This window comes from Coregonus lavaretus, assembly GCF_964263955.1.
Source record: "Coregonus lavaretus genome assembly, chromosome: 22".
Classification (NCBI taxonomy): Eukaryota; Metazoa; Chordata; class Actinopteri; order Salmoniformes; family Salmonidae; genus Coregonus; species Coregonus lavaretus.
In genome coordinates this window covers 34,535,073-34,679,251 of record NC_140009.1, presented here as the reverse complement: position 1 = coordinate 34,679,251, position 144,179 = coordinate 34,535,073, and the positions used below count along the sequence as shown (strand labels likewise).

Sequence of the window (144,179 nt, the reverse complement as noted above, 5' to 3'; positions counted from 1 at the left end):
GTATTGGCCCAATCAAGAGATCCCAACCGGGTGATGGGTGAAGCATGAAAATACAATTAAAATATATAAACGCACAATACAGATACATTTTGACATCATTGCCTAAATGTTTGGCCTACATATTTATCACCTACTACAAAAACAAGAAAAAGAACATTTCTCATTGAGGCCTGCTGGGGCAAGAGTGCCCAAACAGTCTATCCAATATGTCTCTCTTTGGAGAAGTAATTTATCCCTATCGCCTCCTGTGCCAATCTGTGTTCAGATACTAATATTGTAGTGCTTCAGGTACACACACACACGCACACATCCTAATAGCTTGAAGACTATCCAAATATATGTCACATCGCTGATTCTTTCCTCTTTTCATCTAGCCTGGAGTCAGGAAGATACACATACTTCCTCGCAGAACTCCAAACACACACACACACACACACTCCGAGAACTCCAAACACTAGTTTGGAGTTCCTCGCCCTTCCTCTGCCAGAGCCTACTTGGCGTGGACAAATATGGGGCTGATTTCTCTAACAGATTAATTATTCACTGGTGATGCTGTAGAACTATAGAACTGTGGGCTGAATTATGAGGGTGGGGTGGAAGGGAAAGAAGGAGAGGAGGATATGGGAGGAGAGGGAGGAGGAGAGGACAGGAGAGACGTGGGTGAGGAGGGGAGGAATGGGAGAGAAGGGGTGTAGTCTGTCAACCAGGCACATAGCTGAAAATAATATAGCAGATCCCTGCAAGGGACGAGTCTAGCAGAGTTAAGATTGTTGCTGGAGACTGCCAACAGTCTAATATTAGCCCTGCACATGGCTGTCTTTAGAACCAGTACTGTGGCTAAACTTAGTTCTCCCATCCCAGGCCACCTCTCTCTATCCTCTGCTTCTATCCCCAGCCCCCTCCCTCTCTATCTCACCAACATGGACTCAGGGGTAGACGTACCATAGTAAAAGTTAATCCAAGACACTCCAAATAGCATGATATGTTACGTTTCTTATAGTATGTATTAATTTGTGGATGTACATCATTCATTTCATATGGTATGTTACGAATTACAATTTGTTGTCGCTAATGTTAGCTAGTTGGTTAGGTGACTAACTTTAGCTAGGTCGCTAACGTTATGTAGGCTAGCGGTTAGGGTTAGGGGTTAAAGTTACGGTTAAGGTTAGGAGTTAGGTCAAAGGGTTAAGGTTAGGGTTAAGGGAAGGGTTAGCTAACATGCTAAGTAGTTGCAAAGTAACTAAAAAGTAGTAAGGAGTTGCAAAGTTGCTAATTAGCTAAACAAGTCTTTGGGTTGCTAGACGTTTGCGTTATATGCCTACCCAACCACCCTACTTTGAATTTTGACTTAAGTAACCTTCTGTCTTATGTAACCATACCAAACGTAACATCTTATACTAAATGTCCCGGATTTATTTTTACTATGTTACGTCTAGTCTATACACTTACATTTTAGTCATTTAGCCAGGGACGGCTTGTTCAATAGGGCGATATGGGCGACGCACTGCCAAACGGGAAAAGGAAGGGATTTTTTTTCTAATCAATTATATCACGGCAACAGCAGTTATCAGTGTTCACGTCTGATCTGCCAGCCACTAAATGTCAAATCAGGCTAAAGTCGTGCTTCAAATGGCCCCGCCCGTTTTTTGGGCGATTTCAGTCAGGTTGAAAATCGCCCAGAAGTCTCTCATAGCCTGTCATGTAAAATCTATTTTTTTCAAATTTCAAAGCTTTCAATACATTCTCTATGGGTGTCTGTGGGCATGCACTTACGCGCTTTCGTCATACGTGACGTAACGTTGAACGTAACTAAGACAATGGCGGCTAACAGCGTCTATGTTGCGACCTGCAGTGTGGCGTTATTTTATGTTTTTAATTTGTAGACTTAGTTTACAAACATTCTGCAAACATTCTGCTTTGGACTGATCTTCGGTTTTGGACTGATCTTGTTGATCGTGTACATACCCGCTACGAACGGACTAAATAATGAAAACGCTGCTGGCAGCGGAATCCCAATACAGCTGGGAGACTTGGCTGGATGACAGAGTCCCGGACAGAGAGGTGGAGGCGGCCGGCTTCACCCTGGTCAGAGCGGACCGCGATCCTGGTAAGAGAGCGACTCTGTACCCCAACATTGAACTGCTTTCTGTGTCATTGAACCGTACTATTGTTGATAAAACAAGTTTACTGGAGAACGGAGACCAAGTAGAGACTTTTGGACAAGGTGGATAATTGTATAATATAAGGCAGTTTATTCAGAGGTAAAGATATCTGGAATCGCGTGCACGGACCCGTTCGTCAAACTCGTAGGGAGTTTATCAGAAGAGCCCCTAAACATTGTGTGCTGACATTTTATACAATAAAATGAAGTAGGTTGAATCTAGTAGTTCTGATCTTCTGATTGGTCCTGATGAGTTGGGCGAGGTCACCTCCAGGCTAGTGTCACTGTTGCATTGGCTCTGAGTCGGGTTCTCTGTCTTCAGATGTTCAGCCTAAGAGAAGAGGATTTGTGTGTGTGTGTGTGTGTGTGTGTTTGTTATCAGTGTGTGTGTGTGTGTGTGTGTGTGTGTGTGTGTGTGTGTGTGTGTGTTTGTTATCAGTGATGATGTGTGTGTGTGTGTGTGTGTGTGTGTGTGTTTATCAGTGATGATGTGTGTGTGTGTGTGTGTGTGTGTGTGGGTGTGTGTGTGTGTGTCCTCAGGGCAAGAACTAGTGAGTTGGAAGAACTGAGAGACCTATGGCGTGGGTGTTATCCTTAGCCACCTGCTGACAAGGCTGACAAGATAGGACTCTTGTTCATTGTATTGAATACAAAGGCCCAACACAAAATGGGTCATGCACAAGATTTTAGTCAGACCAAGCTATAACATTATATATTTACTACGACAGTACATTCAACCAAAAGCTAATATAACAAAGGCATCAGAGATTATTTATAATCTGTCACAGAAACTGGAATCCATCTCCCCAGATCAGTCAATAAATGCTTCTGGTATTGACTTATATGCTGCCCCTGTCTTCATGTTGTTGCTGGACATATCTTTTTTAAAATGTGTGTAGGTCACCTAAATCATCAGAAAAATTGCCCCTCCTGAGAATTTTTTCAGGAGCCGCCACTGCATTTAGCAGACCTCTTATCCAGAGCAACTTACAGTTAGTGCATTCATCTTAAGATAGCTAGGTGGGACAACCACATACCACAGGCATAGAAAGTACATTTTTCCTCAATAACGTAGCTATCTGTAGAGTCAGAGCTAGGGTGGGGGGACGGGGTGGGGGCGACGACGACGACAACAACTCAATCAGCATGGAAGGGAACATCAGGAAATGTCTGGTTTGGAAGATGTTTATAAAAATGTCCTCCATTGGAATAAATTGAATTCACATGTTCAACTGGATTTAATCTTCTTCATAGGACAACAAGTCAAATCCCCAATCTTTCAGTTAAATAATAATATGCCATTTTGCAGACACTTTTATCCAAAGCGACTTAGAGTCATGTGTGCATACATTTCTATGTATGGGTGGTCCCGGGGATCGAACCCACTACACTGGCGTTACAAGCGCCATGCTCTACCAATTGAGCTACAGAGGACTGATGTACTGGTCTGTACGCACTACTGTCTCTAGCGCCTTACGGTCAGATGCAGAGCAGTTGCAATAACGGGTTGATGCAAGTTTCCACTGTGAAAACGTAAACCCACTCATGCCCGATGTCCACCAGATGCATATGAATTTTGTTTTGCCAGATGTCTAGCCCGCATTTTCCGTACTTGATGCACACATCCTTCCCTGTGTGTGTACTTCCGTTCGTAGCACCGCACGGTAAAGGCACGCACGAGTTGAAAATATTGAACGCATGCGGTACACAGAATGTACCGCAGCCTAGTGCGTCACCCCAGCCCAGTGCGGCACCCCAAACGTAGCGTTGCGGACTGCTCCATTGACAATGAATGACTTCCTCCGAAACGCAAAGAGTTTGATGCATCTGGTGGACATGAGGTGTAACCAACTGTTGTGGCCATCGACTGCATGGTTGGTGCATGTGGGCTATGCTCTGCTGCCCCTGTCTGGTACTGGGTGGAGTTGCAGTCTCATATTTTCTGATTCAACCTCCCCTAGTAAGAGCTGGAGAAAATGCATGTTGTTTTTCATGACCTGAGTCTGAGTTCCCACAGACTGAGCTAGTCGTCTCTTCAACAGTCACTCCTTCTTATTCTTTATATAGTGCACTTCCCTATTCGGGTCCTGGTCAAAATTCATTCCCTTTATAGGGAATAGGGTGCCATTTGGGATGAAATTCATGTTTTGATTTTCCACTTAAGTGCAAAAGCTGCCTCTACCTCCGCCCCGCCCCGCCCACTCCATCGATCTCTCTCCCTCGCTCTCCTTCCCCCGTCTCTCTGATCCCTCTCTCTCCCTCCCTCCCTTCTCTCTTCTCTGGGGAATATAGTGACTGACCCTGGGTTCTAAGCTGACATATGGAATTGTTTTAAGAAGGTCATACCATGGATCATTTAGGTATTTGATTTTAGGACCCCTAATTTTAGGACCCCTTTAGGTATAAAAAAATGCATTACAAAAATATTGTGTGCAAATCTGTCATTTCCATTTTAGTCATTTAGCAGACGCTCTTATCCAGAGCGACTTACAGTTAGTGAGTGCATACGTTATTTTTTTATACTGGCCCCCGTGGGAATCGAACCCACAACCCTGGCGTTGCAAACACCATGCCAACTGAGCTACATCTTTGCCGGCCATTCTCTCCCCTACCCTTGATGACGCTGGGCCAATTGTGCACCGCCCCAGAGCCTAGATTTGAACGAGGATCTCTAGTGGCACAACTAGCACTGTGATGCAGTGCCTTAGACCACTGCGCCACTCGGGAGTCAAGGCTAAGGATTTCAATTTGAAGAATCTCAAATATAAAATATATTTTGATTTCTTTAACACTTTTTTTGGTTACTACATGATTCCATATGTGTTATTTCATAGTTTTGATGTCTTCACTATTATTCTACAATGTAAAAAATAGTAAAAATAAAGAAAAACCCTTGAATTAGTAGGTGTGTCTAAACTTTTGACTGGTACTGTATATATTGTAGCAAATTTGGGGGGTATCCCCATATCACACTTGAACCCGGGTCCAGCAACTAATATATATTTATTATTTTTTTACACATATTTAACCTCTTACTTTTGTTGACACAAACTTACCTCCATAACTTCCATTCATTTGTATGGGATACCTTTAGATGAGTCTTGTCACCCTAGGCCAAACTGTTGAAGTCGGAGGTTTACATACACTTAGGTTGGAGTCATTAAAACTCGTTTTTCAACCACTCCACACATTTCTTGTTAACAAACTATAGTTTTGGCAAGTCGGTTAGGACGTCTACTTTGTGCATGACACAAGTCATTTTTCCAACAATTGTTCACAGACAGATTATTTCACTTATAATTCACTGTATCACAATTCCAGTGGGTCAGAAGTTTACATACACTAAGTTGACTGTGCCTTTAAACAGCTTGGAAAATTCCAGAAAATGATGTCATGGCTTTAGAAGCTTCTGATAGGCTAATTGACATATTTTGAGTCAATTGGAGGTGTACCTGTGGATGTATTTCAAGGCCTACCTTCAAACTCAGTGCCTCTTTGCTTGACATCATGGGAAAATCAAAAGAAATCAGCCAAGACCTCAGAAAAAAATTTGTAGACCTCCACAAGTCTGGTTCATCCTTGGGAGCAATTTCCAAATGCCTGAAGGTACCACATTCATCTGTACAAACAATAGTACGCAAGTATAAACACCATGGGACCACGCAGCCGTCATACCGCTCAGGAAGGAGACGCGTTTTGTCTCCTAGAGATGAATGTACTTTGGTGCGAAAAGTGCAAATCAATCCCAGAACAACAGCAAAGGACCTTGGAGGAAAAAGGGTGTCGCTTGCAAGCCGAAGAACACCATCCCAACCGTGAAGCACGGGGGTGGCAGCATCATGCTGTGGGGGTGCTTTGCTGATTACAGATTACAGCCTCAAGTCTTCTTGGTTATGACACTACAGGCTTGGCGCACCTGTATTTGGGGAGTTTATTCTCTGCAGATCCCCTCAAGCTCTCTCAGGATGGGGAGAGTTGCTGCACAGCTATTTTCAGGTCTCTCCAGAGATGTTCGATCGGGTTCAAGTCTGGGCTCTGGCTGGGCCACTCAAGGCCATTCGGAGACTCGTCCCGAAGCCACTCCTGCGTTGTTTTAGCTGTGTGCTTAGGGTCGTTGTCCTGTTGGAAGGTGAACCTCCGCCCCAGTCGGTCCTGAGCGCTCTGGAGCAGGTTTTCATCAAGGATCTCTCTGTATCTAACCCTCGATCCTGACTCTAACCCGTCTCCCAGTCCCTGCCGCTGAAAAACATCCCCACAGGATGATGCTGCCACAACCATGCTTCACCTTAGGGATGGTGCCAGGTTTCCTCCAGACTTGACGCTTGGCATTCAGGCTAAAGAGTTCAATCTTGGTTTCATCAGACCTGAGAATCTTGTTTCTCATGGTCTCAGAGTCTTCAGGGGCCTTTTGGCAAACTCCAAGCGGGCTGTCATGGCCTTTTACTGAGGAGTGGCTTCCATCTGGCCACTCTACCATAAAGGTCTGATTGGTGGAGTGCTGCAGAGATGGTTGTCCTTCTGGAAGATTATCCCATTTCCACAGAGGAACTCTGCAGCTCCTTCAGAGTGACCATTGGGTTCTTGGTCATCTCACTGACCAAGGCCCTTCTCCCCTGATTACTCAGTTTAGCCGGGCGGCCAGCTCTAGGAAGGGTCTTGGTGGTTCCAAACATCTTCAATTTAAGTGCAAGTGTTAATCATTTGTACAAAAAACTGGCAAATATATGAATGATTGTTGATGATGAACTAAGCAATGTTATCCATTCCAAATTAATGACATAATTGCGTTCTGGGTTTATTTTGTAAATTAGCTTTTGTTCTAATTGTATTCTTGGGGACCTTCAATGTGCAGAAATGTTTTGGTGTTCTTCCCCAGATCTGTGCCTCGATAAAATCCTGTCTCGGATCTCTACGGCCAATTCCTTTGACCTCATTTTTTGGCTGATTTCTTTTGATTTTCCCATGATGTCAAGCAAAGAGGCACTGAGTTTGAAGGTAGGCCTTGAAATACATCCACAGGTACACCTCCAATTGACTCAAATGATGTCAATTAGCCTATCAGAAGCTTCTTAAGCCATGATATCATTTTCTGGAATTTTCCAAGCTCTCTGCAGGTCAACTTCTGACCCACTGGAATTGTGATACAGTGAATTATAAGTGAAATAATCTGTCTGTAAACAATTGTTGGAAAAATTACTTGTGTCATGCACAAAGTAGATGTCCTAATTGACTTGCCAAAACTATAGTTTGTTAAGAAGAAATTTGTGGAGTGGTTGAAAAACATGTTTTAATGACGCCAACCTAAGGGTATGTGAACTTCCGACTTCAACTGTATATACTGTATTCTAGTCAAGGCCATCCTATTCAACTATTTCTGTACATATACTAGTCTATCCTACGTATTCTTCAGATATACTATCCACCTAATGTCTATACATCCCATCATATATATATATATATACAGTGGGGAAAAAAAGTATTTAGTCAGCCACCAATTGTGCAAGTTCTCCCACTTAAAAAGATGAGACAGGCCTGTAATTTTCATCATAGGTACACGTCAACTATGACAGACAAAATTAGAGAAAAAAAATCCAGAAAATCACATTGTAGGATTTTTTATGAATTTATTTGCAAATTATGGTGGAAAATAAGTATTTGGTCAATAACAAAAGTTTCTCAATACTTTGTTATATACCCTTTGTTGGCAATGACACAGGTCAAACGTTTTCTGTAAGTCTTCACAAGGTTTTCACACACTGTTGCTGGTATTTTGGCCCATTCCTCCATGCAGATCTCCTCTAGAGCAGTGATGTTTTGGGGCTCTCGCTGGGCAACACGGACTTTCAGCTCCCTCCAAAGATTTTCTATGGGGTTGAGATCTGGAGACTGGCTAGGCCACTCCAGGACCTTGAAATGCTTCTTACGAAGCCACTCCTTCGTTGCCCGGGCGGTGTGTTTGGGATCATTGTCATGCTGAAAGACCCAGCCACGTTTCATCTTCAATGCCCTTGCTGATGGAAGGAGGTTTTCACTCAAAATCTCACGATACATGGCCCCATTCATTCTTTCCTTTACACGGATCAGTCGTCCTGGTCCCTTTGCAGAAAAACAGCCCCAAAGCATGATGTTTCCACCCCCATGCTTCACAGTAGGTATGGTGTTCTTTGGATGCAACTCAGCATTCTTTGTCCTCCAAACACGACAAGTTGAGTTTTTACCAAAAAGTTATATTTTGGTTTCATCTGACCATATGACATTCTCCCAATCCTCTTCTGGATCATCCAAATGCACTCTAGCAAACTTCAGACGGGCCTGGACATGTACTGGCTTAAGCAGGGGGACACGTCTGGCACTGCAGGATTTGAGTCCCTGGCGGCGTAGTGTGTTACTAATGGTCGGCTTTGTTACTTTCATCCCAGCTCTCTGCAGGTCATTCACTAGGTCCCCCCGTGTGGTTCTGGGATTTTTGCTCACCGTTCTTGTGATCATTTTGACCCCACGGGGTGAGATCTTGCGTGGATCCCCAGATCAAGGGAGATTATCAGTGGTCTTGTATGTCTTCCATTTCCTAATAATTGCTCCCACAGTTGATTTCTTCAAACCAAGCTGCTTACCTATTGCAGATTCAGTCTTCCCAGCCTGGTGCAGGTCTACAATTTTGTTTCTGGTGTCCTTTGACAGCTCTTTGGTCTTGGCCATAGTGGAGTTTGGAGTGTGACTGTTTGAGGTTGTGGACAGGTGTCTTTTATACTGATAACAAGTTCAAACAGGTGCCATTAATACAGGTAACGAGTGGAGGACAGAGGAGCCTCTTAAAGAAGAAGTTACAGGTCTGTGAGAGCCAGAAATATTGCTTGTTTGTAGGTGACCAAATACTTATTTTCCACCATAATTTGCAAATAAATTCATTAAAAATCCTACAAAGTGATTTTCTGGATTTTTTTTCCTCAATTTGTCTGTCATAGTTGACGTGTACCTATGATGAAAATTACAGGCCTCTCTCATCTTTTTAAGTGGGAGAACTTGCACAATTGGTGGCTGACTAAATACTTTTCCCCCACTGTATTTGGGCTGCAATTTCTGAGGCTGGTAACTCTAATGAATTTGTCCTCTGCAGCAGAGGTAACTATGGGTCTTCCTTTCCTCATGAGACCCAGTTTCATCATAGCGCTTGATGGTTTTTGCGACTGCACTTGAAGAAACTTTATTGAAATGTTCCGTATTGACTGACCTTCATGTCTTAAAGTAATGATGGACTGTCGTTTCTCTTTGCTTAATTGAGCTGTTCTTGCCATATTATGGACTTGGTCTTTTACCAAATACGGCTATCTTCTGTATACCAACCCTTCCTTGTCACAGCACAACTGATTGGCTCAAACACATTAAGATGAAAGAAATTCCACAAATTAACTTTTAACAAGGCACACCTGTTAATTGAAATGCATTCCAGGTGACTACCTCATGAAGCTGGTTGAGAGAATGCCAAGAGTGTGCAAAGCTGTCATCAAGACAAAGGGTGGCTACTTTGAAGAAACTAAAATATATTTTGATTTGTTTAACACTTTTTTGGTTACTACATGATTCCATATGTGTTATTTCATAGTTTTGATGTCTTCAGTATAATTGTAAAATGTAGAAAAGAGTAAAAACAAAGAAAAACCCTTGAATGAGTAGGTGTGTCCAAACTTTTGACTGGTACTGTATATATATATACTACCGTTCAAAAGTTTTGGGTCACTTAGAAATGTCCTTGTTTTCGAAAGAAAAGCAATTTTTTGTCCATTCAAATAATATCAAATTGATCAGAAATACAGTGTAGACATTGTTAATGTTGTAAATGGCTATTGTAGCTGGAAACGGCTGAGTTTTAATGGAATATCTACATAGGCGTACAGAGGCCCATTATCAGAAACCATCAGTCCTGTGTTCCAATGGCACGTCGTGTTTGCTAATCCAAGTTTATCATTTTACAAGGCTAACTGATCATTAGAAAACCCTTTTGCAATTACGTTAGCACAGCTGAAAACTGTTGTGCTGATTAAAGAAGCAATAAAACTGGCCTTCTTGAGACTAGTTGAGTATCTGGAGCATCAGCAACTGTGGGTTCGATTACAGGCTCAAAATGGCCAGAAACAAAGAACTTTCTTCTGAAACTCGTCAGTCTATTCTTATTCTGAGAAATGAAGGCTATTCTATGCGAGAAATTGCCAAGAAACTGAAGATCTCGTACAACGCTGTGTACTACTCCCTTCACAGAACAGCGCAAACTGGCTCTAACCAGAATAGAAAGAGGAGTGAGAGGCCCGGTGCACAACTGAGCAAGAGGACAAATATATTAGCGTCTACAATCATGGTGAAAAGTTTTGAGAATTACACAAATATTAATTTTCACAAAGTCTGCTGCCTCAGTTTTTATGATGGGAATTTGCATATACTCCAGAATGTTATGAAGAGTGATCAGATGAATTGCAATTCATTGCAAAGTCCCTCTTTGCCATGAAAATGAACTTAATCCCCCAAAAACATTTCCACTGCATTTCAGCCTTGCCACAAAAGGACCAGCTGACATCATGTCAGTGATTCTCTCGTTAACACAGGTGAGAGTGTTGATGAGGACAAGGCTGGAGATCACTCTGTCATGCTGATTGAGTTAGAATAACAGACTGGAAGCTTTAAAAGGAGGGTGGTGCTTGAAATCATTGTTCTTCCTCTGTTAACCATGGTTACCTGCAAGGAAACACGTTCTGTCATCATTGCTTTGCACAAAAAGGGCTTCACAGGAAAGGATATTGCTGCTAGTAAGATTGCACCTAAATCAACCATTTATCGGATCATCAAGAACTTCAAGGAGAGAGGTTCAATTGTTGTGAAGAAGGCTTCAGGGCGCCCAAGAAAGTACAGCAAGCGCAAGAACCGTCTCCTAAAGTTGATTCAGCTGCGGGATCGGGGCACCACCAGTGCAGAGCTTGCTCAGGAATGGCAGCAGGTAGGTGTGAGTGCATCTGCACGCACAGTGAGGCGAAGACTTTTGGAGGATGGCCTGGTGTCAAGAAGGGCAGCGAGGAAGCCACTTCTCTCCAGGAAAAACATCAGGGACAGACTGATATTCTGCAAAAGGTACAGGCATTGGACTGCTGAGGACTGGGGTAAAGTCATTTTCTCTGATGAATCCCCTTTCCGATTGTTTGGGGCATCCGGAAAAAAGCTTGTCCGGAGAAGACAAGGTGAGTGTTGCCATCAGTCCTGTGTCATGCCAACAGTAAAGCATCCTGAGACCATTCATGTGTGGGGTTGCTTCTCAGACAAGGGAGTGGGCTCACTCACAATTTTGCCTAAGAACACAGCCATGAATAAAGAATGGTACCAACACATCCTCCGAGAGCAACTTCTCCCAACCATCCAAGAACAGTTTGGTGACGAACAATGCCTTTTCCGGCATGATGGATCACCTTGCCATAAGGCTAAAGTGATAACTAAGTGGCTCGGGGAACAAAACATCAACATTTTGTGTCCATGGCCAGGAAACTCCCCAGACCTTAATCCCATTGAGAACTTGTGGTCAATCATCAAGAGGCGGGTGGACAAACAAAAACCCACAAATTCTGACAAACTCCAAGCATTGATTATGCAAGAATGGGCTGCCATCAGTCAGGATGTGGCCCAGAAGTTAATTGACAGCATGCCAGGGCGGATTGCAGAGGTCTTGAAAAAGAAGGGTCAACACAGCAAATATTGACTCTTTGCATAAACTTACTGTAATTGTCAATAAAAGCCTTTGACACTTATGGAATGCTTGTAATTATACTTCAGTATACCCATAGTAACATCTGACAAAAATATCTAAAAACACAGAAGCAGCAAACTTTGTGAAGACCAATACTTGTGTCCTTCTCAAAACTTTTGACCACGACTGTAGTTTGAGAGACAGGCGCCTCACAGGTCCTCTTGCTCAGTTGTGCACCGGGGCCTCCCACTCCTCTTTCTATTCTGGTTAGAGACAATTTGCGCTGTTCTGTGAAGGGAGTAGTACACAGCGTTGCACGAGATCTTCCGTTTCTTGGCAATTTCTCGCATGAAATAGCCTTCATTTCTCAGAACAAGAATAGACCGACGGGTTTCAGAAGAAAGTTCTTTGTTTCTGGCCATTTTGAGCCTGTAATCGAACCCACAATTGCTGATGCTCCAGATACTCAACCAGTCTCAAGAAGGCCAGCTTTATTGCTTCTTTAATCAGCACAACAGTTTTCAGCTCTGCTAACATAATTGCAAAAGGGTTTTCTAATGATCAATTAGCCTTTTAAAATGATAAACCTGGATTAGCAAACACAATGTGCCATTGGAACACAGGACTGATGGTTTCTGATAATGGGCCTCTGTACGCCTATGTAGATATTCCATAAAAAATCTGCAGTTTCCAGCTACAATAACCATTTACAACATTAACAATGTCTACACTGTATTTCTGATTTTTGACATTTTAGTCATTTAGCAGACACTCTTATCCAGAGCGACTTACAATTAGTGAGTGCATACATTTTTCATACTGGCCCCCCGTGATCAATTTGATGTTATTTTAAGGACCCCAAACCTTTGAATGGTAGTTTATATATATATATATATATGTATGTATTTATACTCCTGACTCCGACATTGCTCATCCTAATTGTTCTATATTTCTTAATTCCATTCTTTTACTTTTAGATTTGTGTGTATTGTTGTGTATTGTTAGATATTACTGCACTGTTGTAGCTAGGAACACAAGCATTTAGCTACACCCTCAATAACATCTGCTAAACATGTTGTCACGCCCTGGCTCTGGGGACTCTTAAATGTTGAGCCAGGGTGTGTAGTGTCTATGTTGTATTTTCTATGTTCATGATTTAGATCGTGTAGATCTATGTTGGCCAGGGTGGTTCCCAATCAGAGGCAGCTGTTTCTCGTTGTCTCTGATTGGGGACCATACTTAGGCAGCCTGTTTGGCACTGTTTATTGTGGGATCTTGTTCCGGAAGGTTTGTGTTCAACCCAGGACTTCACGTATCGTTTGATTTGTTGTTTTGGTTCGTGTTGTACATTTAATAAAGTATGTACGCATATCACGCTGCGCCTTGGTCCGTCACTTCCTTGAACGATCGTGACACATGTGTATGCGACCAATAAAATCTGATTTGATTTGATTTGAACTGTATTGGCGCGCTATTGGGCTTCTGAAGATAGCCAGTGGGGGGCAGACTTTCTTAGTCAGTAAGCTCTCTGCTAAGCTGGTGTGCACCCTGATGACACATTGCATACTATTGGGACTGAAAACACAGCTCTAAGTATCTTCTGTGTATCATTTCAAGTGATTGTAACCTATAGTCCATGTTACCTCATTTTATAGCAGACATCTTTATGTGAACAATTATGTTGTGTGTGAATGTGGGCATGTGCCCCTCCCTCCCTCTATATGTGCGTGCGTGCTTATGTGTGTGTGCACGCGTGCGTATGTGTGTCCTTGCTATTGTGAGAACAATTAACTGACTAGGCCCCTGGCTCGCAGTAACAGCAGGGTTAGTTTGTTGTTCCTTCGAATGGATTAGACCATTAGAGAGGCTAGCTCTGACAGAAGGAGAAAGATGGAGAATGGCAGTGAAAGAGGGAGAAGGAGAGAGGGAGAAAGGGGAGAGACGGCGAGAGAGATGGAGAATAACTTTCAAAGACAGAGAAAGAGAGCAGACCAGGACAAGAGATAAAGAACATGAGGGTAAGAAAGGGGGAGAAAGAGAGAGAGAGAGAGAGAGAGAGCAGTCCCTCCTGCTCAGCTCCTAGCTAGCCTTGTCAGGAGAGCTGCTCCTCCTGCTGTTGTTTCTTGCCTTCTAATCCTCCTGTAAATCTCCTGTAATCGGGATGAGAGCTGAGAGCATGCTGCCTCCTGACAAATTTAGACCAGCAGCTTCAGGCTGCCTGCTGCCTGACTTAGCATTCAGTGTCTATGTAAAGACCTGGAAGGAGGATTGCATGGTGGTGGTGATCCATCGGACAGCCTAGGCTAAGTGGCTAAGCCAAGCAGAGCGAGGCACACCGTGTGAGGAGGGAGGGAGGATGGGGTTAGAGCAGGCTAGAGCTCGAGCAGCACGGGTCTGATGTCACTGGGACTTAGACAGACAAACTCCTCCAAGAGCCCAGAGGAAGAGAGGAACAGAGGAAGAAGAGGGGATGATAATGCTGTGTTGACCCAGGAAGAGAGAGAGGGAGTAAACAGAGGGACAAGAGGACAATACCCTATTGGATAGAGACTTTTTATGGTGAGACTTGGATGTGTCGTGGATGTTTGTAACTATGCCAAAGTTCATGGTCCCACTAGTCTGTTTGTTGGGGAGTTTATCAGAGGCAACACTGGTTGTGGATTGTTGTCATCTTTATAACCAATTTTCTCCTTCCACAGTTTGTTGTTCAGAGAAACAACAGAACAGAGAACTTGATTAAATCAGATTTTCAGGGGAAGTTGTTGGAGAACAAGTTGTTGTAATGTGAACCAGTAGGAGCATCCCACTGGGCAAAAACTGGTTGAATCAACGTTGTTTCCACATCAATTCAACCCAAAAAGTCTATGTGATGACGTTGAACGTGGAAAACTAATTGGATTTGCAAAAAGCCATCAATGTAAGGATATTTCGTATTTTTTTACCCAACTTTTAACCTAAATCCAATGACATGGTGAAATGTTTTGTTTATTTCACGATTAATTCATGTTAGTTGACAACTCAACCAAATGTAAATCAAAACTAGACGTTGAACTGTGCCCAGTGGGATATTATTGTCCAAAGCTGGGGAAAGTTAAAGTAAGAAGCACATTTGTGAACCCAGGCAGAGGAAAGAGGGAGAGAGAGAAAGAAAGAGAGGGGGGGGGGGGGGGGGGGGGGTTGACTTGTAGCGATACTGATCTTCATTCTTCTGAGAGGAACAACAGAACAGCAGAGGAATGAAAACAAAGGTTTGTGGGACTAGAAGAGGTAGAGTGTTCCCTTCTATGTTTTAACTAGATTCTACAAGATCCTACTGAAAGGAAGCTTTTAGACTAATGAGTAGACTAAGACCATGTACAATGGGGAGAACAAGTATTTGATACACTGCCGATTCTGCAGGTTTTCCTACTTACAAAGCATGTAGAGGTCTGTAATTTTTATCATAGGTACACTTCAACTGTGAGAGACTGAATCTAAAAAAAACTCCAGAAAATCACATTGTATGATTTTTAAGTAATTAATTTGCATTTTATTGCATGACATAAGTATTTGATCACCTACCAACCAGTAAGAATTCCGGCTCTCACAGACCTGTTAGTTTTTCTTTAAGAAGCCCTCCTGTTCTCCACTCATTACCTGTATTAACTGCACCTGTTTGAACTTGTTACCTGTATAAAAGACACCTGTCCACACACTCAATCAAACAGACTACAACCTCTCCACAATGGCCAAGACCAGAGAGCTGTGTAAGGACATCAGGGATAAAATTGTAGACCTGCACAAGGCTGGGATGGGCTACAGGACAATAGGCAAGCAGCTTGGTGAGAAGGCAACAACTGTTGGCGCAATTATTAGAAAATGGAAGACGTTCAAGATGATGGTCAATCACCCTCGGTCTGGGAGATCTCACCTCGTGGGGCATCAATGATCATGAGGAAGGTGAGGGATCAGCCCAGAACTACACAGCAGGACCTGGTCAATGACCTGAAGAGAACTGGGACCACAGTCTCAAAGAAAACCATTAGTAACACACTACGCCGTCATGGATTAAAATCCTGCAGCGCACGCAAGGTCCCCCTGCTCAAGCCAGCGCATGTCCAGGCCCGTCTGAAGTTTGCCAATGACCATCTGGATGATCCAGAGGAGGAATGGGAGAAGGTCATGTGGTCTGATGAGACAAAAATAGAGCTTTTTGGTCTAAACGCCACTCGCCGTGTTTGGAGGAAGAAGAAGGATGAGTACAACCCCAAGAACACCATCCTAATCGTGAAGCATGGAGGTGGAAACATCATTCTTTGGGGATGCTTTTCTGCAAAGGGGACAGGACGACTGCACCGTATTGAGGGGAGGATGGATGGGGCCATGTATCGCGAGATCTTGGCCAACAACCTCCTTCCCTCAGTAAGAGCATTGAAGATGGGTCGTGGCTGGGTCTTCCAGCATGACAACGACCCGAAACACACAGCCAGGGCAACTAAGGAGTGGCTCCGTAAGAAGCATCTCAAGGTCCTGGAGTGGCCTAGCCAGTCTCCAGACCTGAACCCAATAGAAAATCTTTGGAGGGAGCTGAAAGTCCGTATTGCCCAGTGACAGCCCCGAATCCTGAAGGATCTGGAGAAGGTCTGTATGGAGGAGTGGGCCAAAATCCCTGCTGCAGTGTGTGCAAACCTGGTCAAGACCTACAGGAAACGTATGATCTCTGTAATTGCAAACAAAGGTTTCTGTACCAAATATTAAGTTCTGCTTTTCTGATGTATCAAATACTTATGTCATGCAATAAAATGCAAATTAATTACTTAAAAATCATACAATGTGATTTTCTGGATTTTTGTTTTAGATTCCGTCTCTCACAGTTGAAGTGTACCTATGATAAATATTACAGACCTCTACATGCTTTGTAAGTAGGAAAACCTGCAAAATCGGCAGTGTATCAAATACTTGTTCTCCCCACTGTAAATAGTTAAAAGCCACCCTCTGGGGGGTAGGAACAACTGGATGCATCCGGTTTTCAGGGGAAATGAAAAGAGAGAGTAGCTTACAGAACAGACTTATAGCAAATGTGTGCTCAGCTATGGTCTTAAAACACCCAAGGACTACCCATTTCCAAGGAGCTTTATTTAAACTGAACAAGATCTGATATCTATGTCCACTGAATCTATGTCCACTCAGTAGTGGCCTCCACACCAGATCAAGCATCACGTTCAGCGTGTCTCCCAGTAGGGTGTCCTGATGTCTAGCCCTCGAGCCAGTTACCAAACATTATCCTCAGGTTGCACAGTGCTGAAGAACAAGAGGGCCGACAATTTCTGACTGCGTAATGGCTCAGATTACACCACCTCCTGTCAATCACACCTGGTGTGGCAGGGCTAGGTCCTCCTCATGTTCTCCTCAGGTTCTCCTCAGGTTCTCCTCAGGTTCTCCTCAGGTCCTCCTCAGGTTCTACTCAGGTCCTCCTCAGGTTCTCCTCAGGTTCTCCTCAGCCTTATTCACACTATAGGACCTAAGCGAGCCAACCCTAGTCGAGCTGTACTGGGCTGGCCTGGTTACATATCCCCCATAGTTGATGGAACCGTGATGAAAATAACAATATAAAAAAAGAAAATATCTGAACAAACGCAATTCAGGTGAATCAGGCATTAAGGCTCTCTTCAGGTTTGGGGTGAGCTGAGGCTCATCCACTTTAGAACCTCACTCACTCACTCATACGGACTAGGACCAATCAATAGACCTATCCATACACTCAGACCATGCTGTCAATGGAAAATGTAGGAGTTACGACCATGCTGTCTCAGGTCAATGAGAACCTTAGCAGGTTGTTCAGAAGAAACCTATTTGATGGATCAAGATTGATTGAAAGATGTGGACTTGACAGGGTTAACCAACTATGTAGGCTAATGATTATAAAATGTTTTGCTGTCACATTGGTCACTAAATGTAGGGTATATACAGCCTCTAAAGGATTGTTTAATGGCTATTCTTATACAATATATACCTGTAGATGCCAACTGGTTTATTTCTGTGAATCAGAGAAGATTTAGAGATGCTCTATAAGCTGTTGATAAACACTCTTTGATCAAAAATAGATATATTTGGGAAAGGGAAGACATGCATACCGTAACAGGGTACGAACAGGACTTGTGCTTCATCACATAATTGAGTGAGCCAGTCGTTTCACAATGTGTAATTGAATTAGAGGTCTCTGTGTGGCGTACGAGTGTAACAGTCATATTGTGTTTGTGTGTGTGCATGTCTGTTCCCCTCCAGACCACAGGAGGTTGGTGGCAACTTAAATGGAGAGAACGGGCTGGTGTTAATGACTAGAGCGGAATAGGTGGATCCATTTGCTCCGTTCCGGCCATTATTATGAGCCGTTCTCCACTCAGCAGCCTCCTGTGCTCCAGACAGTCATATTGTTTGTCTGTCTACTCCTCCAGAGATCCTCCAGGATGCGGTCATTATTAGCAGGGCCGAGGCAGGGTCCTTTCTACCTCCACAGGGTCTGAGCCCATCCTTCTTGGAGCCGAGGAGGCCTCTTGATTGGGCGTGATCCCCTCCTCTTGGGGCTCCTGGAGGTCAATGCAATGGCTCATGCACTAGATGACCCCCACCTGGGCGCCAGCCCGCCCGAGGACTCTGAACTCTCTCAGAATGAGTCAGAAACGGCGAGCTTGGTGTCGGAGGACTCTATCATGCCAGACTATGAGATGGAGCGGGGTGGAGGAGGTACCACCTCTACACTGTATGAGGCCTGTAACAGGAACGAGGCGCTAACCCTACAGAGGGTTCTGGAGAGGGGGGTTACTAAGGAAGAAGTAATGGAGCTGGACATCAACGGCAGGGTAAGGATACACAAACAAACAGAAACACACACACATACACACACACACACCTTACTAGCCCACACTATCAATAGTAACATAAGGATGTGTAATGCTTCTCTCTGGTGTTCCTCACATTATCCACCACTATCATCAAAACCATACGGACCCAGATATTGTACATTAGAGCAGAATTTCTCAACCTTTGGTCCTTGGGCCTCTGGCATGATGTGGGCCAGTCCCTGAGATGGTTAGCTGACACTGCTTAAGTCAGTTACTCAAGTGTTGGTTTTAATGTAAAGCGGTCCCACGGGGAGGAAGAGCAAAGCGTGCCGGTTGCTGGTGCAAAAAAGTTTGAGAAACACTGCAATTAAAGCATACACCTAGTTAATGACCATGTCTGTGTTTCTGATTTGTTGTCATGTCAGAATGGCCTGATGTTGGCTGTCTCCAGAGGCTATGTGGACATCGTCTATGGTCTACACACGTGTCCACTGATAGATATCAACCATCAGGACAACGAAGGCAGCACAGCAGTGATGATCGCTGCCCAGGCCGGTAAGCACTGCAATATTATGGTGGCTAGCTTGGGTGAGCAAGGTAGCATGATCATATCATATCATTACAACCTTTAACATGGCCTATGGTTTTGTGTTCAACAGTATTATAATCAGGGATGTATCTGGAAAATAAATCGCTTTACCACTGTCGCAGTGCATTCAGCTATGTACAAGATCAATTAAATTTGTGGAGCGTCAAGATCCCTAGTATTCTGGAGTTTATTTTCTATTTAGTTATTCTGTAACAACAATCTTCCTAATAACAGCCCCTCTCTCCACCCAGGCTACATATCCATCCTCAACTTCATCCTGAACTACTACCCTAAGGTAGACCTGGAGGTGAGGGACATCAGAGGCTTCACTGCCCTCATTAAGGCAGCCCTACAGGGCAGGGAGGACTGTGTGTCTTCCCTCATAATGGCCGGTAAGTGACTAAAGTCAGGAAAATCAAGAATTTGAGTTCCTTGAGTTGGGTTGGAAAGTCTTCTAAAGACAATTTTCATGGGTTTTCCTTTTCCAGGTCGCATAAATCCTCACTCTCCATACTGGCAATTTGATAACGTATATTTTTTCTTATTCTCGAATCAGTAAATGCACAGGTACTAGGGTGAAATGGGTTGTCAATTTATCATCATAGAAATAGAATGACTATTATTTTATTCGTTATGTTTCAATGGTTATCATGAAGACCCTGGGTGAAAAAAGAAAAAGCAAGGGCCTGGTCAGAAGTAGTGCACTATATAGGGAATAGGGTGCAATTTCAGACAAAGACCAAGGGTATGATTATGACAGATTTTGGTGGAGGAAGATGGCGACGCACACCTAGCTGTGTTTAAGGGGCAAATCTAAGGATGTGGTTTTCCTTTGCGATCTTCTTATCTATTCTGGGACTAGCTATTTTAGGTTACAGGCTGGATTAGCTAGCCCTGTCTGGATTTACCAGGACTGATATAGGCTCGGCTCTGGAAAAATTCCACTCAGTAACACCTGTTACTGGTTCTTAAGTCAAGACAGGGCAAAATGATGTCACCCTATTACCTAGTCTCATTCATAAGCAGTGGCGGGTAGGGGGTATTTTTGTGTTCATCTACGTGCCTTATAATGTGTTGCTCTTCAGCTCAATGAATGGTTGAGGACAAGCCTCTGAAATAGACACTAGTGGGAGTCAGTCTTGATCCAACAATGACTCCAATTACACATCTAAGAGCTAATTAACCAATTAACCCTAATGGAAACCTTAGATTCTCCTGCCTCAAACTGTAGATTCGATAATTTAGTCAAGGCCATCATCATACTGTCTCATTATTAGTCAAGACAAACAAATGGTGAAAGTTTTCATAGTGTCGTTTTTATCTCCTGCCCTGTATCTCCCTGCACCGTTCTGTGTTCCCTCAATGGCCACTTGGTGGGGCAATTATGCTGACTTTGAACTTTCAAATCAAATCAAATCAAATCAAAACAACTTTTATTGGCCACATGCGCCGAATACAACATGTGCAGACATTACAGTGAAAGGCTTACTTACAGCCCTTAACCAACAGTGCATTTATTTTTAATAAAAAAAGTAGAATAAAACAAAAAAGTGTTGTGAAAAAAAGAGCAGAAGTAAAATAAAATAACAGTAGGGAGGCTATATATACAGGGGGGTACCGGTGCAGAGTCAATGTGCGGGGGCACCAGCTAGTTGAGGTAGTTGAAGTAATATGTACATGTCGGTAGAGTTAAAGTGACTATGCATAAATAATTAACAGAGTAGCAGCAGCGTAAAATGATGGGGTGGGGGGGGGGGGGGCAGTGCAAATAGCCCGGGTAGCCATGATTAGCTGTTTAGGAGTCTTATGGCTTGGGGGTAGAAGCTGTTGAGAAGTCTTTTGGACCTAGACTTGGCACTCCGGTACCGCTTGCCGTGTGGTAGCAGAGAGAACAGTCTATGACTAGGGTGGCTGGAGTCTTTGACAATTTTGAGGGCCTTCCTCTGACACCGCCTGGTATAGAGGTCCTGGATGGCAGGAAGCTTGGCCCCAGTGATGTACTGGGCCGTACGCACTACCCTCTGTAGTGCCTTACGGTCGGAGGCCAAGCAGTTGCCATACCAGGCGGTGATGCAACCAGTCAGGATGCTCTCGATGGTGCAGCTGTAGAATTTATTGAGGATCTGAGGACCCATGCCAAATCTTTTCAGTCTCCTGAGGGGGAATAGGCTTTGTCGTGCCCTCTTCACGACTGTCTTGGTGTGTTTGGACCATGATAGTTTGTTGGTGATGTGGACACCAAGGAACTTGAAGCTCTCAACCTGTTCCACTACAGCCCCGTCGATGAGAATGGGGGCGTGCTCAGTCCTCTTTTTTTTCCTGTAGTCCACAATCATCTCCTTTGTCTTGGTCACATTGAGGGAGAGGTTGTTATCCTGGCACCACATGGCCAGGTCTCTGACCTCCTCCCTATAGGCTGTCTCATCGTTGTCGGTGATCAGGCCTACCACTGTTGTGTCGTCGGCAAACTTAATGATGGTGTTGGAGTCGTGCCTGGCCATGCAGTCATGGGTGAACAGGGAGTACAGGAGGGGACTGAGCACGCACCCCTGAGGGGCCCCCGTGTTGAGAATCAGTGTGGCAGATGTGTTGTTACCTACCCTTACCACCTGGGGGCGGCCCGTCAGGAAGTCCAGGATCCAGTTGCAGAGGGAGGTGTTTAGTCCCAGGATTCTTAGCACAGTACATGCCTCACACGTTACCTTCTGAAAATCTGATCATGCCCAGTTTCTCTCATGGTTTTATGTGTCTCCGTTCTCCTTTATCTCTCTCTCTCTCCTCTCTCTCTCTCTCTCTCTCTCTCTCTCTCTGTCTCTCCATTTCCCTCCTCTCTCTCTCTCTCTCTCTCTCTCTCTCTCTCTCTCTCTCTCTCTCTCTCTCCATTTCCCTCCTCCCTCTCTCTCTCTCTCTCTCTCCATTTCCCTCCTCCCTCTCTCTCTCTCTCTCTCTCTCTCCATTTCCCTCCTCCCTCTCTCTCTCTCTCTCTCTCCATTTCCCTCCTCCCTCTCTCTCTCTCTCTCTCTCCATTTCCCTCCTCCCTCTCTCTCTCTCTCTCTCTCTCTCCATTTCCCTGCCCTCTCTTTCCCTGACCACTTACCAGGTGCTGATATCAACGTAGTGGACGATGTCAAAGGGAAAAGCATTACAGACTGGGCCCTGAAGACAGGTCGTTTTGAGGTCCTACAGCGTCTCCGCCGCCTCCAGGCGTGTCCCATCGCTGAACAGTTCTGCGATAGCTACGTGATGGAGTGGCCCGAGCTGAAGGAGCTGGTGGCGAAAGGTTTGAGAGATGAGAACCAGAGGGTTGGCGGTTCAAATCCCCGCACCAACTGGGAAAAATATGGCAGGGAGGGATGCTGGCATCACAATCCTAAATAGGCTACATCGCCTGCTGTTGTGCCCTTGAGCACGGCACTTAACCCCTAAACTGCTTCAGGGGCACTGCGGTGGACCCATGTGTGGAGGCTATGTATGTGTCTTGGGTGGGTAGGTATAAAGGAAAAATACAAATTTCCGTGTCTCTGTACTAATTGGATCAAAGTGTCTGCTAAATGGCATATATTCTTATATTGACAATAAAGTAATTTTCTTCTATCTTCTAAAGCCATGGCCCCCAAGAACCTGACCCAGCGTCTGAAGGACAGCTTGACATTCAGCTTCCCCAACGACCCTCAGGACAATGGGGTGTTGGACCACATGGTCAGGATGACAACATCCATCCACAGTCCACTAGTCTCCATGGGCTGCCGGCCACTCTGCCCCACCAGCCCCCCCGAGGTCGGGAAGCGGCGGCTGGCCGTGCCAGAGCTGATGGAAAAGCACAGCAGCAAGGAACTGGAGGAGAGCTCTGTGTGTCATAGTAACGGTGTGAAGTGTTCCTTCACGCCGGCACGGTCGTCGTCCTCCCTCTCGCTCGCCAACTGCTGCTCTGACACAGAGCGGAGGGATAGTGTTCTCTCAACGACTGCAAACAGCGTCCAGAACTTCCTCCCCCATTCTTTGGCGAATCGCAACAGTGTCTTCCCATCCAGCTGCATCCCCACGATCACCTTCACTAAGTCTGCGGACAAAACACCCAAGAAGGCGAAGAAGACAAAGAGGCACAAGGGCCACCTGGAGCCTCCAGTCTGGAAGTACAAGTCGGATAAGCAGGAGAAGAAAAAGGAAAAGGAGAAGTTGGAGGAAGAGAAGGAAGCGCAAGAGAAGGCACTTAAGAAAGCTAAAATGAAGGTAGCCAAGGCGGCGGCCAAGGCCAAGGAGCCCGTCAAAGCAAGTTAAACTGCCAACTGTCTGTTTGTAAACTGCCACAGAGTGAGGGCACAGAACCCTGGGAGAATAGAACGGCCTCTGTGCTGCCATCTCTTACTAACTCCAATCTGTGATGATGTCATATAAGAGGGATGAGGGGACAGCTCCCCTGTGGTGGCCCCTTTCTGGGGCCATCATGGAAGCCCAGTTTCAGCCCTGCAGTGGTGTCTCCAATAACATGGGTGGAAACTAGCATCTGAGCCGGACTAAGACTAATGGATGGACTGTTCTTTTTCCTCTCGATTGGGATATGCTGTAAGGACTTAGTGAAATGGCCTGAACATTCCTAGACTTTATTATTAATGTATCTTCCAAGTGGAATATGCTTTTTCTATGTTCAATTATTTTGTTGTTTTATTTTTGGAGAGTCAGTTGTTAAAAAGATCAGTAGGGCTTCCACGTTCTTCACAAAACTGTGAAGGAACCAGAGCCAAATTTCTGCTTGCACTTACTGAAAGAGAAGCGGGACATTACCATTAGTTATTCAAATTATGAATAACTCCTGCAAACTCCTAGAATAACAATGACCATAGGAGTTGGCAAGACAGCACAAAGAGATCTGGGACCAAGCTAGTTATATCAGGGATAACCTCGGTTTTGATGATGCTCAGGTTCTTAGATAAGCCAGAATGACACTGAGTGACTTTATTATTACGTTGCACAAACTTACTCAGAAGTCTTAGCTAAGTTAGCAGATGCACTGTAGATACAGTGCAACTGTTAAAGGTAGACTCAGCGAAATGACGTTGCCACGAGCAGCACCGCAGATATTGAGATGAGCGAGATGCAAGACTTCGCTCTCACACAGTCACACACAGTATCTGCGCATGTACACGGGTTCGCTTCACGCTGTTACAGCGTGGTAGCCACAGGACCAAAACAGTGGAGAAGTTGAGCATTGTGCTTCAACGCTCTTTGTTGTTGCGGAAATTGACCCATTATGCTGTTTACTTTCTGCATCTACGTCATATCGCTGAGTTAAGTGTGGAGTAGGAATAAGCTTGTGTCTGTAGCTGCCCTAATGTGATGGTTATTCTTCAATAACTCTACTATGCCCCTCATCAAAGATTTGGAAAGAGACATATGGGTAGTGAATATTGCCTGTCAAAAGCCACTGATACATCAGAAATGGCTCCTACAATATGAATAGATACAACAGGCCTAATGAATATCCTATTACTAAACCAAACATTAAAACGTTTAAAAACACCACATCCATGTGACTGATGATCTTTCTTCCCCCTATATGCAGTAGGTAGCTATAAATTTCAGTACTTATAAGCTTATAAGTGTGGTTCCATGATGCCACAGTAACCTCTTCCACTTTGAGCTCAGTGAGCTCGTTAACTGGTGCTATTATGGTCAGAGTCAGATCAGGGTGTAACCATACAACCTAACCATAGGGTCAGGCTACAGGTGTAACCATAGGTACCTGCATAAGGATGCAATGTAACAGATGGGAGGGGTCAGGGCTGATGTCCTGAGTCATTGTGCAGCTCATTGCGTAATAGTCAGCGTTTTAGCCCTGACTTGGGGTCAGTTTGGGTCAAGGCCTAGGTACCCCTACTTTTAGCTTTATAACAGACAGTGTTTAAGATCTGACTTGGGGTCAGTGGAGGTAAAAGCCCAGGTACCTCCAACCAGTGTCATTGGGAGGAGAACACATATAATGAATAATGAATTAGGGTATTTTTAGATGCTAAGAACTGTCCCTAGACCAGAAATACCAGTCTGTAGAGCAAACAAGACAAAATAGGAAAACTAAACAAACAGACAAAACGTTTTGGGGAGGAATAAGATCAAAACTAAAGCAAGAATTGCTCAATTTACCAAAAATCCCTCATCAACTTTCATGTCAGTAGATCAACCTACCCAGTGAACCCAGTTAAACTTTCTCACAGTATCTCTAGATTATTTAGTTTCAGTTCCATTTTGCAGTTGGGGAACAACTCAATATAAAGTCAACATTAAAATAAGAGCCTTCTGGAAGTCAGCGAGAGGCCAGATTAGAACCTGTGACTAAATAATGAGGGTGTGTTGGAAATGGTACCCTATTCCCTAATTTGTATTATTTATTTAACCTTTATTTAACTAGGCAAGTCAGTTAAGAACAAATTCTTATTTACAATGACGGCCTACCCCGTGCACAGAAAGTTTATATATATTTCCAGAACCTTTCTTGGAAAGGAATCTCCTATTCTCATCCCACATCTTTATAGCAAACCAACTGGGTAGACTGCAGTTTTGTTGTTTTTCTAATTAGATTAAGCCTTTAAAATGATTATTTCTAATCTGTTAAAATGTGTCTGCTAGACCATTTCTTTCAAAGATTGTTGAATGTCAAAGCAGATTGCCCAGACTTTCTCTCAATTCTATTGAATCCTGTCCTGTGTGGTTATTGCACAACAACAAAACAAAGAGTTTCAGTGAAGCCTGGAGAAAACAGAGACACACTGTGCTGCCCATAGAAATAGAATTACATATCCTTCTATTTCTATGGTGTTGCCTAGCTCTGAAGGAATGCTGAGAACAACCCGGATCTCAACAGCTCACAGATTAATGTAGGGAAGGAAAAATACATGTTGCTGCTGATCAAAAGCAGAAGAACATTTTGCTCTCTTCCCTGAGATTGTTGATGTGAGGCCTCCCAGCTGTGTGTGTAGCTGCTGTACCTAGGCCAAGTGGATAACTTAGGGACCATGAGAACAAGGAATTCACATTACTAAAATGAAGAAAAGATCTCACCCACGCTTCAGTATAATTTAGCATTCCCATAAAGGAGGCAGCCATATTTGGATCATTGTGAGAGATTAACAGTTCAGTATTAGAAAAAATGGATCCACTGGGTCTAGATAACTATATTTACTGGATATAGACCCACTGTAAGCCTTGCAAACTTCCTTTCAAATGATATTTCATGATGACCAAAGCTGGCTAAAATAGTGCAATATTCCCCTAGAGCTCTGACTGTCCTTCTGAGGGGGATATGTGCCTAATATAGTAACAAATACAAAAATAGTATTTGTTGCTGTAACATAAGAGCCAAATGAGACCGGATACCAGTTGTAATACCATTAACAGTTAGTGTGTCATCATCCATTACTCAGTTAGATCTGCAAACGCTGAAGGGTTAGGTCCAAGGGGTAAGAGGAGGGGTAGGGAGTGAATTGGGACCGGCTGTCTCAGAGAGGTTGTGTCCCAAATGGCACCCTATTCCCTATGTAGTGTACTACATTTGACTAGAGCTCTATGGGCTCTGGTCAAAAGTGCACTGCATAGGGAATAGGATGTCACACTGTCTCCAGTCCAGTCTCCATGGCCGGTCCATGCTTGGGCTCATAGTCAGATGAGACAGACAGTGTTAGTGATAGAAAGTATTGATTTGTTAATGATACAAAGACAGTGAGCATCACACAAAAAACAGTACACACACACACACACAGTGTATGTTAAGGTCTAATAATGAAGTTATAATTAAAGTTCAAGAGTAAAAATGTTGTCTCTTGATGCCTAATTATGTATTTATAACATATTTACTACTGTCTATCTCTTAAACTCGCATCACTGAGAGACCCAAAGCCACGTCTGCCCTGTAATTGTAGTCTTCATATACGCCAGGCTACAAGAGGGAAAACCAGAGGAGAAAATAAGAGGTTTGCCAGCAACAGGAAAACTGCTCTGAGAGAGCACATTCCAGCCAGACCCCGTTCGAGACAATGAGGGGTGGGACACAATTTTATTTAAAATCTCTGTAGGCCTAATCTTGCTCTTGAATCAGGAACAGAGCAAAGTTAGGTTGAAGGTTCCTAGGCAGCCTACGTAGGCTACTTTATCGAGATGGAGACACGGCCTGTTTGTGAACTTATTTCAAAGCGGAAGACTGACGTCTAGCCTATGTTCCAGCTCCGCTTCGTGTTTTCGGTTTATCAGTCAAAGATTTTAGACCGAGATACAGCGTCACTGCGCCGCTCTTGACGAGACAAATCTGGTAAACTTGACATAAAGGAGGGTCGCTCATTTTCCCCGTCAAGTATCTTGGATATTTAGTTTAGTCGTTCTATTGGAGGAGAACTGAAATTATTTGACATAAAGTTGAGAGGAGCGGTATTTAAGAAGTACTGAGGTTGATTCGCATCGAAACAGGAAAGGATGTGGAGAGATTTTAGGATTCAACATCTGGAACTGAATGCTTTCACCGAACTCAAAGGTTGACATATGAATGGAAGACGTATCAAATACATTCATTTTGGTTGTCTTTTAACACTTTAAAGTAGTTTAAAGATATATTTTGTTTTTAATATGGGACAAACGTGGCGCATTTCTGTGGTGATACATCATTTGGTTTCTTCGTGAAAAGCAAGAAGGTGCGCGTAAAAAGGGGAAAAAAACAGGTAAAAGTCTTAAAATATATATTTTTAATTATTTGAGTGTTATGTTCAATATTTAGTACGCTACACATTTAATCTGACATTTGTGACAGCTGTTGCCTATTCGTTTAACCTTTTGTCTAGGTGTGGATAGCTTTTTAAATAAAAAAGTAGGTAAACTTAGTTATTGCAAGTCTCTGTTAAGATTAGAATGTTGTAGGCTATGAGATACTGATGCCTAACTGACACATTTCCCACCTTGACCACATCAGAAAAGCGCCAAACCACAGCGGTGCTTATTGGATAGAAAACCTGCACGTTTCCAGTCTAGATTGTCTCCAGTTTAGCAATGACATTTCACTCCAAGACAAGGCACGGTTCAGGTTACAGAATATCTGAACATTGCAAAATGTGTGCCTTATATTGAGTCCATTCAAAGCAAAACCCAGGGCCCATATTCATAAGGCGTCTCAGAGTGGCAGTGCTGCCGATCCAAGGTCAGTTTTGCCTTTTAGATCATAATGAATAAGAGTCTATGGACAGGGGCGACTTGATCCTAGATCAGGGGCAGTATTCATAAGGCTTCTCAGAGTAGGAGTGCTGATCTAGGATCAGGTCCCCCCTTATTCATTAGGATCTAAAGTCAAAACTGTTCCTTCATCATCACTCCTACTCTGAGATGCTTTATAAATATGGGCCCAGTAGATCTTTCCCATCATTACTAGTTTATGAAGTGTTGTATGGGCTATGATGAGACATGATGTAGGCCACCTGTAGTTGAGCTGCCAGGTGTGGTTACATAGAACTGTGGGTGGAACACAACACAACAGCCATGGAAGTATGTTATGTCACTGCAAACTCTTCTCTCACTCAGGTGTGAAGGAACAAACTCTCAACACACCTCAGCCACCATGGTTCACTACAGCTGCATATCTTCAGTGTTTTAGCCTCTTTACAATTACTATATGGTTCAAGCAGAAGGCCCTATGATGAAATACAATATGAATATTCCTATAAATATTTGAATTTGCATTCATGCAAATACTGTACTTCAACTTTTGCATAAGCTGAATCCAATGACTATTGGTGATTTACACAAAAGAAATTAGGCCCTATTGTGCCGTAGCTCTAAATTTTGCAAATCCCTTGAGGTATTTTGTTTCCTTAAAAGACATGTCTTTTCCTTTTATCATTTTATCATCATTGGTTGGTTCAAGCATGGGGGTAGGGAGGGACAGCTGATCCTACCTCACATGTAAGAGAGAACACACACAATGGATGCTTCCCAAATTGCACATTATTCCTTACATAGTGCACTACTTTTGACCAGAGTCATATGGGCCCTGGTCAAAAGTAGTTCACTAAATAGGGAATAAGGTGCCATTTGGGATGCACACAGTAATTGAAGCATATAGACAAACACTAAGCCTGGCTTTGCCATGTCTGTCTAATGCAGATACAATCAGACATACCAGACCAGTCTCTCTCTCATCATAACATGCTCTGAGTCACAACAATCACAGGATTAAAGCTATAAAGACTTTACTAAACAACAAAGACTGTACCAAACAACAGATACTAAACATACAATCATGGCTATCTTTGGATAAACAGTGAAAGACAATTAATTTTCTGAATGATAAAGATATACAGTACATGGTCAAAAGTATATGGACACCGCTTCAAATTAGCCTAAGATCACCATGTGCATTGGCTGGAGTGGTGTAAAGCTAGCCGCCATTGGACTCTGGAGCAGTGGAAACACGTTCTCTGGAGTGATGAATCACGCTTCACCATCTGGTAGTCCGACGGACGAATCTGGGTTTGGCAGATGCCAGGAGAACCTAATTTACCCGAATGCATAGTATTAGTGCCAACTGTAAAGTTTGGTGGAGGAGGAATAATGGTCTGGGACTGTTTTTCATGGTTCGGGCTAGGCCCCTTAGTTCCAGTGAAGGGAAATCTTAACGCTACAGCATACAATTACATTCTAGATGATTCTGTGCTTCCAACTTTGTGGCAACAGTTTGGGGAAGGCCCTTTCCTGTTTCAGCATGACAATGCCCCCATGCACAAAGCGAGGTCCATACAGAAATTGTTTGTCAAGATCGGTGTGAAAGAACTTGACTGGCCTGCACAGAGCCCTGACCTCAACCCCATCAAACACCTTTGGGATTAATTGGAAGGCCTAATTGGAAGGCCTAACTGGAATGCCTAATCGCCCCACATCAGTGCCCGACCTCATTAATGCTCTTGTGGCTGAATGGAAGCAAGGCCCCGCAGCAATGTTCCAACATCTAGTGGAAAGCCTTCCCAGAAGAGTGGGTGCTGTTATAGCAGCAAAGAGGGGACCAACTCCATATTAATGCCCATGATTTTGGAATGAGATGTTCGTTGAGTAGGTGTCCACATACCTTTGCCCATGTAGTGTATCTAGATATTGTTCTGTCATCTGAGCTATACAGTCAGGTGTCTTACAAATTTACATTTACATTTACATTTACGTCATTTAGCAGACGCTCTTATCCAGAGCGACTTACAAATAGGTGCATTCACCTTATAGCCAGTGGGATAACCACTTTACAATGTTTTTTTTGGGAGGGGGTGGGGGGGGGGGGGGGGGGGGTAGAAGGATTACTTTATCCTATCCCAGGTATTCCTTATGACTTGTATATATTGTCTATATGCCATTTAGCGGACACTTTTATCCATGTAGAAGAGTAGAAGAGTTGTAGATGAGTAGAAGAGTTGTAGAAGAGTTCCTTCAGTTGTGGTAGGCAGATAGAGGCACATTGCAGGAGGTTGGAGTCAGTTTGCTGTTGCCTCTTCTACTGGTGGCTTCCCAGCTAGCACATTTGGCTCCTTGGAAGTTGTGGGAACGTACGTTTTTGGTTTCCCATTGGTACTGGGAACGAAGCCATAGGTTTCCTGACCTGTAAAACTGAACGTTTTTTAAACTTTCTGAGTTTTACTATGGTTCCCTGAAAGTTTTCCTGGGAGAGTTTTATTAATGTTCTGAGAACGGAAATTATAGGTTATTTGAAGGTAATTAAATAACGTTCTGAGAACATTCTCTAAAAGTTGTGAATGTTTTGAACGAAATGTTGAGGTTATTTGGACGTTTTTGAATAACTTCCTTAAAACATTCACTGAATGTTTCGACTTTTAATAACACTGCTAGCTTAAGTTAACTGTTTTGAACTCCAAGTACAGATAGGACACATGGAAATGCATGTGTGGCATGGCATCAGTGAGATTCAAACCGATGGTGTTCTGTTTTCTATCCATGGAATTAGTCCACTGTGCCACCAACTCATACAAAGCTGTTCATTTTAGTCTATTCAAACAGACCCCATTTCAAAGGAAACAAGCACTCATTAAAATCAGGTGTGGCCAATTAGTGGGCAAGGCAACACACCTGAACATACTTAACAAGATAGAGGATAGAGAGAGCTTTGTTGACGCTGAGAACAGAATGAATATGTTTTTAAATAACATTCTTAGAATGTTCTTTGAAGTCACTAATGCTTTCTTGTGATTTTTATGGAAAGTTTTCTTAATGTTTTGAGAACTTGACTTTAAATAGAACCATGAGTAAACGTTATGCTGAAGTACTGAAATTCCTACAGAAGAACGTTGTTTCTTAACAAATTAAATTTTAGTCATTTAGCAGACACTCTTATCCAGAGCGACTTACAGGAGCAATTAGGGTTAAGTGCCTTGCTCAAGGGCACATCGACAGATTTTTCACCTAGTAGGCTCTGGGATTAGAACCAGCGACCTTTCGGTTACTGGCACAACGCTCTTAACCACTAAGCTACCTGCCGCCCCTTAACGTTCTGAGAACATTACTTTAAATAGATTCATGCGGTAACCTGTAGGAAACGTTTTACGGAAGTACTGAAATTCCCACAGAAGAACATTGTTTCTTAACGTTCTCTGAACTATTTGAGAACATTCCCAATGTCAAACCAGTTGGAGAACGTTCCTAGAACATTACCAAAAATGTAATTAAATGTAACCATGTTTGAACTTTTAGGAAACGTTCTGTTAAAGTAATGAAATACCAAGAAAATAATGTTATTTTGTCAAGTTCTTTAAATGTGCTGAGAATGTTCCAAAGCCAAGCAACTCCTGCACCATTCCCAGAACGTTGTGGGAAGGTTGAATGCAAAAAAGTATTTATTGGGATCCCCAATTAGCCGCTGCCAAGGCAGTGGCTACTCTTCCTGGGTTCCAAACAGGAAACAAAACAACAAATAAAATACATAATATACATAGTATAATATACATAATAAACATAATATACATAACACTACATAAAGTCCTGCCTCTGCCTCACGCTTAAGAAACAGGAGACGGCTCCTGCCCTATGAGCCGTTCCGGCTCGCACAAGCCAAGGCTCATGCAAGCCCACCCACCTACATAATACGATGCATAATACAATACAAAATATATAAAAATGGCTGTGTCTCTTCACAGTCCCCCGTTGTGCCGTAAGGTGTTCTTTTATCTGTTTTTTGAATCTGGTTTTATTGCTAGCTTGAGTTACCTGGGGTGGCAGAGAGTTCCATGTAGTCATGGCTCTATTTAATACTGTGCGTTTCCTAGCCTGCGTTCTGGACCTGGGGACTGTGAAGAGACCTCTGGTTGCATGTCTTGTGTTTTACCGATGAGTGTCCGAACTGTGTGCCAACTGCTTGAACAGACAGTTCGGTACCACCAAGCACTAAGAAACATATGGTTCTCAGAACGTTATGTGCTAGCTGGGTTGCCTTTCCTTCCCTTCCCCCAACCACCACAACATCTATGTAATCCAGATGGAACTGGAGATGGGACTGAGAAGTCAAAGCTTTTAAGATGAGAGGAAGAGATGACAATGGCTGTGTTTTCCCACGGGTCTGTGTGACCGCCGTGGTGTTGTGGACAGAGTGGAGACAAACAGGGGAAAACAGAGAAAGGAAGTGTGCTGTGTGTGTGACTGGCCTGCCTCTGCCTGTCTGCGATGGCTGAGGCAGATTGCTCATCTCTCCCGGATCTTATGGTAGATCTGGACTAGAGGGGGAATCAGAGACAGACAGTAGGGTTAGTGCTCCTCCGTAGAGAATAAGCCAATTCAATGGGTGGAGCTGTGTTTACCGAATGTTTGTCTTCCTAAGGGCCCATATTAAAACACTGCGGATATGTAGACTGCTACATGATACAGTGAAAAATAGGGTGCACGCATGCGCAAAAAAAGTTTATCTTGCTTACTTTAGCCGTTTTTATTCAGTTGAAGTTTCAGCTGCAGGGCCTTTCTCAAGGGATGCATGATGCAGGAAATTGTATCCTCCCTCTGCTAGTCAGTGTCAGTGTGTAATAATGCACCATGGTTTGGCTTGGAGATGTGGTACGTGGTACAGCTGCTGAGCTTAGAACCCTGATTGTGGTCTCGCGGCATTGTTCCTCATTGCCAAACCGGAACACTGTGGTGTTCTAGAACTGACATCAATGGATTCTTCTCATATAACGATGCTTGAGTTGAGCTGGAGCCACACAATTTGTGCAAAAAAGCAGAGTGGTAAAGATGTCTGTTTAAAGATTTAAGCTGGTTTTGCAAAGTTGTAGCCTGTTGTGGCATTGAAAAGTGTTTGTCATTATAATCACATGGACATATTAAATCTGTTCTTTTGGTATGATGATTCGACTTAATTACTTTGCTTCGGAGCCCAAGCAGCCATCAACACAGTAAGAAGATGATTTCACAAACTCTGTCTGGTTGTGTTGTGTTATCATAGACATACATTCCAGTGTGTTGTGTTTATACATCATTGAGTGGTACCACAGGAGGTTGGTGTCACCTTAATTGGGGAGGACGGGCTCTTGGTAATGGCTGGAGTGGAATCAGTGGAATGGTATCAAATACATCAAACACGTGGGTTCCATGTGTTTGATGCCATTCCATTGACTCCGTTCCAGCCATTATTATGAGCCGTCCTCCCCTCAGCAGCCTCCACTGAGTGGTATATTATCTGACTCCACAGCTCTCCTGAGGATAGTAGGTGGTCTGAATCAACACAGAAAGTTGCAGCATGTATCATTTCATTTCAAGCGTTTATTGTTTGTGCAATATCTGGAAGTCAATCCGCCAAATATCCTGTAGGCAGTTTTCATTACTCAGCCGTTTCAGAAACATGACCCATGTTTTTCCATGATATCACGCAGTACATGACTTGTGAAACTACATGAGTGTCAATTTAATTATGGGAGGTGGGGGGTTATGAAATGGTGCACTCTGCACTATAGTTCCAATAAGCCTGCCTGGCTCCTTAACAACTGGTTTAACAGAGCTGTAATATTCTTTCTTTGCTGCAATGGCAGGGCACAAGCACTACTCTAAAAGATGGCCATACCCACCAATCAGAAGCCACACACCCATGGTTTGTACACCAGCATAAAGTACACACAACACCAAATGAATACTGAAACTAACCCTGTCTCATTGCCTAGAAACCCATCCTCCAGCCTCTACCCTCTCTAGCTTGCGTGACCCAGAGCAGTCAAACCTAAACAATGAGCAGGTACACACACACACACACACACACACACACACACACACACACACACACACACACACACACACACAATGAGCAGACCTGAGTCTCCCTCCAGGGCGCGGCTTCTCAATGGCAGGAAGCATAGCAATCAATATTTACACTGTGATCCGGGCAGCCATGGAGCCGACAGGCATGAGTCTGGGCCTAGTTAGCTAGCTACACAGTACACACAAACACACATACACACACTCACATACACACCCACAGGGGTTTGACACACAAACACATAGGGCCTGGCAGTGCAGAGTGCTGCCTTTCCCTGACTAAGCCCTCTCTTCTATCCCACCCACCACCCACTTCAATTACAGAGCAGGCAGACTGACTGGACCCTGGGCCTGGCGCTCTCTCTGTTGTTGTTTTTGACCTCATAACTTCCTCTGCTGACAGACTGGGAGTCAGTGGGAATCACTAGGGCTGTGTGGCTCCAAACTGCAGCTGGGGCTGATGTTGTCATGCTAATGTTAGCTGGAAACCAAATCGTGGACTCCATTGGGACGTTACCCAATGTTGTAGGAATGTTTGCTGGGCTGGAGCTGTGTCGATCTTGCTGCAGCTGTTTCCATTTGGTATTTTAATTGCAGAGATGCCCAGTCAGCTCAGCCACAGCAACCGGGCCTAGGTTGTCATACTCAGAGAGAGAGAGAGTGGGAGGACAGATTGGTAGGAGCCAAGAGAGAGAGAGATCGAGAGAGAGAGGAGAGAGAGCAGGAGAGGGAAAATGAGAGGAAACTTAGAAGTTGACATTGATTGTGAAGCTGCATAGGAGTTTATGAAACATTTTACATTTACATTTTTAGTCATTTAGCAGACGCTCTTATCCAGAGCGACTTACAGTTAGTGAGTGCATACATATTTTTTTTCATACTGGCCCCCCGGTGGGAAACAGTGTCAGAGAGAGAACTGCGTGTCCCATATTCTTGCATCGAGTGCCTAAAGACCAATATACTGTAACAAAGCATAATCGCTGCACCTCTAATTGTTGTATTGTCTCTCTGACAGAGATGGGGGGTGCTGCCATGCTCACAGTGCTGCTGGCTGGGATGTGCCTGTGGACCTCCACAGCTCATGCAGGTAGGTCAATAAAGAATGTGGCTGTGCGTGTCCGTGGCTGTGTGTATCTTTGAGTGCGCTAGCTTACGTAATCACCAGTGTGTATGTGTGTTGTATATCTTTGTGTTTGTGCCTGCGTTTGTGCGTATCTGAGTGTGAGCGAGTGAGTTGCTGCTGGGGAATCAGCTAGGTGCAGATGCGTGTGTAGATGAGAAGTGCTCGTTGTCGTACGGTAGTGAAACAATAGAGCAGAGGAAGTCTGTGTCTTCCTGCTGTGCCTGGGTGAGTGCTGCTGCTGCGGCCCCTGACCTGTAGGCCTCAGGGAGAAAACGAGAGAGAGAGAGAAACCCTTCAGTCCCTCAGTGACCACTTCCTCACCTCTCTGGTCTCCACTGAGGCCTCTATTCTCTATACAGCCCAAGATAGGCCCACCAGACCTGCCCTTTCTCTCACCGCTGTCTTTTATATTTTGCAGATCGGTCATCTTTGGGATCACCATCAGATGGTAAGCTTGTTTCTGTGTTATAAGTCCTCAGTGTCACACTCCTGATGGAAACAAAGTTGGCAAAAAATAACACTAGCACTTACGTTAACATAATCACTGGCGACACACTGGTGCTGTGATGGAAAAAGGCACTATAGAGAGAGATTGTGTGTGTCCAATCAAATCCAAGTAAATTTGTTACATGACAGAATACAACAGGTGCAAACCATCCAGCTAAACGCTTACTTACAAGGTCTTCCTCAACAATGTAGAGTTCAATGTCAGAGGTACGAATGAGATACTCCAGAATAGGATCTTTAAAAAAGCACGGAAACAAAACTAGGTCAGATAAACATTTAAACACAAGAAATAAAACACAAAAATGCAAGCTACTGTATATACAAGGCTAGTACCAGTACCATATCAATGTGCAGAGATACGGTGGAAGTTGAGGTAATATGTACATGTAGGCAGGGGATAAAAAGGGACTGGGTAGCAGGATATATAAAAATAAATGTGTGTGTGCGAGCATATGTGGCGTCAGTATGTATGTGCGTGTGTATGTGTGTAGACCTGAGAGTGTGCAAAGAGTCAGTGCAGATAGTTCGTGGATGAGGGTGAGCAGCCATCGGTTAGCTGTTCAACAATCTTATTGCTTGGAGATAGAAGCTATCTCGGAGCCTTTTGGTCCGTGACTTGATGCTCCGGTAGCGTTTGCTAGACAGTAGTGTAGAGAACAGTCCATGTCGGCTGAAGTCTGTGTGTGTCTGTGTGTTTGTGTATATACGTACACAGCTCACACACTCACTGGTTCCCTCTCTCCAGGCCCTGATGACAGCACCAACCTGCTGTGTACATGTGAAAACAAGAAGGGGACATGTTTGAACGGCACCTGCAGGGGTGACTACTGCTTCTACACCAAGGTGCATGGCAGAGAGGAGAAGGGCTGTTTCCAGAGGGACCACCACAAGGAACAGTGCTACACCAACTTCCAGGGACTGTACGTCCACTGCTGCTCCAATAACTTTTGTAACGTCAACAGCACCGCTCCCCCAGACCCAGGTTAGAGCACTGCAACTTCTCTAGAACCTCCTTTCAAACAGTCTAGAACCCCCTATCATATCTGGGCCTTGAGGTTCGCTGATTTTCATCCTTCCCCTCTAATCAGGTAAGGATTCAGACCTCAGTCATACAGGCTTCTAATGGAAACTCAGTGTCTGATGTCCCCCTGGTGGCTGACAGGGGTAATGCCATGTGTTAATTAAGTGATAATGCCCGAGAAGCCAGTGTTTGGAAAAAGGGCGCCATTAAAGGAGTAATTACTGGGGTAGCAGTAAATGTAAAAGTTCACCAACTGAAGGGGAAGATTTCTGGTGTTTGTGATGCTCGTCGTTTGGTGCGACGCAAACAGGGTGGCGAGAGTGGGGAAACAGAAGAGTCATTGTCTGTTCTTTTGAGTTTTGAAGTTGAGTCTTTGCCTGACAAAGTGAAGTTAGGATATATAAGTTATCCTGTACGAGCTTATGTGCCGAATATATTACGATGTTACAGGTGTCAAACTTATGGGCATGTGGCAGCAGTGTGTAGGAGGGAGGTTCCAAGGTGTGAGAAGTGTGCAGAAGGGCATGAGACAAAGGAATGTGTAGCATTGGGGAAAGTAGTGGTATGTGCTAATTGTAGGGGTGCCCATGGGGCTGGGGATCAGAAATGTCCCGTGCGAGAGAGGCAGGTTGAGGTTTCCAGGGTAAGAGTAGTGAAGAAGTTGTCATATGCTGAGGCAGTGAAGAAAGTAGAGGAAGATGGTTCAAAGGGGGAAGAGTGGTGAGAGTAGTAGATATGTACCAGTACAGAGGGATAGGCCAACAAGTGATATATGTTTCAGTAAGATTGGATTTTTAGCATTTATAGCAATGGTTATTCATTGTACTGTAGGGATGGAACGTAAGTAGAAGAAAATTGAGGTTGTGGTGGCAGCTGCAGAGAGGTATTTGGGTGTGCGAGACTCAGAAGAGTTACAGGGAGTGTTAAGTGGTGATGTCCCATCATTTCAGGTTGAGGGCATGAGGTAGGAATGAATATATTTAAATAGTGGAGTAGGGTGGTGTTAATTATTAATAATATTTTTGAATTTGTGAGTGTAGTGTTAGATGGTAGGGAATTCTTTATTTAATTTTTCAAGCAAGTCTAGTAGGTGGTGGTAATGCAACAAATTGGATGCCAACCGCCGTTAAACCTCATCGAAGAAGAAGAAGAAGAAGAAGAAGAAGGTGTTTGGAGGATATATTGGCACTGGTGTATTATCACTTTTATACAAGGGATTACCAACGTATTCAAATAATGATTGACATATTTTCATTAAAAACGTTATTTTGATGAATTTATTTATACTATTTCATCCTTCCACAAGATATAGTCCCGACTCAAATCTAGGGTTGCTACCCAAGCTGGCTGGTAGTTCGTTCTAACGTTTCGGTTGCCAGAGACGCGACCCAGTCGTTGTCTTTTTGTTCTGTATCTATGGACGCGACCCAGTCGTTCGTTCTAAATGTTCCATTGCAATACTGGCTGGCAACATTCTAATCCCTTGCTTGCTAGCTAGACAACTACGGCTAACTTAGTCACATCAAAAAGTGCAACCAGAATAACAGAAAAGTAGCTGCATTTGCATTTGTTTAAGCTGTTTTCTAGTGACATTTATTTGGCTTCATCCATAACAATGGGCGCAATTACGCCTGGCATAGCGAATGTGCTCACTCGTCAGGACACTGTTGCTCAGAGGAGCTAGCCAACAACACAGCAAACACAATCACTTCAAACTGAAGCTGGAAAGACTGCAAACTAGCTGCACTTCGTTCCGTATATCCATAAAAATAATGCCAGCTGATTCATGATTTCGACTGGCTGAAACGCTGCCTGTCTGTCTTGTCCCAACCCCAACACCTTCATTACTATGGGACAGCTGGAGATCGAATTTGAATATTGAATGTCAGAGAGACAGACAGCAAGGTGTATACAAATCTCTGCTGTTGAAAACTAAATGTTAGTCTAAAAGGAATGAGATCATGTCTAGATGCATTTTATAGTGGAGATCAAGTTTATAAATTGCTTGGCTGGGCTGATGAGACAGTGGATTGCGCAGTCAGATGGAAAGGAGTAGAAACTTCATAGATTTAGCTGGTGGAATAGACACCGGCTGGAATGCGGTTTTAACCAATTAGCATTCAGGATTAGACCCACCCGTTGTATAATAATAAGATACTGTATGTCAACAGGCATGTTTAATCCATATGACCAACTTGCTTTTTATACTAAATCAACTTTTCTGGAGTAACATCATCTCTATCATATCTGGTTGGAGGTCCTGACCAGTTTGAATACCCCTGTGGTCAGCTTAAATCAAAGTCTGTCTTTGTACTGCTATTCCCTCTTACCTGTATGACTGTGTGTGTCCACTGTCCATTAGTTGAGCCTACAATTAAGGAGGACAGTGTGATTCTGCTGGTGGCAGTCCCTCTGCTGGTGTTGCTGATCCTGTCCGTGGCTGTGTGTGGCCTGGTGCTGTGGCTACGCTCCAGACGACAGCACCACAGGCTGGGCTACAGAGAGGACCGTGACGTCTCCATGCTCAAGGTGCCCAGTGGGGCAGACCCTACCTACGGGGTAAGAATGGAATTTCATGAAATTGAATTGCACGGGAGGAAATTATGTCATAGAATCACTACCAAGCTCACAGGCACTTTAGCGATAATATTGTTATTTATATAATGAAATTGCAATATGAAAACCAGTGCCGGATGGCTGTGATCCTTGACATGTGTGACTCTCTGTGTAGGAAATCTTTGATGAGTTCTGTACCTCAGGCAGTGGGACTGGCCTGCCATACCTGGTACAGAGGACCATGGCTCGGCAGATCTCTCTGGTCGAGTGTGTCGGTGAGACATCCCCTCCACTTATTCACTCCCTCCTTTTCTATCAGTCTGACTCTCTCTGTCAGTCTCTCATTCATCCATAGCTGCGGTGCTATACAGACCCTGTGAACTCACTCACTCATTTACCAGTGTCTCATGGACCTTCTAAAAAACAGGGTCATCTCAAGGCCTACTAGCCTTGCGTTGCCAGACACAATGGCTGGAGGCGAGGCTATACTAATGTGAACAGATCAATACGCCAATCCTCTCCATAGCTGTTATTATGTCTGATGAGAACTTTGTGTGTGTCTGTGCTCTGTCCCTCTATCCCCAGGTAAGGGCAGGTATGGAGAGGTGTGGAGGGGCACCTGGATGGGAGAGAGTGTTGCAGTGAAGATCTTCTCCTCTAGAGACGAACAGTCATGGTTCAGAGAGACAGAGATCTACAACACTGTACAGCTCAGACACGACAACATCCTGGGTGAGTCGACATAACCTATAATCCATGTTGTACAACAAGACAAAAACAGTTGTCTCATGATACTATGGTTTTGGACTGGACTAATTGCTTGCACTAAGCTGGAGTATACAGATATGTGTATCAAGTACAATTAATGTATTTCTTTATATATTGTGACTGGAAAAATGCACTGCGCTAACCCAATGCGCACTTATCAAGAGTTAATCAGCCGCGTGCGATTTTTTACAAATAATTAGTCGACTGCAAATTGACCACAAGAAGCCCAAACAGAACAGCCTAAAACAATCATTTCAAACCTTCCTTACATTTATATATAATCACGTATCTCTATTATGTGTGAGAATACTTGGGAACAGATTTACAAAATTAAAATAACTTGGAGCGGATTTCCTGATGTTTTTACAGTCTTTCATGTCCAACCATGAAAAACTAAGTATAATAAAACCACCCAGCCAGTTGGTGAAACCATGGTCTACTGTATCACTCAATTCCTACCAACACTAATACAATATCTCATAGTTAACATGCTTCCCCAGGCTTCATAGCATCTGACATGACGTCTAAGAACTCCAGCACCCAGCTGTGGCTGATCACCCACTTCCATGAGCTGGGTAGTCTCTATGACTTCCTCCAGTACAGCAGCCTGGACACAGAGGGCTGCCTAAGGATGTGCCTGTCTGTAGCCTGCGGCTTGGTCCATCTCCACACGGAGATCCTCAGCTGCCAGGGCAAGCCCGCTATCGCCCACCGAGACCTGAAGAGCCGAAACATCCTCGTCAAGAGGAACGGACAGTGCTGCATCGCCGACCTGGGTAAGAACAGGAGGTGGGAGGGGAGGAAAGGGATGAAGGAATGAGAGCAGAAGGAGAGAGCGCTAGGGTGCTAGGAATGGACAGAGAAAGGAGGGGGGTAAAGTCCATTCTCTGAATTGCTGCTGCCTGTTTATGATACGCCTGGAGAGACCACATAGACAGCATTCATTACTTTTTCCTGTGTTCCTGGGTTGTGTTCCGTATGGCACACTGTAGAAAAAACATGTTAGAAAAATCTGTGTTATTATTGTACAAATTCAGGTATGACCTCCCTGTTTCACTCTGTTTAAAAATGTTTTCTCCCTACTGATCATGACCCTGTTGCGTCTCCAGGCCTGGCTGTGATGCATTCTCAGACCAGTGATTACCTGGACGTGGGGAACAACCCCAGGGTGGGCACCAAGCGCTACATGGCACCGGAGGTTCTGGACGAGAGCATCCGCATGGACATCTTTGAGTCGTACAAGCAGACAGACATTTGGGCCCTGGGCCTGGTTCTCTGGGAGATTTCCAGAAGGACCATTGTCAATGGTAACGACACGCACACACGCAACTAGGAGGTCAACAAAACACTCTATCGTCTTTATTTAAAACATGTACTGTGGTCCAGTTGGTAAGATCGTGGTGCTGGTAACGTCAAGGTCGTGGGTTCAATTCTCGCAGGGATCACATACACTTACAAAAAATGTGCTGTACTCACTGTACTGTACATTGGATAATATGAACCCACATACTGTATGAACCCAATCTAACCAAAGGGATATGGGATATGTTTCTCATGATTGAACAAGTAAATACACTTACACTCATACTATACCATCTACTTAAGCAAATGGTATTGAAAATACATTTTATACAGTCTTAGTACTACACCCAGTACTATTGGATATCTAGAATCTGTAGAGTGCAGGAGGGGGTGAGCCCATATCTTTCATCACTACAATGTTGTTCTATCTGGGAGTCTGTGTTTGTAGCTGCGTCTGTTTCTGTCTCTATCCTCTCCCATGATTAGCCCTCTAGTAATTATAAACACTCTTATCTAGTGTCAGCACTCTCCCACCTCACATAGTCCAGATGCTCTCCCTCTCTCTAACACACATGCGTACACACACATGGTCGCACGCACACACACATTCACAGATGCACACGCACGCACACAAACAGGCGCGCATGGTCGCACGCACACACAGCCAGACCTCCCAGAACAATACACTCTCTGTCCAGGGATTCAGTATCTCTCTGCTCTCTTTTTAGTCCAACATATAGCCCAACACTCCTATTCTCAAGTTCAGTGTACTATTTCAGTCCTGAATGAAGTGAAATATGTACAGTGGGGGAAAAAAGTATTTAGTCAGCCACCAATTGTGCAAGTTCTCCCACTTAAAAAGATGAGAGAGGCCTGTAATTTTCATCATAGGTACATGTCAACTATGACAGACAAATTGAGATAGTTTTTTCCAGAAAATCACATTGTAGGATTTTTAATGAATTTATTTGCAAATTATGGTGGAAAATAAGTATTTGGTCAATAACAAAAGTTTCTCAATACTTTGTTATATACCCTTTGTTGGCAATGACACAGGTCAAACGTTTTCTGTAAGTCTTCACAAGGTTTTCACACACTGTTGCTGGTATTTTGGCCCATTCCTCCATGCAGATCTCCTCTAGAGCAGTGATGTTTTGGGGCTGTCGCTGGGCAACACGGACTTTCAACTCCCTCCAAAGATTTTCTATGGGGTTGAGATCTGGAGACTGGCTAGGCCACTCCAGGACCTTGAAATGCTTCTTACGAAGCTACTCCTTCGTTGCCCGGGCGGTGTGTTTGGGATCATTGTCATGCTGAAAGACCCAGCCACGTTTCATCTTCAATGCCCTTGCTGATGGAAGGAGGTTTTCACTCAAAATCTCACGATACATGGCCCCATTCATTCTTTCCTTTACACGGATCAGTCGTCCTGGTCCCTTTGCAGAAAAACAGCCCCAAAGCATGATGTTTCCACCCCCATGCTTCACAGTAGGTATGGTGTTCTTTGGATGCAACTCAGCATTCTTTGTCCTCCAAACACGACGAGTTGAGTTTTTACCAAAAAGTTCTATTTTGGTTTCATCTGACCATATGACATTCTCCCAATCCTCTTCTGGATCATCCAAATGCACTCTAGCAAACTTCAGACGGGCCTGGACATGTACTGGCTTAAGCAGGGGGACACGTCTGGCACTGCAGGATTTGAGTCCCTGGCGGCGTAGTGTGTTACTGATGGTAGGCTTTGTTACTTTGGTCCCAGCTCTCTGCAGGTCATTCACTAGGTCCCCCCGTGTGGTTCTGGGATTTTTGCTTACCGTTCTTGTGATCATTTTGACCCCACGGGGTGAGATCTTGCGTGGAGACCCAGATCGAGGGAGATTATCAGTGGTCTTGTATGTCTTCCATTTCCTAATAATTGCTCCCACAGTTGATTTCTTCAAACCAAGCTGCTTACCTATTGCAGATTCAGTCATCCCAGCCCAATTTTGTTTCTGGTGTCCTTTGACAGCTCTTTGGTCTTGGCCATAGTGGAGTTTGGAGTGTGACTGTTTGAGGTTGTGGACAGGTGTCTTTTATACTGATAACAAGTTCAAACAGGTGCCATTAATACAGGTAACGAGTGGAGGACAGAGGAGCCTCTTAAAGAATAAGTTACAGGTCTATGAGAGCCAGAAATCTTGCTTGTATGTAGGTGCCCAAATACTTATTTTCCACCATAATTTGCAAATAAATTCATTAAAAATCCTACAATGTGATTTTCTGGATTTTTTTTTCTCATTTTGTCTGTCATAGTTCACGTGTACCTATGATGAAAATTACAGGCCTGTCACATCTTTTTAAGTGGGAGAACTTGCACAATTGGTGGCTGACTAAATACTTTTTTCCCCCACTGTATACTGTATGTATATTAAGCCAATGTATACAATCCAAATCGAATATAATCTGAGAGAAGATAAACACTCTTATCTTTGATGTAGTCTTCTCCTTTCTGTGTCTTGAAATCTAGAATTGTATTTCAATGTCACTGAGTGTCATGATGTCTGTAGTGTTCCCACCAAACCCTCCCCACCTCAATCATCATTACATAAGATCTTATGTTGGCTGACTCCTTTTACTTGGAATGAAGACACAGACATACTGGTACTGACTGTATATGTAACATGTATTCATAATGTGCGATTGTGTGTTGTTCCAGGGATAGTGGAAGAGTACCGGCCACCCTTCTTTGACATGGTGCCCTCTGACCCCAGCTTTGAGGAGATGAAGAAGGTGGTGTGTGTAGACCAGCAGAGACCCATTCTGCACAACAGACTGCACTCACACCCGGTGAGAGAAACACACACAGGCATTAGTTTGGGGTGACTTGTAAAGCTCTTGCAGCTCTTGTCTTATGGTCTCTCTCTCTCTCTCTCTCTCTCTCTCTCTCTCTCTCTCTCTCTCTCTCTCTCTCTCTCTCTCTCTCTCTCTCTCTCTCTCTCTCTCTCTCTCTCTCTCTCTCTCTCTCTCTCTCTCTCTCTCTCTCTCTCTCTCTCTCTCTCTCTCTCTCTCTCTCTCTCTCTCTCTCTCTCTCTCTCTCTCTCTCTCTCTCCTCTCTCTCTCTCTCCTCTCTCTCTCTCTCACTCTCTCTCTCTCTCTCTCTCTCTCTCTCTCTCTCTCTCTCTCTCTCTCTCTCTCTCTCTCTGTGTACAGATCCTGGCTTCCATTGCCAAGGTAATGAAGGAGTGTTGGTTCCAGAGCCCCCCAGCCCGCCTCACAGCTCTCCGTGTCAGAAAGACTCTCTCCAAGCTAGACCAGGACCATGGCTACCCCACAGAGAAACTCAAATGGACCTGTAGGCCTCAACACCAAACTACAAGCAGGATGTCTAGACCTAACATAAGACTACAACCAGCACACCAAAAGTAGGGCTTATAGTCTTGTATAGAGACTATCTATATCCTCTCCTACTACTTAAGACTCTGTGTCCCATATATCTAGTGCTTCTTCATAAAAGCCCCCACCAACCTTGAGTATACTGCCTGGATCATTTAATCAGGAATACAATAGAAAAATGTAATGTATTGGCTTTGTCATATTTATCTGCTGAGATCTGGAATGGGAAGCATAGGAATAGACATATAAGGACTTGGACTTGGATTTTTCTATGGACATAACCATTTGCCAGGAACTGCCTGATTACTCCTGTTGAAGAGTTCACTGACTTACGGACTTCCATAGAACATGGACATTGTCCTCTCCTAGGGGCCCACCGGATTGAGAGATCTTAGAGTTTGGTGGATGTGGGCCTTGTACTGTGATGCTTTAGGAATGGATGTCTCACCGTTGGATCACTGAGGCCTTGTGGTCATACAGTGAGATCATTTCAAGCGGCCGTTCATGTCTTGCTAGTTTCTTATTTGTTTCGATGCACTATACATAATCTATACATATTGATTTATTTTGTATTTCCTGAAAACCTTTTCAGCTATACCATATAAAGTACCCTGGTAGTGCTCCCATTACTACAATCTGTTACTCATGATCATATTGTAAGCACAGAGCTAATAAATCAGTTGTATCTATTCTAACAATAGAATAATGTACCTTTCACCGGCATTGGATTTATTGTAAAAGCTGTTTAAAGTTAAAGTACTTCTATATTTTATTATGTTGATTATATACATGTATTTTTATTTGTTTTTATCTGAAATTATATCTGCAATACTTTCAGCACAGAGTTACCATCATTATCATCACTACCATTCAACAATATTTAAAAGGGAAATAAAAAACATTACATTGTTTACAGGGTATTTCATTTGTCTGTGGATGCATATTTGTAATCCTACTCAAATTGGTTTAAATGTGTTTCTATACTGCTCACCTCACACTGAAATGTAATTTGAATTAGTCTACTAAAAGATGAGTTAGGCTACTAAAAGCTGTTATGCTGGTAGGGAAAAAGAATATGCAGTTATATAGTTGTCCACCAGAGGGTACAAGACACTAAATTGTCGACTCCACTGAATGATCCTTTTGGTTCAATGGAGTGGTCTTCAGCTATAGGTTTTTTAGCATAGGTCTATAGTCCAATACAATCAACAACTATTATGAAAATATGCATATTTTTGCATATTCACTTTGTCTTCCATTTTAGCTTTTTTTTTATTCAGATGTTATTTTTAAGTCAGTTGGCATTGTGAATGACAGGTTTTATAAGCAGTCTGTTCTATGCCAGGGCAGGAAGCCACTCCCTGAGGAGCTATCAGCAGATAGTTCAGACCCGTGAATCACAATTCAGGAAGAGACTACAGAGGTTTATGATCATATTATATTTCATCCAGACTTATATTTACTCTTATGCAAATACATATACAGCACTTTTGTAGAGAAATGGAAATATCTAATGGGAATTTTTATGGGACAAACTCTTGCTTATGCACAAACAGATACGCTTACATTCACACACAGAGGCCTGCATACACAGACATATATGTACACATACGCACACATGCATGCAATCAGTGTGTGTGTGTGCATACATGTATCTGTTTGTGTTACAGTTAGAGATATATTTCTCTCCCAGCTATTTTCTTTTTTGACCTAGTTACAAAACTGCCCAAATGTGGTGTTAGTGAGGTGTGAAAGAGGCAGCTCTAATTCGGCCACCATATGTTTTCACCATGTCTGGAGGCTCTCTATTTGTTTCTACAAAGATTTTCCAAATGAATCAGTGTCTATTCCTGCCAGTCAACATGAGCTGATAACACTGTGTATAAGTGTGGACAGAAATTGACTCCAGTCGGTCCTTCCCTTCATCTAGTCCTCTGTAGCTCAGCTGGTAGAGCACGGCGCTTGTAACGCCAAGGTAGTGGGTTTCGATCCCCATACACAAAAATGTATGCACGCATGACTGTAAGTCGCTTTGGATAAAAGCGTCTGCTAAATGGCATATTATTATTATTTTATTATTATCTACAATATCAATGCCTCAGTTACTGTATCTGTCTGGCTGGTGTTGACCAAACTCCAGAGAGATAATACTCCCTCCATGCCCGAGTCAGTCTGGTTATTTTTAACACTGTAGACAGTGTCGTTCAAGTATCAGAGGCCAAGCTCCGCTGAAAGGGGGGTCTTCTTCTCTGTGTAGTCCTATCCAGCCGCTGTGGGCCAATTCCAAATCGCTTGGCTGGCTTTGATAGGAGGATTCAACCAGCAGACAGTTTGTGTGAGTGTGTGTGCACTGAAGAAATAAGCAGATAAATTGGGACAGCTCAATAATTTATATAAGGCTGCTGTCTAAAGAGACTACCGGTAAGCAGACACTATTAGACTTCAGGACAGAGCAGAGAGCACAGTACTAGCAAAGGGCCAGGTAATAACAACAGGACGAGACAGAGCTATATATACACAGTGCATTGTTGTATGTTACAGCCTTATTCTAAAATTGATTAAATTGTTTTTTCCCCCCTCAATCTATACATAGTACCCCATAATGACAAAACAAAAACAGTTTTAGATATTTTTGCAAAAAAAAATATAACAAAATATGGATACATTTACATAAGTATTCAAACCCTTTACTCAGTACTTTGTTGAAGCACCTTTGGCAGCAATTACAGCCTCGAGTCTTCTTGGGTATGACACTACAAGCTTGGCACACCTGTATTTGGAGTTTCTCCCATTCTTCTCTGCAGATCCACTCAAGCTCTGTCAGGTTGGATGGGGAGCGTCGCTGCACAGCTATTTTCAGGTCTCTCCAGAGATGTTCGATCGGGTTCAAGTCCGGGCTCTGGCTGGGACTCTCAAGGATATTCAGAGACTTGTCCCGAATCGTTTTCTTGGCTGTGTGCTTAGGGTCAATTGTCCTGTTGGAAGGTGAACCTTTGCCCCAGTCTGAGGTCCTGAGCGCGTTGGAGCAGGTTTTCATCAAGGATCGCTCTGTACTTTGCTCCGTTCATCTTTCCCTCGATCCTGACTAGTCTCCCAGTCCCTGCCGCTGAAAAACTTCCCCACAGAATGATGCTGCCACCATCATGTTTCACCGTAGGGATGGTGCCAGTTTTCCTCCAGACGTGACGCTTGGCATTCATGCCAAAGAGTTCAATCTTGGTTTAATCAGACCAGAGAATCTGAGAGTCCTTTAGGTGCCTTTTGGCAAACTCCAAGCGGGCTGTCCTGTGCCTTTTACTGAGGAGTGGCTTCCATCTGGCCACTCTACCATAAAGGCCTGATTGGTGGAGTGCAGCAAAGATGGTTGAACTTCTGGAAGGTTCTCCCATCTCCACAGAAGAACTCTGGAGCTCTGTCAGAGTGACCATCGGGTTCTTGGTCACCTCCCTGACCTAGGCCCTTCTCCCCCGATTGCTCAGTTTGGCTGGGCGGCCATCTCTCGGAAGAGTCTTGGTGGTTCCAAACTTCTTCCATTTAAGAATGATGGAGGCCAATGTGTTCTTGGGGACCTTCAACGCTGCAGAAATATTTTGGTACCCTTCCACAGATCTGTGCCTCGACACAATCCTGTCTCTGAGCTCTACGGACAATTCCTTCGACCTCATGGCTTGGTTTTTGCTCTGACATGCACTGTCAACTGTGGGAAGTTATATAGACAGGTGTGTGCCTTTCCAAATCATGTCCAATCAATTGAATTTACCACAGGTGGATTGCAATCAAGTTGTAGAAACATCTCAAGGAGGATCAATGGAAACAGTATGCACCTGAGCTCAATTTCGAGTCTCATAGCAAAGGGTCTGAATACTTATGTAAATACATTTGCTAACATTCTAAAAACCTGTTTTCGCTTTGTCATTATGGGGTATTGTGTGTAGATTGATGAGGGGAAAAAAATTTGATTAACTTTTAGACTAAGGCTGTAAGGTAACAAAATGTGAAAAAAGTCAAGGGGTCTGAATACTTTCCGAATGTACTGTACCAGTTGGCCAAATGCATCCTGGAAGGAGCTGACCACTTCTTCTAGGAGAGTGAGTGTATGTAAATCTCTCTGACTAAATGATCTTTCACTGAATCTTCTAATACGTCTCTGCCCAAAATAGAAATGTAAACGTATGTGCCCTGATATACCTACATTATGTGACAAATAGTCCAGTCAGGTAATTGATCTGCCTATAGCCCGAATTTTAGGCTATCGAAATTATTATTTTTTAAACCATTGCCTAAAAGCAATGCAGTCAGAATATAAAACGTAATCTGCTGCACAGACAACCCTATCAGACTAGGGTCTTCTACCACAACAAAGGGTCTGAAACGGGTCTTTTTCTAAACCACAGAAAGCCCTTGAAACGGGTCTTTTTCTAAACCACAGAAAGCCCTCCCCTTTAAAATCGACGTACCGCCCTTTAATAACTACGCCGCCTGTAGCACTTCAACTGGCTGGCTGGCGGCGGCGGCTGTATGGTTTGTGGTCAGGTCTGACCGTGGTGTTGACAGTACCACACTCCAAATGCGATGGGAATGCTGAAGGAATGGCTTTAAAACGAATTGTACTCACGTTACTGGCCCTGGTTGGGTTAGTAGCCATTGGTGATGGTAAGTGAAATAGTTACATGTGCCCTCTTTGGTTTTTGTCTTCGTGTGTTTTTTGTTTGTTTAACAGGAGGGTGGCTGGCATCGCCTGTCGATCATCATGGCGTTGCCTGTCTGGGATTTGTAAACCACGGCTAGCTTGCCAACATAAATCACATTTACACATTGAAGCTAGCGCTGCTTGTTAAACTCGTTGAATAACGCTGCCGAAGAGATACGGCCCGTGTATTTGTCATCCGGAAGCTCACGTAACGTTAACTAAATAGAAAATGTGATTTAACGTGTCGAACAAAACATCGTTGCATCTGGTGCTAGTTGGCTAGCTAGTTTGTTAACCAGGTGTGCACGAAGTGGCCAACAATGTAGTGTGTTGATAGCGTGTGAATTTCGATATCGCTTCATTTTTTGTGTTCAGATGGGTATACTACAGAACAGGATCAATAAGTTCGCCAGCTAACTTGCCTAAATATTCTGAAATATGTTATTTTTTGGGAAAGGTAAGCTTGAAATGGACATGGTCTAATTCAGGGTTTCCCAAACTCGGTCCTGCGCCCCCCGTGCACGTTGTTTTTTGCACTACACAGCAGATTGAAATCAAAATGTATTTGTCACATGCGCCGAATACAACAGGTGTAGACCTTACAGTGAAATGCTTACTTAGAAGCCCTTAACCAACAATGCAGTTTTAAGAAAGAATACCTACAAAAAATAATAAATAAAACTAACAAATAATTAAAGAGCAGCAGTAAAATAACAATAGCGAGGCTATAAACAGGGGTTACTGGTACCGAGTCAATGTGGGGGGAGCCGGTTAGTTGAGGTAATATGTACATGTAGTTAAAGTGACTATGCATAGATAATAAACCGAGAGTAGCAGCAGCGTAAAAGGGGGAGTAGGGGGTAGAAGCTGTCTAGAAGCCTCTTGGACCTAGACTTCGCACTCCGGTATCGCTTGCCTTGCGGTAGCAGAGAGAACAGTCTATGACTAGGATGGCTGGAGTCTTTGACAATTTTTAGGGCCTTCCTCTGACACCGCCTGGTATAGAGGTATATGGTATAGACACCGCCTGGTATATGGGGCGGCAGGTAGCTTAGTGGTTAAGAGCGTAGTGCCAGTAACCGAAAGGTCGCTGGTTCTAATCCCCGAGCCGACTAGGTGAAAAATCTGTCGATGTGCCCTTGAGCAAGGCACTTAACCGTAATTGCTCCTGTAAGTCGCTCTGGATAAGAGCGTCTGCTAAATGACTAAAAATGTAAAATGTAAATAGAGGTCCTGGATGGCAGGAATCTTGGCCGCAGTGATGTACTGGGCCGTACGCACTACCCTGTGTAGTGCCTTGCGGTTGGAGGCCGAGCAGTTGCCATATCAGGCAGTGATGCAACCAGTCAGGATGCGCTCAATGATGCAGCTGTATAACTTTTTGAGGATCTGAGGACCCATGCCAAATATTTTCAGTCTCCTTAGAGGGAATAGATTTTGTTGTGCCCTCTTCACGACTGTCTTGGTGTGCTTGGACCATATTAGCTTGTTGGTGATGTGGACACCAAGAAACTTGAAGCTCTCAACCTGCTCCACTACAGCCCCGTCGATGTGAATGGGGGCGAGCTCGGTCCTCTTCTTTTTCCTGTAGTCCACAATCATCTCCTTTGTCTTGATCACGTTGAGGGAGAGGTTGTTGTCCTGGCACCACACGGCCAGGTCTCTGACCTCCTGCCTACAGACTGTCTCATCGTTGTCGGTGATCAGGCCTACCGCTGTTGTGTCATCGGCAAACTTAATGATGGTGTTGGAGTCGTGCCTGGCCATGCAGTCATGCGTGAACAGGGAGTACAGGACAGGACTGAGCACGCACCTCTGAAGGGCCCCCGTGTTGAGGACCAGCATGGCGGATGTGTTGTTACCTACCCTTACCACCTGGGGGTGCCCCGTCAGGAAGTCCAGGATCCAGTTGCAGAGGGAGGTGTTTAGTCCCAGGGTCCTTAGCTTAGTGATGAGCTTTGAGGGCACTATGGTGTTGAACGCTGAGCTGTAGTCAATGAATAGCATTCTCACATAGGTGTTCCTTTTGTCCAGGTATGGAGCGCAATAGAGATTGCATCATCTGTGGATCTGTTGGGGCGGTATGCAAATTGGAGTGGGTCTAGGGTTTCTGGGATAATGGTGTTGATGTGCGCCATGACCAGCCTTTCAAAGCACTTCATGGCTACAGACGTGAGTGCTACGGGTCGGTAGTCATTTAGGCAGGTTACCTTAGTGTTCTTGGGCACAGGGACTATGGTGGTCTGCTTGAAACATGTTGGTATTACAGACTCGGACAGGGAGAGATTGAAAATGTCAGTGAAGACACTTGCCAGCGCATGCTCGGAGTACACGTCCTGGTAATCCATCTGGCCTTGTGAATGTTGACCTGTTTAAAGGTCTTACTCACATCGGCTACGGAGAGTGTGATCACGCAGTCGTCCGGATCAGCTGATGCTCTCATGCATGCTTCAGTGTCACTTGCCTCGAAGCGAGCATAGAAGTCATTTAGCTCATCTGGTAGGCTCGTGTCACTGGGCAGCTCGCGGCTGTGCTTCCCTTTGTAGTCTGTAATAGTTTGCAAGCTCTGCCACATCCGACGAGCGTCGGCGCCGTTGTAGTACGATTCGATCTTAGTCCTGTATTGATGCTTTGCCTGTTTGATGGTTCGTCGGAGTGCATAGTGGGATTTCTTATAAGCTTCCGGGTTAGTCCCGCTCCTTGAAAGCGGCAGCTCTACCCTTTAGCTCAGTGTGGATGTTGTCTGTAATCCATGGCTTCTGGTTGGGGTATGTACGTACAGTGACTGTGGGGATGACGTCATCAATGCACTTATTGATGAAGCCAGTGACTGATGTGGTGTACTCCTCAATGCCATCGGAAAAATCCTGTAACATATTCCAGTCTGTGCTAGCAAAACAGTCCTGTAGCTTAGCATCTGCTTCACCTGACCACTTTTTTTATTGACTGAGTCACTGGTGCTTCCTGCTTTAGTTTTTGCTTGTAAGCAGGAATCAGGAGGATAGAATTATGGTCAGATTTGCCAAATGGAGGGCAAAGGAGAGCTTTGTACACGTCTCTGTGTGTGGAGTAAAGGTGGTTAGAGTTTTTTTTCCCTCTGGTTGCACATTTAACATGCTGGTAGAAATGAGGTAAAACGGATTTAAGTTTTCCTGCGTTAAAGTCCCCGGCCACTAGGAGCGCCGCCTCTGGATGAGCGTATTTTTGTTTGCTTATGGCTGTATACAGCTCATTGAGTGTGGTCTTAGTGCAAGCATCGGTTTGTGGTGGTAAATAGACAGCTACGAAGAATATTGATAAACTCTCTTGGTAGATAGTATGGTTTGCAGCTTATCATGAGATACTCTATCTCAAGCGAGCACGTTCCAAGTGGAAGCAGGCAAGGGTGCGACAAAAGCCATCCATTCCAAGTGGGCAACTGAAGCCTGCAATTTTGGGCGTTCCTGCATGTGGGCACTCCTTGCTAGGTAGTGGGAGCGACACCAGTAGACAGTGTCCTTTGCTCCCACCTGCCATCACCGGTGGGGCGAAGGACACTGTCTAGTTTGCTAGTTAGCGAGCACACGGTGTCGCCCCCTCCTGCTGTATACCCAAGAAAACTCCTGCTATGGGGCCACCCCCACTGTCTGCTCAGAGCAGCTGATGACCAAATCCAAAACATAATGGTGGTCCTCTGTAGCTCAGTTGGTAGGGCAAGGCGCCAGGATAGTGTGTTCAATTACCGGGACCATCCATACATAAAAAGTATGCAAGCATGACTCTAAGTCGCTTTGGATAAAAGTCTTCTAAATGGCATACTATGATAAATTAATATATCTGGATTGGAATTTGGCATATGGTGTACCTAGTCTGTAGCTACTAGCTAGACCTGTTTGTGCCTGTGTACTGGCTTGTTGGTGCTTAACTTTTTGAAAGGGTAAAGTATGTTCACCTAACCTACTGAAAGAAGCTGATGTTTCTTTCTTTAGATTGAGAATCATTGCACATTACTTCACTTGGGACATTATATGGAACCGTTGCAGAGAGTGTTGGGCCAGCTCCCAGTAATTTTTCTCTCTGTGTGATCTCTTCTCTACATGTAAAGACATTTCCCTTGTTGCAACTTGCCACTCACAGAAAATGAAAACAATAACTGAGAAAGTTAACCCTATCTGCCAATGTCAATAGCCTCAAGTCTGCTGCCACCCATTAGTTTAGTTATGTTAAGTGACCCATTCCGCTTCCAAGAATCAGAGAGCAACATTACATTCCTCCCTCATCCGGCCGGGTTTAGATAAGGACATGATCCAATTTGATTAGTCACATTCTTTCCTTCAATATTCACAGTTTATTTTTTTTATTTTTTTAAATAGACACAGTGTTGAAGTGAGATGGCGGGAGGGTTAGATAAGTGGAGGGTTAAAGGGATGGGCTCAGGGATTGAACCCTGGTATCACCACTAAACCAAACTCCAGAACTGGTCTGTTTTTAAAAATTACTTTATGGGAACATATGACTGGGATAGGCTGGGATGCACCTGAGTTGAAGTCAAACGTAGCTCTCAAGCACTAGTAAGTTCTCTAGGACCAGTGAGAGTTGAGGAGGTTTCTCTGGCTCAGGGTTTCAGGTGTTGTCCAGTTGGGCTGTGGCTGCTGTGTGAAGAGGGGCCCATGCGGCTCAGTCTGGAGCCACACTTTCACACCACATAATGGATTATGCCATAGCAAAGCTGAAACTAAAACCAGACAAACCCAAAGGTACGGAGCTCGTAGGGTAAGAGTTGAATACCCCTGGACTAGGACTACTACTGGTGGGTCTTCTGGTCTGTGACAGTGCGTCTTTACTCACAGGGTCGCCATGGCTCACGGATTGCTGGTTTCATCTCACGTTGATGACATTGGAACTGACCAATCATTAGCCTCGTTGTTATGAAGCCTACATGCCTTTGTGACTTAACTAGGTGCCAGAGTTGACTGAATAAAATGGATGTGCAATGTGATATGTGCACTGTCTGTGAGCCAGAGATACACTGCCGTGAGGCAGGGCGCGTCTCTCCTGCTTTCTATCTGGCTCCTCTTGTCTCTCTCGCCTTTTGCTTTCCCTCTCTCTGTCTTACTCTTTCTATTGCTTTCTCTCTTATCTCTCTCCATCCCCCCCACTTCAACATTCACATACTTTAGCCTATAGTGGACCTGGCTGACCCATTGCAGACTTATCTGCTCAATGTTATGTCATCCAACTTACAGTGCCTTCAGAAAGTATTCACACCCCTTAACTTATTCCATATTTTGTTACAACCTAAATTCAAAATGGATAAAATATATTTTTTCCCACACCAATCTGCACACAATACCCCAGAATGACAAAGTGAACAATGTTTTTAGAATGTTTTGCAAATTGATTGGAAATGAAATGCAGACATTTCTCATTTACATACAGTACCAGTAAAACGTTTGGACACACCTACTCATTCAAGGGTTTTTCATTTCTTTTTACTTTTTTCTACATTGTAGAATAATAGTGAAGACATCAAAACTATGAAATAACACATATGGAATCATGTAGTAACAAAAAAAGTGTTAAACAAATCAAAATATATTTTAGTTTCTTCAAAGTAGCCACCCTTTGCCTTGATGACAGCTTTGCACACTCTTGGCATTCTCTCAACCAGCTTCACCTGGAATGCTTTTCCAACAGTCTTGAAGGAGTTCCCACATATGCTGAGCACTTGTTGGCTGCTTTTCCTTCACTCTGCGGTCCAACTCTCCCCAAACCATCTCAATTGGGTTGAGGTCGGGTGATTGTGGAGGCCAGGTCATCTGATGCAGCACTCAATCACTTTCCTTCTTGGTCAAATAGCCCTTACACAGGCTGGAGGTGTGTTGGGTCATTGTCCTGTTGAAAAACAAATGACAGTCTCACTAAGTGCAAACCAGATGGGATGGCGTATTGCTGCAGAATGCTGTGGTAGCCATGCTGGTTAAGTGTGCCTTGAATTCTAAATAAATCACAGTGTCACCAGTAAAGCACCATCACACCACCTCCTCCATGCGTCACGGTGGGAACCACACATGCGAACATAATCCGTTCACCTACTCTGCGTCTCACAAAGACACGGCAGTTGGAACCAAAAATCGCATATTTGGATTCATCAGACCAAAGGACAGATTTCCACTGGTCTAATGTCCATTGGGTGTGTTTCTTGGCCCAAGCAAGTCTCTTCTTATTATTGGTGTCCTTTTAGTAGTGGTTTCTTTGCAGCAATTCGACCATGAAGGCCTGATTCACACAGTCTCCTCTGAACAGTTGATGTTGAGATGTGTCTGTTACTTGAACTCTGTGACGCATTTATTTGGACTGCAATTTCTGAGGCTGGTAACTCTAATGAACTTATCCTCTGCAGCAGAGGTAGCTCTGGATCTTCCATTCCTGTGGCGGTCCTCATGAGAGCCAGTTTCATCATAGCGCTTGATGTTTTTTGTGACTGCACTTGAAGAAACTTTCAAGGTTTTTGAAATGTTCCGTATTGACTGACCATGTCTTAAAGTAATGATGGACTGTAATTTCTCTTTGCTCATTTGAGCTGTTCTTGCCATAATATAGACTTGGTCTTTTACTAAATAGGGCTATCTTCTGTATACCACCCCTACCTTGTCACAACACAACTGATTTGGCTCAAACGCATTAAGAAGGAAATACATTCCACAAATGTAACTTTTAACAAGGCACCTGTTAATTGAAATGCATTCCAGGTGACTGCGAATCTCAAGTATAAAATATATATATATGTTTAACACTTTTTGGTTACTATCTGATTCCATATGTTATTTAATTGTTTTGATGTCTTCACTATTATTCTACAATGTGGAAAATAGTAAAAATAAAATAACCCTTGAATGAGTAGGTGTCCAAACTTTTGACTGGTACTGTATATCTGGGGAAGGGCAAAAAACAATTACTATGGTTTTGAAAGTTTCCAAGAGCACAGTGGCCTCCATTTTGGAAATGGAAAAATTATATGGAACTACCCAGACTCTGCCTGGAGCTGGCCGTCCGACCAAAGTGAGCAACTGGGCAAGAAGGACCTTGTTCATGGAGATGACCAAGAACCCAATGACCACTCTACAGAGTTCCTTGGCTGAGATGGGAGAACCTGCCAGAAGGACAACAGTCTCTACAGCACTTCACCAATCTGGGCTTTATGGGAGAGTTGCCAGATGAAAGCTACTCCTGAGAAAAGGCACATGACGGCACGCCTGGAGTTTGCAAAAAGGCATGTGAAAGACTCGGATCATAGGGCACAATATTCTGTGGTCTTATGAGACCAATTTAACTCTTTGTCCTGTCTGGATAGAACCAGGCACAGGTCATCACCCTTCTAACAACATCCCTACCATGAAGCATGGTGGTGGCAGCATCATGCTATGGGGATGCTTTTCTGCATCAGGGACTGGGAGACTGTTAAGGATAGAGGGAACACTGAATAGAGCCACGAGTGCAAACTACCTTAGACTGGGGCAACGATTTCCACACGTTCCAACAGGACAATGACCCCAAGCATACAGCCAAAGCAACACTGGAATGGCTTCAGAACAAGATTGTGAAAGTCCTTAAGTGGCCCAGTCAAAGCCCAGACTTCAATCCCATTGAACATCTGTGGAAAGACTTGAAGATTGTTGTTCACCGCCACTCACAATCTAATTTAACAGAGCTTGAGAAAATCTGCAAGGAAGAATTGGAGAAAATCCCCAAATCCGGATGTGCAAAGCTGATACAGACCGACCCAATACGACTCAGAGCTGTAATCGCCGCCAAAGCTGCTTCTGCAAAGTATTGGCTCGGGTGTAAATGTTTATGTAAAAGTATTTTTGTATCAATCAATTATACTGAACAAAAATATAAATGCAACATGTAAAGTGTTGGTCCCATGTTTCATGAGCTGAAATAAAAGATCCCAGAAATGTTCCATGCACACAAACATTTTCTCTCATTTTGTTTACATCCCTGTTGGTGAGCATTTCTCATTTGCCAAGATAATCCATCCACCTGACAGGTGTGGCATATCAAGAAGCTGATTAAACAGCATGATCATTACACAGGTGCACCTTGTGCTGGGGACAATAAAAGGCCACTCCTAAAATGTGCAGTTTTGTCACACAACACAGATGTCTCAAGTTGAGGGAGCGTGCAATTGGCATGCTGACTACAGGAATATCCACCAGAGCTGTTGCCAGAGTATTTTATGTTCATTTCTCTTCTATAAGCTGCCTCCAGTGTTTTAGAGAATTGGGCAGTACGTCCAACCGGCCTCACATCCGCAGACCACGTGTAACCACGCCATCTAAGGACCTCCACATCCGGCTTCTTCACCTGCGGGATCGTCTGAGACCAGCCACCCGGACAGCTGATGAAACTGAGGAGTAGTTTTGTCTGTAATAAAGCCCTTTTGTGGGGGAAAAAGTCATTCTGATTGGCTGGGCCTGGCTTCCAAGTTGGTGGGCCTTTGCCCTCCCAGCCCCACCCATGGCTGCGCCCATGCCCAGTCGTGAAATCCATAGATTAGGACCTAATTCATTTTATTTCAAGTGACTTATTTCCTTATATGAACTGTAACTAAGTAAAATCTTTGAAATTGTTGCATTTTGTTCAGTATAGCTACATGATCTAAAAACAAGTTTTCACTTTGTCATTATGGGGTATTGTTTAAGATAGGGGGGAAAAAAAGAACATTTTTTAAAAATTCAGGCTGTAACAACCAAATGTGGATTAAGTCGAGGGGTATGAATTCTTTCTGAAGGCACTGTATGAATTCCTTCTGCTGCCCACTGTGCCAGTAACCTGAAGGGCTATACAGCTAGTCTGGCTTCTGTTTCCTTCAGGGTTCTCACGAGGTGCTTAAAGTACTTGAATTCAAGTACTGGAATACTTTGAAAAGCAGACATTTTCTCAAGTCGGTACTTCAAAAGTAGTTTAATTAAAATGAGAGTTGAACAGATAATGATCAAATATGTTTATGAAAAAGATTAGAAAAATGTATTGGTCTTGTGAATTAATTTCCAGGCGGACTACAGAGTTTTGTTTCGCGCTGTGGCTGCCAGGCGAGCTCGCTCATTCCACCCACACTGCCACTCAGCCAGGCAGGTACAGAACTGACTGATTAGGCGTCGCCAAATGTCACATCGATAGCTAAAATGCCGGGCAAATGTAGAGCCAATTCTGCCTTTTGTGCGTATGGAAAATTTCTGGGATCTTTTAACACTTTACATGTTGCGTTTTATTTATATTTTTGTTCAGTATAGTTTACCCACCTTTTTTTACCACTACATCACTGGACCCAACCAACCCACACCGTGTAAGGTGCAGAAATGCGTCAGACTGACATTGCGAGCATGGGTGAATCGGCCCTGAAGAGCCACATGAAAGGGGAAAGACACAACACTGCATCCTGCGCAGGCGCCAGTTCTACATTGTGACTTTTTTTCTCTCCAACAACCTCCAGAGCTTTTTTGCCAATCGCAGCATTCACGGGGCGCCCGCGATATTCCGGTTTTAACAAGTGGCAGCCGTGCTACTGCCATTCAGGTGGCCGTTCCGTTTTCCACACAGCCCACCCGCCCTTCTACTGACCGGTGACACTAAAGCTGCCAGTCGGAAGGGAGACGCTTTCTCCTAGCTATTAAGTAGTAGATTCCCAAATGCCCAATTAAAAAGGGACTAAGCTAGAATTGTGTAGTAATGCGAATAGGAAATGTGTGTTCACCAGTAGGCATGTCCCAAAACTCTGCTCATCACTACTCAAATTACAAAATCATCAGTACTAACTTACCACTCATGTTTGTAGTAAATAAGTAGTAAAACACATATTATTGAGTAGAACTTGTAAAGTAGTGATGAATACCAAGTTTTCTTTTTTTTTTTTAATGAAGTTTGGGGCGGCAGGTAGCTTAGTGGTTAAGAGCGTTGTGCCAGTAACCGAAAGGTTGGTGGTTCTAATCCCAGAGCCAACTAAGTGAAAAATCTGTCTGTGCCCTTGAGCAAGGCACTTAACCCTAATTGCTCCTGTAAGTCGCTCTGGATAAGAGCGTCTGCTAAAATGACTAAAATGTAAAAATGTTGTGCCGACTAGAAACAATTGCATAATATAAACTATTACAAAGTGGTGGTCCTTGAAAATAGATATTAGTGCTTGAAAAAGTATTTTTAAAGTCCTTGAATTTGACTTGCCACTATCTATACAAATCCTGTTCCTTGTTGCAGAAGGAAGCGCTGTGGTTTAATGGGCTCTATTTCCTGGTAGTATCATGTACCTCTTGTAACCACTGGAAACAAGACCGGACCACTGCTGTCATGATCTCTCCTTGCCTCATGTAATAACAGAACATTTCATTTAGTACAGCGAATAAGAAAGATTCCTTGGCTGAACTGTAAACAGAATAGGATTTGGAGTGCTGCTGAACTAGCCATTCAGGTGTTGCGGTGTGAAAACTGTTTCATGTCCTAATGATGTTATGGAAAGGGAGCACATCAAGTCAGATTCCAACATGTGCATGCCTGTCTACCAGATCAGAGCCAAGGGAATGTACAGGAACAGAGCTGCCTGGGAGTCACTGGGTTCAGGATAGATGTGCATATATATTTTTTAATGCTTTTACATAGTGTCTGTGTTTAACATGGTGTGTGACTAAAGATATGGTCTGGGGCTTCCTATATGTTCATTTATGTGCAAATGAGGTAGTTGTATTCCTGTTTTTATATGTGGTGTGTGTGTACTGTGTCTCAAGTTCTGTTATAGGTCTATTGGTCAGGTCCACTGAGGGCTGAGTGAGAGTAGCTTCCCTCCCTTAATGACTTGGCTAATAACCATCTCTTTCGGCCCGGTGTTGGGGGGGGGGGGGTTGTAGGCTATGTAGTCGTTCGTGTGGGTGTGTTTTGTGGTGAATGTTCTAGCCTGGGTCCACTAGGGGTGAGTGTAGCTTTCCCCCCTTAACGACCCGGGCCTCTAATGACCTCCTTCAGCCCCGAGCGCCCCGGAGGCTGAGAGGCCTAATTGCTCCCACAGACTGTCTGGCCTCTCACTGACCTGTGGACATGATCACTTAAATACAGACGGGGAGTAGTGGATTTTTCAGAAATATGATTAGGTATTCATTCGGTCATTAGCCTTATGTTATGTGTTATTGCAGTGTCTGTGTGTCGAGTGGAGTGGACTCGTATGGAGGAGCCCATATGGAACTGAACATGATACCCATCTTCCACTGCACTGCTGTTGTTCTCTGTGTACTGATTGGAGACTAACACCTCGAATAGTGTAGCTGCACTTATACACACTTAGACAGACATACAGAGGCTTAGGTAGATACAAGTGGGGTTTGCTGTTTAGAATCTGATGTAATCTGACCCTGTGTCGATGGAGACATGTAATGACTTTTCTCCTTCCCCACAGTATTGATAAAGGCTGAAGTGTGTGTGTGTGTGTCTGCATGTTTGTGTTCTGTCTGGTGGCGTCTGCTTGTCTTGATCAGCCCTCTGTCTGGTAGCTAACTGTATGTATCTAATTTCAGCTAGTGCGTTTTGGGTAATGGTGCTCACACGCACAGTCTGTCTGCTCTGTGCTCTTTAGCCCCCAGAATTCCTTGCTGCTGTGTAACAGTTCAGTCCCATGCCAAACAGGCTTAGGCTAAACATTTTCCACTGACATCATACTCATTCTTGAGTTTAACTGACTGATTCACCATATGCACATGAACACAAGCACTGTGTAGGTGTCAGGGTCTCATACACACACACACACACCACACACACTGCAACAATGTTTGTGTTAAACCCATTTCTGTGGTTTTGGAGTCAGTCTCCCACAAAGCTCTCTTCTGAACCAGACCTGGGTTCTAACACTTTTTAAAATCTTTCATACTTTTAGCGTTTGCTTTCGCTTGCCTGGAGTGGCAGATGGGTGGGGTTTGCAGTTTTTCTACTATTCTGTTGGTTGATTGCACCAGGCAAGCTCAACCAAGCCCAGCTTAAGTATTTGGAATGATTTCGAATAGTATTTTAACCCAGGTCTGTCCTGAGCTCGGTCCAAATTAAGCAAGCACTGGTTATGGCAAAGTTGTATTAATCCCTTCCTTCACTGTGGCTGTGTCCCATATGCCACCCTATTCCCAATGAAGTGCAACAATTTTTACCAGAGCCCCTTTGGGCACTGGTCAAAAGGGGTGTACTTTATTGGGAATATGGTGCCATTTCAGACGTAGCCTATGTCTGTTTGCCTTTGTTGCCTCAACACAACAGGAATGATAGGGTCTTAACACTTTGCAGCTAAAACTGCTCCATCCAACCTGCATTCAGTTTTTTTGTTTTTTTTTCTATTTTTTAAGTCCGTCTAGACTGGGTTTTAATGATTGAATGTCACAGCTGGTTACTCTAGCTAGCTGCAGACCCCTCACAGCTGGGGGGGCTACATAAACCTCCCTTCTGCCTCCCAACACCCCCCTTACTGTCTCCTCCCTTCCTATCTGTGCTCTTCCCCTCTGCCTGTCTATCCACAGGAGATGAGATTTTCAGCAACTCCTCATAGGACATTGAAAGTTTGCATACATTTTTATTTATTTTTTACCAACACGTTTTGTCAAATGCCTTCATCAGGGTATTTGATCTGTCTACTCTATCCTCAGAGCACAGGGTCTGGTGTGTGTGTGTGTGTGTGTGTGTGTGTGTGAGCCCGCCACCCCTCCATGCTTCCCTGCTCTTTGTTGAGCACAGGGCCAGTCCAATCCCTCCTCGTTTCCCTGTAATCTCAGCACAAAGGACCAGTGTAAGGACACCAATTATGTGCAGAATTCACACCAACCAACTCAACCCCCACAGTGTAGCTGACTGTCCCTCCCCTGGGAAGCCTACTCTCTGAAAAGAGTCAGTTCTGTTTGAAAACTTTTGCAAGGAAATTCAATCATGACCAAAAATGTTATGTTCTCTACTCTGTTTCTCCTCAGACACATTTCCAAAGCATGTGTTTTATATTAGGCACACTTATGGGTTGTGGTAGTCTGTCTGTCTATATGTAGGGCCCTATAAAATCAGTTTTCTTTTTTTGTTGCCTGATTACGTTTTCTCCATTTTAGGTTTTTCCAGGTTTCTTTTTTTTCTCACTCAAGGCACCCTTTTTAAAAACAAATTTGGATGTTCTATGTCCACAACAATGCTCAAACCACACTAGGAGACCACTTTCAAGAAATTGATTTTCTGGGTGTAGTTATCCTTTAATGCAAGTGCACACCAGCAAGAGACTGTTGTTTGGTTAGCAACGTTGCTGTAGCGAAATTTGCACAACAATGTTTGCATGTGATGCTAGCTAACTATGAACCTCAATCAACCTACATTTCAAAACTCTGCTCAAAGGCACCATTGGTGAATGTGTTGAGTAAATAAAATTGTGACATTTTCCCACCAAAGGATGTAACACACATTATAACATTACATTTCCCCTGTAATATGCTACAAATTGGGTTATGGTATCTTTTAACATTATGATTGTCCTATATTATAGCTTATGGCTCCATTATACCTGTGTCATGACATTGATGATTATACTGTAGCTGATTATCACCTTCTATAAGATAAAATGCACATGAATGGGTACTTTGGGTAAAGGAAGTTGTGGCTTTGACTTGCAAACATTGTTGTGCAAATCTCTCTTCACCCACCAACACCAACAATCTCTGCAATCCTCCTCCATGGAGGAGGCCTTCAGAAAGTATTCACACCCCTTGACTTTTTCCACATTTTGTTGTTACAGCCTGAATTTAAAATTGATTACATTGAAATTGTGTCACTGGCCTACACACAATACCCCATAATGTAAAAGTGGAATTATATTTTTACAAATTAATTAAAAATGAAAAGCTGAAATGTCTGGAATCAATACGTTTTCAACCCCTTTTATGGCAAGCCTAAAGTTCACAAGTAAACTTTTGCTTTATAAGTCATATAAAAGGTTGCATGGACTCTGTGTGCAATAAGTCTTTAACATGATTTCTTGACTCTCATCTCTGTAGCCCACACATAAAAATCCAAGATGGCGTAGCAGTGCGGTCGTGTATTCTGTAGTGTGCTCGTGTAAATAGCCTTTTTTTGTTTTTGTTTGTCTTTCGTATATTTCTCAATCTCACTTTTCATCCATCAACTAAATATACTTTCCTGCAACCCGCCTCACCCAATGTGGAACGGATTCTATTATTTCTTATACCTTTTTATCAACTTTTCATGGAAGTCAGGAACCAATATACACAGTCAGTTAGGAAAGCAAAGGCTAGCTTTTTCAAACAAATGTGCATCCTGTAGCACTAACTCCAAAAGGTTTTGGGACACTGTAAAGTCCATGGAGAATAAGAGCACCTCCTTCCAGCTGCCCACTGCACTGAGGCTAGGAAACACTGTCATCACCGATTTTTAAATCTACGATAATCGAGAATGGCCATGCTTTACACCTGGCTACCCCTACCCCGGCCACCAGCTCTGCACCCTCCGCTGCAACTTGCCCATGCACCCCCCTCCCCCCCGCTTCTCCTTCACACAAATACAGACAGCTGATGTTCTGAAAGAGCTGCAAAATCTGGACCCCTACAAATCAGCTGGGCTAGACAATCTGGACCCTTTCTTTCTCAAATTAGCTGCTGAATTTTCAGCAACCCCTATTACTAACCTGTTCAACCTCTCTTTCGTATCATCTGAGATCCCCAGAGATTGGAAAGCTGCCGTGGTCATGGAAAGCTGCCGTGGTCATCCCCCCCCCCCCTCCTCAAAAGGGTGACACTCTAGATCCAAACTGTTACAGACCTATATCCATCCTGCCCTGCCTTTCGAAAGTATTTGAAAACCAAGTTAACAAACAGATCACCGACCATTTCAAATCCTACCGTACCTTCTCCACTATGCAATCTGGTTTCTGAGCTGGTCATGGGTGCACCTCAGCCATGCTCAAGGTCCTAAACGATATTATAACCGCGATCAATAAAAGACAGTACTGTGCAGCCGTCTTCATCGACCTGGCCAAGGCTTTCGACTCTGTCAATCACCGCATTCTTATTGGCAGGCTAAATAGCCTTGGTTTCTCAAATGACTGCCTCGCCTGGTTCACCAACTACTTCTCAGAGTTCAATGTGTCAAATCGGAGGGCCTGTTGTCTGGACCTCTGGCAATCTCTATGGGGGTGCCACAGGGTTCAATTCTCGGGCCGACTCTATTCTCTGTGTATATCAATGATGTCGCTCTTGCTGCTGGTGACTCTCAGATCCACCTCTACGCAGATGACACCATTTTGTATACATTTGGCCATTCATTGGACACTGTGTTAACAAACCTCCAAACGAGATTCAATGCCATACAGCACTCCTTCTGTAGCCTCCAACTGCTCTTAAAAGCTAGTAAAACTAAATGCATGCTCTTCAATCGAACGCTGCTTGCGCCCGCCCGACTAGAATCACTACTCTGGGCGGGTCTGACTTAGAATATGTGGACAACTACAAATACCTGGGTGTCTGGTTAGATCGTAAACTCTCCTTCCAGACTCACATTAAGCATCTCCAATCCAAAGTTAAATTCTAGAATCGGCTTCCTATTTCGCAACAAAGCCTCCTTCACTCAAGCTGCCAAACATGCCATCGTAAAACTGACTATCCTTGACTTCGGCGATGTCATTTACAAAATAGCCTCCAACACTCTACTCAGCAAATTGGATGTAGTCTATCACAGTGCCATCCGTTTTGTCACCAAAGCCCCATATACTACCCACCATTGTGACCTGTATGCTCTCGTTGGCTGGCCCTCACTACATATTCGTCGCCAAACCCACTGGCTCCAGGTCGTCTATAAATCTCTGCTAGGCAAATCCCCGCCTTATCTTAGATCATTGGTCACCATAGCAACACCCACCCGTAGTATGCGCTCCAGCAGGTATATCTCACTGGTCATCCCCAAAGCCAACACCTCCTTTGGCCGCCATTCCTTCCAGTTCTCTGCTACTAATGACTGGAACGAACTGCAAAAATCTCTGAAGCTGGAGACTCTTATCTCCCTCACTAACTTGAAGCATCAGTTGTCAGAGCAGCTTACCGATCACTGCACCTGTACACAGCCCATCTGTAATTAGCCCACCCAACTACCTCATCCCTATATTGTTATTTATTTTGATCATTTGCACCCCAGTATCTTTATTTGCATGTCATCTTCTGCAGATCTATCACTCCAGTGTTATTTTGCACTATGGCCTATTTATTGCCTTACCTCCATAACTTACTACATTTAATAATATGCCATTTAGCAGACGCTTTTATCCAAAGCGACTTAGTCATGCGTGCATACATTTTTTATTTTTTTTTGTGTATGGGTGGTCCCGGGGATCGAACCCACTACCTTGGCGTTACAAGCACCGTGCTCTACCAGCTGAGCTACAGAGGACCACATTTGCACACACTGTGTGTGTGTGTGTATGTATGTATGTATATATATATTATTGACTGTAACTGTGTTTTTATCGCTTTGCTTTATCTTGGCCAGGTCGCAGTTGTAAATGAGAACTTGTTCTCAACTGGCTTTTATTTAAAGGTTAAATAAATAAAAAATACAATTATCTGTAAGGTCCCCAAGTCGAGCAGTGAATTTCAAACAACCATTCCACCACAAAGACCAGGTAGGTTTTCCAATGCCTCGCAAAGGGCACCTATTGGTAATAATAAGCAGACATTGAATATCCCTTTGAGCATGGTGAAGTTATTAATAACAGTTTGGATGGTGTATCACTACACCCAGTCACTACAAAGATACAGGCGTCCTTCCTAACTCCGTTGCGGGAGAGGAAGGAAACTGCTCAGGGATTTCACCATGAGGCCAATGGTGACTTTAAAACGGTTACAGAGTTGAATGTCTGTGATATGAGAACTGAGGATGGATCAACAACATTGTAGTTACTCCACAATACTAACCTAAATTACAGTGAAAATAAGGAATCTTGTACAGAGAACTATTCCAAGACATGCATCCTTTTTGCGATAAGGCACTAAAACAAAACTGCAAAAAATGTGGTAAAGAAATTATCTTTATGTCCTGAATACAAAGCATTATGTTTGGGGCAAACACAACACAACACATCACTGACTACCACTCTTCATATTTTCAAGCATGGTGGTGGCTGCATCATGTTATGGGAATGCTTGTCATCGGCAAGGACTAGGGAGTAAAAAAATTAATAATTATGGAATAGAGCTATGCAGAGGGCGGGCCACTTTGGCATAGCAGCCCGTATTTCTCCATCCCTTAGTTCAAGGCTGATTTCCCCCCCCCCTCCTTTGAATGGATATTTTCCCTGATGTTTTGAAAACTTCTGTGAACTATGTGTGTTGTCTGTGTGTATGGGACAGTCATCACATCAGGCTATAGAAAGTCTGCAGTAGCCTCGGCCCGGGTCCTTCTCCCTGCCTTTATTTAGTTAAACTATGCTCCATTAGGCTTCAGATTAGGATGTGGCACTGGGTTGTTTTTCTCTCTTTCTCTCTCTATCTCAGCCTGTTGCTTCATCTCTGTGTAATCTGCAGGAAATTCCGTGTCTGTGTTTGCGTGTGAACTGCAGTGAACTTGGACGCGCTCCACTAGGAGTTACTGGCACTTCCCCGGCTGGCCCTGGCTCCAGGAGCAGTCCATGTGCTGTTGCTGACGAGAATGACAATTACAAGAAACTGCACACACACTGCTGCTGACATGAAATAGCAAGACAATGTGTGTCTACATGTGTGCATGTACAGTGCATTCGGAAAGTATTGAGACCCCTTCACTTTTTCCACATTTTATGTTTCAGCCTTATTCTAAAATTGATTAAATAGCTTTTTTCCCCCCCATCAATCTACACACACTAACCCATAATGACAAAGCAAAAACAGTTTTTTGTTTTTTTCATTTGTGCAATTTTATAAAAATAAATACAAACTGATCACATTTACATACACTACCAGTCAAATGTTTGGACACCTACTCATTCAAGGGTTTTTCTTTATTTTTACTATTGTATACATTGTAGAATAATAGTGAAGACATCAAAACTATGAAATGACACATGGAATCATGTAGTAAGCAAAAAAGTGTTAAACGAATCAAAATATATTTATATTTGAGATTTTTCAAATAGCCACCATTTGCCTTGATGATAGCTTTGTACACTAGTCATTCTCTCAACCAGCTTCATGAGGTAGTCACCTGGAATGCATTTTAATTAACATGTGTGCCTTCTTAAAAGTTAATTTGTGCAATTGATTTCCTTAATGTGTTTGAGCCAATCAGTTGTGTTGTGACAAGGTAGGGGGGTATACAGAAGATAGCCCTATTTGGTCCATATTATGGCAAGAAGAGCTCAAATAAGCAAAGAGAAACGACAGTCCATTACTTTAAGACATGGTCAGTCAATACGGAAAATTTCAAGAACTTTGAACGTTTCTTCAAGCGCAGTCGCAAAAACCATCAAGCGCTATGATGAAACTGGCTCTCAAGAGGACCGCCACAGGAATGGAAGACCCAGAGTTACCTCTGCTGCAGAGGATAAATTCATTAGAGGTACCAGCCTTCGAAATTGCAGCCCAAATAAATGCTTCACAGAGTTCAAGTAACAGACACATCTCAACATCAACTGTTCAGAGGGGACTGTGTGAATCAGGCCTTCATGGTCGAATTGCTACAAAGAAACCACTACAAAAGGACACCAATAAGAAGAAGAGACCTACTTGGGCCAAGAAACACGAGCAATGGACATTAGACCGCTGGAAATTTGTCATTTTGGTCTGGAGTCCAAATTTGAGATTTTTGGTTCAAACCGCCATGTCTTTGTGAGACGCGGTGTGGGTGAACGGATGATCTCCGCATGTGTAGTTCCCACCGTAAAGCATGGAGGAGGATGTGTTATGGTGAGGGGGTGCTTTGCTGGTGACACTTTCTGTGATTTTATTTAGAATTCAAGGCACACTTAACCAGCATGGCTACCACAGCATTCTGCAGCGATACGCCATCCCATCTGGTTTAGGCTTAGTACCACTATCACTTGTTTTTCAACAGGACAATGACCCAACACACCTCCAGGCTGTGTAAGGGCTATTTGACCAAGAAGGAGAGTGATGGAGTGCTGCATCAGATGACCTGGCCTCCACAATCCCCCGACCTCAACCCAATTGAGATGGTTTGGGATGAGTCGGACGGCAGAGTGAAGGAAAAGCAGCCAACATGTGGGAACTCATTCAAGACTGTTGGAAAAGCATTCCAGGTGAAGCTGGTTGAGAGAATGCCAAGAGTGTGCAAGGCTGTCATCAAGGCAAAGGGTGGCTATTTGAAGAATCTCAAATATAAAATACATTTTGATTTGTTTAACACTTTTTGGTTACTACATGATTCCATATGTGTTATTTCATAGTTTTGATGTCTTCACTATTATTCTACAATGTACAAATAAAGAAAAACCCTTGAATAAGTAGGTGTGTCCAAACTTTTGACTGGTACTGTAAGTATTCAGACCCTTTACTCAGTACTTTGTTGAAGCACCTTTGGCAGCGATTACAGCCTTGAGTGTTCTTGGGTATGAAGTTACAAGCTTGGCACACCTGTATTTGGGGAGTTTCTCCCATTCTTCTCTGCAGATCCTCTCAAGCTCTGTCCGGTTGGATGGGGAGCGTTGCTGCACAGCTATTTTCCGGTCTCTCCAGAGATGTTTGATCGGGCTCTGGCTGGGTCACTCAAGGACATTCAGAGACTTGTCCCGAAGCCACTCCTGCGTTGTCTTGGCTGTGTGCTTAAGGTCGTTGTCCCTATTGGCAGGTGAACCTTTGCCCCAGTCTGAGGTCCTGAGCGCTCTGGAACAGGTTTTCATCAAGGATCTCTCTGTACTTTGCTCCGTTCATCTTTCCCTCAATCCTGACTAGTATCCCAGTCCCTGCCGCTGAAAAACATCCCCACAGCATGATGTTGCCACCACCATGCTTCACTATAGGGATGGTGCCAGGTTTCCTCCGGACGTGACGCTTGACATTCAGGTCAAAGATTTCAATCTTGGTTTCATCAGACCAGAGAATTTTGTTTTCGCTTTGTCATTATGGGGGTATTGTGTGTAGATTGAGGGGAAAACATTTAATTTAATCAATTTTAGAATAAGGCTGTAACTTAACAAAATGTGGAATAAGTGAAGGGGTCTCTACTTTCCGAATGCACTGTACATGGCGCATGTAGACACGCAGGACACATTACACACACCTACGCAAACACACAGCAGTTGAACTGTGGGAATGGCTCCCATGACTTGTTGGGTGGGGTGGTATGGCCACTTGCATGTCAGTCACACATTGTGATGGTGCAATATGTGTGTGGGAATGAGTAAACTTAAGGGAAGTGGGTTGCGTAAGACTGAGTGCGTGGGGTGGGGGGGAGTGTCACTAACTCAAAGATACTTGGATCCTAAGGAGAGAGTGGTGAAACTACAGTAGCAGGAGTAGCTCAGGAAGAAAGTGGTGTTTTAAACCTTTATAGACTAGTTCTTCTGATTTGATTAAATAAAATGTAAATGTAAATTTGAGGATGGATATTTTTGCAAGAGATCCGTTGCTGTTAATGCTACAAACAGAAATAAACGTACAGAGGAAGGTTGAAGCTTGTACTAACACAGTCTGGCTTGGTTTACCAGTTAGACCAAGCGAGACTAGTGCTCATTGCTGATGATGCAGCAAACTTTACAAATTACAGACCAATCTCAATTTTGCCGGCTATCTCAAATGTTAGAAAAGCTTGCATATAACAGATTAATCAAATATCTTAACAAGGAAAGTCTGTTATACAAACATCAGTGTGGTTTCAGAAGATCTCACTCCACATGGCTGTTACTTAATTGGCTAAATACATAAGGCAAATTATTGCAAAGATCATACATTTTGTTTTTTAAATCTCAAGCATTTGATACTGTTGATCATAATATTTATTATAAGAATGTGACACTATGGGCGTGACTGAACAATCTCTGCTTTGGTTTTCCAGCTATCTAAAGGATAGAAAGCAATGTGACTTTCCAAGGAATAGATTCCCCCTCTCTGGAGATTAAGTGTGTAGTGCCGCAGAGATCAGTTCTTGGGCCACTATTTCTGATTTACAGTATATAAATGATTTGCCCAATGCATCCAAAGTGCTCTCCCAGATATTATACTGAACAAAAATATTTCACATGACTGGGCAGGGGCACAGCCATGGCTGGGCCTGGGAGGGCATAGGCCCACCAACTGGGGAGCCTATCAGAATGAGTTTTTCCCCACAATGGGCTTTATTATAGACAAATACTCCTCAGTTTCATCAGCTGTCTGGGTGGCTGGTCTCAGACGATCCCGCAGGTGAAGAAGCCAGATGTGGAGGTCCTGGGCTGGCGTAGTTACACGTGGTCTGCGGTTGTGAGGGCGGTTGGACGTACTGCCAAATTCTCTAAAATGACATTTGGAGGCGGCTTATGGTAGAGAAATGAACATTGAATTCTCTGGCAACCGCTCTGGTGGACATTCCTGTAGTCAGCATGCCAATTGCACGCTCCCTCAACTTGAGACATCTGTGGCATTGTGTTGTGACAAAACTGCACATTTTAGTGGCCTTTTATTGTCCCCAGCACAAGGCACACTTTTTGCACGTATGGAACATTTCATGGATCTTTTATTTCAGCTCATGAAACATGGGACCAAGACTTTACATGTTGTGTTTATACACTGCTCAAAAAAATAAAGGGAACACTTAAACAACAAATCCTAGATCTGAATGAATGAAATAATCTTATTAAATACTTTTTTCTTTACATAGCTGAATGTGCTGACAACAAAATCACACAAAAATTATCAATGGAAATCAAATTTATCAACCCATGGAGGTCTGGATTTGGAGTCACCCTCAAAATTAAAGTGGAAAACCACACTACAGGCTGATCCAACTTTGATGTAATGTCCTTAAAACAAGTCAAAATGAGGCTCAGTAGTGTGTGTGGCCTCCACATGCCTGTATGACCTCCCTACAACGCCTGGGCATGCTCCTGATGAGGTGGCGGATGGTCTCCTGAGGGATCTCCTCCCAGACCTGGACTAAAGCATCCGCCAACTCCTGGACAGTCTGTGGTGCAACGTGGCGTTGGTGGATGGAGCGAGACATGATGTCCAAGATGTGCTCAATTGGATTCAGGTCTGGGGAACGGGCGGTCCATAGCATCAATGCCTTCCTCTTGCAGGAACTGCTGACACACTCCAGCCACCCCACACCATGACTGACCCACCGCCAAACCGGTCATGCTGTCAGCGTACACAGTCTGGAGACGCCGTGGAGAACGTTCTGCTGCCTGCAACATCCTCCAGCATGACCGGTTTGGCGGTGGGTCAGTCATGGTGTGGGGTGGCATTTCTTTGGGGGGCCGCACAGCCCTCCATGTGCTCGCCAGAGGTAGCCTGACTGCCATTAGGTACCAAGATGAGATCCTCAGACCCCTTGTGAGACCATATGCTGGTGCGGTTGGCCCTGGGTTCCTCCTAATGCAAGACAATGCTAGACCTCATGTGGCTGGAGTGTCAGCAGTTCCTGCAAGAGGAAGGCATTGATGCTATGGACTGGCCCGCCTGTTCCCCAAACCTGAATCCAATTGAGCACATCTGGGACATCATGTCTCGCTCCATCCACCAACGCCACGTTGCACCACAGACTGTCCAGGAGTTGGCGGATGCTTTAATCCAGGTCTGGGAGGAGATCCCTCAGGAGACCATCCGCCACCTCATCAGGAGCATGCCCAGGCGTTGTAGGGAGGTCATACAGGCACGTGGAGGCCACACACACTACTGAGCCTCATGTTGACTTGTTTTAAGGACATTACATCAAAGTTGGATCAGCCTGTAGTGTGGTTTTCCACTTAAATTTTGAGTGTGACTCCAAATCCAGACCTCCATGGGTTGATAAATTTGATTTCCGTTGATAATTTTTGTGTGATTTTGTTGTCAGCACATTCAACTATGTAAAGAAAGTATTTAATAAGATTATTTCATTCATTCAGATCTAGGATGTGTTGTTTAAGTGTTCCCTTTATTTTTTTGAGCAGTGTATTTTATTGTCACATGAATTCTATAACTACTCAACAAGAAACGACAATGGCTATGCCACCCATATTCAAGAACAACCAATTCTCAATTCCAAATGACCTATAAAAGCCCTATGATCTGGAACTCATTCCCGTCTGATTTTGCTAAGCTATCCCTGTCATTGTTTTAAATTGTTTAAGAAGCACCTATTGTCCATCACAGTTGACTTTCTGTTTGAGTTTCTATTCCTTTATCTCGAGTCTAGTTTTTATTTTATCGTTTGTTTGTTTGTGTGATTTATGACCATTTGGGGTACTCGACAAGCCCTTTTGGGCTTTTTTTCCCCCTCCTGCACAGAATCTTTTTTTTTTACTGTTACAAACTGTCTTTCTGTTTCTACAAATAAACTAAACTAACCGGACAGGAGGAGAGGGCTCAAGGGCTGTTTGGAAAAACCTCCAGAATAGGGAGAGGATTAGCAGAAAGCTTCAGAGTAAATCCTATTTTTTTTCTCCATCCGGAGGGTGTTGATGTCTGACAAAGCTTAGCCCTTTAGAAGCGTCTTTTAGGAGGCAGCAGACCTGAATTCACCCTGTCTCCCTCTGTTTGAATTTGTTGCCATTTTGTTCTAGTCTTGCTTTCAATTTCCTCTAAAGCCAGAGTGATTGGTTTTGAGTGGCTGGTTAAAACAGGCCCCTATCAAACTGTCTGTGCTGCGGTCTTTAAATCAAAGCTATGATCGTGACACAGTGTTCTCTTGCTTTTCTTTGAGTAGCAGAATGCTGCATTGGGGGTTTGGCTGTCTCTGCCTCCCAGGACAGTCTCCTCTCCATGGTGTATTTTGCTTCCTCTGCAGTAGAGGAACTGGTTTCCGTCCGGGTCTCTGTCTGCTGCTAAACCAGAGTTTGCACGCACCGTACTCCACTGGCTGTATTGTTGAGTCTATTCTGAATGGCGTTCTCTCCTGGCTAGTCCAGTCGATGGAATGTACTTTGAGGCTTGTATTGTTGGTTTAGGATGCCCTCTGATGGACAAGTGAGTACTGCAGTGATTCAAACGTTGTCTTCTTACAGACTGGACTAAAGGCGTATTGCTCAAGGAGCATAGGCCATCAACAACTGTTCTTCATCGCATTCTGTTCTGGGAAGTTCTCTCCAATTCATTCCACCCCATGCCTGTTATCTCGGTCTCTGATTTCAAGCACCTGTAGTATGATAGTCCTCATACCTAACTGGCAGTCATTCTAACCTCCTGCCTCCCTCTTTCCCCCAGCCCTGCGGTGTAACTGCACCAACTGTGAGAAGTCTGGTTATGAGTGTGAGACTGACGGGGCATGCATGGCCTCCACCTCCTTCATCCAGGGGCATGAGCAGCATGTAAGGATCTGTATCGCCAGAGACAGCCTTGTGCCCCCTGGCCAACCTTTCTACTGTCTGAGTGCTGAGGGACTGCTCAACACACACTGCTGCTACACTGACTACTGCAACAGCGTCGACCTCAAGGTCCCCTCGCGTGAGTAAAGCCGAAATCACACCGGCTGCATATTGCTTGTGCATTCCACCCAAATAGCTTTCTTGTCTCCTTTCCTTTCTCTGTACTAATTTGAAAGAACAGGACTGGTGAAAGCAACCCCGTTATAGCAACCATTCAGCGTTTACCCCTCCAATGTTTTCATATCAGTGAAGATAAGGGAGAGGAGATGAAGGGAGGAAGCCACTTTGGACTATTGAGAGGCACCCTTTGTGTTTTGGTTAGACTGGAAAGATGGTAATCCCACTGCTAACACCCTGTTCTCAATTTCTCCCTCGCTCCAGTCCCTGTGAAACCAGGGGAGCTGGGCTGGGTGGGCTCTGGAGGCCCCTGGGGGCCGGTGGAGCTGGTGGCTGTGATCGCAGGGCCTGTCTTCCTGCTCTGCATGCTGCTGCTGGTGGGGTTATTCCTCTTCCAGCATCACCAGAGGACCTACAGGTGAGTCTCTGGTCCCAGGTATACCATCTCCTGAGTAGGCCCTACAGATGGGATGGCAGGTAGCCTAGAGGTCAGCGACGTTGGCCAGTATACGGAAGGTTGTTGGTTCAAATCGTGTGCCGGTTGTAAAAGTGGCAACGGAACTGGCAACCGGAGGGCTGTGTGTATTTGGGGGGCGGTTGAGAAGATACATTTTCGTTTCTGACAAAGATTATATTTTCTCTCGTACAGCCACAGACAGCGGCTGGAGGTTGAGGATCCCTCCTGTGAACACCTCTACCTGGCCAAGGACAAGACCCTGCAGGACCTCCTCTATGACATGTCCACCTCCGGGTCTGGTTCTGGTGAGTAGACTGAGACTACACTGCTTGGTTCTATACATAGAACCGCAAAGCACGTTTATTTTTTAGCCGTAAACTACCCTCGCCTGCAAACAGAGGTCCCATTAGCCTAGGGATTCATTCAATTTTTAGAATATCCTTTAGCCATATATGTACGTAACACAATAGATACATATGTGTATAGATAGACGTTTGTATTTAGGTAAAAGCCCAGTGGCATCAGTGGTCCTCCTATCTGCTCTTCTCTCTGCTGCTTCCTGCAGGCCTGCCCTTGTTCGTGCAGCGTACGGTGGCCAGGACCATCGTTCTGCAGGAGATCATAGGGAAGGGCCGCTTCGGGGAGGTGTGGCGGGGGAAGTGGCGTGGAGGAGACGTGGCGGTGAAGATCTTCTCGTCCAGAGAGGAACGGTCGTGGTTCAGAGAGGCTGAGATCTACCAGACCATCATGCTGCGACACGAGAACATCCTGGGATTCATCGCCGCCGACAATAAAGGTGAGCGTTCCATCACCATTCTACTACAGCACCACACAGAGACACGTGTACACGCACACTTACAACACAGACATTCATGTTAAGTGAAGATATCCTTGGTGCTATGATGGTGAATTTCATCAACATGCCGTTGTTGACTCAACATTTTTATTGACGGTAGAATTATCCTCTCTCTGTCTTTCTGTGCCTCTCTCTCTCGCTCTCTTTCTCCTCTCGCAGATAACGGCACATGGACCCAGTTGTGGCTGGTCTCAGACTACCACGAGTACGGTTCTCTGTTTGACTACCTGAACTACTATTCTGTGACAATAGAGGGCATGATCAAACTGGCCCTGTCTGCTGCCAGCGGCCTGGCTCACCTACACATGGAGATACTGGGAACGCAGGGTATGCACAGCTGGGAGATGAATACGGACCATACAGTGCATTCGGAAAGTATTCAGACCCCTTCACTTTTCCACATTTTGTTACGTTACAGCCGTACTCTAAAATGGATATCATTTATTTTTTTCCCTCATCAATCTACACACAATACCCCATAATGACAAGCGAAAACAGGTTTTTAGACATTTAACAAAGAAAAACCTGAAATACCTTATTTACATACGTATTCAGACCCTTTGCTATGAGATTCGAAATTCAATGGAAACAGGTGCATCCTGTTTCCATTGATCATCCTTGAGATGTTTCTACAACTTGATTGGAGTCCACCTGTGGTAAATCCAATTGATTAGACATGATTTGGAAAAAGACACCTGTCTATATAAGGTCTCACAGTTGACAGTGCATGTCAGCGCAAAAAACAAGCCATGAGGTCGAAGGAATTGTCCGTAGAGCTCTGAGACAGGATTGTGTCGAGGCACAGATCTGGGGAAGGGTGCCAAAACATTTCTGCAGCATTGAGGGTCCCCAAGAACACAGTGGCCTCATCATTCTTAAATGGAAGAAGTTTGGAACCACCAGGACTCTTCCTAGAGCTGGCCGCCCGGCCAAACTGGGCAATCGGGGGAGAAGGGCCTAGGCCAGGGAGTTGACCAAGAACCCGATGGTCACTGACAGAGCTCCAGAGTTTCTCTGTGGAGATTGGAGAACCTTTCAGAAGGATAACCATCTCTGCAGCACTCCACCAATCAGGGCTTTTATGGTAGAGAGTGCAGACGGAAGCCACTCCTCAGTAAAAGGCACATGACAGCCCGCTTGGAGTTTGCCTTAAGTACTTTCAGACCATGAGAAACAAGATTTTCTGGTCTGATGAAACCAAGGTTGAACGCTTTGGCCTAAATGCCAAGCGTCACATCTGGAGGAAACCAGGCACCGCTCATCACCTGGCCAATACCATCCCTACGGTGAAGCGTGGTGGTGGCAGCATCATGCTGTGGGGATGTTTTTCAGCGGCAGGGAGACTTGTCAGGATCGAGGGAAAGATGAACGGAGCGAAGTACAGAGAGATCCTTGATGAAAACCTGCTCCAGAGCGCTCAGGACCTCAGACTGGGGCGAAGGTTCACCTTCCAACAGAACAACGACCCTAAGTATATAGCCAAGACAGCACAGGATTGGCTTCGGGACAAGTCTCTGAATGTCCTTGAGTGGCCCAGCCAGAGCCCGGACTAGAACCTGATCGAACATCTCTGGAGAGACCTGAAAATAACTGTGCAGCGATGCTCCCCATCCAACCTGACAGAGCTTGAGAGGATCTGCAGAGAAGAATGGGAGAAACTCCCCAAATACAGGTGTGCCGAGCTTATAGCGTCATACCCAAGAAGACTCGAGGCTGTAATCGCTGCCAAAGGTGCTTCTACAAAGTACTGAGTAAAGGGTCTGAATACTTATGTAAATGTGATATTTCATTCTTTGCAAAAATGTATAAAACCCTGTTTTTGCTTTGTCATTATGGGGTGTTGTGTGTAGATTGAGGGGGGGAAACTATTTAATCAATTTTAGAATAAGGCTGTAATGTAACAAAATGTGGAAAAAGTGACGGGGTCTGAATACTTTCCAAATGCACCGTATGTGTTAAAACACATTCCTAATTAACATGGTAGCCAGGGGGTTATACAACAAACCACTATCACGAAGTTAGCCAGTTAACTTTTGCTCCCATCACTTTACACATTACACCCTTCACTATTTTTATAGGATCCCCATTAGCTGACTCCTTGACGACAGCTAATCTTCCTGGGGTCCAACACATTACTAAAAAGACATTACAGACTAAATACTTTACAGTTTACATTGAAAGATAGTAGAGCTAGTATACATTACAAATGTTTAACAGTACCGACAGTTGATGACCTGGTTTAAATATTGTTGTGTGCTCCTGTGCTCCTTCCATTCCAGTCTTCCAACTCAGTGTGTGCTCCTCTCTAGGTAAGCCTGGTATCGCCCACCGTGATCTGAAGTCTAAGAATATTCTGGTGAAGAAGAATGGCATGTGTGCCATCGCTGACCTGGGGTTGGCAGTACGCCACGAGTCCATCACTGATACTATAGACATCGCCCAAAACCAGCGTGTTGGCACCAAGAGGTACTGGTCCCGCTAGCTGCCATATCTATTTTATGCAGTCTATTCATTCAATTCAGGACATGAACATTGAAAACCAAATATTATTTAAATACTGACTTCTCTTTTCAATCATTTGAGTTGTTTTTTTCAATTCGTCTCCTGAATTGACTGATTTGAGACCATATCTCAGTGATATGCTGGCATGCAAAACATATTCCTTTCCTTTAGTTGAAACCTGTTTGTCTGTCCGTCACCCAGGTATATGGCTCCAGAGGTCCTGGAGGAGACCATCAACATGAAACACTTTGACTCGTTTAAGTGTGCTGATATCTACGCCCTGGGGCTGGTGTACTGGGAGATAGCACGCCGCTGCAACACTGGAGGTAAGACACTGACTGGGTACCTTGTCGTCATTATTGCAGATGATCCGATCTCACAATGCCTGGAGAAGTGCTTTAGCACGTTTTGAGGGGATCAGTTTAAGCAAGGCATCGCACAATCACTCATTTTTGATCACGAGTAGTTATTTGGGATACATGGTGATTTGTAAATTAGTGATTCTGTGCAGTCTGACTGTAATGTAGTTTAATTGAAACACACTTTCACTTGTCAAGCACCACATTAATATGATAGAACAATCTTCTTAGATGTGAGCATGTGACTGACCAGGTTCTCCCTCTGTTCTGCCCCCAGGTATCCACGAGGATTACCAGCTGCCCTACTTTGACCTGGTGCCCTCTGACCCCTCCATAGATGAGATGAGGAAGGTGGTGTGTGACCAGAGGCTGAGGCCTAATGTGCCCAACTGGTGGCAGAGCTACGAGGTAGAACAAATACACTGGACAGAAACATTGCATTGGTGTCTAGTCATAAGTTATTAGCAATTGACTGCATTTAAATGTAAATATGGTGAAAACAAAAAATGGTGCAATTATTTTTATTGTACTTTATTCATTCTTTATTCACAAGTCATTTGACATTTCCTTTCCACCATTGGGACTAGTGGAAAGATATAGTTGATGTAGTTTCCTTTCCCCCCCTCTCTCATCCTCCAGTCTCTGCGTGTGATGGGTAAAATCATGAGGGAGTGCTGGTACTCTAACGGAGCGGCCCGCCTCACAGCTCTACGCATCAAGAAGACCCTGTCTCAGCTCAGTGTCGAGGAGGACATCAAGATGTAAGATAAGAGTGGGACGGACGGTACAACGATAGAAGACATGGGCTGTGTCCCAAATGGCACCATATTCCCTATCTAGTGCACTACTTTTGACCAGGGCCCATGGAAAAGAACACGGAAAGGACTGAGACGAAATGCTGCCAGTTTTAAAGCCACACCAAGTTGTGACAAGGCCTACCTCACCTTTTTAGCCAAAACTACTGAGAATCTCCCCTCTTCTCTTCTTCCTCCCACCCTCACTATGGCCTTATTCACCAGGTTATCCCAACCTCCTCTCCTCCTTCCCTCTTCCCTTCACCCACTCCATGGGCCACCACACTACAACACGATAAATGTTAATACTACCATTATTATCACCACCAACCTCCCTGTTCAGTTTTACTTTGTTCCGAGGCAGTAATTATTACTATTGTACAGTGACAGGAATTTCGTTTGTAATATTTTGTACATCTTTTTTTTGCCACAAGACTAGCTACTTCCTGAAAACTCATATTCATAATGTGGTTTTATGTGCACATTTTTAAGTTAAAGAATATTCTGTTATGAGTTTGATTTGTTTCTTTTCATGGCAAAGTGTTGCTTTTTTTATTGCTTTTGGGAGAGTGTGGGAGAGTAGCAGAAGACGCACTTGTTGTCACCCAACCATCTGTACAGGATGAAACCAACCTTATAAGGCAGGAAAGTCACTTCTATGGACACGTCACAATATATACTGAACAAAAATATAAACGCAACATGTAAAGTGTTGGTCCCATATTTCATGGGCTGAAATAAAAGATCCCAGAAATTTTCCATACGCACAAAAAGCTTGTTTCTCTCAAATGTTGTGCATAAATTTGGTTACATGTTAGTGAAAATGTCTCCTTTACCAAGATAAGCCACACCTGTCAGGTGGATGGATTATCAAGAAGCTGATTAAACAGCATGATCAGTACACATGTGCACCTTGTGCTGGGACAATAAAAGGCCACTCTAAAATGTTTTGTCACACAACACAATGCCACAGATGTCTCAAGTTTTGAAGGAGCATGCAATTGGCATGCTGACTGCAGGAATGTCCACCTGAGCGGTTGCCAGAGAATTGAATGTTCATTTCTCTACCATAAGCCTCCTCAATGTCGTTTTAGAGAATTTGGCAGTACATCCAACCGGCCTCACAATCACAGACACGCCAGCCCAGGACCTCCACATCTGGCTTCTTCACATGCAGGAGCGTCTGAGACTAGCCACCTGGACAGCGGATGAAACTGGGTTTGCACAACCAAAGAATTTCAGCTCAAACTGTCTCGGGTAAACTCATCTGCGTGCTCATCGTCCTCACCAGGGTCTTAACCTGACTGCAGTTCGGCATTGTAACCGACTTCACACTGGAAAAGTGTGCTCTTCGTGGATGAATGCCGGTTTCAACTGTACCGGGCAGATGACTGACAGCGCATATGGCGTTGTGTTTGCAGATATCAGCGTTGTGAACAGAAAGCCCCACGGTGGGGTTATGGTATGGGCAGGCATAAACTGCGAAAAAATTGCATTTTATCGATGGCAATTTGAATTCACAGAGATACCGTGACGAGATCCTGAGGTCCATTGTTCATTCATCCGCCGCTTGGTCCCATGTCGCAAGGATCTGTACACAATTCCTGGAAGCTGAAAATGTCCCAGTTCTTCCATGGCCTGCATACTCACCAGACATTGAGCATGTTTGGGATGCTCAACGTGTACGACCGCGTGTTCCGGTTCCCACCAATATCCAGCGACTTCACACAGCCATTGAAGAGGAGTGGGACAACATTCCACAGGCCACAATCAACAGCCTGATCAACTCTGTGAAGGAGATGTCGCGCTGCATGAGGCAAATGGTGGTCACACCAGATACTGACTGGTTTTCTGATCTACTCCCCTACATTTTTTTTTTTAAGGTATCTGTGACCAACCGATGCATATCTGTATTCCCAGTCATGTGAAATCCATAGATTAGGGCCTAATTTATTTATTTCAATTGACTGATTTCCTTATGAACTGTAACTAAGTAAAATCTTTGAAATTGCTGCATGTTGCGTTAATATTTTAGTTCACTGTACATCAGCGGAGTAGACTACAGCCATTCCTATACAGCTTTCAGAAGCCTGGAATAGCTGATTGGACAACGTTTCACATTGGTCATTTAACAGACTTGTCAAGCATTAAAACAGACTGTGCATTCTGCTACTTGAATACCCCACAAAAACATGTTGCACTCCTTGTATGTGACTCCTACATGTATCACATTTGATATTTGGTCCAGTTATGTTTTGAAATGTGGCAGGGATGTTGCTTTTTGGAATGGTTTTATTTATTAAGTGTTTTTATTTCATATTTTGATGAATACGCTGAGATTTGATGTGATTTAAGAAGCCAGTCAAAGATGTTGAGTGATCGATCTGTAGCATATTTGAATTCAGTCCAACTTTCTCCATATGTGATAAGTTAGCTAGGGTAGCGCCGATGTCGATAACCACTAGCTTTCTCAAGTTCATTTTAACGAAATAGCCATTTCCCTTATTTCACCTGTGGGTAGTGCTGGTATCCAATAGACTGAGCAAATATCAAATCAAAATCAAATTGTATTTGTCACATGCGCCGAATACAACAGGTGAAATGCTTACTTACAAGCCCTTAACCAACATTTACTAAATAAACTAAAGTAACAATAATGAGGCTACATACAGGGGATACCGGTACAACGCAAATAGTCCGGGTGGCCATTTGATTAATTGTTCAGCAGTCTTATGGCTTGGGGGTAGAAGCTGTTAAGGAGCCTTTTAGACTGAGACTTGGCACTCCGGGTACCGCTTGCTGTGCGGTAGCAGAGAGAACAGTCTGACTTGGGTGACTGGAGTCTATAAGAGGCATAAACGATGGCAATGAAAATACTGTTTTACTGTAGACGCTACTGATGGATACATTTTGATTTGTATACAAAACATAGGCATCTCTTTTCTCTATCTGTACTGTGGTCATTTTTCAGTGACATTTTCAATGGTACTTTCAGCTGGTTTCTCTGAGATGCAGAACTCAAATGAGAGCTTGGCACAGACCTCAGGAAAACACATCTGTTTTATTCATTGTTTTTCTTGGGTTGTAGCTATCGATCTTTCCTTTATTGACACTGGGCTAGTTAATGATATCGTGATGTAACTATGAGCTCATCTCACCATTTTTGTATTCATTTTCAGAAAAATATGGTATTTTTGACTGAACGGGGCAAGAATAGGCTTGGATATCTATTATAAATGTTAACACTGGAACTGGGCACTCTGAAACAGGATACAATGTGTTCTGATGATGGCATGCAGAACAAGAGGCTGTCTCAACACTGGGACCTCAGTCTTTTACTGAGGTAAAATGTATAGAATGCAGAGGAAAAAAAGTATACATTTTCTATTTGTTTTCCTTTGGATTTGGGGCGTATATACCCCAGTAAATGTATGTTGCTGCTACTGTAACATTGGGAAGGATATATGACGGAGTATTTTGGGGTCAATCTATCCTGGTATTTCATGAGGGTTTTGAGGAAGAGATGGTTGTCATGAGAATCAAATATTCCTGTCCATGTTTTAGCATGGGAATTTGTTTTTTGTTATACCAAACGTCCTATTCATACTGTAAACACCTCTTCAATATTTCAAAAACCATGTTAAACTAATATTTTTTCAGGACTAGTTAGAAAATGTGTACATATGGTAGGTAGGTGATATACATTAAAATACAAGTTTTGAATTAGTTTGTCTTCTTTGAGTCGCTTTAGCCTGCAATTTAGCATGCAATTCTCAACTCGCATGTTTTATTTAAATGAAAATACGATTCCAAATTATATTTAAAATGCATTTTATTTTTCTTTAAAAGAAATAAAAGCAGAGACATGGATGATGGGGAGGGAGGGGGGAACCTGTATAGAAAGAGATGAAACCTCTGGCATCATATGTACAATTCAAAATTATATCCATACAAAACATGCCACATACAATAAAAATGATCATTTATTCATATTCCCTAAAAGCAGCTCGGCTGTACAGATGTAAAACATTTTTAAAAAGTTAGGTAAAAAAAGTTCAACTTTTAGCAAGCTCTTTATTTAAATTATAAGATATGCCGAGAACTTAAATTAGATATTCAAACATGATAGAAGGTAGGAAGAAGTTATTTAGGCTAAAATCCAGTGAGCGACAAAATGTCTTGTCATGGTCTTCCCTTCAAATAAACATACCAAGAAAAAAATATCACTGACTCAGATACTTTAGCAATATCTACCACTTTTAGAGAAGTACTCTATCCATTCACTATTGAGTGCAATTCATTCTCCGGTAAGTACGGGGTTAACTTTGAATATTTAGTCATAACATACATCAGGCCGAGTAGCCCGTTTTCACAAGGTATACCAACACATTCACTTCTATAGGGAAGATAATAAAACACGAATCATATTTAATAACTAATATCCTAGCCAGGGAGGAGTTCAAGATTTTCCATTTACTGACTCATACTAATAATCCAATTGTGACCAATCAAGGGATAGACAGGTTTTGGTAAAATTGACAAGTAGTAGCATAAATTAAAAAGTAAATGAACAAATACGTGAACAATTGTACATAAATACACAAATGCTATGCACCCTTGTACTGCTTTTACACAAGTGATTTTTCATGAAGTTGTAATAATCTTGACAACTTTCCATAATGCATCTAGAACATTCTCTTATCACTCTTTGCTTCTCATCCAAGTCATTGGAGAAGACCATACCTATTTTAACAAACTGTCTTTGAAAGCTTATAGCAAAAAATGCTAATAGAAAAACAGGTAAATGCAAAAACACTCCATTTTACATATATTTATATATCTATATACACACACACACACACAGCATAATCTTTGATAAAATGATATCCAGTGGTTGATTTCTTTCATCAATTTTATTTCTCTACAATTTTAGATTTTTATTGATTTAAAAAGGGGTTGGATAAAGAGTTTGTTGCCCCCTATAGTATATATATACAGTTTGTACACTTTTGCATTTTTCTTATGTGAGGTTTTAGGTCAGGGTAGAGGATACAAAGTAGTACAGGAGACATCGTCATGGAGACTTCAGAACTCTCCCCTTTGAAGATCTACTTTGTTATTCATTTCATAAAAAAAGAAAACAAATGCCCTTTTTTACAAGTCTTCCCCTGCCCTTGATTCAAGCCTCCAGTATAGAAGACCGTACTACCACTAGAAAACCACAATACAGGGATCTTTATAAATACACCTAGCGGTGGTGTGGTTAGACAGGCAGGGCCAGGCAGAGAAAGACTCACTACAGTAAAGTTTACAACAGTCCACTACATGATATAGAGAGGAAGAGGCTAGATTCATGGTTGACGAGAAAAGAAAATATTAAAATGCAGATGGGATTTGAAGGACTAAAAGGTGGAAAACAAAATTGGATAGTAGTCTTGTCTTGCATCATTACCCGCAAGCTTTCTGCTTAATGTGTGACCTAAAGGCACAAAGCAGCAAGCGTACATTACACTTCCTTCACTCATTAGGGTAGTTGGACTTGATCGTCTTGCCAAAGACTTCTTATTAAATTAGCGCCGTGATCCTACTTCACTTTGTATTGAAGCTGTGGAAGCAACAATCATTCACACCAATCTCTCGCTCAGTCCTCCGCAACATAAGGGTGGATGTTATTGTGCGTTCAGTCACACAACTAAAAAGCATGATATCTAAATGCATTATAAATATGCAGAGAATGGCAAAAAAAAGTAGCTACATGAAATCCAGGATGACCAGGAGTCATCTAATGACACCTGTTAAGCTTGTGATTGATCTTAATGTGATATCTTAAAAAACGATCATATAATTTAATCCGTCTGTAATACATAATTAATGAGGAATAATATTGTTGGCTCATTATTGTAAAATCAGCATAGAATAGATAGAGCAAACCGGCTGCTATTTTAAGTTTCCCTGCTTGTCCGAGAAGGCTATATTATTAGCCTAATGAAAACATTCCCACCGACACCTTTCTTCTCCCTTTTCCACAGTAGCAGTTAGTTTTTACGCAAAGTAAGCAGTCACTCCCACTAGATCAATGAGGTAGACTGGGGGTCCAACTAACCCACCTTTATAAACTCCTTTAGTCAGTCAGGACAATAATAAAACCTCTGTCTTTCTGTCTGGTGCCTCTAGAGGTCAACTTTTATATTATCTTACATCTTTCTACTCCGTCTCCATCAACAATACATAGTTCTTCTATACAGACTCAGAGACACTGTCTTCAGGATTGTCTAGCTAGCCAATAATATCCACGTCGGGAAGTCAATCTTCACCAATGACGATGGGAGAGTTTCTTTTCCTTAAGGGTTAGGTTAGGAAGGGGAGAGTGCGGGAGAAGAAGAAAAGGATAGGTAAGACTTTAAAAAATGCATTAGTTTGTTCTTAGTACTTAAAATGGCTTCTTTCTTCAAAGCTCTAGGTGAGGTCTGTCCTAAGAGAGTATTGATATCACATAGATAGAATCAGAACATTTGGTAGGTGTAGAGAGGATTGTACTCCAGCCATAGTTATTGAAGGGGGTTGCGGTAGGTAGGTAGAGGAAAGAGTTGCTTTTGGCAGAGGACACAGTTCATCCACAAAGAGATTGTCCCACCATTCGGCTGGATGTCAATAGAGATGGTTTGTTTGCTTTTATATCAGTAATGCTCTCCAAACCTTTGGCTACAGGTGTGAATGCAAACGTCTTAGTCTTTTATTGTTTTGGAGGTTAGTTTCCCTCCTCGTTCGTCAGCTTATGAACAGCTTACGAACAGCTTATGAACTGGGTAAGTAGTTCTAAAGATTCTAAAGGCTTTGGCGCAGCAGGAGTGTTCTGTTCTGGCACCCGGGAGAAAGAAGGGACTCCCCTCTTATTCTCCCTGTTAGTTTAGTTCATCCACTTTCGGCAATTCCAGGCTCCGCAGTGGCAAGGGATCTTGTGCTGATCGTCCTCAAAGTCAAACTGATAGTCGTACGTCAGCTAGGAGAAGAGACAGAGAGGGTCAATAACGACACTGCTGTAATATATCATTATTACATGTATTTATAAAGCCAGGTTTACATCAAGTTGTCACACTGCTTTCCCGTAACACAACCAAGACCCCCAAAGAGCCAGTTTAGGGCTTTAAATCAGTGAAGGAAACTTATGTACACAGCGGTACAAAAACTGTATACTGGGTATGTACATAAACTATAAAAGTGCACGCATATGACCGGGGTTCTCTGTGGTCTCTTACCTCTTCACCCTTGGGGATTCGGCGACTGGAGATAATGATGATCTTGTCCTCTTTGTCAAACGTCACCACCTCAGCAACACAGTTGGGGGCACAGGAGTGGTTGACATAGCTAAAGAGGAAAACAGAGGGTGAGACCGGGGACAAACATAATATGAAAGAGAAAGTACACGTCAACACTTACCGAGCAGGGCCGCCGGTCAGAGTGGCATCGATCACATGCTCGTTGTTGGTGCGGAACATGTAGATCCCACGGTTCTAGAAGAAAACAAGCAGGAAGAGAGGTCATAAACATTCCAATCCACTGATACCTTGAATATGAACAAATATATTACAATCTTTATCTGTCTTTTCACCATTTTGTTAAGTTTTTGTGTAAAATCAACAACTGATCACAGCTACTCTAAACAGACAAAGACTATTGACTACTCAATAGTCTGGACTGCTATTGACTACTCAAGAGCCACCCACCTGTTCCTCGTAGATTTTCTCGCGGCGGTTGGCCACCTCGTTGCGGATGATGGTTCCTATATACTCGATGACCATGGTGTGTTTGTCCAGGTCCTTGGCAGCGTACAGCCCCAGGCCCTGGATTTGGGACCGGGCCAGGTAGACGTTGTTCTTCCACTCTGTCTTCAGACGGCGGTACTGGGAGGACTTGGAGTGGACAAACTGCTTGCTGTAGGGGGTGTTGATCTCGCCGGTGAAGGTGCTCTGGTAGGCCTTGGACATGGACGTACTGTTCAGGGTGTGAGGCCTAAGAGAGAGAGACACAGAACTAGATCAGAGTCAGTCTGCACAGTCATCGTGTCATTCAGTTTAGAAATGTTTAAGTGTCACTCTTCATAACATTTGATGAAACACAAAAAATGACTTTGAGGATATTTATGTCGACAGTGAGGGAGAGCTCCCTCATTATTGTATACTGTGGATAATGCATGGAACACACTTTTTGACCAATCAGAATGTGTGGCCTGAACTAACAACTTTATAATCAACTACTAACAGACCACACAGCTAGTTATCTACATCCTCTACACCAGTGATTCTCAACTGGATTCTCAAATAGATTTTTTCATTTTATTTTTTGGGTGGTAGATTAAAACTACTCTAGTCTGAACTTAAACTACTAAAGTCAGGTAGAAAGTGTGTAGAAATGATCATGAACATTTTAGAATAATTGAAAAAATATATATATTTATTCAATTAGCTAGTATTTTCAATATAGAGCTATTAGCAGCGCTATTTAGCCGATTTGGTTGATTTTGTGGTCTCAAACCAGTGAGCTTACTAACATTCTTCATCAAGAATATGGGCAAAATGGATGATTGACAATGGAAAATGTTGTTCCCTTGTCATATAAATTGCTACATTTACTATCAATATAGCATAAAAAATTGCTGCTTCCCAGATGGCATTTTGCCCCCCCCCAAAATTGCATATGCAATTATTGGGTTGCAACAGACAACCAGGTCCAATTTGGGTCCCGAGGCAAAACCAGTTGAGAACCACTGCTCTACACAGCATATCGATATCTAGATTCTCTAAACAACATATCTATACCTTCTATACTAGTATACTATAATACTATTTTCTATAACTACTACTATAAATCTATTTTGAAGACTATATTGCAGTCTTACCTCTTGCCGTGTGTGAGGATTAAGATCATACAAAAAATGTATCGCTACAGCATATGATCATATTATCTATGCCATCTACGTGGAGGACTATACTGCATTCTTACCTCTTGCAGTGTGTGAGGATCTTGGGTTCGGAGCGGGCGCAGCCGGTGGGGTTGATCATGAGGGGCAGCTCCATCAGAGGGTGGCGACCATAGCGGAACACATAGTTCTGGCAGCTCTCCACTCCAGGCAACTAATAATGTAACCCACAGGATGTTAGTGAAATGAACAATGAAAAAGCATGATCCATATCTCAGATGACACCCTATTCCCTCCACAGTGCACTTCTTTTAACCAGAGCCATAGTGACTCTGGTGGTCAAAAGGACACAAAGTAGGGAACTGTGTGGGTAATAGGGTCTCATTGGAGACACAGACATTGGTTTCATGGAAGCAATGAGAGCAGAGGAAAAAGCCAAATGGCGATTCTGATTTCGGAAAGGACTTCTTACCGACTCAGTGATGCGCAGCACGGCGTGGACCGTGAGGCCGTACATGTCCTCTCCCTTCACATGGTCAGTGAACAGCTTCAGCATGGCAGACTCTTCTCTCAGCTTAGCTACAGACTGAACCACTCTGTCCCAGATACCTAGAGGGAGGACAGGAAACACAGGACATGCTTACAGACCAGATTAGTAAATTGCAGAGATGGAGTCAATTCCATTTAAATTACAGATATGGCTGTGTTCGCAATGGTGCAATTACCAAAAACTAGCAACTAAATTCCAAATGAATGGCAATTTAGACAAATTAACCCTAACTGTGGACAGTTCTGTGATTGGACATTTCAACTTAGGCAGCCTGAGCAGGGTCTGGGTGTACCTTCTGGGCTGGTGTCGCGGTAGTGCAGGTCCTCCTGTCCATGCTCCAGCACCCGTACCTCGAACAGCGGCCTTCCCTCCGTCTCGCTGATACGACAACGATACCGACACCGGCGGTTAGGCACCCGCGTACTCCAGTAGATCCTGGTAGCCTCGTAGCCCACGGGGAAGATGGCGGTCGGAGAGTGGAAGGCTTGCATCTGAGACGGCAGCAGCTGGCCAACGGCGTGGAAGATGAGGCCGCCTACGCGGAACAGGTGGATGCGGTCGCCGCGTTGTAAAATACTAGCGATCTGCTTAACCTCGTCTCTCTCGATGTAGACGCGGCGGAACACGGCGAAGCCCGTCAGCTCCTCCTCGCTGGGTCCTTTCAGTTTGTGTTGGGTGCACAGCATGGTCTTGTCCCTGAAGAACATGCAGCGGGCCCGGATGCCGCAGGCGAAGTGGTAGACGTTGGGGCAGCGCAGGCGGCTGCAGCTGTTGGTGGCGCCCGTCTTCTGGCAGTAGGCACAGCGGGTGCGGAGCCCGCGCCTCAACGCCATTTCTACGTTCATCAGCGCGCCTCCCTGCGTCTCGTACACTTCCGTGCTCCACAGGGCGCAGTTGAGATGAACCCACAGGTCCACGTCGATGTTGAGGAGCCTGGCGGGGCCGTCCGTGGCGCCGTCGCCCTCCTCGTGGCAGAAGCAGCACTTGCGTTTGTCCCGGGGCAGTTTATCAGGTCTCAGGGTGATGCGGAGACGCTCCATGAGCTCTGAGACCCCGCGGCTGCTCTCCTTCTTGGAGCCTCCTTTACGGATGGTGATGACGATCTGGAGACGCTTCCAACGGAGGCCCTTCCACTTCTTCACCTTGGGCCGGACCACCATCTCCTCAGGGTCGGGCGAGAGGGGCCTGCTGCGGTGCTTCACCTTGGGGGAGATCACCTCCAGGCTGGGGGTGGGGGATGTGGGGGTGTCCTGGGGCTGGGGGGCTGGTTGGTCAGCAGGCTTGGCATCACAGTCCGCCTGAGCAGCGGGAGCCTCAGCAGAGTTAGGAACAGGAGCCTTAGTGTCAGCACCAGGGTCAGAGTCAGGGAGAAGGACAGGGTCAGGAGGGGGAAGGATGGCCTCCTCAGCCTCAGGCTCCGTTTTGATCTGAACAGTGGCGGTGGCAGGCTCCGTTTTAATCTGAAAGGTGGTCTGAGCAGGGCTGGAGGGAGCTTGAGAGGGAAAGGCTAGCTGAGAGGGGGAGGCTGGCTGGGAGGGGGAGGCTGGTTGTGTGGGAGGCTCAGGTTCACTAGGAGGAGCTGGAGGAGGAGAGGGAGAGGAGGGCGGGGAATCCTCGACAGGGATGACGGGGAGATGGCGTACGTCCAGGTCAGACACGTTGGTGGTGTAACAGTGCTGAACCGGTTTGTCCTCCTGTTCGGGGAACTCCTGAGAGAGAAATGAAAGTGTTTTGAGGAGTCTCCTCCAGGTCATTGACATTTGACAAAAAAGGCCATGTGCAAAGGTCTGTAGCTAACCTGACTAATAGTAATTTATTGGAGTTATATAGCTCTATTTCCAGACGCTCAAAGCACTCTGTGTGTGTGAGTGTAAATGATGTCTATGGTGTATACTATATGTAGGCACTTGATTAGTGTCATAAGGGAGACTATAATAATAATAATAATAATAATAATAATAATAATAATAATAATAATATTATTATGCCATTTAGCAGACGCTTTCATCCAAAGCTTACAGTCATGTGTGCATACATTTTTACGTATGGGTGGTCCCGGGGATCGAACCCACTACCCTGGCGTTACAAGCGCCATGCTCTACCAATTGAGCTACAGAGGACCACGACCAGGACCAGGACTAGGCATCTACCACCATCAGATTACAGGGGGGGTAATGTAGCCTGTTTTTTTTCCCGTTCAGCAGGAGTAGCCAGATGAGTTGCGTCTCCGGTAGCTTACATTTATTCCGGTAAAAAACAATTTTCAACAGTGCATACAGTAGGGAAAAAAAGTATTTAGTCAGCCATCAATTGTGCAAGTTCTCCCACTTAAATAGATGAGAGAGGCCTGTAATTTTCATCATAGGTACACGTCAACTATGACAGACCAAATGAGAAATTTTTTCTCCAGAAAATCACATTGTAGGATTTTTAATGAATTTATTTGCAAATTATGGTGGAAAATAAGTATTTGGTCAATAACAAAAGTTTCTCAATACTTTGTTATATACCCTTTGTTGGGCAATGACACAGGTCAAACGTTTTCTGTAAGTCTTCACAAGGTTTTCACACACTGTTGCTGGTATTTTGGCCCATTCCTCCATGCAGATCTCCTCTAGAGCAGTGATGTTTTGGGGCTGTCGCTGGGCAACACAGACTTTCAACTCCCTCCAAAGATTTTCTATGGGGTTGAGATCTGGAGACTGGCTAGGCCACTCCAGGACCTTGAAATGCTTCTTACGAAGCCACTCCTTCGTTGCCCGGGCGGTGTGTTTGGGATCATTGTCATGCTGAAAGACCCAGCCACGTTTCATCTTCAATGCCCTTGCTGATGGAAGGAGGTTTTCACTCAAAATCTCACGATACATGGCCCCATTCATTCTTTCCTTTACACGGATCAGTCGTCCTGGTCCCTTTGCAGAAAAACAGCCCCAAAGCATGATGTTTCCACCCCCATGCTTCACAGTAGGTATGGTGTTCTTTGGATGCAACTCAGCATTCTTTGTCCTCCAAACACGACGAGTTGAGTTTTTACCAAAAAGTTATATTTTTGGTTTCATCTGACCATATGACATTCTCCCAATCCTCTTCTGGATCATCCAAATGCACTCTAGCAAACTTCAGACGGGCCTGGACATGTACTGGCTTAAGCAGGGGGACACGTCTGGCACTGCAGGATTTGAGTCCCTGGCGGCGTAGTGTGTTACTGATGGTAGGCTTTGTTACTTTGGTCCCAGCTCTCTGCAGGTCATTCACTAGGTCCCCCCGTGTGGTTCTGGGATTTTTGCTCACCGTTCTTGTGATCATTTTGACCCCACGGGGTGAGATCTTGCGTGGAGCCCCAGATCGAGGGAGATTATCAGTGGTCTTGTATGTCTTCCATTTCCTAATAATTGCTCCCACAGTTGATTTCTTCAAACCAAGCTGCTTACCTATTGCAGATTCAGTCTTCCCAGCCTGGTGCAGGTCTACAATTTTGTTTCTGGTGTCCTTTGACAGCTCTTTGGTCTTGGCCATAGTGGAGTTTGGAGTGTGACTGTTTGAGGTTGTGAACAGGTGTCTTTTATACTGATAAGTTCAAACAGGTGCCATTAATACAGGTAACGAGTGGAGGACAGAGGAGCCTCTTAAATAAGAAGTTACAGGTCTGTAAGAGCCAGAAATCTTGCTTGTTTGTAGGTGACCAAATACTTATTTTCCACCAAAATGTGCAAATAAATTCATTAAAAATCCTACAATGTGATTTTCTGGATTTTCCTCAATTTGTCTGTCATAGTTGACGTGTACCTATGATGAAAATTACAGGCCTCTCATCTTTTTAAGTGGGAGAACTTGCACAATTGGTGGCTGACTAAATACTTTTTTTCCCCACTGAAGATAACAACTACCTAGCAAATTACATAGGTTGTCATTCAACTAATAAAGCTTAATATCGCGTAAGCCATTTTAGCATTTCAATGCTGAAGGTGCCACACAGATGTGCAAGATCAGGAACAGGCCGAAGCTGGGCACAGTGCGCAAATTGACTAGGCTACTGATGTTCGCTAGGGTTATTCAGCATGCAAAATGACTTCTAGACCTACGATTGTCAACACAGTTACATGCTTAGTTTGACACTGGAGGATGCCTCAGTTGTCACAAAAGAGGAGGTAGAAAGCAATGAGCACAAAACAAGTGTGAATCGGCTATTCGTAAGGTTTGAATCGATTGTCTTTGGACCGATGCATGCTACATTCGGATCAATGTGGGGTCCGCGGACCGATACAGTCCTATCTTAAACATTTGAATCGGAGGCCAATGCGTTTTTTTTTTTTTGCTGCGTTATGAAAGGAACTTGACACGGACATGAATTATCCGTTTTGTGTGTTAACACACTCTTGGTATGCTAGCTAGCTAGCGGGTAGCTACTGGTAACGTTTATTGGTAATTATCTGTTTAGTGCAACGGTGGAGAGTTGTTTCCAATGTTAATGTGCTAGCTAACCAACGTTTAATTTTTGCTGCGTTACGAAAGAAACTAGACACGGACATGAATTATCTGTTTAGTGTGTTAACACACTCTTGGTGGTTTGTTGTAACCAAGTATTGGTGCTAAACTGTGTGTTATTGGATGCTAGCATGCTAGTTAGCTATGGCGTCATAGCTAGGCATCGTGGGCTGTTGTGGTTAGTTACTGTGGGTTGGCATTGTTGTTCGGCGGTGCCGGGGGTAGCACGAAGCTAGCTAGCTAGCCGTTCTTCAAACAAGGTCAACACAGTGGCCATTGCTAGCTAGCCAACAGACACGGACACGAATTATCTGCTTAGTGTGTTAACACACTATTGGTGGTTTGTTGTGACCAAGTGTTGGCGCTAAACTGTGTGTTTTTGGATGCAAGTGTTGGTGCTAAACTGTGTGTTTTTGGATGCTAGCATGCTAGTTAGCTATGGTGTCATAGTTAGCTAGCTGAATAAAGTGGGTTGAGTCTATTCCTTTAAACATTGAACCGCTGTGGTTCACAACAATTCTGATTTCTAAAGGTGGAAGTTGGTAGAGTTTTTGGTCGGGTGGTTCAGTGAAACAATTATAGTTGTTAGAAGCAGAAGTTTTTGGTGAGGGAGGCCCTGTTCTCTACTCTCCCGATGTTTAGTTCATTTCATTCCGATCTCCTCTGCATTATTGTAGCCATTTGCTACAGCCTGTCAACTATGCCTCTGCCTATCCCTGTTCTCTCCTCTCTGCACAGGCTACACAAACGCCCCACACCGCGTGGCTGCTGCCTCTCTAACCTGGTGGTCCCTGCACGCACCCCACACCTGGAGTTCCAGGTCTCAGGCAGCCTCTGGAACTGCCGTTCTGCTGCCAACAAAGCTGACTTCATCCCAGCCTATGCTAATCTCCAGTCCCTCGACTTCCTGGCGCTGACGGAAACATGGATTACCACTGAAAACACTGCTACTCCTACTGCTCTCTCCTCGTCTGACCATGTGTTCTCGCATACCCCGAGAGCATCTGGTCAGAGGGGTGGTGGCACAGGAATCCTCATCTCTCCCAAGTGGACATTCTCAATTTTTCCCCTAACCCATCTGTCTATCTCCTCATTTGAATTCCATGCTGTCAGTCACTAGCCCATTTAAGCTTAATATCCTTGTCATCTATCGCCCTCCAGGTTCCCTTGGAGAGTTCATCAATGAGCTTGACGCCTTGATAAGTTCCTTTCCTGAGGATGGCTCACCCCTCACAGTTTTGGGGGATTTCAACCTCCCTATGTCCACATTTGACTCATTTCTCTCTGCCTCCTTCTTTCCACTTCTCTCCTCTTTTGACCTCACCCTCTCACCATCCCCCCCTACTCACAAGGCAGGCAATACGCTTGACCTCATCTTTACTAGATGCTGCTCTTCTACTAATCTCACTGCAACTCCCCTCCATGTCTCCGACCACTACTTTGTTTCCTTTTCTCTCTCGCTCTCCTCCCACACTACTCACTCTGCCCCTACACAGATGGTAATGCGCCGCCGCAACCTTCGCTCTCTCTCTCCCACTACTCTCTCCTCTTCCATCCTATCATCTCTTCCCTCTGCTCAATCCTTCTCCCTCCAATCTCCTGATTCTGCCTCCTCAACCCTCCTCTCCTCCCTTTCTGCATCCTTTGACTCTCTGTGTCCCCTATCCTCCCGGCCGGCTCGGTCCTCCCCTCCAGCTCCGTGGCTTGATGACTCATTGCGAGCTCACAGAACAGAGCTCCGGGCAGCGGAGCGGAAATGGAAGAAAACTAAACTCCCTGCCGACCTGGCATCTTTTCACTCCCTCCTCTCTACATTTTCTTCATCTGTTTCTGCTGCTAAGGCCACTTTCTACCACTCTAAATTCCAAGCATCTGCTTCTAACCCTAGGAAGCTCTTTGCCACATTTTCCTCCCTCCTGAATCCCCCCCCCCCCCCGCCCCCCCCTCGCCTCTCTCTGTGGATGACTTCGTCAACCACTTTGAAAAGAAGGTTGACGACATTCGATCCTCGTTTGTTAAGTCTAATGACACTGCTGGTCCTACTCACACTGCCCTACCCTATGCTTTGACTTCTTTCTCCCCTCTCTCTCCAGATAAAATCCTGCGACTTGTGACTGCAGGCCGCCCAACAACCTGCCCGCTTGACCCCATCCCCTCCTCTCTTCTCCAGACCATCTCCGGTGACCTTCTCCCCTACCTCACCTCGCTGATCAACTCATCCTTGACCGCTGGCCATGTCCCTTCCGTCTTCAAGAGAGCGAGAGTTGCTCCCCTTCTCAAAAAACCAACACTCGATCCCACTGATGTCAACAACTACAGACCAGTATCCCTTCTTTCTTTTCTTTCCAAAACTATTGAGCGTGCCGTCTTTAGCCAACTCTCTTGCTATCTCTCTCAGAATGACCTTCTTGATCCAAACCAGTCAGGTTTCAGGACTGGTCATTCAACTGAGACTGCTCTTCTCTGTGTCACGGAGGCTCTCCGCACTGCTAAAGCTAACTCTCTCTCCTCTGCTCTTGTCCTTCTAGACCTGTCTGCTGCCTTTGATACTGTGAACCATCAGATCCTCCTCTCCACCCTCTCCGAGCTGGGCATCTCCGGCGCGGCTCACTCCTGGATTGCGTCCTACCTGACCGGTCGCTCCTACCAAGTGGCGTGGCGAGAAGCTGTCTCCGCACCACGTGCTCTCACCACTGGTGTCCCCCAGGGCTCAGTTCTAGGCCCTCTCATTTTCTCCCTATACACCAAGTCACTTGGCTCTGTCATATCCTCACATGGCCTCTCCTATCATTGCTACGCTGACGATACACAACTAATCTTCTCCTTTCCCCCTTCTGATAACCAGGTGGCGAATCGCATCTCTGCATGTCTGGCAGACATATCAGCATGGATGACGGATCACCACCTCAAGCTGAACCCTGGCAAGACGGAGCTGCTCTTCCTCCCGGGGAAGGACTGCCCGTTCCATGATCTCGCCATCACGGTTGACAACTCCGCTGGGTCCTCCTCCCAGAGTGCGAAGAGCCTAGGCGTGACCCTGGACAACACCCTGTCGTTCTCCGCCAACATCAAGGCGGTGACCGGCTCCTGCAGGTTCATGCTCTACAACATTCGGAGAGTACGACCCTGCCTTACACAGGAAGCGGCACAGGTCCTAATCCAGGCACTTGTCATCTCCCGTCTGGACTACTGCAACTCGCTGTTGGCTGGCCTCCCTGCCTGTGCCATTAAACCCCTACAACTCATCCAGAATGCCGCAGCCCGTCTGGTGTTCAACCTTCCCAAGTTCTCTCACGTCACCCCCCTCCTCCGCACACTCCACTGGCTTCCAGTTGAAGCTCGCATCTGCTACAAGACCATGGTGCTTGCCTATGGAGCAGTGAGGGGAACGGCACCTCTGTACCTTCGGGCTCTGATCAGTCCCTACACCCAAACGAGGGCATTGCGTTCATCCACCTCTGGCCTGCTGGCTCCCCTTCCTCTGCGGAAGCATAGTTCCCGCTCAGCCCAGTCAAAACTGTTCGCTGCTCTGGCACCCCAATGGTGGAACAAGCTCCCTCACGACGCCAGGACAGCGGAGTCACTCACCACCTTCCGGAGACATTTGAAACCCCACCTCTTTAAGGAATACCTGGGATAGGATAAAGTAATCCTTCTAACCCCCCCCCCCCCCCCCCCCCCCCCCCCAAAAAAAAATGGTAAAGTGATTATCCCACTGGCTATAGGGTGAACGCACCAATTGGTGAGTCGCTCTGGATAAGAGCGTCTGCTAAATGACGTAAATGTGCCCTTGAGCAAGGCACTTAACCCTAATTGCTCCTGTAAGTCGCTCTGGATAAGAGCGTCTGCTAAATGACTAAAATGTAAATGTAATCGGTGAATCGTTCCACCCTTAATAAATATAGCTACATCATAAATATATAGGGTTATATCATAGGGAGACTGCACAGCAGGCCTCCAAACTAACACTTTATCCTGATGGCACTGGTGTACGAACGTTTTCAGTTGGTGGCACCAGCCCATGATTTGGTCGCACCAATTTCTTTCCACACAATATCACTGCTCAAAAAATTAAGGGAACACAAAAATAACACATCCTAGATCTGAATGAATGAAATAATCTTATTAAATACTTTTTTCTTTACATAGTTGAATGTGCTGACAACAAAATCACACAAAAATTATCAATGGAAATCAAATTTATCAACCCATGGAGGTCTGGATTTGGAGTCACACTCAAATTAAAGTGAAAAACCACACTACAGGCTGATCCAACTTTGATGTAATGTCCTAAAACAAGTCAAAATGAGGCTCAGTAGTGTGTGTGGCCTCCACGTGCCTGTATGACCTCCCTACAACGCCTGGTCATGCTCCTGATGAGGTGGCGGATGGTCTCCTGAGGGATCTCCTCCCAGACCTGGACTAAAGCATCTGCCAACTCCTGGACAGTCTGTGGTGCAACGTGGCGTTGGTGGATGGAGCGAGACATGATGTCCCAGATGTGCTCAATTGGATTCAGGTCTGGGGAACGGGCGGCCCAGTCCATAGCATCAATGCCTTCCTCTTGCAGGAACTGCTGACACACTCCAGCCACATGAGGTCTAGAATTGTCTTGCATTAGGAGGAACCCAGGGCCAACCACACCAGCATATGGTTTCACAAGGGGTCTGAGGATCTCATCTTGGTACCTAATGGCAGTCAGGCTACCTCTGGCGAGCACATGGAGGACTGTGCGGCCCCCCAAAGAAATGCCACCCCACCCCACGACCGCCAAACCGGTCATGCTGGAGGATGTTGCAGGCAGCAGAACGTTCTCCACGGCGTCTCCAGACTCTGTCACGTCTGTCACATGTGCTCAGTGTGAACCTGCTTTCATCTGTGAAGAGCACAGGGCGCCAGTGGCGAATTTGCCAATCTTGGTGTTCTCTGGCAAATGCCAAACGTCCTGCACGGTGTTGGGCTGTAAGCACAACCCCCACCTGTGGACGTCGGGCCCTCATACCACCCTCATGGAGTCTGTTTCTGACCGTTTGAGCAGACACATGCACATTTGTGGCCTGCTGGAGGTCATTTTGCAGGGCTCTGGCAGTGCTCCTCCTTGCACAAAGGCGGAGGTAGCAGTCCTGCTGCTGGGTTGTTGCCCTCCTACGGCCTCCTCCACATCTCCTGATGTACTGGCCTGTCTGCTGGTAGCGCCTCCATGCTCTGGACACTACGCTGACAGACACAGCAAACCTTCTTGACACAGCTCGCATTGATGTGCCATCCTGGATGAGCTGCACTACCTGAGCCACTTGTGTGGGTTGTAGACTCCGTCTCATGCTACCGCTAGAGTGAAAGCACCGCCAGCATTCAAAAGTGACCAAAACATCAGCCAGGAAGCATAGGAACTGAGAAGTGGTCTGTGGTCACCACCTGCAAAACCAGTCCTTTATTGGGGGTGTCTTGCTAATTGCCTATAATTTCCACCTGTTGTCTATTCCATTTGCACAACAGCATGTGAAATGTATTGTCAATCAGTGTTGCTTCCTAAGTGGACAGTTTGATTTCACAGAAGTGTGATTGACTTGGAGTTACATTGTGTTGTTTAAGTGTTCCCTTAATTTTTTTTAGCAGTGTATATTTTTTTGTAATGATCTTATAAAGTCATAGTCATTCACTGTGCTTTATTAAGAACTGTATTACACTACTGAGACTGTATTCAATAAATAGGTTGTTTCATTTAACATGTCCAAACAAGAACGCATGATTCAAAATATTTTGATGTGCAACCTAATCCAGTGATTGCCATGAATTTTGGTTTGACAATTAGGCTATGGTTATATTTCTATGTCAAAATAGGACTCCAGATTATTTTTTATTTTTGTTCAAAACAGGCATTTGATACATCTTTATGTGCACTAATATCACATAGGCCTGATTCATTTGGGGCTAATTTACCACCTGAGGGAGTGGAAACTTAGTCTGATCACTAACTAAATATAAACCCACTACTAGTAGTATTAATCGAACAGTACATTTCATGTCCTAAAAAACTGCAGTAGCACCATCCAATGAGGCCTACATGCACTTGCAATGGCCGGTGTGCATTTTTTAAAGCCATATCAGATGTCTCGGTTATAAAATAGTGTGCTACTAGCTCAATATTGAGAAATCCTCACAGCTCACCAAAGCAGCCAGCCCCAGCGAAACAGGCACTTTCACAGTAAGGTCTACACCTGTTGTATTCGGCGCATGTGACAAATACATTTGATTTCATTTCATTAGGCCTATAGAAATCATGAGGATAGTGCACTTTACTGTTTGACCAAATAATTGCTTTATCCGCGAAACATTTTTTGAAGTTCTGATTGAGGTGATCAGATAGAATGTGCAGCTCGCACCGATTAAGACCAATTAAAAAAGTACCTCGCACAGCCAAGTTCAAGGGTCGCAAAATGAGACTACATGGCCGCAGTCTGGAGCACTGCTGCACAGGGATGTGAGCAGGACAAGGATTTTGGCTCAGGAATAGGTCTGTCTATTATATTGGAGGAATATCAGGAAAGCAGGAATTTTCTGATTAATAAGGAATATTCACATCCCTGAAATGGAGAGAATGTGACATACCTGTTTGATGAGTGAGAGGATGTCCACCTGTTTCTTCAGAGTGCAGCCTGGCAGAGAAACATCAAACTGTCTGAGCCACTCTGCATCCTGGTTGGGTGAACTACCATCTATACCACCAGTCTTCACACACGGGGTACCTGAGGGGAGAGTTTACTATTATAAATCGGTTTCTTTTCTGTTTCTCCAATTATTTTATCTAGCTAATAATTTAAGATGGGGGGGGGGGATTCAACCTGGAGAAACATTAAGCTTAGGCATAGATCTAGGATCAGCTTATTCTCCTCCCAAAAATGTTATGTTTTTGGTTAGATCACTATTTAGTAGGTAACTACATTCTATTTGGGACTTAACTGTGAGGATAAATATAATAGAAATCACCTGGAGGTCCAGTACCTGGTTGTTCGGGGCTTTTTCCTGGTCCTGAGGCTCCTGCTCTGCCCGGGCTGGGAGAGAAAGCCACCTCATAGGAACCAGGCATCCGCATGTGGAGGAGCTGAGCCACCGCCACCATTACATGGTTCAGATTCTGGAGAAATAAACATCAACCCACCCATCCATCAAGATCATAACTGTCCCAATTGTTGTTGTTTTTTCTTGACAGACAGTTCATGGTTTAGTTCAGATAGGAGCTAGCCTGGTCCCATATCTGTTTGTGCCATTTGCCAAATGTGACAATGACCATAGGAGTTGGCAAAATAGCACAAACTGATCTGGGACCAGGCTAGATAGGAGATTGGTTGGAGTGAAAATGAGAGGGGGTCAGAAAGGGGTGTAGGGACGTAAGAGGGTTAGCTCAGTACCTTGGCTGCAGCGGAGGACAGTGCGAAGGTCACAGCCACCTCGTTGCTCTTGGCTTTGTCCCAGGGGTTGGTTGTAGACACCACCTTGTCATCCGCTGCTTCAAACGGCTTGTTCTCTGGAAACACTGGACAAGGACAGAAAAAAGATGACGTGGACTGGCAAGAGGAGGGAATTCCTAAGTTAATATTTCCGAAGTGATAGTCCAATTATTAGTTTGGTACTACATTTTGAAATATTTTAGTCATTTAGCGATGCTCTTTGACGCACGCTCAAGAGCAACTTACAATAAGTGCATTGTCAACAAGTAACCTATATTTTTTATGAGATCAGAAGAATGTGTAGTGGTCCTACCTGGGATGGCAGTGCGGGGGATGAGTGGTATGGTAGGGGAGATGGTTCTCTCAGTCTCCTCCTCTTTGGGTTCTCTGAGGCGAGGGAAGCGGGGTGCCTCGTCACCTAGGTCACTCTCAGGAGAGGATGCTGGAACAATACTGTCTGGAGCGTCGCTGTCCTCATCACTCTCCATCCTGAAAGATAGAGGTAAGGTAATGTTTGCAATCAACTTCATACTAAATAACTACTCATTATTATGAGTAGTTATTTTAGTACTGAGAGCAAAATACTTGCTCTCCATCCTGGAAAATATGATCTGTCAAGGGCACACTGTGTATAGGATGGGAGGGTACTATACATGACAGAGGAGGCTACTCCAGAGAGAAAGAGGATGGTTCTCCTCAAAATATTGAGGAAAAGTTAAAAACAATAACAATGTGATCCCAAGGGGGGAGAGAGAAAAAGTAGCCACCGACTCGCGCTAGTTAGACAAACTTGTAAATGACATAGGTTATCCATCATCCCATTTGGCAGTGCCTGTCTTTAGTGCATTAAATCGATGTAAAGAAACTAGCTCTCCATTTGGCAAATCTGACCATAATTATATCCTCCTGATTACTGCTTACAAGCAAAAACTAAAGCAGCGGGTACCAATGACTCGCTCAATACAGAAGTGATCAGATGACGCAGATGCTAAGCTACAGGACTGTTTTGCTAGCACATACTGATGGCATTGAGGAGTACACCACAGCAGCCACTGGCTTCATCAATAAGTGCATCGATGACGTCGTCCCCACAGCGACAATACATACATACATACCCCAACCAGAAGCCATGGATTACAGGCAACATCCGCATTGAGCTAAAGGGTAGAGCTTCTGCTTTCAAGGAGCAGGACGCTTATAAGAAATCCCGCTATGACCTCCGACGAACCATCAAACAGGCAAAGCTAAGATTGAATCGTACTACACCGGCTCCGATGCTCGTCTGATGTGGCAGGGCTTACAAACTATTACGGACTACAAAGGGATGCACAGCCGCGAGCTGCCCAGTGACAAGAGCCTACCAGACGAGCTAAATCACTTCTATGCTCGCTTTGAGGCAAGCAACACTGAAGCATGCATGAGAGCATCAGCTGTTCTGGACGACTATGTTATCACGCTCTCCGTAGCCGATGTGAGTAAGACCTTTAAACAGGTCAACCTTCACAAGACCAGACGGATTACCAGGATGTGTATTCTGAGCATGCGCTGACCAACTGGCAAGTGTCTTCACTGAAATGTTCAACCTGTCCCTGGCTGAGTCTGTAATACCAACATGTTTCAAGCAGACCACCATAGTCCCTGTGCCCAAGAACACTAAGGTAACCTGCCTAAATGACTACCGACCCATAGCACTCACATCTGTAGCCATGAAGTGCTTTGAAAGGCTGGTCATGGCTCACATCAACACCATTATCCCAGAAACCCTAGACCCACTCCAATTTGCATACCGCCCCAACAGATCCACAGATGATGCAATCTCTATTGTACTCCACACTGCCCTTTCCCACCTGGACAAAAGGAACACCTATGTGAGAATGCTATTCATTGACTACAGCTCAGCGTTCAACACCATAGTGCCCTCAAAGCTCATCACTAAGCTAAGGACCCTGGGACTAAACACCTCCCTCTGCAACTGGATCCTGGACTTCCTGACGGGCCGCCCCCAGGTGGTAAGGGTAGGTAACAACACATCTGCCACGCTGATCCTCAACACTGGGAAACCTCAGGGGTGCGTGCTCAGTCCCCTTCTGTACTCCCTGTTCACCCATGACTGCATGGCCAAGCACAACTCCAACACCATCATTAAGTTTGCCGACGACACAACAGCGGTAGGCCTGATCACCGACAATGATGGAGGTCCGACACCTGGCCGTGTGGTGCCAAGATACCAACCTCTCCCTCAACGTGATCAAGACAAAGGAGATGATTGTGGACTACAGGAAAAGGAGGACCATGCACGCCCCCATTCTCATCGACGGGGCTGAGGTTCAAGTTCCTTGGTGTCCACATCACCAACAAATTATCATGGTCCAAACACACCAAGACAGTCGTGAAGAGGGCACGACAAAGCCTATCCCCCCTCAGGAGACTGAAAAGATTTGGCATGGGTCCTCAGATCCTCAAAAGGTTCTACAGCTGCACCATCGAGAGCATCCTGACTGGTTGCATCACCGCCTGGTATGGCAACTGCTTGGCCTCTGACCGCAAGGCACTACAGAGGGTACTGCGTACGGCCCAGTACATCACTGGGGCCAAGCTTCCTGCAATCCAGGACCTCTATACCAGGCGGTGTCAGAGGAAGGCCCTAGAAATTGCCAAAGACTCCAGCCACCCTAGTCATAGACTGTTCTCTCTGCTATCACGCGGCAAGCGGTACCGGAGCGCCAAGTCTAGGTCCAAAAGGCTTCTCAACAGTTTCTACCCCCAAGTCATAACACTCCTGAACAGCTAATCAAATGGCTACCCGGACTATTTGCATTGTCCCCCCCTCCCCCTCTTTTACGCTGCTGCTACTCTATTATTACATTTACATTTACGTCATTTAGCAGACGCTCTTATCCAGAGCGACTTACAGTTAGTGAATACATATTTTTTATTTTTTTATACTGGCCCCCCGTGGGAATCGAACCCACAACCCTGGCGTTGCAAACGCCATGCTCTATCAACTGAGCTACGCATAGTCAATTTACCTCTAGCTACATGTACATATTACCTCAATTACATAGACTAACCTGTGGCCCCGCATATTGACTCTGTACCGGTACCCCCTGCATATAGCCTCGCTACTGTTATTTTATCATTGCTCTTTAATTATTTATTTTTTACTTAAGTTTATTTTAGTAAATACTTTCTTAACACTTATTTTTCTTAAAAACTGCATTGTTGGTTAAGGGCTTGTAAGTAAGCATTTCACTGGAAGGTCTACACCTGCTGTATTTGGCGCATGTGACAAATAAAATGTGATTTGATGATAGCCAGATGTTAGCTAGCCAGCTAGCTAGGCTAGTTGAGGCTATTTTACCGCGCTCCCCGTCCATGTCTACAACAACTCCATTCAGATTAAACAACAGCCTACCTGTTTGTTGCTCGTTGTAGCCTACTCATTTAGCTAACTATTCTGTAAGTTGTATTCTATTTTGCATTGATAAGACATCTCCCACTTCACGTTGCTCACATGGAGCCTCTGACTGTAATGCCAACAATCTACACGCTTGAAACCTGTGTAGGCTATCCGGTATGTATTTTTATGGGGCGCACGTCATAAAAAATACATTCAAAAGTATGTTTTATTAAATTAAGAATTTCAAATGTCATGGTATATCCATATATATCAATGTCACAGACACCTTTATTTAATTGAGACAGACTTTTCATTTTTAAAATAGGCCTATGATTTTTTTCTTCAAAAAAATGAAAAATGAATTTTGGCATTGGCGGGTAAGATATCTATTTCACCAGCCACGTTTGCGGGTGGTCAGGGCTCCACAGTGTGGGCATTGTACATGCATTTGTGAATAAAAACAGTCAAGTATGATCACTTACATAGTTAAATAAATGCTGCAGTGGCTGTTTTTTGTTTCATAGCTGGTAAATTCATAGCATAAAGTCAAAGATCTACGAATCCTATAGCCTATCCCACCTCGTGCTGCAACACCGCCTGGCTGAGGGCTGTGTGCGTGAAGAGCTGAGTGAAATAAGCATTTTTAGAAGCGCTGCGCACAGCCATAAAAGTTGGTCTAATATACACTACCGGTCAAAAGTTTTAGAACACCTACTCATTCAAGGGTTTTTCTTTATTTTTACTATTTTCTACATTGTAGAATAATAGTGAAGACATCAAAACTATTAAATAACACATATGGAATCATGTAGTAACCAAAAAAGTGTTCAACAAATCAAAATAAATATATCAAATAGCCACCCTTTGCCCTGACAGCTTTGCACACACTTGGCATGCTCTCAACCAGCTTCACCTGGAATGCTTTTCCAACAGTCTTGGAAGGAGTTCCCACATATGCTGAGCACTTGTTGGCTGCTTTTCCTTCACTCTGCGGTCCGACTCATCCCAAACCATCTCAATTTGGTTGAGGTCGGGGGATTGTGGAGGCCAGGTCATCTGATGCAGCACTCCATCACTCTCCTTCTTGGTCAAATAGTCCTTACACAGCCTGGAGGTGTGTTGGGTCATTGTCCTGTTGAAAAACAAATGATAGTCCCACGAAGCCCAAACCAGATGGGATGGCGTATCGCTGCAGAATGCTGTGGTAGCCATGCTGGTTAAGTGTGCCTTGAATTCTAAAGACATCACTGACAGTGTCACCAGCAAAGCACCCCCACACCATAAAACCTCCTCCTCCATGCTTCACGGTGGGAAATACACATGCGGAGATCATCCGTTCACCCACACAGCGTCTCACAAAGACACGGCGGTTGGAACCAAAAATCTCAAATTTGGACTCCACACCAAAGGACACATTTCCACCGGTCTAATGTCCATTGCTCGTGTTTCTTGGCCCAAGCAAGTCTCTTCTTCTTATTGGTGTCCTTTAGTAGTGGTTTCTTTGCAGCAATTCGACCATGAAGGCCTGATTCACACAGTCTCCTCTGAACAGTTGATGTTGAGATGTGTCTGTTATTTGAACTCCGCAAAGCATTTATTTGGGCCGCAATTTCTGAGGCTGGTCACTCTAATGAAATTATCCTCTGCAGCAGAGGTAACTCTGGGTCTTCCATTCTTGTGGCAGTCCTCATGAGAGCCAGTTTCATCATAGCGCTCGATGGTTTTTGCGACTGCACTTGAAGAAACTTTCAAAGTTCTCGAAATGTTCCGGATTGACTGACCTTCATGTTCATCTTTTACCAAATAGGGCCATCTTCTGTATACCCCCCCCCCTACCTTGTCACAAAACAACTGATTGGCTTAAACACATTAAGAAGGAAAGAAATTGCACAAATTAACTTTTAAGAAGGCACACCTGTTAATTGAAATGCACATCAGGTCGCTACCTCATGAAGCTGGTTGAGAGAATGCCAAAAGTGTGCAAAGTTGGCATCAAGGCAAAGGGTGGCTGTAAAGAAAAACCCTTGAACGAGTAGGTGTTCTAAAACTTTTGACCGGTAGTGTACTTGAAACAAAAGTCTACTTGGCTATTTACCTTGTTTTGTTCACAAGCTAGGTTGTTTTTCAATGTTTGAGTTTCAACTGATAGGGAAGAGAAGATAACGCGGCAACTCGTCAGACTCAATCTCACATGCAAAACATGACTGTCACGTTACCACGGTAACCTCCCACCCTTAAAGGGGCAGGTGAAAATGTTGTCTCATCTGTGATATTTTGGGTAAAACACTCAGGTCACAAAAAATGTTATGAAATTAAACAATATACCACATTACTTCTTACTAGTAATACATTTGTTTTAGAAACATTATAAAGCATGCTCATCAGTTTTTTTGTGTTTTCTTTGTGTAATTTTAGCACACATAAAATATTTTGTCTGGTAAAAAATCTGAGTGGCTGGTAGATTTTTAAATCTACCTGCCACAGTGGCTGGTGGACCAAAACGTTTATTTTAGGTCCTGCATATCATACCTGATGTCCTCGTTCTGGTTATGAGGAGGGGTGGGGAGTGCTGCAAGGATATCCATACTCTTTACCTCCTCAGTGACAGAATCTGCAGACACATTGTAGAGAGAGATGCGATTAACATACTGTTCAGCTGCTCATAAAATCTGACTGCACTGTACAAAACCCTTACATTGTTCCTATCTGGCTCGAAGGACCATGAAATTGCTGAGGGTTTTGGATGACAAATTCATTACCTGAATTTGGGGGTGCCTGTATAAAACCATACAGGTACTCGGAAGTGAGACAAAGTGACTCTTTATTTAAAAGAAAGACTTAAAAACACTTAAAATATATTTATTTAAATTATATAAAAGCCTCGTCTTACCCATAGTGTCCTCTGTGGTCTCGGAATCCTTCTGTACCTCAGTCAGCTCCTCCACAGCAGTCGTCCCGTTGAGCATCTTGTGCTGCACCGAGGGGGGTGGTGTGGGGGGCAGGGAGGACGGGGGTGTTGGTGGATTACTGAGGTTACTCTAAGGATATAGGGTGCCGTGGTTAAACAGTGAACAGTGGGATAATTGAGATCAATAAAAGCCATTGTTGTCATATAATAATGATAATAATTTATTAAACTTCTATAGCACTTTTCATAACAGAAAGAAATCTCAAAGCGCTTCAAAAGCAAAAAATACGCACATCTTGTTAAACTGCTGGGTGAGTGAATATACATAAATAAAGAAAATAATGCCTGAGAACACTGTTGCATAAGAGCAATATGTAGCTGGAAATCTAGACCCTAACAGTAAGTCTATGCTGTACACATCAGCTTGTTGAAAAGACAGTACCTTGGTGAGAAGCTGAGAGTAGTAGTCTGGGATGTTGTCCAGTACTGCATTTCCAAAGGAGCCCTTGAGCTGGGCCTTGCCGTTGGCTGAGCTGCTGCCGAAAGGGGCGAATAGGTCCAGACTGGCAGTGATGGAGGGCTCCATCAGGGGAAGGAGAGAAAGGCCCTGGATGAAAATAATGACAACATTTGTAAGTTTCTGTCACAAAAAACAAAACAAGCATGGGGAAAGCCAAATTAGGTATTACTGTAAAAAATGGCATCCTACCAAATATGCACTGCATTTTTTAGAGAGCGCTTTTTTTCCATTGCAATATCAAAGTTATCAAATAATACGGCATACACTAAAATCAACAGTTCATTTCCACCCTTTCATTAAATGAAAGTGTCCCACTACGTTTCGGTGAGAAAAGGTCTGGTGCTCTGAATTCATTCACCAAGCCTCGGAGTTCATCTCCTCTAACCTGTTTCAGTTGTTTCATCAGGGCTTCAGTGCTCTTCCCAACCTCCTCTTTCTTCTTCTTACGGGACTGGGGCGCTCGTTCTCCAGTCTTGTTGGTGCGCTTTGCCTTGGCAACAGGAGCCCTCTTTGTGATGGACTGCAGATCCTGTGAAGAGGACAAACAAATGCAATGAAGCAAGGAATTGCACCATCATCCCATTTGAGAGGACTATGACATTCTAAGTACATTTCTATGACTCATACCTACTCCCTGGCAAAAAGGAGAAGAAGATATATAACAGACATAACGGATAGGATATATCTGACTCACCTCCATATTGCGTGGAGTCCCCTGTAGTTTCTGCTCTAGCATGGCCAGCTTGCTGTTGATGTGTCCGTTGATCTCGTTGTGGATGCCGTCAGATGGCCTATGAGCTGCCAGCTGCAGGTTCTTGGTCCTCAGGAGCTTCTGCAGCAGCTGTTGTCCTGTCTCAGTCCTGGGGACGTGGGCTCCTGGGTCCCCTCCTAGTCCAGGACCAGTGTTACCAAACCCTCCAACCGGCTCCCCAGTCACCTCCCTCTTGATGGCCCCAGAGTGTGGACCACCACCTCCTTCCCCATCACAGGTCACCTCTCTGGGCTCCTGTTTGATGTTCTCTAGGGTCATCTTACACAGAGCTCCCTCTCTGGAGCCTGGTGGAGATTGAGGACCACCCTGGTTCTCTGAGCCCTGTTGTGGATGCTGCCGTCCCTGCTGTCCACTCTCACCCTTCTGAGGCGAAGGCCCATTCGGGGGGACTTGGCTCTGAGTAATGTCGCCACTTCCGGCCTTAAGCCCAGGGTAGTCCAGGGGACTCTTGGATGCTCCAGGTGACCTGAGAGGAGACGCCTTGATCTGACTGTAAGGACTACCTTTCCCAGCTGCACCGTCAGTTACAGATGGAGAGGCAACGTGGGTGGAGTGTGGCGTGCCTGGGGTAGCTGGGCTCATGCCTGCTTCCTGTTTCTGGACTGAGGATCCTGCAGGGGATCCTGCGTGGGAGGGAGAGCCCTGGAAGCGTTGTTGAGCCATGTGGATCTGTGGTTGTTGCTGGTGTTGCATGACTTGGTTGGGTTGACGCATCCCCATCGCCTGTGCCATGGCGTGGCGCTGGGGGTCACCAGGGGAGTTGGCCAAGGGTTGGCGGGGAGACATGGGCCTTATGAGGCGGCCATGAGGGGGCCCACCACGTACCTGCCCCATGGGGGAGCGAACCATGGGTACCTGGCATCTCATCATCTGGTGTTGCTGGGCCTGTTGTTGCTGAATCATCTGCTGCTGCTGGACACTCAGAGAATACTGAGGCGAGGCTCCTGGCTGCTGCTGTTGGACTACAGGTCCCGTGATCCCTTGCTGCTGCTGCATCTGAGTCACCACCACGCCCGGTGGTTGGCCGAGGCCCATCATCCCTGGTTGTTGCGGGGAGCCCACTCCCCCTGGTTTCCCCAGAGCTCCTCCATAGTGCATCTGCTGCTGCTGGGCCTCCAGACCTCCAGGCATCCTCTGGACCTGTCCCACCTGCTGCCCTGATCCTAGGGGCCCCATCTGCCCTGGCTGTCCTTGGCCCACCTGAAGCCTCAGCATCTGGCCCTGTTGTTGTTGCTGCTGTTGGAGCTGGCGCTGTTGGATCATGGCCTGGATGTGCTGTATCTGCTGGTTGGGGGTGAGGTGTCGGAGCTGGGGGTTCTGGGCTATGATAGCCTGGATGTTGACTGGGGTGCGTATCTGACCAGGTGGACCTCCAGGCCTCTGGCCAGGCATCATGCCCTGCTGCTGGGCTCTCAGCATGCCCATCATGGCCTGCTGCTTCTGCTGCTGGGCCATGAGGGCCTGTTGCTGGGGACTAGGGTGGCCTGGCATACCAGGGACGGGCTGAGGCTGACCAGGGTGGTTCTGTTGACCCATCACATTTTTCATCTGGCCCATATTGTCATGTTGTTGTCTAATGGGGTCTTGGGCTTGCTGCATAAGATTCTGTTGTTGTTGCTGTTGTTGTCTAATGGGGTCTTGGGCTTGCTGCATAAGATTATGTTGTTGTTGTTGCTGTTGTTGGGCCATGTAACACATCTGCTGTCCTTCCTGCTTGACGGTAACCAAACCAGACTTTGAGGGATCAGCATTGAGGGAGTTCTGTCGCTGTAGAGAGAGTTGTTGTTGAAGCTGCTGTTGCTGCTGTGGTTGCTGCTGTTGTACTTGAGGATGCATGCCTGCCTGTTGGTAACCTGCTTGCTGTTGATGTCCAGCTTGAGCATTTTGAGGCGGTTGTTGTTGTGGTGCCTGTTGCTGCTGCTGGGCCATGTATTGCTGTTGTTGTCCCACTACCGCCTGTTGCTCTCCAGCAGCCCCTGGTTGGGTCATCTGGCCAGGGGTTGAAGGTCCAGCTCCACCCTGCTGTGGAGGGGTCTTGGAGCTAGGACTAAGGATGCCACCCTCCCCCTGCTGCAGCCCCTCAGTTGGTTGAGGGGTGACCCGCGTGCTCCCCCCTGCTGAAGCGGGAGAAGATCCCATCTGACCTGGGGTAGCAGGTTGAGAGAGTCCTCCGTGGGAGTCTTGAGCCTGGATGGGTTGGCTGATGAAGCCCTGTGGTGGTGGTTGCCTAAGCTGTTGTTGTGCCACTTGCTGCTGCTGCTGTAGCTTCTGTTGCGCCAACATGCGCTGAGCCAGGATTTGTTGTTGTTGAGGTGTGAGCTGGGCCTGGCCGGGTCCTCTTAGTCCATGGTGCTGAGGGGGTCCCCCTACTCCCTGCTGTCCCATTATGACCTGAGGCCTCTGTTGCTGCTGTATGCCTGGCTGGGCCCCCATCAACCCTGGCTGGGCCCCCATCATGCCTGGCTGAGCAACCATCATGCCTGGAGGCTGGTTCATAGGCTGCCCTCCCATCAGGGTCTGAGGTGGCTGGGCCACAGCCTGCCCTGGTACCATTCCCTGGGGCACCATGGCCTGGTTGGGCATAATTCCCTGTTGGAGGTTTGGTTGTTGTTGTTGACTAATCAGAGAGTTACCCATGACGCTTGGCTGTGGCAACATACCTGGTTGGACACCTGGATGTGGCATGGGCTGCTGGCCTTGCATCATCGCCTGTTGTTGCTGCTGCTGTTGTAGTTTCTGGATCATCTGCATCCTGTGTTGTCTCTCCTGGAGAAGTCTTGGGTCTGCTCCTTGGACTCCTCCTGGACCCTGGGGGAAGAACCCTGCAGGAGGACAAACAGGAGGACCAGGGGATCTGACTCCCAGGGCTCCGGGGTGCTGGCCTCCTCCCAGGAACGGCTGCCCCTGTGGGGGCATTCTGACAGGCATACCTCCCTGGGGCATGATTCCTGGAGGTTGGCCCATCATGGGAGCTCCTTGCTGGCCCATCATCATCTGCCCGGGCATCTTGGAGAGCATGTGGGTCCCCTGGGTGGAGGGCCCTGGGGCCAGGAGACCAGAGCCCTGCTGGTGCTGCTGCTGCTTGCTCCTGTACTCTGCAATCAGGTTGGTGTGTTCCTTTTGCTGCTTTCGCACCTGAAACACAACGAGAGATATGGGTTAACAGGAGCCTAGTACCATGTTAAAGTAACTGTCCAGTGTTTCCAGATTTCTATGAAATATGACTTAGAATTAGAAATATGGGTGAAATCGTTTTCCTTCCAAAAAATAGTAATTATGTTAAAAGGGACATTTCACCATTTAGCAAATTCAAATTCATCATCTAAAGCACCACCCCAACTTTAAAATATGTGAAAATGGCACAAGTTGAAAAAAAAGCAGCTTTTCTGTGTTGGAAAGGCGTGGGCATACCCCAACAACAGAATGTGTGGGCGTATACCGGTCATTAAATATATTAATGTGAGTAGACCGCTGACTGGCCAGCTACATCATCCTCCATGAGGAAATAGCAAGCATTTTTTAAACAGTCTGATACAAGATTGGGGTGGGGATTTTGAAGTGTTTTTTATCCAATGTATGCTTTGGGCACAAATACACGATGAGTCAACAACATTATTTGGGTATGAGTTAACAGAACATGAACTTTTAAAAGTGAGACTTTCACTGGACAGTTACTTTAAGACTGGAAAGCATGATGGTGGGTGGGTGGGTGGATGGATGGGGTAAGGATTTTCAGAGAGTCTTCCCCACCTGGTCCAGCTGTTTCTGGATCTTGCTCTGCTCCTCTGTGACCAATTTGAGTTTCTCTGCGTCAGCCTCGGCAAAATCACGGCCTGCCTTTTTGGCAGTGCGCTGCTTGGCACACAGAGCCTTACGGGACTTGCGGTGAGCTCCGATCTGCTCCTCCAGGAACTTGAGCTGCATCTGCAGCAGCTGCTGGGTGTGTAGGAGCCACTCTTCATACTGATGCTGCTCTGTATCGTCTGGTAGGGAAAACAGGGGGGTGATTAGTTGACCAATTCAATCAGGTGTGCGTGTACTGGAATACATCAAATTATGTACAATGGCTGTGGGTACTCAAGAAGAGGTTTGGGGAAACACTGGACTACATCAACTAACAAATATATGTAAGTATTATAAAGATGAGAAATGTGTAGAACTTACTGATGATCCCTTGTACAAACTGGGGAGGGTTGGGTCTTGATTGTGTTGGGTCACTGCTTTCCCCTTCCTAAAAATAAAAAGGTGTCAAAATACATCAATCAGCTTTTGTTCAGCAGGGTTGCCCACTCAGTCCTCTGCTCTTCGCTGTCGCCCTTGAACCCCTGGCAATACAAATAATGGAGCATCCTAATATCCAAGGTCTTAAAGGCTTATAGTAGGAAACATAGAAAGCTGCATTTAGTTATATGCAGACGATGTGCTTTTATGCCTCTGGGACCCAGTAGTCTCTGTCCCTAACCTACTAGACTTAATCAATTCATTTGGCAAACTATCTGGCTATTCAATAAATTGGGGAAAAAGTAATCTCATGTGCATCTCAGATAATATTACAGCAAGTGAGTTAGAGAGGATACCATTTAAAGTGGTGCATGACCACTTAACTTACCTGGGACTAAAAATATCTAGAAATCCATCTTCAAGCTTAACTACAGTGAGCTGGTTGCAAAGCTAAAACAAAACAGAGAGCTGGAGAATATTGCCTCTTTCTATGATGGGGCGCATTAATGCCATTAAAATGGTTTATCTTCCCAGGTTCCTTTATCTTTGCCAGAATCTTCCAATTTGTCTTACCTTATCATTTTTTAAGACTTTGGACTCAACAATCGTATAATTTGTCTGGGGTTACAAAAACCATCGTATTTGTAAAGCCCACATACAAAACGCCAAGGAAAGTGGCGGCTTAGGCATACCCATCTTTAAGCATTATTACTGGACTGGGCTGCAAATGCCAGGACATTAACGTACTGGCAACTTGGTTTCCCTGATAAATTGGACACTGTTGCCCCCGTGGCTAAATATGGAAGTCAAGTCTGTAACAAATTCCTCCAATGCAGAGTACCCAAACAAACTGACAGGCAACAACCTTGTTTTAAGAAATTCTTTTAAGAATTTTAAACCAGATTAATCATGTTTATAAAGGTGCCTGATACCTCTGTATACACCCCAATATGCTTAAATCATTACTTTGTTCCATCTCATTCAGATAAGGTGTTTGTTGAATGGAGGGAGAAGGGCCACAATTGAATACTTTTACATAGATAAGCAATTAGCATCATTCATCCAATTAAATAATACATTAAATCTCTCCCATTCACATTTTGTTCCGTTATTTACAAGTCAGACACTATATCAAAGGGAAAATTCAAAATGTTGACACCCTCCTTGTATAACATTCGTTTTATGATTTGCTACAGCGCCCTCCCAACTCAAAACACCTCATCTCACAGTCTGACTCCTTTTTCTCCAACTACACAGAGGCCTCTACTGGTCATCTCAAGGAGACCTGGGGTAAAGAGTTAAATATTGAGATCTCAGATGCTCTATGGGGAGAAGCCCTGTCTAGAATTCACTCCTGTTCCATCAATGCCAGATATCAATTGATACAATACAAAGTCATGCATAGACGTCATTAATCCAAAACCAAATGACATAGAATTTACCCCCAGGTCTCCCCACTCTGTCAAGTGTAAAGCCTCAGAGGGTTCATTAACTCATCTTTTTTGGCTCTGCCCCCTACTTAATAATTTTTGGAGGAACATCTTTGATTGGTACTCAAAGGTACAGTACCAGTCAAATGTTTGGACACACCTACTCATTCAAGGTTTCTATTTAATTTGTACATTGTAGAATAATAGTTAAGACATCAAAACTATGAAATAACACATATGGAATCATGTAGTAACCAAAAAAGTCTTAAACAAATCAAAATATGTTATATTTGAGATTCTTCAAATAGCCACCCTTTGCCTTGATGACAGCTTTGCACACTCTTGGCATTCTCTCAGCCAGCTTCACCTGGAATGCTTTTCCAACAGTCTTGGAAGGAGTTCCCACATATGCTGAGCACTTGTTGGCTGCTTTTCCTTCACTCTGCGGTCATACTCATCCCAAACAACCTCAATTGGATTAAGGTCGGGGGATTGTGGAGGCCAGGTCATCTGATGCAGCACTCCATCGCTCTCCTTGGTAAAATAGCCCTTAAAACAGCCTGGAGGTGTGTTGGGTCATTGTCCTGTTGAAAAACAAATGATAGTCCCACTAAGCCCAAACCAGATGGGATGGCGTATCGCTGCAGAATGCTGTGGTAGCCATGCTGGTTAAGTGTGCCGTGAATTCTAAATACATCACAGACAGTGTCACCAGCAAAGCACCCCCACACCATAACACCTCCTCCTCCATGCTTCACGGTGGGAACTACACATGCAGAGATCATCCGTTCACCCACACCGCGTCTCACAAAGACAGGGCGGTTGGAACCTAAAATCTCCAATTTGGACTCCACACCAAAGGACACATTTCCACCGATCTAATGTCCATTGCTCGTGTTTCTTGGCCCAAGCAGGTATTTTCTTCTTATTGGTGTCCTTTAGCAGTGGTTGCTTTGCAGCAATTCGACCATGAAGGCCTGATTCACACAGTCCCCTGTGAACAGTTGATGTTGAGATGTGTGTTACTTGAACTATGTGAAGCATTTATTTGGGCTGCAATTTCTGAGACTGGTAACTCTAATGAACTTATCCTCTGCAGCAAAGGTAACTTCCAGTCTTCCATTCCTGTGGCGGTCCTCATGAAAGCCAGTTTCATCATAGCGCTTGATGGTTTTTGCGACTGCACTTGAAGAAACTTTCAAAGTTCTTGAAATGTTCAGTATTGACTGACCTTCATGTCTTAAAGTAAACATGGACTGTAATTTCTGATGGACTTTTTTTTTTTTTACCAAATAGGGCTATATTCTGTATACCCCCCCCCCCCCCCCCCCCCCCTACCTTGTCACAACACAACTGATTGGCTCAAATGGATTAAGACGGAAAGAAATTCCACAAATTAACTTTTAAGATGGCACACCTGTTAATTGAAATGCATTCCAGGTGACTACCTCATGAAGCTGGTTGAGAGAATACCAAGTGTGCAAAGCTGTCATCAAGGCAAAGGTTGGCTATTTGAAGAATCTCAAATATAAAATATATTTTGGATTTGTGTAACGCTTTTTTGTTTACTACATGATTCCATATGTGTTATTTCATAATTTTGATGTCTTCACTATTATTCTACAATGTAAAAAATAAAGAAAAACCCTTGAATGAGTAGGTGTGTCCAAACTTTTGACTGGTAGTGTATATTAGAGGGCCATTGAACCTGATGCAGAACTTGCTCTCTTTGGCTGCTCAGAGTCTGTTCCAAGATCGTCCTATGAGGAACAACAGGCTCTGATGTTTGGAATGGTGGCTGCAACAACAAACAAATCCTCACAGAATGGAAGTCACCCACCCCCCCTTGCTTCAGTAGATGGCTAGCAGAAATGATTAACACCATTAACTTGGAAAATATTCGTTTTTTCCGTACTTTCTCAAGATTTGGTGTCAGTTTCTGGACTGTCTGGACAGAGACTGACTGTGAAAACTGACTACATTTTTTTACATTTTAGTCATTTAGCAAACGCTCTTATCCAGAGCGACTTACAGTTAGTGAGTGCATAATTTTCTTTATTTATATTTGTATTTTTTTCATACTGGCCCCCCGTGGGAAACGCCATGCTCTACCAACTGAGCTACACGGGACCACCGTGTTGTAATTGTTGCTCTATTTTTGTCCCATGTCTTGCTTAAGCAATACTTAATTTAATATGTCTGGCTGCTAATTTTTTTGTGTGCTTTTGTTTTGTACTAAATTGCAAAAGAAAATCCTTTAAAATAAAATACACAAAAATAATAATAATAATACATAAATCAGCTAAACAGATTGAGTGATTGTGTGTTGAGGATCCCACAGCAAATGATCTGCTTTACAGGACGAATATTATGAACACAACTATAGTACCTTAGATGGGCCAGATGCGAGTTGACCCTGTGGGTCTCCTGTTCCTGGTGCTGACGCTAGTCTCTGGGCCAACAGAGAGACCTGTTGCCTGTTGATGCCAGGGGGTACCCCCATTGGGTCCTGTGCCAACACTCTCTTGATGCCCTTCAGTGCCACCATCTTTGCCTTGGCGATGGGATCCATAATGTCGTCAGTCACAAACTTGTCTAGATCTGTGAAGGAGCAAGCAGAAACACCGGGAAAAATATATTAAAGGAAAACGTCATGATTCAAAAAAGGATTCAGGAATCATGCAAGAGTCATGATTCAAACAGTCTTTATAAATAAGAGTCATGATTCAAACAAGATCAAACAACCTTGAGAACTCATTTATTTACCTTCATCAGGGAAAAAGTTATCAGCCAGAGTTGACTGTTTGATCTGTTGTTGCTGCTGCTGAGGGTTGAGCCCTGGGTGAATTCCCCCAGGATGCCCCACCCTCATCATTCCTTGTTGCTGAGCCATGGCAGCCATGTGCTGTGGCGTCATCCCAGATTGTCCCATGATCCTTTGCTGCTGCAGGAGGTGTGGAGGGCGTGGCACCATACCTGGCTGTCCCATCATGCCCTGGGGTGGAGGGCGATGGTGTTGGGTCAGCATGATATGTCCAGGACCCCCCTGGTGGTTGGGGTGGCCTCCCATGTGCCCCCTCATCGCCCCCTGGTGGAGGGAGCTGAGCTGCTGCTGTTGCTGCTGTTTCTGGAGCTCCTTCTTCTCGTGCTCCAGCAGGTCCTGGATCAGCAAGGGAAGCTCGCTGGCTTCCAGAGAGCTCTCGACTTTGTCTAGATCCACGGCTGGGGAGTGCTGTCCCCCTCCATCGGGCAGCCCCAAAGGGTCCTCCCCGAGAGAGGATAAGGAATCAGCCTGACCAGGAAGAGGGTATGGGAGCCCTCCTAAACGCACAGAGCTCAGGGAGGCACCCTGGTTCTCTGGTTGAGTGGAGGATTTGTTTGTTTCAAGGAGCATGGAGACTGCTTCTCCCATCTCATCCTTCACCACCGCTTGGCCTGGCTCGAGCTTTATCCTGGAGGTGTCGGCAGACTCCGAGGAGGAGGGATGGGGGGTTGAGGACGATGTGGAGCCTCCTGTGTTTGGGACTGGATTTTGCTCCACTTTTGGTTTCTGTTCCACTTTGATGTGCTGAGCTCCAGAGGTACCTGGTGTTTCACCCTCTGCTTCCACCAACCGTAGCTGGTCCGAGAACACATCCTTGGGGTCCCCTTGGTCCAGCTCGGGGTCCGTATAAGCCAGCAGGTCAAACTCGTCACTGTTGAGTAAGTCGTCTAGGTGCGGGTCTGTGGTTTCCAGGTTGTCAAGGTTACCCAGGTCGTCGTCACCCTTATCAGGGTCTAGATCCAGAGCCAGGTCATCCTCATCTTCCATTCCTCCATCCCCGGGGGCATTCCCTAGCCTTTTAGGGGCAAACGGATCCTCCAGGTCGGGCTCGGGGAGATCAACATTAGGGTCCCCTGAAGTTCCAGCCTGGGACTCTGTGGAGTTCTGGGGAGGCTGGTGCTGCTGCCCAGAGTGAGAGCTGGGAGTGTTAGCGGTCTGAGAAGTGCCTGTGTGGGGCTGGAGATGGGGTTGTTGTTGTGAGGGGCCAGTGCTCTGCTGGGGCAGTAATAGACCCATACCACCCTGCTGTAGCCCCAGCCGTGAGTCTCTGACCCCGTCTGTCTGAGAGTCCATACCCTGAGTCATTGGATGATGAACAAACTGGCCGGGGGCCATTTCCTGCTGCTGGGTGATGTAGAGGCGCGGCCGTTGCTGGGGCCCTCGTTGGAGAAACTGGGTCCCCAGGGGCAGCCTCTGGGAGTTGTGCCTCAGCTCGATGAACTGTGGTGGGGGTCCTCCGGGGTCCATGCCGGGCTGCATGTTGATGGGGGTATTGAGGTGGTGCCTGGGGCCCACACCCTCCATGCCAGGCTGGGGGAACCGACGGGGACCTGGGCCCTGCTGCCACTGGCCAGGGAACGGAGGTCGTCCATACATGCCCTGGGGGTTGGGGGGCCCTGGTTGTCTACAAAAGAGAAATACAGACAAAATGTCAAAACGTACTGTAAGCTAGTGAGAAAGTGTTGTGCACAAAGGTTATCTTTGCTGAAATAACTCCTGATGGCATTTATTTCAAATGTACAGCTATGTGTGCATTTAAGAAAGAGACAAAACACAGAAGGAAGAAAGAGGTGGAAGAGAAAGGAGAGATTTGAGTGTATACCTGAGCTGGTTGGGGTCCATCATGGCAGGGGTTCCTGGAGGTGGCAGACGGCCACCATCCATCTTCCCTGCCAATGCTGCCTGGGCACCAGCAGCAGCAGCAGCACGGTCCTACAGGGACAAACAACAAGGACCTACTTTATCAATTAAAATACTAAGGAACCGCTGAGAATCACCAGCCAGACATTACCAAAGGCATATTCCGTAGGGAAAACTGTAGAAAAACTTTTTGCAATGGAAAACAAAAAATGTGTTCTTATTGGACAAGTTCAAGTAGTACCTCCCAGTTCCACTCAGATTCAAAACATTTTGAGCCTGACCCAAGTTGATGCAAGTTTATGTCGGACATGTTGTTTGACATATTATATAGTGTACCTGTGGGTAGGGTGGTGGAGCGCGGCGTGCTTTGTCTTGCTGATAGACTGCCATGTCTCCTCCAGGCCAACAGGGGGCGGCACTGCTGGCTGCTGCAGCCTCTTTCTCCTGCCGGATTGAGTTTCGCTGCATCTGCTGTCGGATCAACAACTCCCTCAGTTTCTGTCGCTATCAGAGGAAAAGAAGAATCACCGGTGAGAGGTTATATCAGGCCTAAGCATGACAACAAGGGACAATTATTTATCTTATGATGTTGAAGGACTCTTAAAAGATTAGCCCCATAGTCATACTGGAATAAATGATATCCTAATTAAAGCAAAGCAAATAGAACATGAACCTGTCTGTGCTTCTCTAGCTCAGAGGGGCTGAGGCCCAGTAGTGCAGGATCCTGAACCGCTGACATGTCCGGCATCTCCTGGGCGACGCCGGGCATAGCCCCCTGGGGTTGAGGTGCATCCGGGGGGTGGGGGGCTGTGGGGTCCTGCTGGGGGGTCATCCTGGAGTGGAAGTCAGCACCCATGGCCTGAGTCTGGGGCTGTTGCTGCTGGAGCTGCTGTTGTTGTTGTTGTTGTTGTTGTTGTTGTTGTTGTTGTTGTTGGAGGAGTTGCTGTTGCTGCTGCTGTTGCTGCTGCTGTTGCTGCTGCTGCTGCTGTTGTTGCTGCTGTTGTTGCTGCTGCTGCTGTTGTTGCTGCTGTTGTTGCTGCTGCTGCTGTTGTTGCTGCTGTTGTTGCTGCTGCTGCTGCTGTTGTTGTTGTTGCTGCTGCTGCTGCTGCTGTTGCTGCTGTTGTTGTTGTTGCTGGGCCATCTGATAGGCCATGTTGGGGCCCCGGCTGAACCCAGGCGGCCCAGAGGGCTTCCCAGAGAGAGGGTCCCCTACAGGGGTGGAGGACGGGGGGAGTGAGGGAGGCTGGTTGGGGTGAGGTGAGCCTCTGTAGCTGGGGGTGCCCTCTGGAGCAGCGGAGGTGGGCCGGGGGGGCTTGTGCAGAGCAGCAAAGGGGTCCCTGGACTGGGGGCGCGAGGGGGGCTGGGAGTAGGGGTCAGGTGACTGGAAGCGCGAGGTGGAAGCCGGGGACTGGACAGAGAATGCATCGTTGGAGAGGGCTCCAGGAGTGAGGGGGGACTGGGAGCTGCCTTGGGACTGGGGGCTGGAGGGGACCCTGGGGCAGGACTCCTGCTGGGCCTGGGGATGCCTCTGGGGGAGGGGGGAGCAGCTATCCCCAGACTGGGGCCTGGGGGTGAGAGGAGGCTGGGCATAGGGGTCCTGGAACGGGGTAGAGGGGGACTGGCGGTAGACCTCAGAGGGGTGGTTGGGTGAGGCTCCAGGGTGGATTACCATGCCGCCATCCCCTTGGTGCATCCGGGGCGTCATGGGAGCCTTGAACAAGCCATCCCCAGAGTCCAGCATCCCTGCTGGGGAGCCCGTGTTACTCAGGTCCTGGCGTCCCGTGGAGGAGGAGCGGGGAGAGGGTCCCCCACTCATATCAGCCCTGTACTGCCCCTGTCCCATCCGAACAGGTGAGGACACCTGGGAGGGGGAGGAACCGTATTCTGGACGCCCCATCCCCTGCTGCTGGCCTCGGAATGGGTCTCCATAGTGGGTGGTGTGGGGCGGCGAGAAGAGAGGGGAGTCCCCAGGCCCTCCACCCCTGGACCGAGGGCTTTCTGGGGGGCCTAGGTGCTCCTGAGAGCCCTGCTGTGACTGGGGTAGGTGACCCTGGATCTGTTGCTGCGGCCTGAAAAAGGGGTCCACCTGCTGGGCCCGCCGGGGAGTCCCTGGAGTCCCTGGTTGCATGTCGAAGGGGCCGAGGCTTGCCGGCCGTCCCTGAAGAGGGCCCTGTGGGCCGGGGTGGGGGTAACCTGAGGAAGAGGCCTGGCCCTGCATAGGGCTGGAGGCGGCCTGGTGGGAGGAGTACGGGGTGGTGGGGTGAGAGTGGTGAGAGTGGTGGGGGGACTGGGGAGGCAGCTTGGCAAAGGGATCTGTCCGCATATCTGCCGATGCCGAGCCCGGGGTCTTGAGAGGACCGTCGGGGAAGAAGACGGAAGAGGATCCCGAGTCGGGGTGGAAGGGGAAGGGGCTCTCTGCTGAGCTGGGCTGAGAGGGGTTGGAGACAGAACCTGAGGGCGGGGGGATCTGGAGGTGCAGGCTTGGACGTTCACCTTTGACCCGAACAACACCACCACCATCCTCCGTCTTGATGGGCCGACACACCTGGCTCTCTGCCTGCTGTATAAGAGAAGAGACAGTTAGAGAGAAGCAAAGAGACTGTATTTAGACATCCTTACAGTGACAACTGTATGCTTTGGGCTGGTTTCTTAGACCCAGATTAAGTCTCGAAGTGCATTAAAAGCATTGTCATTGGAAATTCTAAACATTTTTTAGTTTAGGAGTGGGCTTGATCTGGATCAAGGAAGCTGGCCCTATGAATCAATTATCTGGCCTAAACTCCCACCTTCTGTGCCTTGTTGATCCGCTGAGCTGCTCTGTTGTCTTTGGCCTTTTGCAGAAAAGGAACCTTGTCTGCAGCTGAAACCTTCCTCCAGATCTTCATGATCTGTTTACACCGACTGGACCAGTCTGTCAAAGAGAAGAGAAGAGAGAAGATCACAACTTACATTATTTATATTCCGGTAAACTGAAGTCAAAACATTTGACATTTGGTTCATTTTCAGAGATAACAAAAAAGTTTGTTTCATTAGAACTTTGGAAGCACCATCTCATCCGGAGCAAACGTCCTAAAAATGAGAACAGTGCACTTTTTCATTGTCTTTTTTAAACTAAGATCTCCCTCCATCCACTCACCTGGGTAGTCCTGTCTGAGAGTGGGGAAGTTTGTGTTTGCGTAGAGTACAGGGGAGATGGTGGACATCTCTCCCAGCTCCTCATCCTTCTCCCAGCGCTGGAGGCTGCGCTGGTTATAGGACAGCCCGTCTCCATCTGCCTCGCCGGGGGTAGGAGGAGTGGAGGGGGTGGCAGGGGTGGAGGGGGTCGCCCATGGGCTCTCCTCTCCCCCGTCTGGACTGAACAGGCCTCCCCGGTCCCGCATGTCGAAGAACGGCGATTGAGAGAGTCCAGGGAAGGAGTCCATCACACCAGCTGAGGGCAGGGACCCTGAAAGGGATCAGCTTGTATGAGTGACATGTCCTGCTTTACCATGAGCCTAACGGTTCCTGAACAACATAAAGGGTCCTTTATAACAACACAACAAACTATTGCTCCATATATCATCACACTGTTCACATTTTCTTCTCCTTTCTCTTAGTGAGATGTCTAAGTTCAACATCACACTCATTTCCGCATTTCTACTTCCTATAAAAGTGAGCTCTCTAGGCAAGATAGTGTGAAAAGGGTATAGGTTCCCCCTAACAGCCCCCAGGCCTATACCAGTACCTGTGAGGAGGTTCCTCTGTGGCAGACCGCTGCGGTTCATCTCCCCCTTGACTCCCTCCAGGATGGGCCTCATGCTGCTCTGTAGGGACCCTCCTAGAGAAGCCCCCTCTGACGAGCCCAGGACCTTCCTGAAGAACTGCTCAGAGTCCTGACTCTCCATGCCCTGAGGAAGACCTGGGAGAGAGACAGAACAGGAGGTAAGACAGTGGGGAAAAGCGTCCATCAAGACAAAACTGATAGCATACAGTGGCTTGCGAAAGTATTCACCCCCCTTGGCATTTTTCCTATTTTGTTGCCTTACAACCTGGAATTAAAATGGATTTTTTTTAGGTTTGTATCATTTGATTTACACAACATGCTTACCACTTTGAAGATGCAAAATATTTTTTTGTGTGAAACAAACAAGAAATAAGACCAAAAAACAGAAAACTTGAAAGTGCATAAATATTCACCCCCACAAAGTCAATACTTTGTAGAGCAACCTTTTGCAGCAATTACAGCTGCAAGTCTCTTGGAGTATGTCTCTATAAGCTTGGCACATCTAGCCACTGGGATTCTTCAAGGCAAAACTGCTCCAGCTCCTTCAAGTTGGATGGGTTCCGCTGGTGTACAGCAATCTTTAAGTCATACACAGATTCTCAATTGGATTGAGATCTGGGCTTTGACTAGGCCATTCCAAGACATTTAAATGTTTCCCCTTAAACCACTTGAGTATTGCTTTAGCAGTATGCTTACGGTCATTGTCCTGGAAGGTGAACCTCCGTCCCAGTCTTAAATCTCTGGAAGACTGAAACAGGTTTCCCTCAAGAATTTCCCTTGGGGATGGTGTTCTCGGGGTGATGAGAGGTGTTGGGTTTGCGCCAGACATAGCGTTTTCCTTGATGGCCAAAAAGCTCAATTTTAGTCTCATCTGACCAGAGTACCTTCTTCCATATGTTTGGGGAGTCTCCCACATGCCTTTTGGCGAACACCAAATGTGTTTGCTTATTTTGTTCTTTAAGCAATGGCTTTTTTCTGGCCACTCTTCTGTAAAGACCAGCTCCGTGGAGTGTATGGCTTAGTGGTCCTATGGACAGACACTCCTTCAGGGTTATCTTTGGTCTCTTTGTTGCCTCTCTGATTAATGTCCTCCTTGCCTGGTCCGTGAGTTTTGGTGGGCGACCCTCTCTTGGCAGGTTTGTTGTGGGGCCATATTCTTTCCATTTTTGAATAATGGATTTAATGGTGCTCCGTGGGATGTTCAACGTTTCGGATATTTTTTTTATAACCCAACCCTGATCTGTACTTCTCCACAACTTTGTCCCTGACCTGTTTTGGAGAGCTCCTTGGTCTTCATGGTGCCGCTTGCTTGGTGGTGCCCCTTGCTTAGTGGTGTTGCAGACTCTGGGGTGTATATATACTGAGATCATGTGACAGATCATGTGACACTTAGATTGCACACAGGTGGACTTTATTTAAATAATTATGTGACTTCTGAAGGTAATTGGTTGCACCAGATCTTATTTAGGGGCTTCATAGCAAAGGGGGTGAATACATATGCATGCACCACTTTTCCGTTATTTTTTTATTTATTTTATTTTTTAACACGTTATTTTTTTCATTTCACTTCACCAATTTGGACTATTTTGTGTATGTCCATTACATGAAATCCAAATAAAAATCTATTTAAATTACAGGTTGTAATGCAACAAAATAGGAAAAACGCTAAGGGGGATGAATACTTTTGCAAGGCACTGTATGCCAAAACAAAACTCTTGCAAGTTTCTAGCACACAGACCTCTCACCAAAAGAAATTAAGCTCCTGCATACTACGCTTGTGAAGTATGCCTTTTATTAAATCAGCAACATTTCAGCATCACTGTGATCTCTTACCTTCATTCTTCTCCGTGTCGGAGCCTTGAGGGTCCGTTGAACCCTGTTCTTTGACAGATGAAGACGACCCTGCTCCCTCTCCCTGAACCTGGGATCCTTCACCCCCCTCCTGCTTCAGGTGCATCCCAGCCCCCATTGCTTGCTCCCTGGCCTCCATTGCATCAGGTGCGGTGGGTCTGGCCCCTGGTGCATGGGGCAGTGGAGGTCGGAGGAGACCCATGGCACCATGATGCCTCTGTCCTGGGGGAACCAGGAGCGCCTTCTTACTCAGGTCCATCAGTTGTTTACCAAAGAACGCCTCCTACAGAGAGAGGGAGAGATAATTATGGTGTTAGCTAGTCCTATATGGAGTTGGTCTCTAGACACTATGGGCTAGTTTCCCCAGACACAGATTAAGTCTAGCCTTGGACTAAGAAGTAATTTCAACGGAGAATCTCAATTGAGCATGCTTTGTATTCCACTAGGATTCATTTGTCTGGGAAACTGGTTCCTTTAGGTTACTAACTGAAGTCTTTAGAATAGCACATGGTGAGAGGTGATGTGAGAGAATGTACCTGCAGGTAAGCTGGGAACATGTCCTCCAGTTTGCTCTTCTTCCTGCCTCGTCGTTTCTTGGCCTGCTCCCCCTCTCCCTCAGCTGGCTTAGTCTCCGGGGGGCCATCTATAGGCGTGTCTGGGTGGGGCCCTGTCAACAAACAACACGTGTCATTTCAGATGTTCAGAATCTCAATTTTGAAAGCAGGAATTTAATTATATTAAAATGTTGTTTTGGGTTGTAAATAAATCGTACATCGAAACAATGTATATTTGAATCCCGGAGGATGAGACATGAAAGCACATGAATAATAACAACCTATTTCCATAGTGGTCCTCAAAGGTTTATCATATTTTTTTACAAAATGTCTAAGAATTTGACCTCTCTCCAACAGATCAGAATATTTCAGTGTTTGACCAGTACAATGGTAGCAGGTGGCTGCTGTAACTTGTAACTGTAACTTGCCTTCCTCTAGGGCTGGCTTCTCTCTGGTCTGTCTATCTGTAGTAATTGTCCCGTCTCCAGCCAGATGAGACAGATGGGGGAACAGACCTTTCTTCATCCGCGTGTGACACTTCCTCTGGCGAACCATGAAGCCACCGATCCCTGCAGGAGATATAAAGAAGTCAGTTTCAAAACGTTTATTTGAAATGTGACCGTCATAGAGCAGTGACAAATGATATGCTCTCATTACAGGGGTCTGTTGAGCAAACCTGGGTTCTAATAGTATCTGTTTTCTTTCAAATACTTTGAGTGTTTGATCGAGTCTGTCTGGAGTGCCAGACCTGCACTTTCAGGACTATTCTATTAGTTCCATTGCACCAGGCAAGCTCAATCAAGCGAGGCTAAAGCATTGCAAAGAAAACAAATATTATTTTAACCAATATGTCTAGATAGAGTGCCCTCTGACCTGGTCTGTAGGGTTTCCTCTTCCTCTTCTTGCCCTCGTCAGTCTCCTCTCCTCCTCCTTTGAGGAGGCCCTCCTCCATGCCCTCACCACCTCCCTCTGCTCCCAGCTCTCTGTCTGGGCTCCCTGGAGGCTCCTGTTTTACACCAGGGGCTCCAGTCTCACATTCCATGGGCTCCCCACAGCCTGGAACAACAGAGATTCATGGTCAATACAGAGGAAGCGACAGACCAAAGTGGGTGCACAAATACATGCATGAGGTAAGGAATCACCTCTTGAAGAACATTAAATGTCATCAATCAAGAAGGTCCAAGATGACCTTTCAAAGCATATAAAAAAAGCTCTGGATAGAAGGTGTTCAAAGCACACATTTAGGATCAGTTTGCAACCCCAAATCTGAACCCCATTAGGGGATGAAGGCAAATCTGTCCTTCGATCAGTGTCAAGGCATGGAGCAACTTCATCCTCCTCCTATAGAAATCCCTTGTCACTTTGAGAAACAAAACAGTAGAAAGTCCACCCACCTTTTCCCTCGTCCCCATCTCCCTCGCCCTCTCTTAGCTCAATGCCGTCATGCCCTCCGTCGCCACACAGCATGTCCAGGCGGGAGCGCCGCTGCCGTCTCTTGTGTAGGGGAGACATAGAAATGCTACGCAGCAGGGACATGCCCGTCTCGGTCAGCCACACCCCCTCCAAGCGGTAGAACTGGGGCTCTGGGTGGGACAGGGAGGAGAGAGGGTTGATGACTGATAAAACTACACAAACAATGTGCTGATTCAGACAATGACAGAGGTTAAGGGAGGAGAAAGGTGATGAGTGAGTGCTCTTTCTGCTACACACAGAATGGATGTGCTTTGCTAGGCTGTCATTGCAAACAATAATTACTTGGATACATACAAATAAAATGTGCCAATTGTTAAAACTACAAGGGGTCGACTAAAGCACCTTGGAGGTGAAAAAACGTAATGTGTCATTACAAATAAACAGTGAAAGAGAGAGAAAACCAACCTGGTTCTTTTATCTTCATGGCTGTCATGTAGGTTGTATCCACTGTTACTGCAGACAATCCGAGGGGAAGTGTGATAATTACAGAAGACATTTCATGTTGTCACCGTTTCCACTTGTTTCTAATCAAATGGACTAGTTTTAAGTTGATAGACTTACCTATGGGTTTGGGAACGTAGGGAGTGCAGGAGGTGCAGGCAAAGCCCTCATCAGAAGCTTGCTCCACCTCGTCCTCAGTGTACAGACTCTCACACACCGCGTGCACCCATCTACATGGAGAGAAACACATAATGAAAGATATACCTCTCTTTCTGGATAAAGCTTTAACATGGTACAGCCAAAAAAGTAGAATGGGGGTCCCTAAAGGATCTGTCTTGGGTCCTCTTCTCTTTAGCCTAATTTAAATGTGTATATATATATATATATATATATATATATATATATATATATATATATATATATATATATATATATATAAGGCTAAAGTGCCAACACTAACTAACTAAATATATATATACACACTACCATTCAAAAGTTTGGGGTCACTTAGAAATTCCCTTGTTTTTGAAAGAAAAGCCATTTTTTTGTCCATTAAAATGATCAGAAATACAGTGTAGACATTGTTAATGTTGTAAATGGCTATTGTAGCTGGAAACGGCTGATTTTTTAAAATGGAATATCTACATAGGCCCATTATCAGCAACCATCAGTCCTGTGTTCCAATCACATTGTGTTTGCTAATCCAAGTTTATCATTTAAAAGGCTAATTGATCATTAGAAAACCCTTTTGCAATTATGTTAGCACAGCTGAAAACTGTTGTGCTGATTAAAGAAGCAATAAAACTGGCCTTCTTGAGACTAGTTGAGTATCTGGAGAATCAGCAATTGTGGGTTCGATTACAGGCTCAAAATGGCCAGAAACAAAGAACATTTCTTCTGAAACTCGTCAGTCTATTCTTTTTCTGAGAAATTAAGGCTATTCTATGCGAGAAATTGCCAAGAAACTGAAGATCTCGTACAACACTGTGTACTACTCCCTTCACAGAACAGGGCAAACTGGCTCTAACCAGAATAGAAAGAGGAGTGGGAGGCTCCGGTGCACAACTGAGCAAGAGGACAAATACATTAGAGTCTAGTTTGAGAAACAGACGCCTCACAGGTCCTTAACTGGCAGCTTCATTAAATAGTACCCACATAACACCAGTCTCAACGTCAACAGTGAAGAGGCGACTCCGGGATACTGACCTTCTAGGCAGAGTTGCAAAGAAAAAGCCATATCTCAGACTGGCCAATAAAAAGAAAAGATTAAGATGGGCAGTCTTGTTTCTCAAACTAGACACTCTAATGTATTTGTCCTCTTGCTCAGTTGTGCACCGGAGCCTCCCACTCCTCTTTCTATTCTGGTTAGAGCCAGTTTGCCCTGTTCTGTGAAGGGAGTAGTACACAGTGTTGTACGAGATCTTCAGTTTCTTGGCAATTTCTCGCATAGAATAGCCTTAATTTCTCAGAAAAAGAATAGACTGACGAGTTTCAGAAGAAATGTTCTTTGTTTCTGGCCATTTTGAGCCTGTAATCGAACCCACAATTGCTGATTCTCCAGATACTCAACTAGTCTCAAGAAGGCCAGTTTTATTGCTTCTTTAATCAGCACAACAGTTTTCAGCTGTGCTAACATAATTGCAAAATGGTTCTCTAATTATTAATTAGCCTTTTAAATGATAAACTTGGATTAGCAAACACAATGTGATTGGAACACAGGACTGATGGTTGCTGATAATGGGCCTCTGTACGCCTATGTAGATATTCCATAAAAAATAAAATAAAATAAAAAGCTGTTTCCAGCTACAATAGCCATTTACAACATTAACAATGTCTACACTGTATTTCTGATCAATTTTATGTTATTTTAAATGGACAAAAAAATTGCTTTTCTTTCAAAAATAAGGGAATTTCTAAGTGACCCCAAACTTCTGAACGGTAGTGTGTATATATACAGTGAGGGAAAAAAGTATTTGATCCCCTGCTGATTTTGTACATTTACCCACTGACAAAGAAATGATCAGTCTATAATTTTAATGGTAGGTTTATTTGAACAGTGAGAGACAGAATAACAAAGAAATCCAGAAAAACACATGTAAAAAATAATATAAATTGATTTGCATTTTAATGAGGGAAATAAGTATTTGACCCCTCTGCAAAACATGACTTAGTACTTGTTGGCAATCACAGAGGTCAGACGTTTCTTGTAGTTGGCCACCAGGTTTGCACACATCTCAGGAGGGATTTTGTCCCACTCCTCTTTGCAGATCTTCTCCAAGTCATTAAGGTTTCGAGGCTGACGTTTGGCAACTCGAACCTTCAGCTCCCTCCACAGATTTTCTATGGGATTAAGATCTGGAGACTGGCTAGGCCACTCCAGGACCTTAATGTGCTTATTTTTGAGCCACTCCTTTGTTGCCTTGGCCGTGTGTTTTAGGTCATTGTCATGCTGGAATACCCATCCACAACCCATTTCCAATGCCCGGGCTGAGGGAACGAGGTTCTCACCCAAGATTTGACGGTACATGGCCCCGTCCATTGTCCCTTTGATGCGGTGAAGTTGTCCTGTCCCCTTAGCAGAAAAACACCCCCAAATCATAATATTTCCACCTCCATGTTTGACGGTGGGGATGGTGTTCTTGGGGTCATAGGCAGCATTCCTCCTCCTCCAAACACGGCGAGTTGAGTTGATGCCAAAGAGTTCGATTTTGGTCTCATCTGACCACAACACTTTCACCCAGTTCTCCTCTGAATCATTCAGATGTTCATTGGCAAACTTCAGACGGGCATGTATATGTGCTTTCTTGAGCAGGGGGACCTTGTGGGTGCTGCAGGATTTCAGTCCTTCACGGCGTAGTGTGTTACCAATTGTTTTCTTGGTGACTATGGTCCCAGCTGCCTTGAGATCATTGACAAGATCCTCCCGTGTAGTTCTGGGCAGATTCCTCACCGTTCTCATGATCATTGCAACTCCATGAGGTGACATCTTGCATGGAGCCCCAGGCCGAGGGAGATTGACAGTTCTTTTGTGTTACTTCCATTTGCGAATAATCGCACCAACTGTTGTCACCTTCTCACCAAGCTGCTTGGCGATGGTCTTGTAGCCCATTCCAGCCTTGTGTAGGTCTACAATCTTGTCCCTGACATCCTTGGAGAGCTCTTTGGTCTTGGCCATGGTGGAGAGTTTGGAATCTGATTGATTGATTGCTTCTGTGGACAGGTGTCTTTTATACAGGTAACAAACTGAGATTAGGAGCACTCCCTTTAAGAGTGTGCTCCTAATCTCAGCTCGTTACCTATATAAAAAGACACCTGGGAGCCAGAAATCTTTCTGATTGAGAGGGGGTCAAATACTTATTTCCCTCATTAAAATGCAAATCAATTTATAACATTTTTGACATGCGTTTTTCTGGATTTTTGTGTGATTATTCTGTCTCTCACTGTTCAAATAAACCTACCATTAAAATTATAGACTGATCATTTCTTTGGCAGTGGGCAAACGTACACAATCAGCAGGGGATCAAATACTTTTTTCCCTCACTGTATATATATATATATATATATCTATTTCAACAACCTTTCAGATATCTGTACGTATGTTTGTGTAGTTGTAATGAGTGGTACCCACCTGTCACAGTGTTGACACTGCAGCAGCAACTCCTCCTCCATGAAGTTCTCCCTGCAGACAGGGCAGGTGACCAGGCTGGCACAGGGGCCACAGTGGGTGTAGTTGTTCTGCCACTCACAGTGGAACCCCGGGCTGCTGGCACCACACTGCATACAGCTCACACACCTACACAAGTAACAGACAACAGGGACAATGAGCAATCAGGTTCAAGTACACTATCAGACAGATACATTTTCAAAATGGTGGTGTAATTCTTGTTGCTGGTACAGTTTGTGAAAATTGATCACAAAAAAGTTCAGATGTAACCGAGAAACAGAAAGTAAAGATAAGACATCTGAGCTTTTAAAGTTAGGCTGCAGGACCTTTTTTGTGTGCATACTATGCATATTCTGGTACAAGTTCATTTACATTTTAACCTTATTCAGACCCAACAACATGACTGAACGGGCTATCGTGGTGAAAGAGTTGCTGTTGTTGTTTCTTCATGGGTATTTTTTAAGCGAGAGAAAGAGAGTTGTGATTAATGCTTACCATTTGCATTTCCACCCCCCCTTGGGTACAGTGTGTAGGGGCGGGTCCAGGCAGTAGGTGTGGTAGCTGACATCACAGTCGTCACACAGTAGCAGGCGGGCCGGGTCCGAGGCCTTGCCACACACCTCACACACGATACATTCCAGACAACGCCAGCCCTTACGCAGCATCATCTTAGTCATCTGCAAGAGCGAGGAGAAGGGGAAAACAGTGTAAAAAAATAGATTCAAAAAGAGTTTTTGATTTCTGAAAATGGCATCAAGATGAAGCCAGAGGTATGTGTGTTGTTGTAACTCTTGAACCCTTGTTTTTTTATTTCTTTATAGTGGCCTATTGCAAAGCATCTTTGAGTATGCGAAAAGCGCGCTATTTTTTATTATTATTATTATTATTATTATTAGGAAGACTAGCTGTATAAAGATGATGTTATAAAGAATAAAGAGGTTTATGCTTACTTTGCTGTTTACACAGTATGGATGGTAACATTGGGCACACTGAGCACACGCCAGCAGCTGCCCCTCCACACCCTTCCCAAAACTGCCACACACCACACACATGTCCTAAGAGAGAGAAAGGGGGAGGGGGGGGGTGAAAGAGAGAGAGAGAGAGGGAGGGAGAAAGACAGAAGGAAAAACCCAGTCAGCTTGGGTTACAGTGAAGATGCATTAATGTCTAAGATTGTCTGACATGGAAAATGCCACAGGGGAACTGGAAAATGTCAAACCGAAACGCATGAGACCAGAATTACCTGAAGCAGGACAAATTTATCTGTGTTGGAGAAGAGCACCACTGTGTTCTGCATAGCCTCATCTTCCTCCCCCTCCTCCTCCTCTTTACACAGTCCAGTGTCTGCTGCTGTCATGCTCAGCTGGGATAAGGAATATTACACATTCTGATATCAAGTTCCAAGTTCCAATCAAGTGGTCTGTATTGAATGAACTTTAGACAGAGATCAAGTTCCAAATATTCTAGATTTCCGTGACAAATCGCTGCTGTGGTTTGTATCTATTGTAAGGTTCAATGTCGACATTTGATGACAAAATCGAGTAAGTGAGTGAGTTAGTGAATTAATGGTGTTTGAATGTATGAATGTTTCTGTGTCGTCGGTCGGTTTTACTCACCAGGAAGGCGTCGATGCAGGAGGCCATGGCTTTGAGGCGGTTCCTTCCGCCACGGCCCCTCCCACCGCCACCACCGCGAGGGCGCCGCTTCCCCGGGAAACTGCTGCTGCCCCGCCCCTGAAAAGACCAACACCAGCCGTGTCAGTACCTCATCACATACGATAACTGACCGTTTTTAGAACTGATGAATAAGAATAAGACTACTGCATCTAGCCATTGCCCAACACATAACACAGAACATATTTTGCAGAGACAGTTTTGGAACCTCAATATCATTGAGAAATGGGCCTATCATAACAACAAAAGCCCTATGACAGAGTTTAGACTTTTGAATGAGTGTCGATTGTCTATGACACTGAATTGTTACTGGACCGTACCTGTTTGACCCGGGAGCGCCCCGGCGAGCCTCTCCTCTTCTTCTCCCCGTCTGGTTTGAGGGGGTCAAAGGGCAGCGAGTCGTCCGTCTCAGTGAGCAGGGAGTCGGAACGGGAGCGTCCGGTGGGCATCAGGCTAAGCTCCATGGACAGCTGTCAAATCAAAATCCAACTTTATTCAAAGTGCATTTAAAATCGCAACACACTTCACAGTAAAACAATAAAATGAAAGTAAAAGCAAACGAGAAGCAGTAAAAGGGATGAATATAGCAACATAAAACTCAATGAACGTTTAAAATAATACAATTACTGATTAAAGGGGCACTCTGCGGTTGCTACATCCATTTTTGACTGGATGGTCAGTCCTAGTATCCATAGCTCTGTCCATGAATTGGAGGGAGGTTAAATTTCTCCAACCCCTCTTTTTACCAAAACAGTGGCAGGGTGTCGCTTTGTTATTGTTTGAACTGCAGATTTCCCTTTTAAAGGCCAAGCTAAAAAGGTGAGGTTTTTAAACGTGATTTATAGACCTCAATGGTGTCTGCCCCTATTACCTGTGCGTCAGGCTCTGCCTCAGCTTCGTTCTCGGCCGGGGAGCCCAGGAAGCCAGAGCTGCTCTCGTCGCCGTGACTCTGGTGACTCTGGTTGGACATCTCATCCAGGAGGAGTTGATCAGGCTTCGTCTCCTCCTGCTCCTCCGTGGGGTCCTGGGGCTCCTGCTTGATCTTGACCCTTCTGTGATGACTATGATGACCTTCTCCGCCTGCCTCCTTCCCCTGCTGTTCCTCCTCTTCTTCTACAAACTCCTCCTCCTCCTCAGAGTGAGTCCCCCTGTCCTCCATGTCCACAGTAGAAGGAGCAGCCTCCTGTGTGTTGGCCTGTGGAGCAGGAGGAATGGGAGACCCTGAGCGCTCCTCCTTTAGCCCCGCCTCAACTGTGTCCATGGAAACATACTCTGACTCTTGCATGGAGATGGGAGGGGTTGGTGACTCTGGCGAGTCCCGAATGAATGGCTTGGTGGTAGACATGCCCTCACCGCTTATCTTCTCCTCCTTCTCCTGTGTTGACTGCTGCTCTGTTGAGGGCTTGACCTCCACCTCCCTCTCCTTTCTGTGGTCAGGGCCTAGCTGGACTACTGGTGCTGGCTCTGGCGACTGTGGTGGTTGCTGTTCTGGTGACTCCGGTGACTCAAGGACAGGGACAATGCTGACCTGGGGTTGGGGCATCTGGTTGGAAGCCTCCTCTGTTCTCTCTTCCACAACAGCCACAGGTAAACTAGAAGCCTCCTGTTGTTCTGTTGTTTCACATGCTTCTGTAACCTCAGCCTGGACCATGGGCTGTTCTGCAGGGACTTCCTCCGTTTCCAGCTGAGGCCCCTCCTCCATGGTGCTCTCTGTCCTTTCTACCACTTCAGCCTCCGTCCCTGTTGAGAAGACAAAGTCAGCTTCATCACACCACTACCATCATACACTCTGATTGTGTACTACCATTCTATCGCGCATCACATAAATTCCTTTAGAGCGAGGATGGCTTAGATAAGAAAAACGTGGGTAGAGTTTGTCGTGTTGCTCTTTCAGAGATGGAGCTAACTGTTAACTCTTCCCTTTTATCAAGGTCTGTAGACCCTTTTATCAAGTATAACAAAAAAGTGCTAAATCAACGTACCCAGCTCCATGGGCACCTCCTCGTCCGTCTTGGTCTCCGCCTGTTCCATCGTCACCTCCTCAGACATGTCCGTCTGTCCCACGGTCATCTCGGACACGGCCGTCTGTCTTTCTATCGTAACATCAGCCGCCGAGTCTGTCTGGATTGGCATCTCGGCAACTGTGTCTGTCTGTCCTTCTATCGTCACCTCAGACCCCGTCTCTGTGGTCTGCAGCTCCATCGTGTCCGTCTGTCCTTCTGTCTGTGTGACAGGGTCTGGCGGAGGCTCTCTGTCTCGGCAGAGCGAACAGATCCACTTTTCCTCAGGTGGCTCCGACGTAGAGGAGCACTCACTGTGCACCCACCTAGTGAGATGACAGAGGAATGGTCAAGAACGAATGAACGAAGGAGGAAAAAATTCTACATAGTCGTTATCAATGCCTGCTGCTGTTCTTTAGGCTAGGGTCTAGGCCGGGTTATTGTAAAATACTTTAGAACGCCTTTTTCATCAAGTTGTTACAAAACATTTTGATTCATATATTTACTTATTGATTCCGTCTGAGGCAGTAGACATACCTGTTGCAGGTGCTACAGCGCGGCAGCGTGACTGGTGGTTCCGAGGCTTTGCTGCAGACGCCACACGTAGAGCTGCGGGTACGTTGGCAGCCCTCACACACGGCATAGTTGTCAAACCACTGGGCCGAGCCGGGCAGCGTCAGACCATTAGCACCACAGTCCGTACACACCCGACATCTCTGAGATGGGGGGGATACATAGGTGAAATTAAAAGAGGCTATTCACACAGGGAACACACACAAAGTGATTATTTTCAGAAATGTTCACATAGAAAAGGTTATTTTCTCGCATATCCATACTTTAAATTTACAGAACTATCATAAAAGCCTCCAAAGAAACAGATAAATAACTTTAACCATTTACAGTAAGATATGTTCATTGTCAACATATGGCTAAGGACTTCAATTATAGGGCAGCATTATCTTCCTTTCCTAACAGAGGATACTATGGCAGGAGTAGCAATATCAGCACATGTTCAGCATGTTCTTACTCTGCACTTCCATGTGTCTGAGGGAAGAGAGTCCATGGCTGGCTGGAGACAGAAGGTGTGGTAGCCCTTATCACAGGCATCACATACTAACATCATCGAGTCCTCCCCTGGTTGCCTGGAAAATTATAGAAAATAGGATTTTATTCAATAACAGCTGTATGCCTTGTTTCTAAGACGCAATAGACAATGACAACATCTTAGAGTGTTTTACTGGAAAAGTCACATGATCAGGGAAACCCTTGCTCCTACTAATTGGGAGCATGTGGTAGGTGGTCGGAAGCATTTAGGAACAGCATTTCGCAGTTTCCCAAAGGGCACATCAATCCAGTAAACAACATTTTTATTTTATATGTAAAAATAGTGATTTTCCCATTTAAAAAATGGATTACCCCAAAAATGTAAACAAATGTGAGATTGGGCAGCAAAGAGACATTCACCTGCATGTCTGGCACACTTTACACTCTGGGCACTGCCACCCTGATCTCTGTATGGGCGTGGCGCTGATCTCCAGACAGGCGGCGTGGTAGTGCTGCCCACAGCCCGTACAAAACAGAAGGTCCAGCAGCTCCCCCGCAGAGTCACAGACTGCGCACTGAGCCTCCTCACCCGCTGGAGGACAGACAAACCTTAGTTAGCGAACCAAACGATCACGTGACCAAAATCACACACACACACACACATACTGTACCTCACAGTTACAGAGCATAACCTAATGATCGAGTTGGGGCTTTGAACTCAACATTGGAAGGTGTCCTTACCCATCTCCTCAGCCTTGTCTATGTGCTCCGGACAGAGGAGAGCTAGCTGCTTCATGGACTGAAAGGAGCCGCTGGCAGCAGAGCAGGGGAAGTGGTAGAACCGTGAGCAGCCCTCAGCATGGCACCGGATGGTAGCACCCAGACGCTTGCAATATTCACACAGCTAAAAAGACGGTTCAGAGACAAGGTTATGGGCGAGACACTAGAGGGAATCATTTTTACTACAACAAAGAAATGTTACAGGAGAGAATATAGAACCACACCATTCAAATGAATTGTACTTCTTAATACTATTGAGAGCGTGCAGGTTTTTCCTTTTCTAAGAATTTCTGAAAACCATTATTGAAGGTGCCTGCAGGTTTAATGGCAGGTACATTCACTGAGCTGAACCCAGAACTGTCCAGAACCCTGCACATCTTTGTATCAGAAGTGTTCAGTTGAGTTCTTCTTTAACTCCAATCAGCAACAATTGTTAACGTTATATATAGAGAGTCCTGGGATCTATAAAAACATGTCATTTTTTTAATCTATGAGTGGTCAACTTACCCGCTGTGTCCCTGAGATGACGGCCTTGTCCACATTCTCCAGCTCCTCCTCAGCCTCCTCCAACTGCTTCACCCCATCTGACCACACCGCACACCAGTGATGCACCCAGCAACCCCCTGCTCAACACATTACAACCACACACTAAGATTCAGATACTACACCTGTATGGTCTCTGGCTTCTGATCAATTATTGGAATTTCTGTAAAATGCTTTATAATATGGGTTTGGGGATAGACTTACTATGTAAACTGCACTGTGTGTACAAGCTCCCCAGTGGGTAAAATATTAGTAAACCCCCCCCCCCCCCCCCTTTTTTTTTTTTTTAATCCTTTTTTTCCCTAATCCCACTGAGGTCAAAATAACTCTTTCTCAAGGAAGACCTGGCCAAGAAAACAGTTTCAGTAAAACAAAATAGAAATGTGATGAGATGAGTGTGGAGTCCCACCTGTGTCCTCCAACTGTGCTGCCAGACAGGATGCGTCGGAGTCTGAGAATCCGATGGAAGACAGGTCATCGTTCCCAGGCCCTGGCAGTGAGGAAGCTGAGGGCTCTAGGGCTGGCCGGGAGGAAGATGGCCCAAAATGTCGGAGTTCCCGTTGTCCATGCAGGCTGCGCTCCACGCAGTTACAGAGAGCACAGGCCCTCACCCTGTTCTCCCTGTGCAGACAGACAGACAGTGTTAGACAGATAACATACAGATAAGTGGATCCAAAAAAGGTATAATGTGCAGGTCAACAAGAAGCAAAATGACTATTGCACTCACCTCAAACTTCAATACTATTACATTCCATATTATACTTCTCCAATATCAACAATATAAACCCAGCTAAGCTTATTTGGAAGTACACCTCAGACTTCACATCTCCCATGTAATGCTGGGCAGTGCACTACAGCCCTCATGATCTGACGATATTCATCAACTCTTGGCAGAACAATGGGAGTTTGCTCTAAAAATCAATATTTTGTAGAGAATGTCATCTGGGTGTGTGACTGGTATTGGTATTGGAATGTGCCAATGTCATTTGAAATGCTGAAGAAACTAAATCTATTTTTTCCAGCACATCTAAAAATGGACTTACACAGGTGTGTTGGAAGTGGCAGCAGCAGTGTCCGACACGTCTTCTGCAGCGGAAGGGGCCTCTGACTCCACCTCTGAGAGGACTGGCTGCTCTGTAGGGGCGCTTTCATCAGCTGGGTGAGGAATCAAATTAACATTAGTCCACATGTCTTTTATCAATGGATATTGCTTTTTAAAGTAAGTGGCATTCTGATAAACCTTTGCTAAAGAAAATTCCTATAGGCTACTGTATGAAAATCCATGATACAAAAACAAAACAAAATTGCAACAATTTAATTCTGGTATATGTATTGATTAATTTTCTAATAAATCAAATCTGCTCAATAACAACTACATTATATAACCTAGATTAGCATTTCCTGCAGAAAGGAGAATAGTTGCAGAGGAAGTAATGAAGCTGACATTATACATTTGTGAAGCCTTGAAGTAAAACAAATGTGTGTAGTTGAAAACGATTCAAATTATCAACAACTACTGTTTTCTGACACCACAGCATGTATGTCATTGTACCTGTCGGTTCAGAGACATTTTCTTCGCAGTTTGATTTCGGCTTGTCCATCCCCTCTGCTGATCTCCTTGACAGAGACCTGAAACATAAACAAACAATCAGAGTCACCAAATTAGAATAGAGGTAAGGCACGTTATTATATACCAAAATAAACAATAACATTACATATGCACATTATTTACTACATATACTTAGGCGGGAAAAAACAACTACCGGTTGTCACAGTTATGTTATCTGACTTCCAATCGCAAAATCCTGCGAGGCTCAATTTCCTTTTGTGCCGGGCAGAAGCCGGATATTTCACATTGTTGCAGTAGCTATAATAGCTAGATTATTAAATAGACAGCCGACGTCAGCTAGCTCTTTTGGCTATCTCATAACCTCAGACGACTGACAAATTCAAGAAATGTATAAATATAGCTAGTTAACGTTCGTAGGAAGATAACTAATTCAATACAAACCTTTAGCTATTTGCATTGGGATACTAAATGCATCATTTTGATACACGTCATCGTTTAACCGCGATCCAATCTATCGGAATGAATATGGCTGTTTATGTGCTAAATGTAGTTGAAACCGCTAGCTACGTCGTTAACTGATAGCCTTCTTGCTAACCAAGTAGCTAGCTCGCTACCCGGGATTCGCAAACTTGCATGAAAATAGCGTGTCGGTGACTAGCTAAATATATTAGAAATGTTTTAAGACATTTCAATCTTTGTTTTGCCAGCAATGCATAATCCAAACCCGCACGAGTCATGTATGAAAAAGAACAAAATATAGGAACTTAAATGTTGTTTTCTTTAAAGAAAACAACCCTTAACCGAGATACACAAAGAAAATACAACTTCCGTGTACATTACTTCCTGTTGCAACAGTGTCAATTTCGTGCTGAAGCCATACCACCGTGTAGCAGAGTTCCGCTAAAATTATACGGAATAAAGGTACAGTAAATAATATTACATTGTATGAGTAATCGATTTGTGATATGTTAACCATGTAGACTACATTTCCCAATATGTAGCAATTTTACATATTTAGTGAGAGTTGAAGCCACACAACTTTCAGTAAAAACCCAGGAAAGCATTGAGCCTATGCCACCTCCAGTAATCGCTGAAGTCCAAATGAACCCAACAACAGTTCACTCCAAAATCAAAGTTTGCCAGATGTTTTCAGCCTTCAAAAGTGGTCTAATGTCAGACGAGTCTACATTCCACACCATTTTTTGTACAGCTAAGCCTCAACCCCAAATGAATGGAAAATGAGGGAATTGGATGAGAGTTGAGGAGAGTATTTTAGGACAATCAGGTCCTAGCGGACTAAACTCCACTCCATGGTGAAGGACGTTTCTGATTAACTCCACCAACGGAGTGGAGCATAGACCAGGCTTTGTGGGATTCAGCTCCGACTACATCGATTCGACCCAAGATCAATACTTTTTTTTATGCACATTATGAAACACAAACCTTGTACCTATGTTTGTCCTCTGTAGTTGTGCCTTTCTTTGTTTGACGAAATCCATTATTTTTCAATAAACAGTCACATAATACCACCGACTGTTTTCTCATTGCCGTTGCTCTAAGATGGCAACTCAGCGCAAATGTGCATGTGCCAATTAAATCTCAGCAAGGAAACATTCAGTGGTTGTATTTAATTGTTTTTTGAAAAAGTATGGATCTCAAACAAAGGCACGCACCTACAGAGGACAAACATAGGTACAAGGTTAGCGTTTCATAATTTACATTTTTTGAAGTATTGATCTTGGGCGAATCGATGTAGTCGGAACTGAATTCCACAAAGCCTGGTCTCTGCTCCACTCCGTTGGAGGAGTTCATCAGAAACGTCATTCAACATTGAATGGAGTTTAGTCAGCTAATCAGATCCATGTATTAACCTTCTCTACTGTGAAGTGTGAAACATGAACAACAAATCAAATGTACCTCGCCTCCACATAATGATGTAATGTACAATGAATTGTATGTAGTGATGAGTGGCTTTGGAGTCATAGGAGGTTAGTGGCACCTTCATTGGGGAGGACGGGCTCATAGTAATGGCTGGAATGGTATAGTATAGAACTCAAACACATGGTTTCCATGTGTTTGATAGCGTATTTCATTCACTACATTCTAGCCATTTATGAGCCATCCTCTCCTCAGCAGCCTCCTATGTTTGGAGTAACCCATTCATGCATTTTTTTACTAAGTAGGGCCTACTGTAATACAAACTCACAAATCTGTGTGTTAAGGCTATACCTGTGTTTATTACAGCAAGCCACAGTTTTTACTTGTGTAACAATATTGCTCGTTCCAGTGCAGCTGGTTGTGTTCAGAATCAGATCACAATTTGCACATCTTCTTGCCATGAAAATTAGGAACATGGCTACAATTTGCACATCAACATGAAAAGTAGGCACATAGCTTGCCAAGTACCTCAACTCCATGATGATTTCATCCACAGAGTTGAGCGCAGACTAGAGTTGTTTAAATAAACCTCTGACTCGCTATGCAGTTGATACTTCGAAATGTAAATCTGTGTACCTATGTCCTCTGTTGTTGCATGCCTTTGTTAGCAGAAATCCATACATTTTAATAAAACATTAATCAAATACAACCACCGGCTGTTTACTTGTTGAGATTCAATTGGCACATGCACATTATAGGTTGAGTTGTCATCTTAGAGCAACAGCAATGAGGAAACAGTCGGTGGTTGTATTTGATCAACGTTTTATTAAAAAGTATGGATTTCAGCTAACACAGAAAGGCACGCAACAGAGGACAACCATGGGTACACGGTAGTTTTAGAATTTAAAATGTTTAAGTATCGACTACATAGCAAATCGAAGGAGTAGGAGGTTCATTTCAAAAACTAGTCTGCGGGCAACTCCATGGATGAAATCATCGTGGAGTTGAGGTAGCTAGTTAATTGGCAAGCACATATAGCTAGTATATCAAACTGTATGATTGGAATAAAGTGTTTGGGGGGACTGGTCCATTTCCTTAAGAGACTGCTACAATGCTCTTCTGCTACCTAATACACAGTATAGGCTACAAGAAGACGTATCTTGTGTTGTGACTTTTGGAAAGGGTGGCCATGTAACTAGTTACCGTTAGCCATTTTGTAACCAAGCCAATAACTAGCGTAGCTAGAATCTATCAGTGATCACTATGATTACTGTAAATACAGACAGAACTGAAAGCCACCGACGACATGTTATTGGATAACGTTAGCTAACTAGCTAAGTTGGTTGATTACCTATTAAGTTTACAGCGTATTTCAATCACTTACTAACGTTCGACCGAAACTAAACCCGTGTAGCACACGACGAGCTAGCTACTAGTAGCAAGTTAACCAGCAGCTAACGTTAGTGGGCGAGCAGTAGTAGGCCATTTTACAATTAAGTAACGTTAACTAGCTTGCCTGAATGGACCCTGATTTATAACCGTCCTAGTTAGCCATTGCCAAATAATGACTATGCCTAACGTTAGTTAACCAAGAATAACACACAAGTCCACTTGATAGGCAACTACTAGCTAAAATCATTGCATGTGTCAAAACAGCAACGTTTGAATTAACCGTTGGGTAAACTAGCTAAGTTAAATGATTGATGAACATAGTTGCTAAATAGGAAACAAGATAGGTCGCTTGCCAACTAACGTTACGGCACTGAGTTGACTAACTACGCAGTTGAAATAAGTGGCCAGCAGTTAACTAAACATAGCTAGCTATGTTTAGTTATCTTGCTAAGCATGTAGCTAGCTAGCTAACGTTAGCAGAGTAAATTCAAGTCGTTATCTAACGCTAACTAGTCGAAGTAGCGGTAGTTAGCGATTGCCCATCCTTTATCAACTAGTTAGCTAATTTTAGCATTAAAGGTCAGAAGTTGATTCGTCAAATAGCTTTTATGTTATTCAACCAAACAACTCACCTTACAATGTGATGGTTGTGTCTTCATACATCAGATTACAATCCATTTTGCAGCAGGCTACACAGTTAAATAGTTTATGCTTGTCTCATTTTACTTAGCGGGCTAGCTAAAGCTAGCCGACTGGAGAAGGAGGTGAGTGGGGGAAGTGCACAGCGGGTGGCAGGGCTGGATAACTAGCCTAGCTAGTTAGCCAGCCACGGTCGGAGCTGGAGAGGCAGAGTTGATAGACAGTTGCTAACACGCTATGAAAATGATTCAACAAAAATAAATGGTCGACAAGCATAACATTGTAATCCTCCAGAAAAATGCACAACGAATATCCCGATGTTCAGAAACACAGGTGGAGAATGTTCAGTAGTTGATGCTAACTACATTAGCTAACGACGCTAGCTTCTCAATAGCTTGCTGGTCCGGAGATTACAGTAAATTTGCATCCGATTTCGATCCAAAATTAGGCAACATCTCGATTTATTAGCTTGCTAAACTTTCAGGCAATATTTGACAATGTTTACGACACTTAACGCCTTGAACGTTAGCTAGCTAGCTACTCTTGTCCGGATCAACATCACTTTCACTTAGACTTCATTGAACAAATCCACACGAGTGTGTGTTCCGTCAAGTGGCTAGCTAAATTAGCAGCTATCAAGCTAATAACAACAACGTCAAACCTCTCATGTCTGCAAGGGAGGACATTTGCATGCGCCACTCCAAATTGCTGGCTGTATAGCTAGCTAGGTTAGCTCAAAGCCAACAATGTATCTAACTTTTTCAGGATTATAATAATTTAGTGGATAGCTAATCCTGATTTTACAATAGAAGTCGGTGTGTGGCAGGTTAGTAATGTGTTTAAAGGGCGTGGGACGAAATTTTGGAAGCCATTATTTTTACACTATAATGTCAGATCATCTGAATGCCAATTACTAAACACAAAGCAAAACTGCGCCTGGTCAATGTCCATGCACGTTGTAGGAAATTTAAAGAAAAGCACGTGAAACAATAATGGAATATGATTGCTTTGGATATGTTGTAGCGTTGAGGAGGATACATTGGCTCATTGTCTGAGAGGTTATGTTATTCCATGCATGCTATAATTGCCTCTTTCTCTCACTGATACTCAGATTAAATCCTACTTCTCCTGTTGAGCAGGTAGCCTTCTTGCCTTGAATGACCCCTTCACCCCTCCCAGAGTCCCAGTATTCTACTGTCCCTTTCTATAGCACTGGCCTATAATGGCCTGTAGCTCCATAGTGACTCCTGTCCCCTGGCCATGCACTACCATGCCCTTGTCCATGAACATGGCAGCAATGTTCTGCAGATCTTGCATGTTTTTCAGAGGAATCAATCAACCTCATTCTGCCCCATTCACTTAGTTCCTAGAATGATCAAGTGCTCTCTCACTTTGGTCTACACCACTGCAACTCCCTCTTGGCTATAATTTACCTGCTTGGACCAAAAAGTGCTTCTTCTGTCCATTTGGTCCTTGCTCTACTGAGTTCTAGGTAGATCGGCATCCCTGATTCCACACACATATACACTGTACGCAACAAACATGTCTCAACATTCACTTCTGAGTCCTGATACATGGGCTTTATCACATGAAGGACGGGAACATGTACATGTCCCACAACCATTCACCATACTGAATTTTATACAGATTTTTCGTTATTGAAAACGTGTCTGTCCATTATGTTAATGATTATGCCTAAATCACTGCACTGCAGGCTGTCAAATGTTCTATTGAAAGACCTGCTATTCTCTCAGATCAGATGAACAGTTTGCCTGTGAACTAACTAACCATGTAATGGTTAGTTGGTTGTGCTGGTTTGGTTTTCATAACTAAAAAGCTGTTTTAAAATAGGCCTACTACTGGTGGCCCTGACAGGATTACCGAACTCCTATTCAGCTTTAGCAGGATTGGATGGATTTTGGAAGGTTGGGATTCTGTGATAATCTGTGACACTGTGCTGTGATTGGTCAACAATGGTAAAAGGTGGGTGGTATTATGTTGTTGGGCTTCTCCCATTGGTCTGATTTGATGTGTCCGTGTGTTCCCATCTGCCCCTTCTATCTCTGCAAGGATAATCCCCTGGATGGAATA

The 144,179-nt window shown here is 44.7% G+C and overlaps 4 protein-coding genes across 5 annotated transcripts; 3 read left to right on the top strand and 1 right to left on the bottom strand.

Moving 5' to 3' along the window:
• Nucleotides 1–18,466: 18,466 nt before the first annotated feature.
• LOC311149779 (photoreceptor ankyrin repeat protein-like) lies at nucleotides 18,467–23,573 on the top strand (the record flags this gene model as incomplete). Its single annotated transcript, XM_084187006.1, has 5 exons — nucleotides 18,467–18,724; nucleotides 19,132–19,261; nucleotides 19,547–19,687; nucleotides 22,396–22,575; nucleotides 22,900–23,573. The coding sequence occupies 5 exons, from the start codon at nucleotides 18,467–18,469 to the stop codon at nucleotides 23,571–23,573; spliced, it is 1,383 nt and encodes a 460-aa protein (XP_084043132.1).
• A 3,801-nt stretch (nucleotides 23,574–27,374) lies between these two features.
• LOC311150309 (activin receptor type-1-like) lies at nucleotides 27,375–46,119 on the top strand. Its single transcript, XM_084187713.1, has 11 exons — nucleotides 27,375–27,994; nucleotides 35,566–35,637; nucleotides 36,092–36,121; nucleotides 36,926–37,162; nucleotides 39,564–39,760; nucleotides 39,933–40,032; nucleotides 40,343–40,489; nucleotides 41,026–41,301; nucleotides 41,635–41,832; nucleotides 44,523–44,653; nucleotides 45,017–46,119. Exons 2-11 carry the CDS (start codon nucleotides 35,568–35,570, stop codon nucleotides 45,230–45,232), a joined length of 1,602 nt encoding a protein of 533 aa, XP_084043839.1. The 5' UTR covers nucleotides 27,375–27,994; nucleotides 35,566–35,567; the 3' UTR covers nucleotides 45,233–46,119.
• A 3,567-nt stretch (nucleotides 46,120–49,686) lies between these two features.
• LOC311149993 (activin receptor type-1B-like) lies at nucleotides 49,687–83,214 on the top strand. 2 transcript variants are annotated; one of them, XM_084187227.1, is made up of 10 exons: nucleotides 49,687–49,852; nucleotides 74,243–74,482; nucleotides 74,785–74,938; nucleotides 75,170–75,282; nucleotides 75,543–75,773; nucleotides 75,993–76,160; nucleotides 78,143–78,299; nucleotides 78,537–78,661; nucleotides 78,972–79,102; nucleotides 79,334–83,214. In XM_084187227.1, the coding sequence occupies exons 1-10, from the start codon at nucleotides 49,789–49,791 to the stop codon at nucleotides 79,457–79,459; spliced, it is 1,509 nt and encodes a 502-aa protein (XP_084043353.1). In that variant the 5' UTR covers nucleotides 49,687–49,788; the 3' UTR covers nucleotides 79,460–83,214. The 2 variants fall into 2 exon arrangements, with proteins under 2 accessions (XP_084043353.1, XP_084043352.1); XM_084187226.1 differs by having other exon boundaries at nucleotides 49,692–49,852; nucleotides 78,113–78,299.
• Nucleotides 83,215–83,453: 239 nt separating this feature from the next.
• Nucleotides 83,454–142,688, bottom strand: LOC311149992 (histone-lysine N-methyltransferase 2D-like). The gene is made up of 50 exons (XM_084187225.1): nucleotides 142,082–142,688; nucleotides 138,162–138,238; nucleotides 137,653–137,764; nucleotides 137,019–137,230; nucleotides 136,574–136,689; nucleotides 136,028–136,190; nucleotides 135,707–135,878; nucleotides 135,270–135,384; nucleotides 134,780–134,958; nucleotides 134,225–134,568; nucleotides 133,114–133,982; nucleotides 132,563–132,712; nucleotides 132,186–132,302; nucleotides 131,813–131,932; nucleotides 131,520–131,624; nucleotides 131,065–131,246; nucleotides 130,534–130,698; nucleotides 127,026–127,135; nucleotides 126,870–126,917; nucleotides 126,386–126,574; nucleotides 125,865–126,047; nucleotides 125,420–125,560; nucleotides 124,974–125,104; nucleotides 124,420–124,720; nucleotides 122,548–122,721; nucleotides 121,960–122,268; nucleotides 121,610–121,734; nucleotides 119,497–121,383; nucleotides 119,160–119,327; nucleotides 118,786–118,895; nucleotides 116,906–118,587; nucleotides 116,529–116,740; nucleotides 112,653–112,719; nucleotides 112,239–112,471; nucleotides 108,411–111,623; nucleotides 108,102–108,245; nucleotides 107,639–107,803; nucleotides 107,179–107,326; nucleotides 106,818–106,899; nucleotides 101,202–101,377; nucleotides 100,850–100,974; nucleotides 100,443–100,575; nucleotides 100,050–100,186; nucleotides 89,248–90,664; nucleotides 88,878–89,014; nucleotides 88,489–88,619; nucleotides 87,213–87,498; nucleotides 86,926–86,999; nucleotides 86,745–86,853; nucleotides 83,454–86,488 (listed from the first exon to the last, which is right to left on the bottom strand). The coding sequence occupies exons 2-50, from the start codon at nucleotides 138,208–138,210 to the stop codon at nucleotides 86,396–86,398; spliced, it is 15,810 nt and encodes a 5,269-aa protein (XP_084043351.1). The 5' UTR covers nucleotides 138,211–138,238; nucleotides 142,082–142,688; the 3' UTR covers nucleotides 83,454–86,395.
• Nucleotides 142,689–144,179: the final 1,491 nt, after the last annotated feature.

Excerpts from the sequence above, each read along its gene's own strand:
- LOC311150309 (XM_084187713.1), top strand. The coding sequence starts at position 35,568 with ATGGGGGGTGCTGCCATGCTCACAGTGCTGCTGGCTGGGATGTGCCTG. Across the intron at positions 35,638-36,091 it reads GACCTCCACAGCTCATGCAG|ATCGGTCATCTTTGGGATCA; the intron begins GTAGGTCAATAA and ends TATATTTTGCAG. Across the intron at positions 41,833-44,522 it reads CAGAAGGACCATTGTCAATG|GGATAGTGGAAGAGTACCGG; the intron begins GTAACGACACGC and ends GTGTTGTTCCAG.
- LOC311149993 (XM_084187226.1), top strand. The coding sequence starts at position 49,789 with ATGGCTTTAAAACGAATTGTACTCACGTTACTGGCCCTGGTTGGGTTA. Across the intron at positions 74,939-75,169 it reads CATCACCAGAGGACCTACAG|CCACAGACAGCGGCTGGAGG; the intron begins GTGAGTCTCTGG and ends TCTCTCGTACAG. Across the intron at positions 75,283-75,542 it reads CACCTCCGGGTCTGGTTCTG|GCCTGCCCTTGTTCGTGCAG; the intron begins GTGAGTAGACTG and ends TGCTTCCTGCAG.
- LOC311149992 (XM_084187225.1), bottom strand. The coding sequence starts at position 138,210 with ATGGACAAGCCGAAATCAAACTGCGAAGAAAATGTCTCTGAACCGACA. Across the intron at positions 126,575-126,869 it reads CATGAAGATAAAAGAACCAG|AGCCCCAGTTCTACCGCTTG; the intron begins GTTGGTTTTCTC and ends TGTCCCACCCAG. Across the intron at positions 126,048-126,385 it reads AGATGGGGACGAGGGAAAAG|GCTGTGGGGAGCCCATGGAA; the intron begins GTGGGTGGACTT and ends CTGTTGTTCCAG.